Source organism: Vulpes vulpes, chromosome 5 (assembly GCF_048418805.1).
Source record: "Vulpes vulpes isolate BD-2025 chromosome 5, VulVul3, whole genome shotgun sequence".
In the NCBI taxonomy this organism is placed as follows: Eukaryota; Metazoa; Chordata; class Mammalia; order Carnivora; family Canidae; genus Vulpes; species Vulpes vulpes.
Window position 1 is genome coordinate 65601277 of NC_132784.1, and position 121896 is coordinate 65723172.

A 121896-nucleotide genomic window follows, 5' to 3' on the forward strand; every position below is an offset into this window, starting at 1 on the left:
ACACGTGTGCTTGCACGAGTGCGTGTACCTGGTGCGGGACTCACCCGGCTGCCAGACTGCCTGGGCCTGCCCAGGTGGCCACTTCGTGGTGCTGCGGTGACTTTGTAGCCAACTTTATAATAAAGTCCAGTTTGCCTTTTTGGTACCACTGGTGTTGTGCACTGCTGTGAAAAGAGAAGAATGGGGGGGGGGGGATCTGAGAAGGTTGGGAGGCCCAGATGGGAGCCTGCAAGTCAGGAGACAAAGTCTGGAGCCCTGGAGTTTCTTCATTCACTCACATACTCATTCATTCCTGCACTCAACACAAATGTGCATGGTGGGCCCACTCTGTGCTAGAAGCCGGAGAGTCTGGAGCCAAAACAGATGCTGCCTCTTGCCTTCAAGATGCTCTGGCATAAAAATATTTGAGGGTATTGGAATCTCCTTCCTGCTCCAGGCTTGCAGTACTCACAATGCAGGAGAGGGCAGAAGGGCCTGGGGATGGGCAAGGAATTCGACTTGGCATTTTCCTGGATGTGGGTTTGAAGTTTTAGAACATGAATCTGTCTTCAGCCTGGTTCTTCAGGAAAGGAATTTCCCTTTGGGCCCCGGCATCTTCTCATTGGAAATGATAACCATCTGTGTTATCTCTGCATGGGGTTATCAGCGGACAAACGTCCCTTGCTCACTATAACAGAGCCTCTAGACAGGCAATATTAGCACCATTTCACTGATGAAGGAACTAAGAAGGATCTCAGGTAAAAAGTGATTTGCCCCAAGGTTGGTGAGAGGCATGGGTGGGCAACCTACCTACATCATTGGCATCCGAGTTCTGGGCTGTCCCTTCCATCCCCAAAGCTGGTGAATAACTATCTCAAATTGTCCCATTCCAGATTACCTAAGAAGGTCAGGCTTGGGCTGAGGCAGGGCCATCTTCTCTTCCAGGTCTACAAGCGAGAGCAGACCCCCAATTTCTGAGCAGAATATACCTAACTGAGTTAAGAGACAAAGTTTTCAAAAATGCTGTTTTCTTCCAAGCTTGAGGGCCCAATGGCCACAGGGTTTAGTGGGTGGAGGTGGGAGGATGAAAGTTAAGAAGCAGAAAGACGTGGATTCAAATCCTACCTCCAATAATTATTTGCTAATTGAGACCCAAGCCTCAGTTTCTTCACAGGTTAAAATGGGACAAAGATGTTAATCTCTCAAAGATGATGCTAGACTTCAATTAGGTCTTTATAAACTGAAGAGCACAGACCAGACTTAAGTTATTTTTTTAAAAAGATTTTATTATTTATTCATGAGACATACAGAGAAAGGAGAGACAGAGACATAAGCAGAGGGAAAAGTAGGCTCCTCACAGGGAGCCCGATGTGGGACTTGATCCCAGGACCCGGGGATCACACCCTGAGCCAAAGGCAGACACTCAATTACTGAGCCTCCCAGGCATCCCCAGACTTAAGTTATTAAAGTGAGTTAGAAGGCACTGGTGACCACCAAATCTCAAAGAAATTTCTTTCTCAAGGAGAGGAAGGAAACTCCAACCTCCCTCCAGTGAAATATTGGACTGGACTGGACTCCAGGAGCTGAGATCATGACACTGAGAATCTCCTAAACTTCCTCTCATTCCAAATCCTCCAGCTCCAGGGCCATGCCCTTGAGAGGGTCCCACAGGAAGGGAGACATTCTAGGGAACTGTCACCCCTTTTCCATTTTGCATCGATCCTCTGCCTTCCTATACATCTGTCCTTCAACTTGGATAGAAGAGCTGAACCGTAAGGCCCAGGAGGATTCTGTCTTAGCCCCACTCCTCTGCTGGCACCATGCACAGGCTGAGCGTATAGCAGGCACCCCAGAAATATTTGATTGAGAGGACTATCCCTGAAGATCAGCCCAAGGATTTGAGTAGAAAGTCACCAATTTTCTACCACAAAAATTTGTTTCCTGAGTTCTCCAGAAGACAAAGAGTTGTAAGTCTCAGCTTCAAATCTTAAGTGAATATAACCTCGAGACACATGCGGAAGTCCCATCAAAAACCTCCCTGGTGGCCATCAAAAAGGAACAAAAAAAACTTAGAAAGTAAGACCAAATAAATTAAATTTTTAAAAATTAAAATATATGAGAAAAAAAGAAGCATCTCACTGGTGGGTTTTGGTGGTGGTGATGGATGAGAGTAGACTGCATTTTGATAAGGAGGCACCAGGGATCACTCAGGAGGAGAAACTCTGGGGAGATAGTGGCCAGCGCCGAGGGAAAAAAAAATAGGGAAGCCAGCTGCTCCACCTGCTGGACAGAGAAGGTTATGTTTCTGTTCCTCTCACTGGCAAGGTCCCTGAGGCTCAGAGCATCATAGCCAAGAACAAATGGATAAACTAAGGCCAGGAGAGAGGAAAGGACTTGCTGGATGGTACTCCCAGAGTCACTGCAGAAGCCAGCTCTACCCTCAACCAGTTTGCTTCCCACCAATACCAACTCTGCCCTGGGAACAGAATGTAGGAGAAAGGGCTCAAGTTTTGGGGTCAAAGTCTGAGTTCAAGTGCTGACTCAAGCAGCTTCATTTTTCCATGTGGTAAATATTTACAAGACCCTCATGTGCCTGGAGCTGCTCTGGGTGCTAGGAATGTAGCAGTGCACAAGACAGACAGGGTCCCTGGGCTCACAGAGCCTATGTTCTAGTTGTAAAAAGTAAAAAAAGTAAGCAAGTAGTCTGAAGAGAGTGTACATAATATGATTACATGTTTAAGCCATCCCTCTGGCAGCTGTGTGGAGAATGTAGAAACAAATAGATGAACTAAAATTCCAGAGAAGAAAGAGCCTTTAATGTGTGAGCTGATGAGTCCATCATCTTCCCTGGAGAAAATTTTCGATTCTGGATGCAGGCTGATTAGTTTAGCCCAGGCAGAGGGAATCCATTGGTGGTGAGTTTTGGGTGGCCATCAGGGGCTGGTGTAATTGATTGGAAATTGGATGAGCCCCCCAAATGCATGGCCTGTTTTCCCCCATGGAATAGTTGCTAAATTCCGGGTTAGTGTGTGGGAAGACTGAGACACTGAAATGAAAGCTAAAAGACAAAAAGAATCCCCCCTAGTCTTATGGTGCTAAAGAAGAAAGACCCTTATGAAGCGAAGAGTCTGCCCAAACTCGTAATTGGTCGCCCCATCAAGACAATGGCCAGATTTCAATCCATCATGGGGAGGAATGCTAAGCCCAAACCCTCTGAGGGGCAGACTAGAATTCCCCTGATCTTTCAGAGCCAAAGAAAAATAGGCCTTTCAAACTGCAAAAGCAATTCAATGAAGGGAGAATAGTTTTTTCAACAAATGGTACAAATTAAGTATCCTTGAGGCTGGGGCAGGTGAGGGAGGGAAAAACTTTAAGCCAAGCTTCACATCTTATACAAAAATTAATTCAGGGGCACCTGGGTGGCTCAGTTGGTTAAGCTTCTGCCTTCAGCTCAGGTCATGATCCCAGGGTCCTGGGATTGGGCTCCCTGCTGGGCAGGGAGTCTGCTTCTCTCTCGCTCAGCCCCTCCCCATGCTTGTGCTTTCTTTCTCACTCTCTCTCTCAAATAAATAAAGTCTTTAAAAAGTCTTTTAAAAATTTAACTCAAAGTGGGTCACAGATTATAATTATGTTTTACACAGTAAAACATAATTATACTCTGGATATGGTTTAAGAGGCTACATGGCCATAGTAAATATGGGATGCCTGGGTGGCCCAGTGGTTGGGCACCTGCCTTCAGCTCAGGTCGTGTCTCTGCCTCTCTCTCTCAGTCTGTGTCTCTCATGAATAAATAAATAAATCTTTTAAAAAAGGTTTTATTTATTCATGAGACACAGAAAGAGAGAGAGAGAGAAGGCGGGGGGAGGGAGGCAGAGACACAGGGAGAGGGAGAAGCAGGCTCCATGCAGGAAGTCTGACGTGAGACTCGATCCCGAGTCTCCAGGATCAGGCCCTGGGCTGAAGGTGGAGCTAAACTGTTGAGCCACCTGGGCTGCCCTAAATAAATCTTTTAAAAAATAAATAAATAAAAAGAGGCTACATGGCCATAGTAAATAAAGTTTTTATGGTGTGGAAAAAGCCAAACAAAACAACAATATATAAAATATAAAACTTGTAGAGGAAAACACAAAAGAGAATCTGAGGTACCAGGGGCTGGGGTGAAGGGTTCTGAGTTGTGACACTAAAAGCATGATCCATAAAAGAGAAAAAAAAAAAAGGACAAATTGACTTCATTGAAATTGAAAAAGTTTGCTTTGTGAAAGATCTTGTTTAGAGGATAAAACAACAAGCTACCCAGTGGGAGATAATATTTGTCAACTACATATCCAACAAAAGACTGCTATCTAAAACTCTCAAGACACAGAGTAAAAAAACCAAACGATCCATTAGAAAACAGACAAAAGACATGAAGACATATCTCACCAAAGAACATGTATGTATAGTATGTATAGTATGTATGTATGTACATGTATGTATAGTAAATGAGCCCATGAAGATATTCAACAATACTAACCATTAGGAAAACATAAATTAAGACCACGATGAGGTGTCACTAACCATCTATTAGAACAACTATATAAGAACCATGATGGCAACATCAGGTGCTGGTAAGAATGTGCAGGAACGGGATCACTCATACATTGCTGCTTGGAATGTAATATGATACAGTTACTCTGGAAAGAAATTTTGCAGTTTCTTAAAAAAACTAAACATACAGTTACTATACAACTCAGCAATTGTACACTTGAGCATTTTTCCAGAAGAATGAAAATTATGTCTTTCAGGGATGACCATAACAGCTTTGTGATAGCAAAAAAGTGGAAACAACAAAATGCTTTTCAACAGTCATCAACAGACTGTGGTACACCCACACATTGGGATACTACTCAGCAATAAAAAGGACTTAGCTACTGACACACACAACTTGGATGGATCTTAAAGGTGTTAGGCCAAGGGGCACCTGGCTGGCTCAGTTGGTGGAGTTGTGACTCTTGATGTCAGGGTTGTGAGCTCAAGCCCCACACTGGGTGTAGAGATTATTTAAAAATAAAATCTTTTTTTAAAAAACGGCATTATGCTGAGTGACAAGAAAGATCATCTCAAAAGGACACATACTGTATGAATCCACTTACATAACATTCTGGAAATTGAGAACGAAGACCAAAGGTGGAGAACAGATTAGCAGTTGCAAGGACCCGAGATAGCAGGGGAGGAGGGTATAACTACAAAGGAGAGAAAGCAACCAAGGTGGGAGCTGTGGGGTCTTTTATAACCAAATCTTGGAAGTGACATAACATCACTTCTGCCATAGTCTATTGATGACAGAGGCCAATCCTGGAACAATGTGGGTGGTGTTAGTGACTAAGAGGTGGCAGTTTTGGGGGCAGTTTTGGAGGGTATCTACCACACCAACCAAAGGCGTTACAAGAACATCTAAAACATTAAGGATAGAAAAAGGCTGAGGGATCCCTGGGTGGCGCAGCGATTTAGCGCCTGCCTTTGGCCCAGGGCACGATCCTGAAGACCCGGGATTGAATCCCACATCGGGCTCCCGGTGCATGGAGCCTGCTTCTCCCTCTGCCTGTGTCTCTGCCTCTCTCTCTCTCTCTATGACTATCATTAATTAATTAATTAATTAATTAATTAATTAAAAAAGAAAAAGGCTGAGATGATGGAACAAAGAATAGTCATACAAATGCTAACTAAAAGAGAGATTGGTGTTGATAAGACACAAGAGGCTTTAAGATAGAAAGCATTACAAGACTTTTTCTTTTAAGATTTATTATTTTTTTTTTTTAATTTTTATTTATTTATGATAGTCACAGAGAGAGAGAGAGAGAGAGGCAGAGGGAGAAGCAGGCTCCATGCACCGGGAGCCTGATGTGGGATTCGATCCCGGGTCTCCAGGATCGCGCCCTGGGCCAAAGGCAAGCGCCAAACCACTGCGCCACCCAGGGATCCCGAAGATTTATTTATTTAAGAGAAAGAGAGAGATAGTGAGCATGCACAAGCAGGGAGAGGGGCAGAGGGAGAGAGAGAATCCTGAAGCAAACTCCCCACTAAGCGCAGGGCTCAATTCATAGATCACAACCTGACCCAAAATCAAGAGTCAGCCGCTTAACCAACTGAGCCACCCAGGTGCCCAGCGTTACAAGACTTAAAGAGGGGACACCTGGGTGGCTCAGTGGTTAGGCGTCTGTCTTTGGCTCAGGTTATGATCTTGGGGTCCTGAGATTGAGTTCAGCATCAGGCTCCCTCCAGGGAGCCTGCTTCTCCCTCTGCCTATGTCTCTGCCTCTCTCTATGTGCCTTTCATGAATAAGTAAATAAAATTAAAAAAAAAGAAAAAAAGAAAAAAAAGGCTTAGGGGATCCCTGGGTGGCCCATCGGTTCAGCGCCTGCCTTTGGCCCAGGGCGTGGTCCTGGAATCCCAGGATCAAGTCCCGTGTTGGGCTCCTGGTATGGAGCCTGTTTCTCACTCTGCCTGTCTCTCTCTCTCTCTCTCTCTCTCATGTCTCTATATCTATGTCTCTATTTATCATGAATAAATAAATAAAATCTTTTAAAAAGGCTTAAAGAGTAAATGGAAGACAAAGTACAGACAGTACAGCTAGACAATTCTTTTAGATTTTTCAGTGAAAGAAAACAGACAAATGGGCCAGTAGCTAAAGGGAGATGTGAGACCAGAGAAGTTGTTTGTTGTTGTTGTTTTAAGTAACACTGGAGTATGCATGTTTGCTCAGGAAAGCAGTCTGGGAATAATGACAGCTATCATTTATTGAGGACTTGCAATATGCTTGCTAGTCATTGTTCTGAATACTGTATATGCATTAATTCATTTAATCTTTACAACAACCTTTTCAAGTAAGCACAATTTTCCCTGTCTTAGAGATGAGTCTCAGGCAGAGTAGTTAAGTAACTTGCCCAAGACCACAGAGCTGAGCATAGAGCTCCTGTGCAGCCTAAACCATAACACCTTATGCATCTGGGAGACATTGGTGACAGAGAGTGGTGATATAAGAAACAAAAGAGAAGGCTCTCAGCAGAAGTGAAGGATTTGTCTCTGATGGAAAAAGGAAAGTCCATCCTCACAGACAGGAAGAAGTGAAGGATGGTAGGTTTGTAGATTGGGTCAAAGCCCTGGGAGTTTGCCATCTGATGTTTCTTATTTCCTCAAGTGAAGTAAGAGGCCAGGTATGATCCTGGGGAAGCACTTGGCAACAATGCTTCATATTCTTCATCTACAAAATGGAGATAATACTATACCACATGGTTTCTGAGGGAATTAAAAATGAAGAGTCAATTTATTCTTGTGTCCTAGTCCTAACAGCACCAAAAAATCAGTGCCTGATACATAAAAAACTCAAAACTTTTCCAAATGATATTTACTACAGGCTGCATTTATACATATCTTTAGTGTAAATGATAATATACCCAACAGTTAAGGACTTGGTTAAATAAATTATGGCCCACCAATAAGACAGTATTCTGGAAGTCATTAGAAATCATTTAAGATAATTAATAACAGAAAGTGTTCTAAATTATTGCCAAGTTAAAAGCAAAAGTCAGCCAGTAGAGCATGCAATTCTTGATCTTAGGGTTGTGAGTTTGAGCTCATGTTGGAAGGGAGGGAAGGAGGGAGGGAGGGGGGGGGAGGAAGGAAGGAAGGAAGGAAGGAAGGAAGGAAGGAAGGAAGGAAGGAAAAGTAGAACAAAATGGTATTCAGAGAATAACCCCAAATTGTTTTAAGAAGTCTTATATATATAGGGGTGCCTGGGTGGCTCAGTAGGTTAATTGTCCAACTCTTGATTTTGACTCAGCTCATATTCTCAGAGTTGTGAGATTGAGCCCTGCAACAGGCTCTGCATTGGACATGGAGCCTGTTTAAATTTCTCTCTCTCCCCCTTTCCCCCAATCCCCTGCTTGTGTGCACTCTTAAGGGGAAAAAAAGATATTATATATAAATACACATACAAAGAAACACAGTAGAAAAAATGTACACCAAATATTGGCACAAGTTTCATCTGGTTGGTGGGATTACAGGAGGTTTTTAGTTCTTTTTTTAAAAAGATTTTATTTATTTATTCATGAGAGACACAGGCAGAGGGAGAAGCAGGCCCCATACAGGGAGGTTTTTAGTTATGTTTTTCTATGCTTTCCTTTTTTATTTTATTTTTTTTTTAAGATTTTATTTATTTATTCATGAGAGACACACACAGAGAGAGAGAGAGGCAGAGACACAGGCAGCGGGAGAAGCAGGCTCCAAGCAGGGAACCCGATGTGGGACTCGATCCCGGGGCTCGATCCTGGAGCTCCGGGATCACGCCCCGAGCCAAAGACAGACACTCAACCACTGAGCCACCCAGGCATCCTGTTTTTCTATGCTTTCCAAATCTCAGTATAAAGTGAAGTGCCTAGAACCTAATAGATGCTCAGTAAATGTGAATCCCATTCCTGCCCCATCTCCTCCTCTCTGAGAAGACAGGAATCCTTGATGTTCTGGATAATGAGGAAAACAAAGGCCAGGGACTTCCCAAAGACCTCCCCCAACTTGGGCAGGTACCTACTGAAGCTTTGCTTCTTCTGTGGGTCTGTGGCCATGAACTCCATCATAGTTCATGTTCAGCCAACACCTGACCCAGAATAAGGGTCAGCTTAGTAGCAGCGGCTGAAGTACCCCTGGGATCTGAGGTGCTTTGGGCAGTAACTCTGCTTGGGGCTGTGACCTAGTCCCTACAGCAGTCTGTTTCTGTTGAGGTGATAAGTCCCAAAAAGATAAGAGATATTTCTGATAGAGACACAAGCAACCTCTGCTGCTTTTTTTTTTTTTTTTTAAAGATTTTGTTTATTCATTCATGAGAGACACAGAGAGAGAAGCAGAGACACAGGCAGAGGGAGAAGCAGGCTCCCTGCAGGAAGCCTGATGTGGGACTCAATCCTGAGTCTGCAGGATCACACCCTGAGCCAAAGGCAGATACTCAACCACTGAGCCACCCAGGCGTCCCACCTCTGCTGCTTCTGTACATCTAAGCCTGGGCATCCATGGCTTCCACCTGTTCTCTTACCTCTGAGGAGGAGGACAACACAGGGTTTCACATCAGAAGGCTCCAACAAGTTTAAACAGCTCCAACTCCTACCTCTGCCACCAATTCAAAATTTGGGCAAGGTGCTCTGCTTGGCTGAGCATTGGATTACACAGTATGAGAAGCAGCATGAAGACCAACTTCCTTAGGGCAGCTGATGTCTGTTCACATTGGCTGCCATCAGCACTGGTCCTTTTCCCTTCAGGTCCCAAGACAGAAGTCAAGAGTGGATGACAAAGAATGTTTATTTAAGTTTGATCTCTTGATACTGTCATACATGTAAAAATATATAATTTAAAGTTAGGGATATAACAATCAGCTTGGTGTCACCTCCCTCCCACCCTTTTGGTACAGCTTTTCCAACTGGCCTCCATTCCAGCTACTCCCTTCAAAACCCTGGAGTGTGGGGGACAGGGTCACTTCTTGGCAGCTTCTGCCTGGGCTGCCAAATCTGCCGCTTTCTGGGCAGCCAGGAATGCAGCTCGCTCTTTCTGGAAAGCTGCTAGCTCTTCTGAACTGAGGCTGCAGGTGAGAAAAGGAGATAGTGAGTGGCCAGTCACTGCTGGGAAGCTCACAAGTGCCCATACCACTGTCTCAGAGCCCTTTCTCCCTCCTTGGACTCCCCAGCCTCCATACCTTTGCTACCCCACCTCTGTCTCTACCTATGATTCCCTCCTTAAAGCCCCACCAGTCCTTTTGAGGCCCGGCTATACCCCAATCCAGATTAACTGCCCCTTCCTCTGTGCCCCCAAACACTTTGTACACAGAAGTCGTCAGGCTATACACATGTGCCCAAGCAAGGGTCAGATCGACTCACTTCTGTACTTCTAGTCAAAGTGAAGATTTGAGAAAGTCAGGTCTATCCCTGTACCATGTTTAACCCCACTTCTCTTAGGAAACAAATGTTAGCCTCAGCATGAGATGTAACATCAGCAGCAAGAGGCCCATAAAGGGCCAAGCCCTGCCCTTGCTGTTGTCTGAGCCCTCAGATGATTTATGCCCTCCCATCCAATATCTCACTTCAGAGAAATAATTCCTGAGGTCATCCCAAACCCTAGGAGGGGGCTTCCTGTTGGCCTCAGGATCAAATATGAACTTCAGATAGATGGAAACAGCCTTCAGCCTTCCCAACTGGTCCATTTGTCTCACCTCTCTTCCTATTCCCCACTCTGCTTCTAGCACCATACGCCAGAGCACACTGCATTTCTTCGCTTCACTTTTTCACCTCCTGTCCTTCACAGGGATCTTCCCACTTGGAATGCTTGCCCCAGTCCTTGACCTCCTTTTCCAAGTCTCTGTGCAGATGTCACCTCCTCTGTGAAGTCCTCATTGACACACCAGGCAAAATTAGGAGCTCTACTCTTTTCTCAAGAACCTGCAGTTCCTTTTGTCAACAATGACCATCTAGCAGCCTAATGCTCCACTTACACATCTGCCTCCAGCTCTCAACTGTGAACTCCCTAGGAGTGGGGCCAAGCATGGCTATCTCACTGTTCCTCGCTGTATCTTTTTTTTTTTAAAGATTTTATTTATTTATTCATGAAAGACACACACACACACACACACACAGAGAGAGAGAGAGAGAGAGAGAGAGAGAGAGAGAGAGAGAGGCAGAGACACAGGCAGAGAGAGAAGCAGGTTCCATGCAGGGAGGCTGATGTGGGACTTGATACCAGGACTCCAGGATCACGCCCTGGGCCAAAGGCAGATGCTAAACCACTGAGCCACCCAGTGATTTCTTCCTCGCTGTATCTAACGTCCAGAAAAATGTCTGACACATAACAGGTACTTAATATTCATATTCCAAATGGATGAATAAGGCTGCCCACTCCCAAGAATCTAAAGTCCTTGACTCAGAAGCTGGTCCTCCCACTGTAATGGGCCCTCTTGGCTTTGCTCCAGAGTCAAGAACTTTCCAAGCCCTCCCCTCACATTGCACCTTCCCAAGACACTCACTCCTTCACCACACGAATGCCCAGGGAACGGGCAGAGCCAATGATGGAGCGAACCACAGAAGACAGGGGCACATCCTGCAGGGCGAAGGCCTCATCCTGAGATTTAACTTGGGCGATCTCATACACATGCTTCAAGGTCACCAGGCCAGCCACCTCCTTCCCTGGGAAGAAGAAACAAGTAGACCTTGAGGTATCTCGGCTTCCTTCCAGAGCCCCCAAAATCCCGGGTACCCACCCTGACCCTTACCTGTTTGCCGGGCCCCCTTCTCAATCCCAGCAGCTGCTTTCAGGAAGTAGGAAACAGTGGGTTGTCCGATCTTGATTTCAAATGTCCTATCAGGCTTCATGGGGAAGAAAATACAGGAGAATATCTCTTATCTTCTCTAGGCCCTGCTGCCCCAGCCCAGAGAACTTTTAACTTCTGTTCCCCCTTCCCTTGACTCATCTTCCAGTGGTGTCCATTTAACAAATCATGAAAACACGGGGAAAATAAATCTGCAGCTAACAGCTTTGTCACCTCTAGTCCAGGCTCAGCTCTGCTGTAGAAGCCCGAGTGAGATGGACAGGCAAAGGGAGGAAATGCAATATGGCAGGGAAGGCTCAGAAAAGATATGGTCTAGTCTCCACTGTGTAAATGGGGAAAGTGGGACTCGGTGATAGGAAGAGCCTCACCCAAAATTAAAAGCAGAGTAGCAACCCCAGTAACCAAGGGGAAGAAAAACAAATAGGATCATTAGGTGACGGGGATTAAGGAGTGCACTTGTCTCAATGAGCACCGCGTGTTGCATGGAACCGTTGAATCACTATATCCTACGCTCAAAGCTAATATAACACTGTATACCGGCTAACTGGAATGAAAATAAAAACTTAAAAGCCAAACAGGATCAAAGTCCCGACTGTGCACCTTCACAAAAATCTTGGTGGGCAAAGGAATGCCTTCTTTGATGTCCTTTGTCTTCTCGTTGAACTCCTTGCAGAACTGGTTGATGGAAACACCTCTCTGGGTGGGAAGCACAGACATTAGTGTGGGGACAACGGGGCGGCTTCCTACCATACGGGAGATTCTATCCGTTTCCTCCTTCGTCTTCATCTCTTAAAGGTCTCATCCTCCTCTTATTACCCAGATTCAACTAACACTTTACGCGCCAGATGATCTGTATGCATCGTCCCTCTATCTTCCCAAGGGCCCGTTGACCAAGGACGGAGGAAGCTGAGCCTCGAACAGGCCACGGAATGAACGCAAAGACAAAAAGCGTATGGGCAGCAAAGCCGCGCTTTGACCTGAGGCCTACGTGGCTCCCGAGCCCGCACCTCCACCCGCTCCGGGTCCCAGTACTAGATCCCACCCCACCACGCCTCCCGCTCCGGGTTCCAGCCGCGGGACCACCTGACCCAGGATGGGACCTAGCGGAGGCCCGGTCATGGCCTGGCCTGCCCGCACGATGGTCCGGATCACGCCGCCGGCCTCGGGCTTCCTGAGGGCCCGAGTGGCTCGGTTCAGCTTCGACATAACGCAGGGTTGCCGGCCTCAGTTCAGTTCAGGATTACAGCAAAAGCGACGGCCGCGGGCGCCGCCATCCTGAGTCAGAGGTCAAGGATCCTCACATTAGGTTTGGTCAGATGACGCCAGCAAAAAGCAGCGTTGTTTCGGCCCTTCTATTCTCCAACTAGTACGACAAAAAGAGTAATATGAAGAATAAAAAAAACTTTCACCTCACGATCTGAAGATAAGGGCAGGCCTGAATAGTTCAGATACATACATTCCTCCTGCAGAGCATATAGGCAGTACCTCGGACAGCTAAACTGGAGGAGGAGGAGGCCCTTAATGTTCGCACAGCATTGTGGGCATGGTAGTTTTGACCGCTTACGCAAATCTCGCACGTTGCTATGCTCTGGGGGGCCATCTGCTGGATGTGATTATAATCCTGGGGTTTGAAGGGAATTCAGAGCTCCTTCTCGGGCGTGAGCATCTCTAACTTTCCGAGCCTGTTTCGTCCCCTGTTGTTGAAAGGCACTATGATTAAGAGTATAGACCCCGGAAGTAAGTACCCGGTTGTTCCTCTTGCTGGCTGTGAACTTGTTCAAATTACTTATGTTCAGTTTCCTCCCCCTGTACAAAGATTATAATATGTAGACATAGCTCTAGGGATTGTTGTGAAGATTGAGTTAGCAGTGTGTTAGGACAATGCCCGGCATCTAGTAAGCATGTGCTATTTTTTTTTTATTTTTATTTTTTCTTTATTTATGATAGTCACAGAGAGAGAGAGAGGGAGAGAGAGAGAGAGAGAGAGAGAGGCAGAGACACAGGCAGAGGGAGAAGCAGGCTCCATGCACCGGGAGCCCGACGTGGGATTCGATCCCGGATCTCCAGGATCGCGCCCTGGGCCAAAGGCAGGCGCCAGACCACTGCGCCACCCAGGGATCCCCAAGCATGTGCTATTAACTGTACAACGAAGACAAAACCTTCACAGAGCTGTTGTGAGACTTATAAAAATAAGCCAGCATCTTATTATGCCTTTTTTTTTTTTTTTTTTTTTTTTTTGAGAACTTGCTATATCCAGGCATGGTGCCGAGCGCTTTAAGGGCATTATTATCTCATTTAGTCCTCACAATGAACTAAATTTTAGTCCTTTTTTATTTTACCCTTTTGACAAATGAGAATGCTGACGCACAAAAAGGAGGTCAAAAACAACTACCCTGTGTGTGACAAGGCTGGGAAACCAATATTGGTATTACCTGATTCTAGACCTTGTCCCATGTACCATGACTCTACATTGCCTCATCTAGTAAAAGGAGATAATCTGTGTTAAACCACACTGTAAACTGTCATATTTTTATTATGAATTTTTTGGACTTCCACTAATTAAATGTGATTATTCCTGCCTCTGAAGTTTTTCAAGTTCTTTATAATGCTCTATCTCATTAGCCTTAGCCAGGGTCTGGAATCAAGCTGGCTCCTGATTCACTAGTTGTAAAACATTGGGCAAAATAATTAAGTTTCCTGTGCTTTGGTTTACTCACTCACTAGCAAAACAGGGCTAGCAATAGTACTAACCTCCCAGGAAATGAGTTAATTCAGGTAAAGCACCTTGAAGAGAGCCCAGCTAGATATGATTTATCTCTGAGTACCCCCACACTGCCCAGCCTTTATTTACAAATTTATTTACAAATAAAGACATAAATTCTTCCTAAATGAAGGAATCAGGAAACAGATTGGCATGGCAGGTGTTCTGGGAGCCTCAAAAGCAGCCTGGGACAAACTGGGCTCTGTTGTCAATTTTCACTTTATGTCAATGAAAGGATAGTCTTGATTGTCCCAGCTCTTACACATTGTAAGGAAGCAGCTCCCTAGTCTAGTTTTGGAAATGGGTAAGGTCAGAGCATTTTAGTGTTGAAAATGAGATGCAACAAGTGAGTAGGGAGTCAGATCATACAAGTCTTATCAGCCCTGTTAAGACGTGTGGCTATGCAGTAGAAATCATTGAAGAGTGTTAAGTAGTTGCATTTTGAAAGGTGACCTAGGCTTGGGTACGTAGAGGGATGGGAGGAGGGCAAGGATGGATGCAGGAAGACCCATTAGGCCAGGGCAGGAACCCTGTGGAGAGATGTTGGTGGCTTGGGACCAATTCAAGAGATACTTAGAAGATAGAAATATATTTTAGTCAGAAAATGCTTGTGCAATATATACTGTGTCCACCTTTATGAAAAGTCACTCATGTAAACTTCATTATAATCCTATAAAGTATAGGTGCTGTTATTGTTCCTCACATTATAGATTAGAAAACTGAATCCCAGAGAGGTCAAGTCACTTGTCCAAACTTACGCTACTAGGATGTGAATTTGAACCCAAACCTTTGGCTCTAGTGCCTTCACTAACCACTCCCTAGACTGCCTGGCCCATCAACAGAACTTAGTGTTTGATGGGTGATTTGTCAAGGGAGAGGGAGAAAGGCATCCATGGTGATGCTCTGGATTCTGGCATGGAGGCTTTGGGTAAATGAATGATAAAGTCTTTCACTTTCACTGTTGGGACCTGGGAGCTGTAGGTGGGTGAAAGATTGTGAGTTGTGTCAGAGAGTATAGTGTAAGCCTTGACAGTTGGATTCTCCTTTTTGTAATATCAGTGCCTGGCTTAAGCTTTGACTGAGGAGCATCCATTTCAAGGAGACATCCATTTCAGAGATGGCTATCTAAACACATTGCCAGCCACAAGTCTAGATAAAAAGAGCCAGGTCAAGTCCCCTTCTCCCACCTGAGGCTCCTTTGTTTTAGAGATCTTGGTAACTGAGCATTTGAACTGCTTGATTTTACTCTTTTTGTTCTTTAAATACCAACTATTCTGTCTTAAATTCACCAATAAATAGTGAGCCTGTAAAATTTTAGGTCCCCACCCTGGACCCCAATAAAAGCAGAGATCCAAGGTGCTCCCCCTTCTCTCTCTCCCTCTGAGAACTGGCTGTGTGGCCCCAGGTGTGCCATGCAATTTCCAGGATATGTGAATAATAAATCTTTTTTTCTCCCCAAATTCCCCGATGGTTATTGCTGAAGGCATCTTGTATTCATATTACAAACCACAAGGTGGGGGTGCCTGGGTGGCTCAGTCAGTTAAGCGTCTGACTCTTGATTTCAGCTCAGGTCATGATCTCAGGGTCATGAAATCGAGCCTTGCTTTGGGCTCCACACTGGTGTGGGCTCTGCTTAGGATTCTCTCCCTTTCTCTCTGCTCCTCCCCACTCTTGCTCTCTCACAACAACAACAACAACAACAACAACCCCACAAGGCCAGTCTAGCCACAATATTAGTTGTCAGTAGCTGAGACCAACACACAACAGGGGTGCCCATGGGCACCTAGCCATGGCCTGGTCTGGGAGAGAAGCCTGAGCTGCACACAGAAATGCTGGCATCTGTAGCATAGAGACTGATAGTCCTTGGGGCCAGGGCCAAGAGTAAGATCACCCAAGGAGGAAAGAAGAGAAGTCAGGATTTAAAGAAGGGAAAGGGATCCCTGGGTTGCTCAGTGGTTTGGCGCCTGCCTTTGGCCCAGGGCACGATCCTGGAGTCCTGGGATCGAGTCCCACGTCAGGCTCCCGGCATGGAGCCTGCTTCTCCCTCCTCCTGTGTCTCTGCCTCTCTTTCTCTCTCTATATATGTCTATCATAAATAAATCTTAGGGGGATCCCTGGGTGGCGCAGCGGTTTGGCGCCTGCCTTTGGCCCAGGGCGCGATCCTGGAGACCCGGGATCGAGTCCCACATCGGGCTCCCGGTGCATGGAGCCTGCTTCTCCCTCTGCCTATGACTCTGCCTCTCTCTCTCTGTGTGACTATCATAAATAAATAAAAAATTAAAAAAATAAATAAATCTTAAAAAAATAAATAAAGAGGGGAAAGAGGGTAGCCTGGGTGGCTCAGTGGTTTAGCACCACCTTCAGTCCAGGGTTTGATCCTGGAGACCCAGGATCAAGTCCCACGTCAGGCTTCCTGCATGGAGCCTGTTCTCCCTCTGCCTGTGTCTCTGCCTCTCTCTTTCTCTCTCTTCCTCTCTTTGTCATGAATAAATAAATCTTTTTTTAAAATAAAAAAATAAATAGGGGAAAGAAAAAAAGAGAGTGAGCAAAGGCAACCAAGAAGGAGCAGCCACAGAGGAGATGAAGCATCTGAAGCTGCAGGAGAACAGTTTGAGAAAAAGAAGTGAAGAAGTGGAAATCAAGCTAAAATTGAATCTATGCATAGCAGAAAATTAAAAAGCCTGGACAACGTATTATAAGTAGGGGGTTTTATACTGTGACTTCCAATGTACACATTATAGAAAGATTCACTAGGCTGTGAGGAGAAGCAAAGAGTGAATGTGGAGTGACAGGGAGGGAGACTTAGGAGGTCCCAGCTGCAAAACTTGCAGCCATCTCTCCAGGTGGATAGTGGACCCCAGAAAAGCAATGAAGACCAGGAGTCAGTGGGTGCTAATCCCCTTCCCCAAAGAAGTGTAAGACCTTAGAAAGGGAGTAGCTGTGTAGTGATCAAGGCATGCTTGGCAGAAATGCCTGTGCCCTTGTGTAGCAGAAAGGTTCCCATGCTCTGAAGTGTAATGGGGAGAGAGTAGAGAAGCCACCAATCCCGGAGGGAAAAGCTGCCTAGACAGAGGCCTTCTTAGGATGGAGGTCCAGTTGGGCCATCTCATCAGGAACCCATGTGAACAGACAGCACTGAGTGCAGTTGTGTCCTCCTGGGGTAAGGGAAAGGAACTCCAAATTTCTACCAGTGGAAACAGAGATGAAGTTGAATCAGAGAAAGGTAAAATTCTGTATCTTATACATGGGAAGTATGAACTGAGATCTGTACCTGTGACACAAACCATGCTTAGCCCTGTTCCTGGTACCCTGAGAGCCCCCTGGAGCAGCATAGAAAGGCAAAGAAGGGGGAAGCAGAGGGAGAAGGAGTAAGCTGAGATCCTCCCTTCAACTTTTGATTGCAAATATAAGGAGTTAGGGGCTTAGAACCTCCTCCCTTAGCCTGCATGTTATGTCTGTCCCACCTACTTATGTCCCTATAGCTCCCACCAATCCTGTCATCTCCTCTATGACTGCCATATAGCAGGGCTGACATCCTAATACACACATCCCTAGCTGTGTGACTTGAGGCAAGTCCCTACAGTTATCTGGGCCTCAATTTTCTTATCTGTGAAATAAGAATTACAAAGGTACCTACCTCACAGGCCTGTTGAGAGAATTTAACATCATTATGCAGGCAGGGTATTTAGCTCAGGCCTGGCTCAAGGCATATAGTAAGAACTCTACGAAAGCTAAGTACTAGTATTGTCAGTTCAGACTTTGTCTTTTCTTGGCTGGATACTCAGGGCAGCCTCCACTACGGCCTCTCTGCCTCCATTTCTTGCCCTTCCCAGGCTATCCTCTCCAACTCAGCCAGTGCCAGGCCCTTATCTAAAGCTTGTCAGTAACACCTACAGCTTCTTTTCCCAGACTGTGGGTCTTGGTCCATCTGAGATACTCATTAAGTTCAGCTTTCTGGGGTCTCCCTCCAGGGCCCAGGGGACCCTTCTTGGACTCATCACTCTACAAACTAAAGTCTACCCTTCATATGGGATTCAAGGCCCTAGACCTAGCACTTGCCACCTTCTCTAGCCTCATACTCCCTACCCCACCCTCTGACCAACCAGAGAGTGTACACTTCCCTGCTGTCCTGAAGTCTCTTATGCTTCTCCATATGTAGATGAAAAGACCTGGACACTCTCTCCTCCTTTACTTTCTGACTCCCTCTGCTTCCCTATCTCTCAGGAAGATGCCTCTCATGCACTGAATTCTCTCCTTTCCAAAGTAATACCTTGAAGCTCTAACCCCCAGCACCTCAGAATATGATTGTGTTTGGAGATGGGACCCTTTTAAGAGGTAAGTGAGTTAAAATGGGGCTACTAGGTCAGGCTCAGGCTTTCAACAATCTGAATGATGTCCTTATAAGAGGAGATCAGGACACAGACACGCACAGAGGAAAGACCACGTGGGGACACAGCAAGAATGTGGCTATCTGTAAGCCAAGAAGAGAGTCCTCCAAAGAAATCAGGCCTGCCAACACCTTGATCTTAGACAATACTTTTTAAAAACTAGCATTGTGGCCCATCAGTGGGTTATTAAATTGATTTTGTGAGTTCAACTAACATTTTAAATAACATAGAATGGAACAGAATAGAAAATTGCTGAGTACATCCCATGGAGTAAATGCATGTATTGTCTCATAACACTGGTGTTTCCCTTGTGTGCCTGTGTTTGCATTGGACCACAATAATAATGTATTTCTTACTGATGCTCATGGGCAAAAAAAGAAAAAGAAAAAAGAAAGGAAAAGACAGGAAAAAGAAAAGAAAACCTCTGTAGCTTCAGCAAGAACAAGTCCCTGCCTGTTCAAATTGCAGACTGTAAGGGTGTGGTTGAATCAGCTCATCTTATTTTAAACATTTTTATTATAAAATACCATAAGCAAACAAACAGCCTGTACAAAATAAATGTACAGCTTAGCTATTATAAAACAAATACCCAAGTGAGTACCACTCAGTTAAGAGACTGAACAGCACCATGGACAGCATCCCAATGCTCTCCCCTCCCCACCCTGGCAGGTGCTCCTTCTCAATTATGGCCACTTTCCTAATTTTTGTGCTACTGACTTTCTTGACTTTCTTTATTTTTAACATTTCATTTCTCTTTGCTTTACACCTAGGAGTGGAATTGCTGGCTCATGTGGTAACTCTATGTTTAATTGCTTGAGGCGCTGCTGGACTGTTTTCCTAAGCGGCTGCACCCATTTTACATTCCCACGAGCATTGTGTGAGGTGCCAAGTTCCCCGCATCCGGACAACGCCTGCCTGCTTTTGCCACCTTCTATGGGTCATCCTTTCCTGTTTCTTTGTATGAATTATAGGGTTTTTGTGGTGGTTGTTGCTGGAATCCGAAGACTGTAATTAATATATTATAGCAACTCTGTACTTGTCTACTCCCTCCAGGGCTTGCTATTATCATTTGTCTTTTTAGTAACTGGCCGGGTTATTTTAGTGAACTCTATCTCCCCACATCCCCTACTTTCCAGTCTAAATATAAAGCCTCTGTTTTGGTCCTCAAGAAATGTAGCCTTGGGTATACCCATAGTCACCCAAGGGATGGGATGACAGTGGTTTGGGCAGTGCTCTCCTTGACTAACTCTTTCCCTGGCTACACCCAGCTGTTAAGCTCCACTCAATGCTAGCTGAGTCCTCTATTGTTTTCAACAATATCCTGGGACAGAAATTGTTCCATGAACTGATGCAATCAAATCTGATCTTTTTAAAGGAATAGGGTTTAGGGCACCTGGGTGGCTCCGTCAGTTAAATGCATCTTTGGATCAGTTCATGATCCCACCATCCTGGTTCTGCGTTGGGCTCCCTGCTTAGCGGGGAGTGTGCTTCTCCCTCTGCCCCTCCTTGTTCCCTCCACTCCCGGCTCATGCTCGCTCTCTCTCTCTCAAGTAAATAAGTAAAATCTTTAAAAAAAATTAAAGGAATAGGATTTACATCCCCAAATCTACCTGAGGATTCACTCTTTTCCCAGCTCCCATTCCCACTCACAACAGGGCTTCAAAGGCAGAATTCAGCATCTTAGCCCTTCCTTCTTCTCTCCAAATCTCAGCCCAGAGAGTTTCTTGTTTTTTTTCTTCAAATCTTTTTCTAAACTGTTTATGCCAGCCACTTGTCTTGAAACCAAGAATTAAAGAAATAAAGGTTGTATCTTGTCCCTTTCTTCCTTTCTTTGTTGCTCTTTTTTTTTTTTTTCCAATAGGGTCAAGATCTAGATTGAAGAGAGAGGAGGGGCTGAACAAAGGGATTTCAGAACAATACTGCAATTTTTTTTCCACCATAGGTAGATACTATTATTATTCCCATTTTATAAATAAGGAACAAAGTCTAGAGAGATTGAGAAGCTGGAGTTCTTGAGACAGAGCCAGAATTCAAGGCTGGACCTTGGGCACTTGTGTCTGTTGGTGGTGTCTCAACTCTTCCTTCTCCCACACCCAGACAATGCCAGGATCAGTCCCACCTCAGGCTTCGGGAGGCCACTTGTGGTCTGGCTGTGCTCATCATGCAGCTCTGGTCCCAGTGCTGTATACCACTGGAGAAATCTCTGCCTCCTGCCATATCCTGGAATCTCTCTCAGTCCTTTATTCTTGCAGTCTGGTGTCAGATAGTAGCACTGGAGTTCTGCTCAATCCTCAGCTATGTGCTTGCACCTGTGTGACCTGGGACATGTATCTCTTCCCCCACCCCCATCGCCAGCTTCAGTTTCCTAAAATGTAAACTGGAGATTCTAACAGTTATTGAGCACATGTTCATTGAGGGTCTGCTCTGGCAGGCAATGTGCTGGAATTTGGGAATGCAAAGGGAAATGAGACTGTCCCACTGTCCCCATGTCCCAACGTGGCTTTGTGTACCTGGTATGGAGGTGGGCACACTGCAGGCATTCAGGGATGGGAGCTCTCCTGTTGTGCAGGATTTGTATGATCTGCTGCTGACAGCCCAGCAGTCCAGCCTCCTCAAAGGTGGCCTCTCAGGGAGATTCTCTTTGATTAATGAGTGCCTTTGTCCCTAAAGGACGGGCTGCTGGCGGCCTTCTTGTTTCATCTGGCTGCTGGGGCCCCCAAACAGCTGGCAAAGCAGTTGGTATCTTAGACTATTTTTAGGTGGTGGAATTAGTGGGGTGTGTAGATATGGTGGGGCCTGGGGGGGGGGCCAGGAGACAGAGAGCTTCACAAGCAGCACGATGGGGGGAGAGGAGAAAGGATGCTCTCTCTCAGGAATGTGTGGGCAAACCTTCATTTCTCCTTCATGACTGGGGTCAAAGGACACCTCCTCCATACAGCCTTCCTTGATTTCCTCAATAAATACTCTAAAGACTCAGGTTAATTGTCTACCCTCTGGGCTTCCCCCAGCTCTTGGCTATGATTCCAAACATACTGAGAAATAATGTGTTGAAGGGATCTTATCTGATGCATTTCTGGGTCTCTCCTGCTCTGCACCTCTGAATCCCATCCTGCCCTTCCTCATCCTAATAAGGTATAGAAAAGTTAAGAGTCAGATTTTGAAGTCACGCAGCTCAGATCTACTCTTGGTAAGATAACCACAACCAGGTTAGGTTGTGCAACTCTGTTTTTTCACCTGTAAAATGGGTGATTATCATGACTGCCTCCCAGAAATTAAAGGCCTCATTTTGCTCCAAGCACAGAGCATAGCATCTGGCACAGAATGACAGATCTCTTGCAAGCCCAGGGGCCTAAGGAGCTGCAAGCTCCTAAAGGTCTCCACCCACTTTGTGGCTTCTCGGGTGGTGTGAGTGCTAATGGGAAGGAGGGAGGTGTTCCCGGTCACCCCGGGGCCCACAGCCGGCCAGAGGTCGCTCAGCGAGAAAGTGGCCGAGTTTAATTGAAGAAAGGTCTGCAAGTCGTGCCAATTGCAGCAATTTTTCTCGTCCTCCCTGCTAACGGACACCGCCTTCCTCCTATCCCTCTAGTATTTTCCTTCTCTCGTTCCCGCCCCCACTTCTATCCTCCTCTGATTCCGCGGCTTCGCATTTGGGAGGCGGAGTCTCGGGCAGGAGGTAGAGAGTCCCCCGCCCAAGGTGGGGAAAGGCGCCTCCCGCCCAGCGAGAAGGCTCCGCCTTGCGGTGGGGGAGGGGGCGCCCGTGTCTCCCGGAGAACCCGGAAGTCCCCAGAAACGAGGGCGGAGTCTGGGGAGCCTGAACCCGGGGATGGGTCTCACGGATACAGGGGAGTCCCCGAACCAGCGAAGACCTGCTAGGGAGTTCCTGAGACAGAGTGGTGGGCGGGGCCTCCCAGAGTAAGAGGCGGGGTTAGATAGGGGCGTGGCCTCTCAAGAGGGGCGGGGCTCTGTCTATGAAGAGCTAAACTGCGCCGCAAGGGGCGGAGTCTTGTGTGGGGCGGGGCTCCGCGGGGGCGGTCCTAACGGGGCGGGGCATCGGGATAGGGGGCGGAGTGTGGTGGTTAGCGTTCGCCCCCTCCCTCGGCCCCGGGTGTCCCCGTGACGAGGCAGCGCGGAGCCGCCGCGGGCCGGGTCCATCCCGCCGCAGCGGCTCCGGGGCCGAGCAGGGCCGAGGCTCGAAAGGAGCGGCTCCGAGCGGGGCCGGGAGCGCGGCCAGGTGAGACCGCCGGGGCTGAGGGGGCGGGGGCTGTACCGGGCGGGCCCCGGCGGACGCGGGGGGCGTGTTTGCGTGTCTGGGGGTGGCAGGGGGAGTGGGTCCGAGGGCGGTGCCGGGACTGGCGCTCGCGGGTCCCCGGTGGGCCGGCGCCCGTTCGGGCATTGCCCGAGGGGCTCGGGGTGTGCGGGGCTGTGTGCGTGCGCGCGCGTGTTTGTGGCGAGGGGCCGCTGGGTGTGTATCTGCGTATGCGCTGGGCCGTCATTGTGCCTGCCCCCGGCGCAGTCCCTCCTGCGCGGAGATGTTTTCCAAACAGGCTTCCTGCGGAGATGGGCTCTGCTGCAGCCCCAGCCAGAGGGGGGAGCGCCGCCCCCACAGGCCTCCAGAGACCAAGGCGGCCCTGGGACTGCAGACAGACACCTGAGGGAGGGAGGGGGCGCGCACCAGGGAGGGGTCCAGAGGCCTGCCCGCCGGGTGAGCCGAGATGGGGAGACTGAGGCAGATGGATGGGGAGAGGAAGATGGCCAGACAGACGGAGATGAGGAAGAAGGTGGGAAGAGAGACGCTGAAAAGGACAGCCCAGGAGGAGAGAGAGTCATTGAGAAAAAAAGACAGACAGAGGCCTAGACCTGCAAAGGGGCTGAATGATTAAGATGGATAGATAGATTCCAAAAACCCAACAGAAGGGTTACTCAGAGGCCCTGGGGGCCAAGAACCAAGCCCAGGAATTGAGTCTAAGATGAGGAATAAGGGTCCTCTAACTCCTGAGGTGTCCCTCTTTCAAGCACATCCCAGACTGGGGTCCTGACGAAAAAGAAGCCTCTGGCCCCCCATGTTGGTCCAGCCCTCTGGCCTCACCCAATATCCTGACCCTCTGAATGTGAGGGTTCCATCCCACCCGTTTCCCTTCCCTGGTATCCCAGCAACCCTGGGACAGTTTAAAGGAGGCAGAGGTGGAGCAGTTGCCATAGCAACAGAGGTAGTGAAAGGTCACTCTGGCCTTAGCCTAAGTGTCCCTGCAGCAGGCCTGAGCTGGCATGGGCGGGGGGGGGGGGGGGGGGGGGTTGTGATGGGAGGTTGCAAAATGCTTTTTCTCCTCTCCCACTCCGCCCAGAATGGTGCTAGAAGGAAACCCTGAAGTGGGGTCTCCCCGAAACTCAAACCTCCGTCATCCAGGGAGCCAGGGCTCTTGTGTCCTCTCTTCTCCTGGTGAAGATGCACAGCCAGACCAGGAGCCCATCAAGTATGGGGAACTCATCGTCCTGGGGTGAGCGACCTTGGTCCAGGTGGGGCAGGGCACCAGGCACCCCTAGGGCAACCAGACCAAGGGCCCCAGTTCTCCCCACCTATGATCTTCTGCTGTTTGTCCCCCCTCACCGCCCCAATGGAGAGACAGAGTTGACCAAACCCACCTCAATTCCTGTTATTTTGTCTTCCTGTTTTTTATAAATTACTGAGAAAACTCTAACTGCCCACCTAAGTTTCTGATCAGATAAAAAGTAGCACCATCTGCCTTTCATAAAGCACCTAGCATATGTAGTCTGGGGTGAAGAACTCTGGTTCTCCAGCAAAAATGCTTGGTTCAGATCCTGCCTCTGTGAGTTGCTTAACTTCCTTGTGCCTCCATTTTCCCATCTTACAAGTAGGGATGATAATAATACTTTGGAGGGCTGTCAGAGGAATAAATGAGGTGATTCCTGTAACGCACGTAGACAGTGCCTGGCACAGATCAAGTGTTCTGGGAGGCAGGCCTGTGCCAAGCCCTTTCATGGACATTATTTCATTTCAATCTTCACAAAGATGCTGTGAGGAAGGAGGTGAGGAAACCGAGGCTCAGAGAGGGGAAGTGACTGGTCCAAGGGCACACAGCTGGTAAGTGGCAGGGCTGGGATTTGGACCCAGGTCTTTCTTACTCTAGCTCTAGTGTACTTTCACCAAGCCCCAACTGACTCTCATGCTACAGATGAGAAAACCAAGGCCAGGAGAGAGGAAGCGATGTGAGTTGGTGGCTGGGTAGACCTCATCCCTTCCTGGTCTCTGCCTGACCAGGATCCCTGAACCACCCACTTAGCTCTGCCTCCAGGCACAGATCCCTCTTCTTCCTCCCCCATCCACACCTCCTGTTGGCCTCCCTCTCTGCCATCTGCCCAGAAAAAGATATTTGATAAGCTATGCTATCATTATGATTAATTAGAAATAATAATGGCTAATGTTTGCTGACGTGTACATGCCAAGTGCTTTTTCCTGATAATAATAAGTTAACATTTATCAAGGGCTTGCTGTATATGTATGTCAAACTCTGTGCCAAGCATCTTTAAATGCTTTATCTCATTTAGTTCTCAAAATAAACCTGCAAGGTAGGTACTGATCAATTAGTACCCTTTTACAGACGTCATGTGTTAAGTGGAAGAGCCGGGATTTAAGCCAGGCCCATCTGAGTCCCGAGCCCATGTCCAGAATTGCCCCATGCCCCAAAAGTGGGAAAAACTTACAAGGGCAAAAGTGATTCTCTTCTTAGGGCTGCTTGCATGAGAAAAATAGCTGTTTGGTGTCCCAAAGGACAGACTTTCCAGCTGAGGGCGAGGCCACTGATGAGGGAGAGTGCAGACCAAGGGTATAGGCCCTCTTGGCAGCTATTTTTTCTCAGTAGAGCAGTGAAGCCCCACACTGGCTATGGAGCCACCTGAAGAGCACATTGAAAAGACCCACTGACAGTCCCATCCCAAACCTACAGAATCAGAATCTCCATGGGTGGAGCCAGGGAATCTATATTTTAACAAGCTCATGGAGAAGATTCTGATTCAAGTGGTCTTTGTATTTGGCAGCTCTTCATCCTGGCACTCCCTGCTCCAAAATCTTCCATGGCTCCTTCGTCTCATAGAACAAAGCCTAGACTCCTAAGCTTGGTATTCAGGGTCCTTCCACTAGCTTCATTCTCCTCTACATCAGTTCACCACCCACATCACCACTCCATGATCTCACCAAACCCTGCCAGCCTCAGGCCCTTCAACTGGGGCAAGCCTTCCCTCTAGAAGGGCTTCTGTAACAGAGGCCAGAGTCGGACAGACCCAAGTTCAAATCTCTGACTTTTTCACTTACTAGCCTGGGACCTCGGGCAGGTCATTTTACCTCCCTGAGCCTCAATTTTCCTCATCTGTAAAATGGGAAGAAAGATACCTGTCTGGCAGGACATTGCACAGATTCCATTAGGTAATTAATAACGTGAAGCCCCGGGAACATGGGAGCCTCCAGAACGTGGCAGTGATCAAGGCTGTGACTCACCTCATCTTTGCCTTCCACAATCACTCCCTCCGGAGAAGAGCTGGAAGGAAGGTAGACATTTGACATGTATGGATCTAGGGAGGTGGTGGCATTGCGGGTCTGCTTTCTTTTCCATTCTGGTTTCCAGTTGGACTTGTGGTGTCATAAATGATAGTTATCTGTAAAGGTGAATCCTTTCCAGTTCAATGTCCAGGAAAGGTGTTCCCTTTCTTAGAAACCTGATCTGAGGCCAGAATTCCCTTCTCCTATCTCTGGGCCTGTGGTGTGTTTGATGCCCAGCTTCCTTGAAAAGCTCAGGACACCCCTTTCCTGCCACTGTGAGGATAGAACTGACCTGTGCTGTGCCACCGGTGCCACCCCCAGCAGCCAGCCATGCAGGGCTCAGGTGGCCAGGAAACACTGCATAATTGAATGAAAAGCCTTCTGGAGATATTCCAGCCCTCACCCTACTCCCCAAAGGCACTGATTTGATAATAGTAGAGGTCTTCTAGTTTCAGGTGTCTCTAGGGCTTGTTTATTAAGGTAGAGTCCACCCAGAAGTTGGCAGTTCCTCAAAATCTCTCAGGGCCTCACTTTCTCTTTCTCTCTCTCTGCAACCCCCTCTTTTTAAATCCCTACATCCACAGCTACAATGGGTGTCTGGCAAGTGGGGACAAAGGCCGCCGGAGAAGCCGCCTGGCGCTGAGCCGCCGACCCCATGCCAACGGAGTGAAGCCAGATGTCATGCACCACATCTCCACACCACTCGTTTCCAAGGCAAGCAGCCTGTCTCAGCAGACCTGGACCAGGTCTTCGGCCTTCCCAGTCCTACCCACCCATAGCCCCACTGGAGCAGAGGAGCCCACTGTGTCTTCACACATTGCCTTAGGCTGCCAGAGAAATGGTGCCAAGGGGAGATTCCTTATTGTGCACTATACATTACAGTTTGCAAAATGTGCTCATTGATGACCAGACCCCAACTATCGAATAGAAATGATCAGTATTGTGTAGGGGCAGCCAAGGCCCATGAAGGGGATGTGACAGTAACACAGCAATGGCAAAGGAAAAGCCCTTGGCTTCAGAGGATTTGGGTTAAGATACAAGCTCTCCTGTTTCCAGCTGTGACTTTAAGCCACTTTCTTCTCTCTGAGCTGCAGTTCCTTCAACTGTAAAATGGGAATGATAACTCTGCCACCTCCTTGAGGTGGCTGTAGGGATCAAATAAGGTAACCCGTATATGGTGCCAGCCACACAGTACATCCTCTGCAAGGGTAGAACTGCCCCTTCACTGGGGTTGGCCAGTGGGCCTTGAGTTCCAGCTTCTGGCTCAGAGGCTCACACTTCTCCTGGCCACATGCCCTGGGAAGTGACTTCCCCTTTCTCCCCACCAGGCACTGAGTAACCGTGGCCAGCACAGCATCTCGTACACACTGTCCCGGAGCCACTCGGTCATAGTTGAGTACACACATGACAGCGACACGGATATGTTCCAGGTATGTTCAGACCTCTCTGCAAGTCTCTTGGCCGCAGGGCCACCAGGCCTCAATGTAGCAGTCTTCTTGAGAATTCTAGGGTGAACTGGGAAGACTGAAGGCCCGGGGGAGTTGCTTTGGAGGCACTCAGTGCAATCGACTACTCTTCAAATCAGGAGGTCCAATGAGTGCAGTTGACTTCCTGGAGTTACACAGCAAATCAGTGGCTATATCAAAACCTAAAATCCAAGACCAGGGGCACCCGGGTTGCTCAGTTGGTTGAGCATCTGCCTCCGGCTCAGGTCGTAATCCCAGGGTCCTGGGATGGAGCCCTGAGTCGGACTACCTGCTCAGCAGGAGCCTGCGTCTTCCTCTCCCTCTCCCCCTCCCCTTGCTCATCCTCTCTCTATCTCAAATGAATAAATAAAATATTTAAAAAAAAAACAAAAAAACAAGACCAAACACCCAGGCCCCAGGAGGCCATAGAGCTTAAGGGTTCAGAGTGTGGTGTGAGAGTCATACTGCTTGGGTTATATCCCAGCTCCATCACTTACCAGCTGGGTGACTTTGGGCAAGAGTCACTTATGCTCTCTGGGCCTCAGTTTCCTCATCGGTACAGTGGGGCCCATAATGTACCCACTCCATGGAATTATTGATAAGATTCGCTGAGATATAGCACATGAAGCACTTAGCATGGTATCTAGTAAATACAGAAAATTCGCTATTTGCTGCTAATGTTTGATCACTCCCAGACTGGGTGTCACCTTTTCAGTAGTTTATCCAAAAAATCCCAACTCATTTTTATTGAGTGGGGGAGATAGAGAAGCCCCAGACCCAGTGACTAGATTTGGAGACTCCAGCTAAGATTCCAGAGGGCCTGAGAAGTTGGGATGGTACCACCCCCTCCTCATTGTTTGGTGACCCCTACATGCAGAGCAGCTGCTGGGAACCCTGGGAGGGAGAGAGCCTGTGGGATTGACCTGCACACATAAGCATCCCTGTGCTTGCCCTCCCCTTCTCACAGATCGGCCGTTCCACGGAGAACATGATCGATTTTGTGGTAACAGATACATCCCCTGGAGGAGGGGCTGCTGAGGGCCCCTCAGCCCAGAGTACCATCTCTCGCTATGCCTGCCGCATCCTCTGTGACCGCCGGCCACCCTATACTGCCCGCATCTATGCCGCTGGCTTTGATGCTTCCAGCAACATCTTCCTTGGAGTGAGTGAGCCCCCCAGGCAGGGACTGGCACTTCGTCTGAGAGTGAGCAGAGGTAGGGTAGGGAGGGGCAGCGTCCTGGGATGATAGACCAGCCAGCAGTCATCGTAACCATGACCTACGCTGGCATTAGCAAGGCCACTTAAAAATGAGCACAGTGAGGCTCTGAGAGTGCCATCACCTGAGTGATGCATGTGGCCGTGCAGTGTCCATTCTAGTTCTCTCTGGGCCACCTCTGACCATGAGGGTAGAGGGGTAGCAGGCTGGGGGCCACTCGGGGATATGATCTGATTCCACATTTGGTCCCAGGAGCGGGCGGCCAAGTGGCGGACCCCTGATGGCCTGATGGATGGCTTAACCACCAATGGGGTCCTGGTGATGCACCCAGCAGGCGGCTTCTCTGAGGACTCAGCCCCGGGTGTCTGGAGGGAGATATCAGTCTGTGGGAACGTGTACACTCTGAGGGACAGCCGCTCTGCACAACAACGAGGGAAGCTGGTAGGTGTCCTGCTCCATCCCCACCCCCACCCCTCATCCTTCCCAGGTCCTTCCCATCTGATCTCCAGGCCTCCCACACAAGGGATCCCCAACAGGCTCCATCTGGGGGTCATGCACCACTTGCCCCACGGAGAGGGCCAGACCATATTCCCCAAAACATAGCCCACATACTGCCAGAGGTTTGTGCGGTGGTGTGTGGTGAGCAGACATAAACACACTGCGGTACCAAGTGGCTTTAGGGATGCTGGCAGCTTAAAAACATCACAGCCTCGTGTGAGGATGACACTTGGCCCATGTGTGAGCAGTTTATAGCCTAAAGTGTTGGCAGTCTATAATGTGTCTCTCACGTTCACACGGATTTAGTTTTATTATCCTCACTTAGCAGGAAAGGGCCCTTGGAGTAGTTCTGACAGAGGTGACAGTGAATGCTCCACATGGCACAGATCAGAGAACTAGTGTTAGGAACTCGAAGAGAATGCTAGAGAGAGGTAGGGGCCAGCCCGAGGTCATGTGGGCAAACTCCTCAAATGAGCCATGCAGAGCTCTTCTAGTGTACGAGCACATTGGGCAAGCAGATGGGAAATCTCAGGGAAGAGCATGGCTTATCTTTCCAGAGCATCAATACTACCAGGAGGTTTGGGGAAACATTATTTTTAAAACTATGCCCATGAATTTCACTAGCATTCACATGTTGAGTACTCCTCTGTTCCAGGTACCGTTCCAAGTGCTTACAATGATTGACTCATGAGAACCACTTGAGACAATGGGAAGTAACATCCATCTTGAGGATAAGGAAATTAAGACACAGAGAGGTTGAGTTACTCAACTAGGGATGCAGAATTAGTAAATGGTGAAGCTGGAATTCACACCCAGGCAGGCAAGCTCTAGAGTCCTTGCTTTTAACCACAGCCATTAGGACAGCTGCTTTGGGCAGTGTTTGGTCCCCAGTGTTTTAGATAGAAGAGTTTACCACTTCTTTACATGAGAGCTTGGGTAAAACCTCACTTTGGTCCAGATCTCCTGATTTGACAGATGAAGTGACCAAGGCCCACATCCCACTGTGAGGGACAGTGCATGCCTAGGACCATTGGCTTGCCTCCCATGTGGCTTCTCGGTCCTCCTGGCTCCTCTGCCCCCATCCTCCTCCCCCTCTGCCCCTACTCTCCTCTCCCCTCCCCTCCAGCCTGCCCCATTGGTCCAGGGTGTTCTCTCCAGGGAGGTTTGGTGGGATAGACAGATGGCTTGGCTGGGGTGATAGCTGCCTAGGAGCCAGGGGTTTGGTGCCATCTTGAGCAGTTAAGACCTTTCTGTGCCTCTGGCAGGTGGAAAATGAGTCCAATGTGCTACAGGACGGCTCCCTCATTGACCTGTGTGGGGCCACACTGCTGTGGCGCACGCCAGCAGGGCTGCTGAGGGCACCGACGCTGAAGCAGCTGGAGGCCCAGCGGCAGGAGGCGAACGCGGCACGGCCCCAGTGCCCTGTGGGCCTCAGCACTCTGGCCTTCCCCAGTCCGGCCCGTGGCCGCACGGCACCCGACAAGCAGCAGCCTTGGGTCTACGTCCGGTGTGGCCATGTCCACGGCTACCATGGCTGGGGCTGCAGGAGAGAGCGGGGCCCCCAGGAGCGCGAGTGTCCTCTCTGTCGCCTTGTGGGGCCCTACGTCCCCCTGTGGCTTGGCCAGGAGGCCGGCCTCTGTCTGGACCCTGGGCCACCAAGCCATGCCTTTGCACCCTGCGGCCATGTCTGTTCTGAGAAGACTGCCCGCTACTGGGCCCAGACACCACTGCCCCATGGCACCCACGCTTTCCATGCTGCCTGCCCTTTTTGTGGGGCCTGGCTCACTGGTGAGCATGGCTGTGTCCGCCTCATTTTCCAGGGGCCGCTGGACTAGGCTCCCCCAGGCCCTGGCTGCCATGCCCACCTGCCTACCCAGGTTCCCCACCTCCTGCAGCCCAGAGGGAGCTCTGCATGTGGGACTTTACCTGCTGGCACATAGCCACACCAGATGGACGCGTTGGATGGGCTGTGTTCCTTCCCTCTTGACCCTTGTCCCTGAAACCCCTACCCCAGTCAGAATGATGGGGCCCTTAGCACCAGCTCTGTCCTGGGCTGATGGAGGGAAGCCCACCCCTATGCCCTGGCCCTTCCTGGGGTGTCCCACATCATGCCGCCTACACTGTGTCCCTGGGGGAGTGAAGGGGCTGTGGGTCCCTGACCCCCAGCTCAGGCTGGCTGTGCCCTGAGCCTGCCGACCTAGCTCCAGATACTCACCCTGCTGCTGCCCTGGGTTCTCTATAAACCTTGCTGCTCAGCTGCCCTCACAAACCCCACGTGTCCAGCATGCGTGCAGTGCCGCCAGCCCCTGCATGAGTGATGGGTGGGCAGCAGGCGGGGGCAGGCATCTGCTGATACCCACTATGGGCTGAACTCCATGCTAAGTGGGCTCTGGGGACACAGAGACAATCAGACCTGCTTCCCTGCCCAGTGGAATTCAGTGTAGGGGACAACAGACCAAATCACTGAATGACAACAGTTTCCTGTGTACCAGGATCAGAGACTCATCAGGGGCTGTGGAGCAGGTCTTGCAAACAGGCAGGAGAGGGAGAGAGGTTGGCGTGGGAACTCCCCACAAGAAGGGGAAGGTGCTTGGGCAGGAGGTAGGCTGAGCACAGGTTCCAGTGTGAGGAAGCAGGGAAATGAGTGGCTAGAGCAAGATGTTGGGGCTTCCTTGAGGTGGAAAATGCTGAATGGAGGCTCTGTCACAAATACTCATTTGTGGACAGTGACGAGTGGAGAGAAGGGAGAGGACTGATGGTCCCAGAGTGCTGGCTGAGATAGAAGGGCTACTATTACCAAGTGCTCACCATGCCCTGTGCTGTGCTGCTGCTGCTGCTGCTGCTAATAACTATATGAATAGAGCACTAACCAAGAGGTTTTGCTATTTAATCCTCATAATTACCCAGGGATGGAGGTGTTCCCATTTCTGTTCTGGGGAGATTAAGGCACATGTGCCAAGTCACACAGCTAGAAAGTAGCCAAGCCAGGATTCAAATCTGAGATTGCCTGCCTGGCCTCAGCCTGGCCTCCTCCATCACACTGTACTGCTTTTCTTGGATGGGGGTGGGAGGAATGGGGAGGGCAGCTCAGGACACAGGAACAGCATGTGCAGATGTGTAGCAGGAAAATGCTCAAGGCTAAGGAGCCAGGTCTGGATGGGCAGAAAAGAGAAAGGACATTGGGCTGGGGCCTAGTGGCCCTTGGTTGCCAAGGAGACCAAGTCAACTGGACCCTTACTCTTCTTGGCTAAGTGTCACTTCCCCCTGAGAGCCAAGGCAGGCTCAGTGTGCTACTGGGGTTGCTTTCAGACCTTCTTGGGGGGAAGCAAGCTAGGGAGACTGGTAGATGGAGATTCTGGAGATAGAAAAATCTGAAAAAGAGGCTCTAAGTACAGGCCTGACCTGGGCATCATCCCCAGTTGAAAACAGCTGCCAGAGTCTTAGGGAGTACAAGTTTGGGGTGGGGGAAACCTGCCCCAGGTCACACAGCTGGTGGGGGCCACAGAGACCAGACCTGTTGCTCTGGAGAGGACAGAGGGTTCCTGCAGGTGGTAAAAAGGGGAAGTGATGAGATTCTTGCTCCAGGAGCAACACACTCCTGGAGCACTAGGGAAACAGAGATGGGGATGCTTGGGTGGATGTGCAACTCCTATACACACACACACACACACACATACACACACCACTAGGAATCCAGCTCTACCCCATTGTTCTCATTTCTGACCCTGTTGGGAACAAGGCAGGGGTTGTTCCGATTCCATTTCCAGTAGGGAAACTGTAGACCTTGGGAGGAGAGACAAGCAAAGAGCAGAGTATCATCCAGGGAGATCTTGGAGATAGTGGTAGAGGGTAAGACAGCTCTGATCTTGGCCCAGTTCTGCCCCTCTTTGGCTCTTGGAGCCTCAGTCTCCTTACCCATTAAATGGAAGAGCAATTCCTCTGTCACCAGGTGGATGTGAATGTATGAAGAGCGTCTGTAACACAGTAGGTATTTAATGTTTCTTCCTCACCTACCCTTCCTGCATTTCCATGGAGAATAACCAAGGCTAAGGATGCTCATGACTCTAGTGAGTGGACTTTGTATGATTGTGTGTGTGTGTGTGTGTGTGTGTGTCCGCGCGCGTGCACTGGGCCAAGTGGAGAGGACAGTGTGGTGGAAGGTCTCAGTAAGGCTAGACCTCAGTTCAGAGACACCTGAGGATAGCGTGGGTGGCCTTAGGGAAGTCAATGAACCTGTTAGCCTCAGTTTCTCCATCTCTTACAATGGGTAAAATGACATCCTATCTGAGTTTTTGCAAGAATGAAGTATCCTCCATTTGAACAGGACCTCGTGTATTAACTGTAAACATAAGAATGCAGCTGGGTTGAGGGTCCCAGGAATACTGGGATCTTTTGCTGGCCCGAGCTGCTCATTGACAGCTGGAGAGCACTACCTCCTTTTCTGGTGTCCATCTCAAATTCACCGAAGTCAGGGGAGTATACTTATTTTATTTTAAAGACAATAAAAATTGAGGCACAGAGAAGAGAGGTGACTTTCCAAAAGACATAGACAATGTAGGGTGCTCCCCTGTGATGATAATTATCATTGGAGCCAACAGTAGCACTGTTGTGTCAAGCAGGGCTTTGGGCACTTTCATAAATGAGAAACTGGCACCAATGGTGGGCAGATGTTGCTGTGGGCCTAGACACAGGTGTGGTAAAGGCAGGGCAAGAAGACTGTGTGGATTTCAGGTATTCACTTTACCCAACCTCTCTGGGCACAACACTGGGGAGCAGACTGCCCAGTCATACTTCATTCAGGGCTAAAGCATCCCTGGGGTGGAGACAATTGTTAGCCCAGTTTTCTTGCTGAGGAAGCGAAGACTGAGAGGTAAAGTGTCCCACTCAGTAGACAGTGGGGGCCTGATTCAACCTGAGATGGCCTGGCTCTGCCCACACTGACCTGGAGCCCCTCACAATGCCCCCTACTGACCCCAGGCCCAGCGCCAGCACTTGGAAATGCCCTGCCTGGCCCAGGTCATCCTCTTGTGAGTCCATCCAGACATGCAAAAGTGGACCTCAGGGGCCAACTGTGTCCTGGGCAGCCAGAGGTCACGGGCAGCTTTCCCTTCCATCAGGCATCGGGCAAGCACCAACTGCCAGGCCCCTCGCCCCTTTGTGCTGCGGAAACTAAGGCTCAGAGACGTTTAGCGGCTGCCTTCCAGGCCCTGGCGAATCCGTGGTGGTGCAGTGAAGCACCATGGAGGCGTTTTCCGTCCCGGTGCGGGCGTGGTCGCCTCAGCTCAAGCCCTGCAGCTCGCCTTGTAGGTTTTCAGTCTCCCAAGAGTCTCCACCCGCTGACCCTCGAATCCAGTGAGGGAGAGGGAGTCACGTTACTTCCATTGTGCAGGCTCCCACCTGCAAAACTGAGGTCCGGGGACCCACAAGAGAGCGACTTTGGGGCTCTGTGGGGAAGTCCCTGCCGCTCCGTCCGTGACACCCAAGCCGCCCCGCACGGACTCGGAGGGACCTTGTCAGCCCAGTCTGCCGGGACTAAGCCGCGGTCGGGCCGGCCACGCAGGTTCGCGGCCGCCGCGCCGGCACCCTCGTTGACAAAGGCCAAGGCCGCGGGGCCATCCCGCGCGTGACCCGGTGGGGCCCGGGAGCGGCGGCGGCGGCGGGCCGACGGAGGGCGCCTCTGCGCGCCTATTGGCTGGAGCTGACGCCCATCCCGGCCCCGAAGCCCGACAATTGGCCACGGGGGGCGGAGTTCATGGAGCCCCCAATGAATGGGGGAGCCGGAAGCAGGAAGTGAGTTTGCGATGAAAGCCGCTGCTGCAGGTGAGGAGTTGCTCCCGGGTTTCGGGGTCACAATGCGTCATCCTGGGGGACAGGGCGAGTCTGGACCGAACGCAAGATTATTCCCTTTCTGCTTACCATGCGGTACCCTTTCCGCATTCTTCGCGGCCCCGTGGCCAAGGAGTCCCCCGGGCAGCAAAGAGTTAACCCCGAGGGTTGTGCTCTTGGGGCGGAGCATCCGGAGTGGTGGGGGAGGCTGGACACCCTGTCCGCGTTAGGAAGGGCGGTGTGGAGCATGCCCTGGGTCGGCAGAGCCCGGGTCCCAGCGAGACTGTGAGACTTGCGTGGTAAGTTGCGTGGCCTCTCTATGTCTCAGTTTCTCTGTCTGTAAAATGAGTTTTATTCCAGCTCCGAACTAATGTGGCTCTGTAGCTCCCGTGGCCCAGCACAGGGAGAGCCTAGGAGGATGGAGGGCCAAAAAAAAAAAAAAAAAAAAGGCAGTTAAAAGAATGAGAGTGAGACAGATTGCACACCCTCCTGATGAGGTTGGAGAACATTATCCTCCCCTCATTTTAGGGAGGTGGAGATTGGGGCACAGAAAAGTGAAGCAACTGACTTTTAGGAGCTTAGGGCTGAATCAGGTTTGGACCTGGGTCTTTAAGTTGGTAGCCTGGAACTCTGTCCTTGTGAACACAATGGTGGGTGGAATTGAAGAACTTACAGGAGAATTCTGAAGAGGAGGCCAGGAAGTCAGAGGAGGAGAGGAGCCTGAGGGGCCCAGGCTGGGAGTCTAGAGATGCAGGTCTCTGCTTCTGACCCCTCCCTTGTGTTAGTAGGCAAAGTTCTTAGCCTCTCTGGGCCTCAGTTTCCCCATCTGTAATGCTAAATAGTTAAATTCACACTTTAAGGTTGAAGGGCCCAAGGCCAAATATGACCCACTGGTATATTTTATAATATCCTTGCATGAGTCACCTAACCTCTGAGCCTCAATTAGCATATCTGTGAATGGGCTTGGGGGAGGAGTAAATGAGACTAGGAGAGTGCAGAGTTAGGTGGGCAGTTGGTGTGTGGTAAATGATGGCTGTGATGATGGTAATGGTTCTCAGCAGGTCCCATGGCAGACGCCCAGTACATCCTGCCCAATGACATCGGTGTGGTTAGCCTGGACTGTCGTGAGGCCTTCCGTCTGCTGTCGCCCACAGAGCGCCTCTATGCCCACCACCTGTCACGGGCCGCCTGGTACGGAGGCCTGGTTGTGCTGTTGCAGACCTCCCCTGAGGCCCCCTACATCTATGCCCTGCTCAGCCGCCTCTTCCGTGCACAGGACCCTGACCAGCTGCACCAGCATGCCCTGGCTGAGGGCCTTACCGAGGAGGAGTATCAGGTCAGTTCTTTTAGGTCATCCAGCCTTTCCTGAGTGGCTTCTGAGTATGAGGGACCACAAGCAGGGGGACAAAGGTCTTTCTCTTTAGATTAGACCAACAGTACAGGAACCTCTCCTGGAGCTTCAGTCTGCTCATCTGTAAAATGCGCATGAGGGTTGTCTGTACCTCCTAGGGTTCCAGTAGCCTGACTTCAAGATAAATAGTGGCTGCTATGAGTGAAGGAAGCAGCTATGGAGACTCAGAGATGGTAGAGGAATGAGTCCAGGGTAGGAATTAGGAGGTCTGAGTACTGGACTAGATCTTCCTTTACCATGTTGTGTCCCTGCCTGTCCCCTGGCTTTTGTTTGTTTGTGGGTCTTTTGGCCAAGTAATACTTTTGTTTAAGATTTTACTTATTTATTCATGAGAAACAGAGAGAGAGAAAGGCAGAGACATAGGCAGAGGGAGAAGCAGGTTCCTTGAGGGGAGCCTGATGAACTTGATCCTGGGACTCCAGGACTACTCCCTGAGCCAAAGGCAGACACTCAACCGCTGAGCCACCCAGGTGTCCCTGGCCAAGTAATACTTACATGTATTCGTAAGACATTGCCACAATGCAGAAAGACACAATACAAAACACAAAGATCACTCATTGGATGCTGGGGTATATAGCCTAATTCCTCTGTCTGTGTATTGCATTCCTACTCCTATACATGCAAACATGTACTAGTTCCTCACTTTGTCACTTACATAAATGAGATCATGTTCTCCATGTTCTTATGAGTCCTGCCTTTTTTTTTTTTTTAATTAAATACCATGTCTTGGAGAACTTCATGGGGCACATATCAATCTACCTCATCCTTTTTGCTGACTGTGAAGCACTCTACTGCTGTGTACACCTTAATCAATTTAATCTTTTCTTTTTGTTGGACATTTAGATTATTCCTGATTCTTCTTAGAAAAGTGCCACAGTGAGCATACTTGTACACCTGTGTGAGTAGGATCTAGAAGTAGCATTGCTGGGTCAAAGGTTCTATGTACATTTGCAATTGATTAATGTTGTTAAATCATCTTTTACGAAAGTTTCACCAAGAATGTATGAGAATATGGCCTGTTTTTATATATGTAAAATAAAGGGTTTGGATTGTTTATCTCTGAGCTGAGGCCCAGGCTGTTTCTTCTACCTTTTTTTAACTTCAGTAATAACATCCCATCTCTAGACTTTGACTTATTCATTAAAAGAGTTAATCACTGGGAAAGTGCGGCCTAGGTATTACTATTCCCAGTGGGATATTTTTGTTTGCAAATAGCAGAAACCCACTTCAGATTGGCTTAAGTAAAAATGAAAATCATGACTTCCAGTTTCTAGTCCAGGGTGTAAGGAGCCTACAAGTCACTAGTCCGTCCTAACGACAAGTAATAGGTGAACAAACTGGAAAATCAATAACTTTTCTTGTGTCCTTAACAGAAGTGAGGGCACAGGGGCTAACTGCTTGCCCCCAAATTGGAGAGACAGACAAGTAGGTACAGAGAATCAGAACTCACTGGTAAAAAAAATTCATGACAGAATCCTTCCCTAGACCAAGTGCTAGAGTAGGAAAACCTAAACTGTGATTGACAAATTATAGGAGGTCCAGTCAGAGAAGGGGTCTCCACACTTTCGGAAATTTGGGGAATGTTATCTTCAGGATCTTGGTCCTTACAATGAATTTCAGAGAGAAAGCCCCATGCTTCTTGCAGGGGTAGGGGAAATGGAACCATTTTTGGAAAATGCCATAATGATCTGTTCTTTACAGTTTGCTCTCAGGAGAAACTATATCACCAGAACCTAACCTGCTAGGGTTTTATCAGAGCCTAATTGAGCTGGGTGGAGGAAAATATCCCACTCCAGACAGTTCTAGTCATCCTGTCCCACCTAAAACGGGGAGTGGGGAGACACAGGACTTAGAGGCACATGTGAAGTTCACAGTCCAGAGGTAAAGGCTCACTAAAAGACTGCTGAGACCTAATCATGGGACTGGAGAACGCTTCTCCTGCTCCCACACCTTACCATCCCATTACTGAAGGCCTATTTACAGCAGTTCCTTTTACCTAGTACATCATATCTGGCTATGAAGAAAAAAGGACAAAACATACTAAAGGCAAGAAACACAGTTTGAAGAGATAAAGCATCAGAAGCAGTTTCAGACATGGCAGGGAGGTTGGACTTATCAGACCAGGAGTTAAAACAACCATGATTAATATGCTAAGGACTCTAATGGATAAAGTAGATAACATGCAAGAACAGATAGATGGGCAAAGAGATAGAAGTCCTAAGAACCAACACTGCTAGAAGTAAAAAACAAAACAAAACAAAACAAAAAAAAAAAACATAGAAATGAAGAATGCCTTTGCTGGGCTTATTAGTAGACTTGACCCAGCTGAGAAACTACTCACTGAGCTTGAGGATCTCTCTCTCTCTTGTTTTTTTTTTAAAGATTTTATTTATTTATTCATGAGAGACACACAGAGAAAGAGGCAGAGACAGAAGCAGGTCCCACACAGGAAGCCTGATGCAGGACTCGATCCCAGGATTCTGGGATCATGCCCTGAGCCAAAGGCAGACACTCAAATGCTGAGCCACCCAGGCATCCCATCTTGAGGATATCTCAATAGAAATCTTCAAAACTGACAAGCAAAGAGAAAAAAGACTAAAAAACACAGACAGAGTATCCAAGAACCATAGGGCAACTGCAGGAGGTGTAATGTATATATAATGGGAATATCAGAAGAGGAAGAAAGAGAAAACGAAAAAATATCTGAAACAATAATGATTGAGAATTTCCTCAAATTAATGTCGTATACTAAACCGCAGATCCATGAAGCTCAGTGAACACTAAGTAGAATATTAAATGCCAAAAAACTACACTTAGGCATATTTTAAAACTACAAAAAAATAAAAGAAAAAGTACTAGAAGAAGATGGAGTTAAAATAGATCTTACCTCTAGGGGAGCAAAGATAAGAATTGCATCCAACTTCTCAGAAACCACACAAGCAAGAAGAGAGTGCACTGAAGTATTTCAAGTGTTGAGAGAAAAAGCCACCAGCCTAGAATTCTGTATCTTGTGAAACTTTCCTTCAAAAGTGAAGGAAAAACAGACTTTCTCAGATGAACAAAAATTGAGGTCATGTATTACCAGTAGACCTGCTTTGCAAGAAATATTCAAAGTTCTTCCGAGGAGGGCAGGCCAGGTGGTGCAGCGGTTTGGCGCCGTCTGCAGTCTGGGGTGTGATCCTGGGGACCCGGGATCCGAGTCCCACATCCGGCTCCCTGCATGGAGCCTGCTTCTCCCTCTCCCTGTGTCTCTGCCTCTCTCTCTGTGTGTCTATGAATAAATAAATAAAATATTTAAAAAAAAAAGTTCTTCAGAGGAAAGAAAAATGATAGAATGGTGAATGTTGGTTTCAGCTCAAATCTACATAAAAAAGGGAGTACATTGGAGAAAGAATAAATGAAAGTAAAATAAAACTTAATTTTTTTATTTTTAATCTAAGAGATAACCATTTGCTCAAAGTAATAGCAACAATGTATTGGTTATGTATGCTAATGTTTATATTACATATAATTTACATATTTATACATATATAAAGCCTATGTGTGCTTATATATACATGAAATAAGTGACGCAAGTAATGATGCAAGGGAGAGGAGACAGGAATTAGAATTATTTTGTTATGAGGTACACTACCCAGGAGGCAGTATAGTGTTATATGAAAGTACACTTGGACTAATTATAAAGGCATATTGCAAAATCTAGGGCAAACACTGAAAAGTAAAAATGTATAACTGACAAGCTAAGAAAGGAGACAAAATGGACTTATGTAAAAGCTCAGTTAAAACTACAAAAGGAAGAAAAAGAATAGAAGACAAAAAATAGGAACAAAGAACAAGGACACAAATAGAAAACAGTAACAAAGATGGTAGATACTAATCCTACCATATCAGTGATCACTTTTTTTTTTTTTTATCAGTGATCACTTTGAACATCAGTGGTCTACATGTTCCAATTTAAAGACAGATATAATCAGAATGGATCAAAAAACAAGACCGAAATATATATTGTCTACAAGAAGCCTACTTAAATAGAAAGACACATAAATTAAGAGTAAATGCATAGAAGGATGTTTGGGTGGCTCAGTGGTTGGGTGTCTGCCTCTGGCTCAAGGCGTAATCCTGGGTCTGGAGATAGAGTCCTGCATCCGGCTCCCTTCAAGGAGCCTGCTTCTCCCTCTTCTACTTGCTTCTCTCTCTGTGTCTCTCATGAATAAATAAATAAAATCTTTTTTTTAAAAAAAGTAAATGGATAGAGAAAGATATACCATACCAACACTAATCAAAAGAAAGTGGGAGTAGCTATATTAATTTTGCAAATTTCAGAGCCTGGAGAGTTATCAGGGATGAAGAGGGCATTACATACAATAAAAGAGTCAGTTCTTCAAGAAGACAACAGTCTTTAACGTGTATGTGACTAACAGAGCATCAAAATATTTGGGACAAAAACTGATACAACTGCAAGGAGAAATAGATGAATCCACTACTACAGCTGGGAGACTGTAGCATCATTCTAGCAGACAGATCTAACAGACAGAAAATCAGTAAGGACCTAGTTGAACTCAACAACACCATCAATCAACTGGATATCATGCACATCTATAGTCTACTTCATCCAACAACAGCAGGATATGTATTCTTGAGCTCATATGGAAGGTCCACGAAGAGAGACCACATTCAGGTCTATAAAACACACACCTTAATAAATTTAAAAGAACGGAAGTAATACAATATCTGCTCTTAGATGAAAATGGAATTAAATTAGATATCAATAACAGAAAAATATCTGGAAAATCCCCAAATACTTGGAGATTGAACAACATACTTCTAAATAGCACATGGGTCAAAGAAGAAATCTCAGGAGATATTTAAAAATATTTTGAACTAAGGGGTGCCTCGGTAGCTCAGTCAGTTAAGTGACCAACCTTTGTTCTCAGCTCAGGTCTTGATCTCAGGGTCATGAGTTCAAGCCCCACGTTGGTCTCCACACTGGGTGTGGGGCCTACTTAAAAATATATATATTTTGGGGGATCCCTGGGTGGCCCAGCAGTTTAGCGCCTGCCTTTGGCCCGGGGCGCGATCCTGGAGTCCCGGCCGGGATCAAGTCCCACGTCAGGCTCTTGGCATGGAACCTGCTTCTCCCTCCTCCTGTGTCTCTGCCTCTGTCTCTCTCTCTCTCTCTACGTCTATCACGAATAAATAAATAAATCTTAAAAAAAAAATATATATATATATTTTTTTTTTTTGAGGGGGGCACCTGGGTGGTCCAGTTGGTTAAGCATCCAACTCTTGGTTTCAGCTTAGGTCATGATTGCAGGGTTGTGAGACTGAGCCCTACATCAGGCTCTGGGCTTACAACAGAAGCTGCTTAAGACTCTCCTTCTCCCTCTGCTTCCCCCACCCGCATGCGCTCTCTCTCTCTCTCAAATAAATAATAAATAAATTAATATATATATATATATATACACACACACATACACACACATAAACATACATAAATACACATACACACATAAAAATATATACATATATATTTTTTGAACTAAAATGAAAACACAACTTGTCAAAATTTGTGGGATGCAGCAAAAGCAGTGCTTAGAGGGAAATTTATAGCATTGAAGCATATATTAGAAAAGAAGAAAGGTCTAAAATCAATCATCTGTTTTCACCTTAGGAAAAAAAAAGAAGAGCGAATTAAATCCAGAAGAAAAGAAAAAGAATTAGAGCAGAAATCAATAACATTGATAACAGGAAATCAATAGGGAAAATTAATGAAGCCAAATCTGGTTCTTTGAAAAGATCAGCAAAGCTGATATCTTAGTCTGTTTGGGCTGTTATAACAAAATACCACTTGAGGGCAGGCCGGGGTGGCTCAGCGATTTAGCGCCGCCTTCAGCCCAGGGCCTGATCCTGGAGACCTGGGATCGAGTCCCACGTCGGGCTCCCTGCATGGAGCCTGCTTCTCCCTCTGCCTGTGTCTGTCTCTCTCTCTCTGTGTCTCTCATGAATAAATAAATAAAATCTTTAAAAAAAAAATACCACTTGAGTGGCTTATAAAGAGAAATTTATTCTCAGAGTTCTGGAGACTGAAAATCCAAGAGCATGGTCCAGTTTGCAAACTGCTAACTTCTCCCTGTGTCCTATCATGGTGGAATGGGTGAACTAGCTCTCTGGTGTCTCTTATAAGGGCACTAATCCCAATGGTGAGGGCTCTTACCCTCATGACCTAACCACCTCCCAAGGGCCCCACCTTTTAATACCATCACTTTAGGGGTTAAAGTTCAATGTATGAATTGGGGTGGGGAACACAAACATTCAGACCATCATGATTGATTAGCCTCTGACCAATCTAAGGGATAGAGAAGTCATAAACTATTAATGTCAGAAATGAAATTTGAGACATCACTATAAATCCCATGGGCATTAAAGAATTTGAGTCAGTAATTAATAACCTTCCCAAACAGAAAGTACCAGGCTCATATGGGTTCACTAGTAAATTATTCCAAACATTTAAGGATATTATGACAGTTCTCTATGATCCCTTTCAAAAGAGAGAAACGGGTACCTAGTTGGCTCAGTCAGTTAAGTGTCTGCCTTCAGCTCAGGCCATGATCCTGGAGTCCCAGGATTGAGCCCTGCATTGGGCTCCCTGCTCAGCAGAGAGTGTGCTTCTCCCTTGACCCCTCACCCTGCTTGTGCTCTCTCTTTCACTCTCAAATAAATAAGTAAAATCTTTAAAATAGAGGAATAGAGGAAATCCTTCCTAATTTATTCAATGAAGCTAACATTATCCTAATTCCAAAACCAGATAAAGGCATTACAAGAAAACTACAGACCAATATCTCTCTTTTACATAGATGAAAAATCCTCAACAAAATATTAGCAAATCAAATCCAACAATGTATAAAAAAACTATACACCACGACCAAGTAGGATTTACTCTGGGTGTGCAAATCGGGTTCAACATTTGAAAATAAATAATTCATCATGTCAACAAGCTAAAGAAGAAAACCATGTGATCATATCAATAGATGCAGAAAAAACATTCAACAAAATCCAGTATTTTAGGAATAGAGGGAAGCTTCCTCAACTTGATAAAGATAAAGCCTATCTATAAAAACCCTATAGCGGGATCCCTGGGTGGCGCAGTGGTTTGGTGCTTGCCTTTGGCCCGGGGCGCGATCCTGGAGACCCGGGATCGAATCCCACATCAGGCTCCCGGTGCATGGAGCCTACTTCTCCCTCTGCCTATGTCTCTGCCTCTCTCTCTCTCTCTCTGTGACTATCATAAATAAATAAAAATTAAAAAAAAATTTTTTAAAAAACCCTATAGCTAAAAACAAAAACCTATAGCTAACATCATATTTAATGGTAAAAATCTCAAAGATTTCCTACTAAGATTAGGAACAAGGCATGAAAGTCCCCTACCACTGCTTTTCAGCATTGTACCAGAAGTCCTACCTAATGCAATAAGGCAAGAACAGGAAATAAAACATGCAGATTGAGAAGGAAGACACAAAACTGTCTTTGTTCACAGAAAACATGATTGACCATCTTTGCACAAAATCCAAAAGAACTGACCAAAAAATTCCTGGAACTCATAAGCAGTTATAGCAAGGTTGCAGGGTACAAAGTTAATATATAAAAGTCCTTTGCTTTTAATATACCAGAAAGGAACAAGAAGAATTTGAAATTAAAACCATAATACCATTTCTAATAGCACACAAGAAAGTGGAATATATAAGTTAAAAAATACAAAACAAAACAAAACAAATACAAAACATATATAAAACTATGAGGAAAACTACAAACCTGATGAAAGATATCAAAGAACTAAATAAATGGAGAGAGAAACCATGTTCATAAATAGGAAGATTTAGTATTGTCAAGATATTAGTTCTTCCCAACTTTATCTATAGATTCAATGCAACGTGAATAAAAATCCCAGCAAGTTATTTTATTCTCAACACAATACTGGGGAAAGAGTGAAGAAGAATAAAGTTGGAGGATCAGCACCATTCACTATAGACTTACTATAAAGCTGTAGTAAATCAAGACAGTATGGTGTTGGCCAAAGGACAGACAAATCAATCAATGGAATAGACCAGAAATAGACCCCCATAAATTCAGTCAACTGGTCTTTGACAAAGGAGCAAAGCAACAAATGGAGTAAAAATTGTCTTTTCAGCAAATGGTTCTGGAATAACTGGATATCCACATAAAAAAAAAAAAAAAGAAAGAAAGAGAGTCTAGACCAGATGTGAACCAAAAATCAATTCAAAGTGGATCACAGATTTAAATGTTAAATACAAAACTGTAAAATTCCCAAAAGATAACATAGAAAATCTAGATGACCTTGGATATGGAGATGACTTTTTAGGTAGAAGTCCAAATATAATCTGTAAAGAAATAATTGATAAGCTGGGCTGCAATGTCATTATTTAAAAAGATTTTATTTATTTAAGAGAGAGAGAGAACACCAGCAGGGGGAGGGCAGTGGAAGAGGGAGAAGCAGGCCCTCCACTGACCAGGGAGCCTGATGCAGGGCTCCATCATGACCTAAGCCAAAGGCAGACACCCAACTGATTGAGCCAGCCAGGTGCCCCTAGACTTCAATGTAATTTAAAAGTTCTGCTTTGTGAAATACACTGTCAAGAGAATGAAAGTCAAGCCACAGAGAAAATATTTGCAAAAGATGTATTTGATAAAAGACTATTAGCCAGAATATACATAAAGAACTCTTAAAATTCAACAATAAGAAAACAAGCAACCCAATTAAGTAGGCCAAGACTGTAACAGATACTTTACCAAAGAAGATATACAAATGGCAAATAAGTGTTTGAAGACATGTTCCACATCATATGTCATTAGGGAATTACAAATAAAAATAATGAGACAACCACTACACACCCATTACTTTGCCAAAATCCAAGACACTGACAACACCCAGATGGTGTTACGGATGTGGAACAACAGGAATTCTTGTTCATTGCTGGTGAGAATGCAAAATTATACAGCTACTGTGGAACGTAGTTTGACAGTTTCTTGCAAAAGAAACCCACTCTTACTATGTGATCCAGCAATCATGCTCCTTGGTATTTACTGAAGTGAAATCTTGAGGTAAAGACTTATGTCCACACAAAAACCTGCACGTGGATGTTTGTAGCAGCTTTATTCATAATTGCCAACAGTGGGAGCAACGAAGATGTCCTTCAGTAAGTGAATTGACAAATTTGGTCCATCTAGACAATGGAATATTATTTGGTGCTAGAAAGACATGAAGTATCAAGCCATGAAAAGAGATGAGGAAAGTCAAATGCATAGTAGTAAGTAAAGGAGCCACTCTGAAAAGCCTACATACATTTAATTCTAAGTATAGGATATTCTGGAAAAGAAAAAACCATGGAGATAGTAAAAAAAAGATCAGTGGTTGCCAGGCATTGAGAGGGATATATAGGGCAGTGAAACTACTCCATAGTACAGAGTAATGTATCTACATAATAGTGGGTATATGCCATCCATTTGTCTAAACCCATAAAACATACAACACCAAGAGTGAACCCTATTGTAGACTGTGGTCTTTGGGTGATGATGTGTCTGTGTAGGTTTATCACTTGTAACAAATGTGCCACTCCAGTGGGAGATGTTGATAATAGGGAGGGCTGTTCATGTGGGGGCACAGAGGTACATGGGAAATCTGTATACTTTTTGCCCAGTTTTGCTGTAGATCTAAAATTCTCAAAAAAAAAAAAAAAAGTCTATTTTTAAAAAGAGTTCTAGGCTCCCATAATTGAAAAGTCTAGAGCTAGGGCAGGATTCAGTCATGGCTGGATTCAGGGGCTCAGTGATAGCATTTTTTTTAAAGATTTTATTTATTTATTTATTAATGAGAGACACACACACAGAGAGGCAAAGACAGGTAGAGGGGGAGCAGGCTCCCAGGGGAGCCCGATGCAAGACTTGATTCCAGGACACGAGGATTACTCTCAACCACTGAGCCACCCAGGTGCCCCACTGATAGCATTTTGATGCACTCTTCATCTCTCAGCTTTGCTTTCTTTCCTCACTCCAGTAGGGGAGGTCGAGGGACTCCAAGCTTGATGATCTCTAGTATAGAAACAGGCTCTCTGCCACTAGGAAATTGCCTGGATAGGGCTCCTACTGTCTGGCTTGAGCCCGTTCCTACCCCTGGAGTCAGAGAAGGGAGATCCCCCTCCTTCCCAAGAGGAAGATTGAAGTCTTGTTGCCAGAGGAAGGGAGAATAAGTTTTGGGCCTGCAAAAGCTGTAGAGCAGATGATCAAGGTCCCTCCAGGTCTAACATTTGATGCTTCCAATGCCAGCTGCCTGCCCTGTGGGGGCTTTCTGCAGAAGGAGGCAGAGGCAGTGTTTACACTTCAGAGGTCATATGGAATGGCTGCGAGTAGCTGAGAGGGTGCTGGGCATAGCAGGAACAGGGTGGCTGTCTTTGGGAGCTACGGAGAAGACCAGTTTGGCTGGACAATGGGTATATGAAGATTGGTCTATGAAAGTATATTGAGGCCAGACTGGAGCCTCCCAGGATCTGAGTCCTGCCCCCAGATTTCCCAGCCTCACCTATACTGGTTCCTCCAGGTGTTAACATCTTAGGAGGGAATCTCCCTGGGGTTGGGGGAGGCTGTGCTTCCGTGTCTCTGATGTCCACCTCCCCCTAGGCATTTCTGGTATATGCTGCGGGTATCTACTCCAACATGGGCAACTACAAGTCCTTTGGCGACACCAAATTTGTTCCTAACCTGCCCAAGGTGAGTTGAGAGAGTGCCGGGGAAAGTAAGGAATTTGGGGCTGGCGGGATGGTAGTGGGGGCCTAAACGGAGGGAACCTTGACCCTGCCACTGCCATGCTCCTCACATATAATGGAAAAACAGTGTTTCTTCTTGACTGTGCTGACCTGAGGGCATCCAAGGGAGGGATGTGGAAGTGCTCTGGGAACATGAAATGCTTGCAGAAATGGAACCTGGTCATCACGGGGGATGGTGGAGAGGCCCAGGTATGGAGAGTCCGTCATTGGGACTGTGGCGCTCAAGCCTATCTGGGGCAGAGGCAGTTCTTACACCTGGGCTTCCTGCACTAACTGTATACACAAGTTGCCTGGCCATCTTGTTGAAATGCAGTTTCTGACTTAACGGTTCTGTAGTGGGGCCTGAGGTTCACCATTTCTTGAGCAACACCGATGCTGCTAGTCCATCAGTCACACTTTGAGCCAGGTCTCAGACTGTGGGAGAAGAGCTGGGGGCTGGATGTGGAGGATCCAGAAGACAGGTTTGGGTGCTATGGCCTTTTTCCCTGCAGGAGAAGCTGGAACGAGTGATCATGGGGAGTAAGGCAGCTCAGCAGCACCCGGAAGGAATCAGGAGCCTCTGGCAGACCTGCAGGGAGCTCATGTTCTCTCTGGAGCCAAGGCTTCGACACCTCGGGCTGCGGAAGGAGGTAAGGCCCCCCAACCATACGGAGTGTGCAGGGCATCCTTTGCAGTCACCTGGCATGGAGGGGAGGGTACCAGGTACTGGGCAGGGACGCAGTGGGCTTTGGCTCACGCTCTTGAGGCAAAGCTGCCCCCCACCACGGGCTTCAGTTTTGTCATTTGTAAACTATGAAGCAAGTTGGATGGAATACTTCCTGAATGCCTTTCTGATTCTGACATCCTAGGGAGGTGTATGCAGAAGGGAAGGAGAGAAGAGCTGAGCTGAGAGTTAGAAGGAACTGAGGAGGGGAAGATGGGCCAGGAGGGATCCCAGGCTTCCCGCCTCTGGAAGCTATCTAGCAACTGCCTGTTGTGAGGGCCATGGCAAGCCTTCAGGGTGGGCCAGCCCAGGAAAGGCTGGAGCAGAGCTGCAGGGAGGCTGGAGATGGGCCTCTGTTTGTGATTTGTGTTACAATTTTTTCCCCTGGAAACAGATCGAGGAGGCAGGGTGGGGGATGCTGGGAGGGGATACAGGAAGCAGGGGGCTGGGGGTAATGTGTCTTGACCCTGGCAGTTCCTCCTTTCCATCTGTCCCCTTCCCTGACAGGGAATCACTACCTACTACTCTGGGGATTGTACCATGGAAGATGCCAAACTGGCTCAAGATTTTCTGGACTCACAGGTTTGAGGGTTGTAATATTGGTTTGATGAGGCCCCCTTGCCATTGGCACCCACTCCTGGGTCTCAGCTTGGGTCCAGAGACACAGTATTTTGGGTGTTTGAAGTAGAAAAGACTAGTCTTAGAATCATTGTCTAAGAGCTGGCATGGCTCCAGTGAAGATGTGCCCAGGTGTGCCAGCGATAGAGCTGCTCCCAGGCTGAAGGCCTCATGACAGCCTCAGGGCAGGATGGTGCAGAAGATTAGAGCTGCTTCCGGTTGGGCCCTGGGCCTGGGCTCTAGACTCCTAGGGTCTGCTTCCCAGCAGCTGTGTAACCAGTTTCCATGTCTGCTGCCTCGCGTGGCCCTGGGTTAGCCGAGAGCGTGTAGTGCTTGACACAGGGGAGTCAGCACTTAGTAAAAGTTAGGGCTCAGCATATGGAGTAGAGTGGGAAAGTCTGGCCTGGCCTGCCCACCTGCCCTCTCCCCATCGCAGTGGACTTAGCCAGGTTCCCCCAGAGGCCCCAGCCTGCTTTGCCTCTGTACCTTCCTTCCCTGGTGTGGACCCCTTTTCCTCCCACCTTGCAGCCCGTTCTGGACTTACTCTCCTTCCCCAGACCTCTGCCCTGGTCTCTTCTAGAACCTCAGTGCTTACAACACGCGACTCTTCAAGGGTGTCAGCCTGGATGAGAAGCCCTGCTACGAGGTGCGGCTGGCTTCTGTGCTTGGCATGGGTGAGCTGCCTCACACACCCCTTCTAGTCCTGGGCCTAGGAGGGTTGGTGGGTTCTGCAGGGAGTAACAGTCATAATAGTTACAGGACATATTGACTGCAGACTTACTGGTCACTGTGTTCATGATGTGCTCTGCGCATGGTACTGCCTGTGAGGGGACCCTAGCCCTGGGGCTGGCCATGACAGCAAAGATACAGGAAGTACAAGGACAGAGAGAGAGGTTCCATGCCACTTGGAGGGTGTTACTGCTGCGAGCCTCTGATGGTCCCTATCCTTCAGGTAGTGGCACAAAACACAATAATCCATGTGAATAATGGGAATAGAGGCTGGGCCATATGCCCCATAACAGGCTAGAAGTCCAAACTGCGCATCAGTGAGGGCTTCCTGGAAGAGGTACCATATGGATTTTTGGAGGTTCAGGACCTAGAGATGGCGAATGTCCTAAAGTCTGCTTCCTGAATATCTCTCAAAGAGCCCTCCAAGGGCTCTATCATTCAGAACTCTTCATAAGTGAAGAGTCCATTGCATATTTGCCTAAACCAGAAGGGGACTTAACAGACTTGGGTAATTAAGAAGCCTAGAGTAGGATGGCTTCAAGCACAGCTAGACCCAGCTGCTCGGACAGTATTCTGAGGAATTTCTCTCTCTCTGTCTCTTGGCTCCATTCTCTGACTTTATCCATGGCATGTTCCTCCCACACAGGGCCTGATAGTCAGTTACCAGCCTAGCCACCCAAGCAGAAAAAGGGTCCTTTCCTCCCAGAAGTTCCTTCAATAAGGTGTGGGAGTGGCTCTAGTTTCTCTATTTTGGATCCCATATTTATCTGTGAACTAATCCCTGTGGTCAAGGCACAGATAGATCTCTGATTGTCTTGACCCTGATCCCAAAACTGTCTCAGAGCCAGGTGATCAGGCCAGCCCCTCCCACTCACCTGAACTGGAGGAGCTGGCAACAGGGGATTCTCAGAGGAAAATCAGGGTCTGTTACTAGGTGAGAGGGAAATGTATGCAGTGTAGAAAGAAATATCCAGCCCCTATGAGGACCTTTGCAACCTGGCCTTCCTTTTCCACCTCCCACCCCCTAGCCTCATATCCCTGCTCACCTCCCACTTAGACTCTGCCCCAGCCATGCTCAGCAGCTTACAATCCCCCAAAACCCCCGTGTTCTCACATACGCTGTCTAGGACTTTGATGGTCTGTTCCCCTTCCACCTTGAAGTCCTCTTACTGCCTACACATTCACATGATGGACACCTACTCATCCTCTAGACCATCCTAGGGCATCACTTATTCCACGACATTGCCCTGTCTTTCCATGACTTTCCTTCTCTTTTCCCATTAGCACACCCAGTAATGTCCCAGATTTGTTGTTTTGGACTACAGGCTCCTCAAGAGGAGGAAGGGTGTGTTTCATTGACCACTGTCTCCCCAGTGGCTAGCACTTGGTAGAAATTCAGATATTTGGTGTGGGAATAGATAAAGATGGCATCGGCACTTCTGGTGGAGGGAATGGTGTGAGCCCAGAGCATGGTGGAGGGAAAGTTTAGGGATTGGCAAGTCATTTGATTTGACTATGGAAGGGGATATTGGGTTCATGGGAATAGGAATAGATCACACTGGAAAATAAGCCAAGCCTATACTTACATATACTCTACTATATGTATAGGATAGTGCTTGAGAGTGTGGCTCTGGAGCCAAGCTGCCTGAGCGTACCTGTTGTGTCATCTACTGCTGTGTACAATGTCCCCCAAATTTAGGGATATAAACCCACCTCTTCATGCTCACAGACTCTGTGGTACCAGAGTGTACCAGCCAGTGTACTCTGTGTACCAGCCCCCGGGGACTGGAAACACCTTCAGGCTTGCTCACTCACACATCTGGTGGAAGATGGTAGCTGTCAGCTGGGACCTCAGCAGGGGCTAGGGGCCAAAACACCTCATGTGGCTTCTTCACATTGCTCGTGTTGTCTGGCCTCCACGAGTGGGCATTCCAAGAGAGCCAGGCAGAAGCTGTGTCACCATTTATGATCTGGCATCAGCAGTCATGTGGCATCACTTCTGCTAGAGTCACAAGCCTGCCCACCTTCAAGAGGAGGGAAAAGAGCCCTCACATTCTGATGGGGATGTCATATTGGGAGGTGGGGAGAGACTCTGGTTATCTTTTTTCTTTTAAAACATAACCTAGAAGTATGTCCTACTGTTCAGTGACAACAGGCAAAATGCAAGAAATCACCACAAATTGAGTGGCATAAGACAACATAAATTTCTTCTGTTGCTGTTCTGGAGGTCCAAAGTCTGAAACAAGACTCCAGTTCCTTCTGGAGCCTCCAGAAGGGGAATCTATTTCCTTGCCTCATTCGGCTTTAGTGTCTAGAGGCAGCCTGCTTTCCTTAGCTCATGTCCCCTTCTTCACTTCTCTTCAACATATTCTCTCATTTCATCTTCTACTTCCCATTCACCCTCTCATCACCTGATAAGGCTCCTTATATTTCAGGGATGACTGTCTTTCTAAATAGAGTTTGCCACCCTAGGTTTGAATCCTGCTCTGCTACTTACTGCCCATGTGACCTTTGGAAACTTACTTCTCTGTGACTTTGTTTCCCCATCTGTAAAATGGAGATAACTCCCCCTAGAGTTGATGTGAGGCTGAAATGAATTAGCTGACGTAAAGTCCTTAGAATATTTCCTATTATGTTATATGCGTATTTTTCGAAAATGGAAATTTCTACTAACTTCTGTAGGCCGTGGAGAGTCATTGAAGATCTTAGAGTAAGAGTGTCACGGTGAGAAGTTTGCTGGGGTGTCTTACACTAGCCTTTTCCCTGAGCAAACCTTCTTCCCTCAGAGCCCACTCTGCATTCTGAAATGACTTCCAAGCTGAAGAGCTATGAATTCCGGGGGTGCCATTTCCAGGTGACTCGGGGAGACTATGCGCCTATTCTCCAGAAGGTGGTGGAGCACCTGGAGAAAGCCAAGGTAAGGGGTGGCTGGGGGCTGAGGTGTGCAAGCTCCAGATCCCTCTGGGCTGCAAAGACAGGTGTTCGGATGCATGGGTGGCCTCAGGCTGACCCACCCCTGCTCTCTCCCAGGCGTATGCAGCCAACAGCCGTCAGGAACACATGCTGGCTCAGTACATAGAAAGTTTCACCCAGGGCTCCATTGAGGCCCACAAGAGGGGCTCCCGCTTCTGGATACAGGACAAAGGCCCCATCGTGGAGAGGTGAGGCACCAGCCTTCACCCCAGCTGTCCCCTCCTCTTGCCTGCCCCTCTTCCATCTCTGTTCTTTGCTCCCCCAGTTACATCGGGTTCATTGAGAGCTACCGAGACCCATTTGGTTCCCGTGGAGAGTTTGAAGGTAACTCCTGGAAGGAGGGTGGTCAGCTTACAGACCCTTATCCCAATGTCCCCTGTGGGCTCTCCCCTCGCTTGGCAATAATAATATAGGTAACCAGAACCACTGTTGTTGGTTTACTGGATACTGGGCACTTAGCTATAGTAGTCCGTTTGGACACTGTCCTCCTATGACAGTTGCTATCCACACTTTACAGAACTGGTGACTTAGGGATGGCTGGTGGGTGGCCAAGCCTGGCACCTTGGCTCTGAGCCACTTTGCTGTACTGTCTGATGTGCTGTCTGCTGTGTTGTCTGCTGTGGACACAGGCAACAGTCGTCCCAAGCCCAGCTTTGGCTGTGTGACCTCCCAGCTGTGTAAACCCCACATCTGAGCATCAGTCACTCCCTTCTGGGTGTCTTGGGAAGTGAGGTATTTATAGCTCTATATAAAAACAATTATGGGGGATCCCTGGGTGGCACAGCGGTTTGGTGCCTGCCTTTGGCCCAGGGCACGATCCTGGAGACCCGGGATTGAATCCCACATCAGGCTCCTGGTGCATGGAGCCTGCTTCTCCCTCTGCCTGTGTCTCTGCCTCTCTCTCTCTCTGACTATCATAAATAAATTAAAAAAAAAAAATTTAAAAAACAAAAAAAAACAATTATGGGATAACACATATAATTATGCAGGCTGCTTAGCACAAGCCAGGTACATAAAAGGTCCTGGGTGAATGGGAGAATAATTAACATCATGACTGTGAACTTGACTTGGCTGTTGTCATCCCAAGGGCAGGTGGGAGGCCTGCCCATACCCCCACAGGATTCACCTGTGCAAGGCAGGGAATCCAGCCTGAGGATTTAGACTTCTGTGCCAAGCCTTATCCTCCTCAGCCCCTGGAGATAGAGTCTGGAATATCTAACTACTAGAAGCCAGGGAGATTAGCTTGGGAAGAGAGAAGAAAGCCCTGGCAACTGGTGGGGGGCTTAGATCTGAGCCTATAAATGCAGGCCCAGGGTGCAGGTGATGCAGGGGCCAGAGAGGAGGACAGGTTTGCACACCTGCAGCTTCCCTGCCTGGATCCTGATTCTCCAGGCCTCTCTGCGGGCCAAGACCCCAGAACCTCCTAAGCAACCTTGATCTCAGAGGCTCCCCTCTTTACCTAACTCATTGTGGTTATTAGAAAAGTAGTCCAGGGGTACCAGGCTGTCTCATTCAGTAGAGCATATGACTCTTTTTTTTTTTTTTTTTAAGATTTATTTATTTATTTATTCATGAGAGAGACAGAGAGAGAGGCAGAGACATAAGTAGAGGGAGAAGTAGGCTTTACACAGGAGCCCGATGTGGGACTCAATCCTGGATCCCCGGGATCACAACCTGAGCTGAAGGCAGCCCCCTAACTGCTGAACCACCCAGGTGTCCCAAGCATGTGACTCTTAATCCCAGGCTTGTGAATTCAAGCCCCACACTAGATGTAGAGATTACTTAAAAGTAAAAATAAAAAAATTTCTTTTAAAGGAAAAGTAGTCCATGTTCACGGTCACAGATTTTGAAAATAGATTTGAAAAAAAATCATCCATGATTGGACCCACCTCAAGGTTAAAATTGGGAATGTACATTGTGATTTTTGTTTATTTGTTTATTTAAAGATTTATCTATTTATTTATTTTAGAGAGAGGATATGTGTGGGAGCAGGAGGAAGGACAGAGGAATAGAGAGAATCCACAAGCATACTGCCTACCTGAGTGTGAGCCTGACATGGGGCCCCATCCCAGGACCCTGAGATCATGACCTGAGCTAAAACCAAGAATAGGCTGCTCAACCAACTGAGCCACCTAAGCACCCGTTTTTTGTTTTTATATAGAGCTATAAATGCTTAAAAATGTGTGTGGGCATGATTTAAAAATCCATGTCTGTTGTAAGTAATTGGAACAGTGCAGAAGTATGTAGGATAAAATGTGAAATTTGTCCCCTGTGACACTCCCCTCCTGAGATCACCACAGTTTGCAGTTGAATACAGGTCTCTCCAGAGCTTTGTTTAAGCACACACACATGAAACTTTTAATTTGTCCAGGTAAATGAGATTATGCTTTTTTCACTGAATATTTTAGATATCTTTTCATATTAGTAGGTATAGACCTACCATGTTCTTTTATTTTTACTTTTATTTTAAGTAGGCTCCATGCCCAATGTGGAACTTGAACTCATGACCCTGAGATCAAGGGTGTACCGACTGAGCCAGCCGTTCTCTTAAATAGCTGCATAATATTATAATTTCTCATGACATTTGATATTTTACAACCCGACTAATACTTGCATGGTGTGCCATCATATAGCTGCCCCCTGATTTATTTAACCAGCCCCTGTGGTTGCTTTTTCTTCTCTGCTATTTTAATCGTCGTGTCTTCCTGACTCGTATGTCAATTCCACCTGACCTGATATGTCAATTCCACCTGACACAGGGAGGCTTTGCCAAGTCTAACCCTTGGCCAAGTTACTCCATTCTTTGTAAGAGCCTGACCAGGCAGTAGTTTAGGCCAGGCCTTTCCAAGGTATAGTTCATGCGGGGTTCACAGGAATTATACCATGAAGGGTTCAGTGCTAAGTAGCAGGAGGTCTTGCCTAAAGGACTCTTCAGTGCTTCTAATATGCAATGTATATCAGGAATCTCTAAGAAGTTGGAAGTAGAGCATATAGTATTCAAATGTATTTAACCAGGAAGCTTTTTCTTTATGAAGGCTCTCATAGAAACTGCATCTTATGGAGTGCAACTTTGGAAACAAACAGAAGCTAGGTTTAACTGCATTAAACCTGAAAGGATCAGTCCCAGCCCTCCTATGTAGCAGCCATAGTCCCCACTTCACAAGCCAGATGCTCTAGCCATGCAGGATAGTTCAGTTGCTCCCAAAAGAAGAACATATTTTTTGCTCATGTAGTCCCTTCCATGGGGAAACTGATCTTTGCCTACCATCCTCTATGTGCTCCCTCCCACCTCCTTTTAAGGTCCATCTCAGACGTTACCAGTGAAGCCTTTTCTTTGCATCCTGTCCACCCCAGGGACCTCTATGAAGGCAAGGCCAGGCCTGGGTCACTGTCCCACTGGCCAGCAAAGGGTGTTACATGCAGCAGACATTTAGTACCTGCATGATGGCTGGAGGGGTAGCAGAGTTGAGTGGGGGAGGGGACCCCTTGAAATCCTGCCAGCCCACAGCCCACCTCCCTCCCTACAGGCTTTGTGGCCATGGTGAACAAGGCCATGAGTGCCAAGTTTGAGTGTCTGGTGGCAAGTGCGGAACAGCTGCTGAAGGAGCTACCCTGGCCCCCGGCCTTCGAGAAAGACAAGTTCCTCACCCCTGACTTCACCTCCCTGGATGTTCTCACCTTCTCTGGCTCTGGCATCCCTGCTGGAATCAACATCCCCAACTGTGAGCTTCCTCAATCTGTGACAATAGTCCCTAGGCCTCCAGAGCCTCCATTTAGAGTTGCCCCTCCCCCCCCCACAGTGGCCCTGGCCATGTACCCCACTCAGTTCTCCATCCCAGCAGCATCCTCTGGTCTAGACTCCTTTGTCTGTGGCCCTTGATGTTTGCCCCTTCACCCTGACTCCCTCCCCACCTTCTCCAGATGATGACCTGAGGCAGACGGATGGCTTTAAGAATGTGTCGCTGGGGAATGTGCTGGCTGTGGCCTATGCCACACAGCGGGAGAAGCTTACCTTCCTGGAAGAGGATGACAAGGTGGGCACTGACAGCCCAAGGGTTTGGGTCGGCCCTGGCCTGATAGCCGGCACAGGAAGGTGGAAGGCCCAGGGCAGGGAGAGGAAAGAGCAGGGCTGCCATCCCAGCTCAGCTACTTCCTGGCCTCATGGCCCTGTTACATGGCCTGTTTGCTCACCTGTCAAGCAGCAGAGGCAATCCCTTGCTCCAGGCTGTTGCAAGGATGAGATAGGCCAAGAGGTGCCCCTCATGGAGCCTGGCATGAAGGAGGCATTAGCTGGCCGCCGGGCTGCGGTGGGGCAGTGGGTAGCATGGATCTCTGCTTGTCTTGGTAGGACCTGTACATCCGCTGGAAGGGGCCCTCCTTTGATGTGCAGGTGGGACTGCATGAGCTGCTGGGCCATGGCAGCGGCAAGCTCTTTGTACAGGTGAGAAGTGTCCACAACTCCCCTCCCCCATGGTCAACCCAGCCAGGTTGAAGCCACTTCTGTCTTTGCCTTCAGGGGCTTTGGGTTAAGTGGGGGAAATGGCCCCTGAAGGAAGGAAGTCCCTATATCACCCTCCCCCAAGCTTTCCCAGGAGCCCCAAGGGTGCAGAGCCCAAGGGACAGTCCAGCTGGGGTCTCCTGCACAGGAAGGTTGTTTGGCTTAGGCCACAGAAGCCTGCCCTGGAGGTGAGTCAGCACCAGGGACAGGGAGGCTGTGAGGGACAGTCTCTGGAGGCTCCCAGTCCTGAGGCTGCTGCATGGTCTGGCTTTGTACTACTATTCCCTGGAACCTGTACCTTTCCAGGTATTAATAGGGAGTGAGTCACATCTCCCCAGAACAGCCCCTACCTGCCAGCCCATCCAAGTGGCTGGAGCCCCTGTGACATCCATGCACAGAATATAAAGCAGACAGACAGCCTTCCTGCCAGGCTGAGAAGAGCCCTTTCTGGTCCCTTAGCACAGAGCTGCACAGATGAGATGACCAGAGGCAGGTGGGGCCAGGACATCAGAGAGAGTGGGGTTCTGGCTTGGGTCCCGCTTGCTGTGGGGTAGGGTACCTCACTGAGTTGGGAGGGTCAGGGGTCAGGAGGCTTCAGAGCAGCGAAAGGGGACAGCAGCCTAGCATTGGGCCTTGTCCAGGCTTAAAGCCACAGGGCAATGGGGACAAATGTGGCCACTCCGTGTCCTTGGATAAGTTAGTTCTCCTTCCTGAGCCTCAGTTGGCCCATCTATAAAACGGGGACCCTGGCTCCTACCATGTGGGCTATCATGAGGAATAAAAGCAAAGCCCTAGGGCTTGCCTGACATAGTAGGCCCTCTGGAATGGGTGTTATTTGCAAGAGATAGTGTGCATGGAGGTGATGTGCTCTGATTCCACTCTGTGGCTTGTAGTGTCTGAGCCTCATCCCCCCCGCCCACGTGAGGTGGGGTAGCAGAACCATGGCGGGGGGGGGGGGGAGGTTGTGAGGAATAAACGGATGGTGCATAAAAGATGCTTGGCACATGGAGTAGTTAGTGAGGCTGATGCTTATTGGAGGTAGAGAATCACAGGCCATGGCCTCTGCCAGCATGGGGAGCAGCAACCAAGCTGCCAAGCTTTCTGGACCATCCACTGGTACATACCTGGGGTCTGGAGATCCCAGGTCTGGGTTTTCATGTGGCTGGGGGCCAGGGTCACAGGACTCAGGTTTGGAGGCAGCGGCGTGTGGATGGCGCTTGAATCCCTGGGCTGCAGTAATGGGCTGGGGCAGGCACCTTTCCCTCACTCGTCTCATGTCTTGACCATTCTGCAGGATGAGAAAGGAGCACTTAACTTTGACCAGGAGACAGTGATCAACCCAGAGACGGGTGAACAGGTGAGGGCAGCCTCAGCAGACACCCCAGGTGCTGGGGGTCTGGGCATGCCTGGGGTGGCAGCTGCCCCTAAGCCTACCTAATTCCTGGGCCTCGCCTCCCAGATTCAGAGCTGGTACCGGAGTGGGGAGACCTGGGATAGCAAGTTCAGTACCATCGCCTCTAGCTACGAAGAATGCCGGGCTGAAAGCGTGGGCCTCTACCTCTGCCTCAACCCGCAAGTGCTGGAGTATGAGCAGCAGGCCGGGGCGGGGGGTGGGCCTCCCTTGTGGATGAAGGGTGTACTGGTGGGGGTCAGGACCCAGGCAGCCTCTGACTGCCCCTGCTGCCTCCCTGCCCCTTCCCCAGGATCTTTGGCTTTGAGGGGGCTGATGCAGAAGATGTGATCTACGTGAACTGGCTCAACATGGTTCGGGCTGGGCTGCTCGCCCTGGAGTTCTACACCCCTGAGGCCTCCAGCTGGAGACAGGTGGGGACTAGCAGAGAGCCATCAGGGGGAGGGCCGGCAGTGGGGTCCAAGGTCAGGATTCTAGGTGTAGAGATGGGACAACCATATCTACCTACGAGACCTGTGAACTGGGTTTAATCCCAGACTCTAGTGCTTATGGGGGTAGGTCACACTGCTGTGAACTCAATGTCTCTGTCTGTGCAACGGGAGTAATAGTCTCCCTGCCCACCTCTGAGGGCAGATCAGCTGAGGTGATTTTACTACAACTGCTAATAACTGACCTGTGTCAGTGCTACACACAGTTCTAAGCACTTTACCTGAATTAACTCCTTGCTCCCAGTGTCAACCCCAGGAAACTATTATTACCTTCATTTTATAGATGAAGAAATTGAGGCACAGAGAAATTAAGTAACTTGCTGGTAAGCAGCACAGCCAGGATTCAAATCCAAGCAGTTTGCCTTCAGGCTAGGCTGCTCAGTTATGAGATATCCTTTGGAAATAGAGTAAACAATAGGAATGTTTTTAAAATTCATACAAGTATGTCTTGAGGGAATCTTACATCATCAAAATAACATGTTTTAGAGTCAAGAAACTGAGGTCTGAGTCTTTGCTCTCCCTTAACAGTTGTGTGATCCCAAGCAAGTCATTTCACCTCTCTGGGCCTCCGTTTATCATCTGTAAACTGGGGTTCATGATGCCTACTTGGTCCCGCTGTGGAATACAAACAAGATTGTAGAGGAGAAAGTGCTTGGTGACCTGGACTGTGGGGGGGGCCAAGGGGTATCTGCTGTCATCAGGGAGGGGTTTGGAGCAGTGAGGGGCATGGTGGTTGGCAAGGGGGAAGCACAGGGCTCTCGGTCCTGCCTGGAAACGGCCTTCCTGTTTCCCAGGGCAGCCTGCCTTCCCCTTGTGAGCAGAGAGGGGAGGAAGAATTTAAGTGGAGAGGAATAAGTAGAGAAAGATCCACAGGGTGAGGGAGAATGAAATGATAAGAATAATTGACAAGGAGTGAGCACATATTATATTCAGGCTTTGGACCAAGCTTCTGATGTATCTTATCTCAGGGATGTAAATGATTCTTTTCTTGTTTGGCTCTGGCAGGCCCACATGCAGGCCCGATTTGTGATCCTCAGGGTCCTGCTGGAGGCTGGCGAGGGACTTGTTACTGTCACTCCCACCACAGGCGCTGATGGGCGCCCAGATGCCCGGGTCCGCCTCGACCGCAACAAGATCCGGCCTGTGGGCAAGCCCGCCCTGGAGAGGTTCCTGAGGAAACTTCAGGTCAGTGGAGCCCTCTTACCTTCCCACCTCACCCTGTCTCTCCATCCTCTAGCACTGCCTTGTAGCCTTCTGATCATCCATTCGTTCACTCATTCATTCATTGGACAAGTGTGTACACCGAGTGTGACCACGTACCAGGCATGGTCTGGCATAAGCTATGAGCGGTTTCTTATGTTGTGGTGAACGTGTAAACAATAAGTGAATGAGATGATTTCAAGTCATGACAAGAGCTATAAAGACCATAAAACTTGGTGATGCAATAGCAGGTGAAATTGGAGGGAAAAGGAATGTATAGCTTCCTTAGCCTGGGTGGTCAGGGAAGGCTTCTTGGAGGAGATGGTGTTTAAGCTGCAATTTGAGTGCCAGGCAGGAACCAGTATGAGAAGGTCTGTGAGCAGAAGAAACAGAAAGCATAAAGCATAAAACGTGGGGACTGGAATGAACTTCATGAGTTGAGGGATAGAAGGAGGCCCGGAGCTTAGTAGGTGAAGGACAATGGTCAGTGTGGCTCTGGCTTCCCCCCTTGTAGGAATGCTTAGAGTCAGGACTTTTTGGGGTTTTGATGTCACTATTAACTAGCCATGTCATTGGGGCAACATATTCTGCCTTGCTGGGCCCCACTTTTCTTATCTAATTAATGGGATACATCTCCTGCCTCACCTGGCAGCAATCAAATGACACAACATATTGAGCAAATAGAATGTTGTGTTATCCAAGCTGGTGTGACATGAGGTGTGGTCCATGGACGAGCAGCATCAGCCTCACTCAGAAGCAGGTTACAGATGCAGATTCCTGGGGATCTCCCCGGACCTGATTCAGAAATCATGAGAGTAGTGTCCAGGAATCTGCATGTTTACCTGCCTGCTGTGTGAGTCTGACACTCAGCAAAGTTTGAGAACCATTCAAAGGCCCCACTCCACTGTGGGTACCTCCACTGTGCAGTACCTTCCATTGGAACTGGGTCCTGCCAGCTTTTTCAACTGATAGAAGGCCCAGTCTTCAACTCAGCAAATATCTCCATGATCATACCTGTTTCCAGAAAGGATTTAAGGCATTTTTAAATAAAAGATGTGTTTGGCCTTTAAAGTAAAATAAAATTAGAAATTAGGAATTAGGGTGGCCCAGGTGGCTCAGCGGTTTAGCGCCGCCTTCAGCCCAGGGCCTGATCCTGAAGACCAGGGATCGAGTCCCACATCGGGCTCCCTGCATGGAGCCTGCTTCTCCCTCTGCCTGTGTCTCTGCCTCTCTCTGTCTCTCTCATTAATAAATAAGTAAAATCTTTAAAAAAGAAATAAGAATTAGTAGATGCAGAGGTGCCTATGTGGCTCAGTTGGTTAGGTGTCCGACTCTTGATTTCTGCTCAGGTCGTGATCTCAGGGTCCTGGGATCAAGCTCTGTGTTGGGCTATGGGCTCAGTGCACAGTCTGCTGAAGATTCATTCTCCTCCCTCCTCTGCTCCTCCTGCTCTCTCACTCTCTCTCTCAAATAAGTAAATGAAATCTTAAAAAAAAATCAGTATATGCAAAATGCAACGTAGTGTGTCTTAGATTAGATTCTGGAATAGAAAAAGGTCATTAATGGGACAACTAGGTTGAAATCTAAAGAAGCCTAGAATTTAGTTGATAGTAATGCACTAATTTTGTACGGTGTTAACAAGAGGAGACACTGGGCAAGGGGCATATGGAAACTCTCTGTTCTATCTTTGCAATTTTTCTGGATATCTTGAATTATTCTAAAGTTGTTTATTAATAATGTTAAGTCACTAGGTGAAGGAATCAAATCTGCTAAATCCTAGCCCAATATTGAACTGAGTATGGAACAAGCAGAGAGTGTTCCGTTCTAGAGACTGAACCAGTTGGATCTCTGTACAAGAGAAATCATTCAGCAGGATAGACAGTAACCTCAGCAGTAGCTTTACAGAAGATAGGGAGTATGGAGACATTTTTGACATGGCCATTTGTTTGATCAGACCCCTAGCAAAAGCCAAGAGCACAGCAAGGAGACAGCAAGTGGGGAAGATGAAGACATTTCCACAAGGAAAGGCTTCAGCCAGGGTCACAAACGCAGTCCCTTTTGGCCCACCTTGTATTGTGAAAATTGACAGGGTCAGGTATAAATCTGCTTCTTGGAAGGACTGGCATCAATAGGCTCAAGTCCCATGTAAACAACTGGTGGAAACTGAGCAGCAGCCACTGTATTTGGGCATTTGGACATGGCATGGCTCCTCAGTTTGCTAGGTCTCCTCCTTATACCTGTCCTGCCTCGCATTGGCTTCCATGTTACCAACTCCCTGTTTAAGTTCATGGGATCCGACATGGTGGCTTGATAAATGTGTCTCCACTAATTTCTGTGTGCTTAGTACTGCTGGGAAGAGAGAAGGATGAAATGTTCTCTTTAACTGTCCCCCTGAAAAAAAAAAAAAAAACTTTCCCCCTGGAGGTCATTCTCCACCACCTCTACCACCACCACCCCCTCCCACAGAGAATCCTTATAACCCTGAATCTAAGAGGTGGAGGCTTACCTGGAGGGGGCCCTAGTAGGAGTCCTACTTTGACACCTGCTAATCAGCAGCAGTTAGGATTGGACATGCAAGATGTCAGATATTTGGAAAAGAACCAAATGCAACTCCCAGAAATAAACTGCATAACCCTTGAAACTAAAAATAGGCAGGTTAAACAGGTTTGAGATCCAGCTAAAGATAAAAGAAAGTATACAACACGTAGCACAGAGACCAAGATAGAAAATTAAGAGAGGTGAAGAGTCATTAGGGACAATGTGGAAAGGTCGAAGGTTGGGGCACGTAGGTGGCTCAGCTGATTGGGTACCTGCCTTCACCTCAGGTCATGATCCCAGGATCCTGGTACTGAGCACCATGTTGGGCTCCCAGCTCAGCAGAGAGCCTGCTTCTCCCTCTCCCCACTCTCCCCACTGCTCTCTCTTTCTCTCACTGTCTCTCTCTATATATCTCAAATAAATAAAATCTTAAAAAAAAATAAAATAGAAGATTGAAAGCACCCTTAAAAAAGGGAGGAAGAGGAAAATGAATAACACATCAACTTGCGGGAAGATATTCAACCTCTTGGGCAATCAGAAAAGCACAGTTTAAATCACATGAGCTTTATATCCACCAGCTTGGCAAAAATGAAAAGCTGCCAACACCAGCCTGGTATACAGAGCAGGCAGGACTGCCAGCCACTGCTTCTGGGAGCAACGCCTGGTACAGCAACTTTGGAGAACAATGTGGGCTTATCTAAGGTGGAGCGTTCACTTGACCTCTAGACCACTGACTCTCCCAGAGAAACCTGCACCTGTTCATTCTGTTCATCAGGAAGTGCCCAAGGTGTCCACAGGGTGCTGAGGGCCAGACAGCACAAGTTGCCCATTGACATGGGAAGAGATTCACCTGTGGTGTTTATGAGTGGAATAGTGGACAGCAGTGAGAAGGGTGAACTGCATGCATGAACACAGATGAATCTCACACATAACTCGAGCAGAAAAAGCAAATCACAGGACACAGCAAAAGTTAAAATAACCTGGTCGAGAGCAGAATTCAGGGAACATAAGGGAATAATAAGCCCAGAATCAAAGATTATTGACTCAGACAGGAAATCCTTGGGATGCCTGGCTGGCTCCATCAATAGAGCATACAACTCTTGATGTCACAGCCATGAGTTCAAGCCCCACACTGGGCATGGAACCTACCTAATTAAAAAAAAATTTTTAATTTTTATTTTATTTATTTATTTTTTAAAGATTTTATTTATTCATGAGAGACACACAGAGAAAGGCAGAGATATAGGCAGAAGGAGAAGCAGGTTCCATGTAGGAAGCCTGACATGGAACTCCATCCCGGGATTCCAGGATCACACCCAGAGCCAAAAGCAGACACTCAACCGCTGAGCCCCCGGGCATCCCTTTTTTTTTTTTTTTTTAATTGAAAAAAAGTGAGGGAACTAACTCTTAAGCTGGGTGCTGGTTGTATGGGCATCTTGTTTTTTTAAATAATCAATGTATCATTTTTTATAACCTATGTATTATAACCTAATATATATTCTATATATTTTGTATATGTAATATGCTTTTTTTTTTTTTAAGAGGAAGACAATAATGCTTTCTCTGTCTGCAGCTCAAATGAGACAACCAAATGAGAAACATTAGCTTCACTTTACTGGGCACTTACTATGAGCCAAGCCCTTGATCTCCAGTAATACCATGAGACAGCAGATACCATCCAGGGTGGGCACAGTTGGCTGTGGCCGCTGGCAAAGCGCCATGGATGCAGGGAGTTGCCCGTCATAGGCACTAATTCTTTTTGCCTTCCCACAGGTGTTGAAGTCCACAGGAGATGTGGCCGGAGGCCGGGCTCTGTATGAGGGGTATGCAGCGGTCACTGATGCATCCCCTGAGTGCTTCCTCACCCTCAGGGACACAGTGCTGCTCCGCAAGGAGTCTCGGAAGCTCATCGTTCAGCCCAACACTCGCCTTGAAGGTAATGGACTCCCCAGCCCCCTTTGATTTACAAAAGGAGGCCTGGAACCCATCCCTGGGCTCAGGCAAGGCTACCTGAGGTGACTCCTGCCTCTTTCCCTCATTCACCCAGTCCTCCCCATGCCAAACCTTAGGTCTGAACCTTGGCATCTACCACCACCACCCCACACATGCAGGGCTATGCTGCTTATAAGATAGCAACTGGAGGTTTGTGGAAGGTCAGCAGAGCAGGGGCTAGTGGAACAAACAGACCCCAGGCTCTTGGAGAAACCAGGCATGATCCTGAAGAATCAGGCCTGTCGTAAAAAAAAAGAAAAGAAAAGAAAAGAAAAAAAGAATCAGGCCTATTGTTACCTGGGGATGAGGTGAGGGGCAGGCATGAATTGGACCCAATGGGCTGGTGGAACCCAAGGGACAATGTGACTCCACAGAGCCCAGGAGAACGATCAGCAGGCCCATGGGCCCTCTTCCTTCTCAAGTGATGATTCGGTTTCCAAAAGCCTTGACCCTGTCTGCACTACACTTGCACCTCTTGTATTGGGGGCTCTTGGGGGCCCAGCATCCTGCTGCATTTCCTCTTACCTCTTAATCCATCTTTCCTGACTCCTGTCACCTGAGGCACCTAAGCAGAAGCGCACCATAGTGTGAGCTTCAGAGCAGCTCTGTGACCTTGTCTTCATCCATAAAGCCAGTGTTGATTGTGTGCTGATGCTGTAGCAAACCTGAATTGGGTACTTCCTTCAAGCTCTTACTGCTTTCCATGGATTAACCCTTTAAATCCTCATCCCAGGGGTGGCTAACAGGCTCAGTCAGTGGAGCATGTGACTCTTGACCTTGGGGTCATGAGTTCAAGCACCACACTGGGCACAGAGCATATTTCAAAAAAATAAGAATAAATCCTCACCATATGCCAATGAAGTAGTTACAGTTTACATCTCGCAGTTAAGAAAACTGAGGCACAGAGCTTACAGCTCTTTACTGGAGGAGCCTAGAGTCGGATTAAGAGTGCTCCTCACTCCCATAGTCACAAGCAGTTGTGAAAGTTAAATGAAATAATTACTCCTCCTGGTGAGGAAGACACATTTAAGAGGCTTATTTCCAGCTCTTTACACTGCACTTCAGAGGCTTCAAGGGATTTGACCCTGACCCCTGAAAGGCCTCAGAGACCCCTCTTCCTGGCTCACTGGCTCCCAGGGCTCATGGCCTTTCTACGTTCCAACCCTCTGAGCTCTCTCCACTCCCATAGCCTTTGCACTCACTGTTTCCTCTGCTGGGCACAATCTGTGGTTGGTCCTTCCTGTCATTCTGGTCTCTGTTAAATGACACCTCCTGGGAGAGGCTGTCCCTGACCCCTCAACCTAAAGCAATCCCTTCATGCACTATCACTCTACTATTTTCCTATATGCCATACTTCATGTCAGCAGGAATAGCACATCCCCAGCAAGTAGCTAGCATAGAATTTGGGACACAGGAGCTGCTCAATGCATGTCAGATGAGTAATAGACAAATCATGCCAGACACGGAGTAAGTGCTCATTACATTACCATTTTGATTGTCCAGCCCGTTGTGGCTCTTGGGGATGGAGAGATGAATCAGACCCAGGACTGCCTCAACCAGTCCATTAGGAATAAGACCTAGAGAGGAATGATCACACCCAGGGAGTGTTAATAAGCGCCCAAGGGGGCCAAACGGTGTCTGAACACTTAGAGAAGGGAAGATCACATTCACCTTTGAGGGAATCTGGGGAGGAAGTAGTTAAACTAAGCCTGAAGACCAAGTGGGATTTTCAAAGGGATGGTGGTCATGGTGGTGGTGGTGATGATGATGATGGTGAGTAACTTTGGAGGACTTCCATGTGCCAGTCACAGGGTAAAAACTTTCAATGGATTAACTCCCAACAGCCCCATGGGGAAGTTATTGTTTCATTTTTCAACTGGAAACTGAGACACTGAGGGGCTGTGTATTTGCCTGCGGTCAACAGTTAGTGGGTGGCAGAACCAGGATTTAAACATGTGCTGTGTGAACCCAAAGCCTGTGCTCTTAGCTACATACACCCCACAGTGCCACAAAGCATGACAAGGCTCTATGAGTGGGTGGAGCAGTGAAAGTATGTCGGAGGGAAATGCTTCCCATGAGGACTCAGGGGACCCTCAGAACAGCCCATGAGTTAAATGGGTGCCCCTTTAGTTCTGCTGGGTGCTCAAGATAACGATGCTAGTGATAGCTAGCACTTGTTGAGCATTCATTCGATGCATTATTGTATTTAATCACTGTAGCTTCTTGAAAGAAGAAGCCCTGGGTATCCCTGGGTGGCTCGGTGGTTTGGTGCCTGCCTTTGGGCCAGGGTGTGTCCTGGGATCGAATCCCACATAGGGCTCCCTGCATGGGGCCTGCTTCTCCCTCTGCCTGTGTCTCTGCCCCCCCCCCCCCCCCGCCATGTCTCTCATGAATGAATAAATAAAATCTTTTTAAAAAAATAAAAATAAAAAAAGAAAGAAGAAGCCCTGTGCTCACCCCCACTTTATAGGTGAGGAAAATGAGGCTTGGACAGGTTGTGAAACTTGTCCAAGGTCCCACAGTAGTCAGAGATGAAACAATTGCTGGACTGTATGCTCCTGGAGGCCAAGGACTGTCTATTTAACCTAACACGGCACCAGAGTATACACTTATTAAGTGAATGAATGAATGCGACAATTCGTTGAATACTCCCTCTTTAATGCTTCCTTCCTCATCAGGTTATTGTAGAGATTAAATTAGATAAGAAGACACTGAGCACAATTTTTGGCACATGATAAGAGCTCAGGAAGACTACCTGCTCCTGTGATTATGATTGTGATTATCTGCTTCCTATTAAGACCTTTACCTGCTGATGTTTTTTTTCCTTCTCCTCTCCAGACTCAGAAGTACAGCTTCTCGAGTATGAGGCCTCTGCTGCTGGCCTCATCCGATCCTTCTCCGAGCGCTTCCCAGAGGATGGGCCCGAGTTGGAGGAGGTCCTCACTCAGCTGGCCACAGCCGATGCCCAGTTCTGGAAGTGCCCCAATGAGGCCTCATCTGACCAGGCTTGAGAGATTTATGCAGCTCCTCCCCCAACTCCACCAAACCAGGGCTGCAAGTGACCCCCCTTTCATTTGTGTGCTAGGGGAGGAACAGGAGCTCACACCTTGGTGCTGCCTCAGCCAAGGGTGGTGACACTAACCCCTTCCGTTTGTTGGCACACTTGCCAGTTTACCGAGTGCTTCTCCTGTGTTATCTCATTTGATCTGCACTGCCCTTGGAAAGAGTGGGCAAGGCTGGGCTCCTTATGCTGCTTCCCAGATAAGGGAATGGAAGTTCTGAGAACTGACTGTCTAGATGCTACAGGACTCAAAACCTCTCCCAATCCAGTGCTCTTCATTACTTTTATAACCAGAAAAATAAACATTAGAAACAACTACCATCTTTGGAATTTGTGTGAATCTTTGATTTTGCCTTGCTTCTCATTTGCTCCCAGCAGGACAATGGGATCAAGGCCTGGGGAAGGGAAGAATGTCAGTTTAGGTTCCCCTCCACAACAGGGTTTTGAGAACACTTCTAAATGATACACAGCCATGAGGAGGAGCAGAGCTCACTTTCTGCAGTCCTCCTTTGTCGCATTATCCTGTATTTAAAAATATTCCAGGAATCTAAAAACTGGAAACTCAATTTCAGTCAATCCTAGGATTTAATCTCAACACTGTTTTGTTTCTCTGAGCACAGCCCTCTAGAAGAACATAGCCCCTTTTCAACCGGATTAACCATGAGGAGGAGGAGGGTGTAGTGGAGTCAGTTTCACTGCTCAGAAACACTGAAAGGCTGCTCTCCAGGCCAGAGGGTCCTGCCAATAATCCAGAAATTGCAAAGCCAAGTTCCGGCTGGGAAGGAACAAAAAATAAATCCTACAAGTTGGGATGAGGAACTGCGCCTCAGCAGGCAGGAACCCAACTAACAGGCCAGTATATTCTGCTGGGTAACCCCGGGGCCGGAAAGCTGAGCGCCCGGAACCTTTGTACGCGCTCTTCCAGAGCCCGAGCACTTTTCAACGTTGCGCGGCGGCTGGCCGCAGCCGGTTGCCAAGGTGACGCCTGAGAAGATGGCTGCTGCGTCTTCGTCGGATTCCGACAGCGGCAGAGCTGAGAGGTGAAGCCCGGGGATTTTCGAGACCTCCTTTCTTACAAATGTAGAGAAGGGGTCTTGGGCCCCAGGATCTGGGCTCCTAGGTTCTCAGAAAGCGCTGGCGTCCTTGAAGGAATCTTAGGGAAACAGGCGCAAATCAAATAGGGAAACTGAAACGCAGAGTGAATGGACGTGCGCATGTGAATGATTCGAGGTCCCTCGGTGAGCCTGTGATGGAGCCTGGACTTGGCCCCAGACGTCTGTACCCCCATTTCAGAGGTCCCTACACACTTCCCTCCCAGAGACTAGCTCCTGCAGAGCGCTCTTCCCCTCCCTTGGGACTCAGCTCCCATCTTTTCCCCTTCTCTCTCCAGCAGTGAGGCCAGTTCGAAATGGCTGGACGCACACTACGACCCCATGGCCAACATCCACACCTTTTCCTCTTGCCTAGGTGAGTCTCTGGGACCGGGAACCCCTAATGGGGAGATGAAGGCTAATAATAATAATAGCGAAGTCTCAAGGATTGTGAATCCCTGGCTCATGGCCTTTTTGTGTTTTCCAGCGCTGGCAGATTTGCACGGGGATGGGGAGTACAAGGTAAGCCTATCACCCCCGCAGAAAGAACCAAGATGCCAGGTAGTATCAGAAGTGAGATTTCCTGTTGGCTTCAAAGGAGCTCAGCATAATCTAGAACTCATGTGTACCCTGAAAAAGTACATTTAGTGTCAAATTTTATTTTTACGTGGATGGTGAAGAGAACCTGTTGATTTCATAATACAGACTGCAGAAAGTAAAGCAGAATGAAATGCTGCTGGGGGTTCTACTAAGACAAAGCCTCTTAATTTTGTTAATTTGTAATTCCTTGTTGGAAGGGTACATCTCTTAGTTGGGGGTAGGGCATTGAAACCTGGAGAGAAAGTAAAAGGGAGGGAAGTGGAAGTTTATGTTTTTTAAAAGGGCACAGATTTTAATATTGGCCATGAAGCAATAATTGTTGAAGTTGGATGGCAGATATTTGGGGGTTCATTATGTGAGTCTCTCTGCTTTTGTATCTGACTAAAACTTTCCATAATAAAAATGTCGAATTTTAAGTTTAATTTAAAACATAAAGAAAAATAAATAAATAAAACATAAAGAGATGGGACACCTGGGTGGCTCAGTGGCTGCGTGTCTATCTTCAGCTCAAAGCGTGATCCTGGAGTCCTGGGATCCAGTCCCACATCGGGCTACCTGCATGGAGCCTGCTTCTCCCTCTGCCTATGTCTGCCTCTCTCTCTCTTTCTGTGTCTCTCATGAATAAATAAATAAAATCTCTAAAAATAAGTAAATAAAACAAAGAGAAATAAAATATAAATGGATTAATTTAAAAATTAAAGGTACAGGTTTTTAAAAGATTGAGAAATATTTTGGGCTTAAAGAAGGTTAACTTAGGGCAGCCCGGGTGGCTCAGTGGTTTAGCGCTGCCTTTGGCCCAGGGCCTGACCCTGAAGACCCGGGATCGAGTCCCACATCAGGCTCCCTGTGTGGAGCCTGCTTCTCCCTCTGCCTGTGTCTCTGCCTCTCTCTCTCTGTGTTTCTATGAATAAATAAATAAAACCTTTAAAAAAAAAAAGAAGGTTAACTTATATTGAGTATCCTTTTTTTTTTTTTTTTTTTTTGAGTATCCATTTCTGGGCTAGACCCTCTTTGAGGATTTTCATATACATAGATATTATTTATTCCCAATTTATTAATTGGAAAATAGATTCAGAGAGGATGAGTAAGCTTAGTAAATTTGTAAAAAGTGGCATACCTGGGATCCCTGGGTGGCGCAGCGGTTTAGCGCCTGCCTTTGGCCCAGGGCGCGATCCTGGAGACCAGGGCTCGAATCCCACGTCGGGCTCCCAGTGCATGGAGCCTGCTTCTCCCTCTGCCTTTGTCTATGCCTCTCTCTCTCTGTGTCTCTTATGAATAAATAAAATCTTTAAAAAAAAAAAAAAAAAAAAAGTGGCATACCTGGGTCTGTCGCATTCCCGGTTATGTGTTCCACTGTTGCTCGGCCATGGGCAGTGAACCCACAGTGGGCATGCTATTTGGTCCATTAGAGGATAGGTCTGGGGCAGCCCGGGTGGCTCAGCGGTTTAGTGCCGCCTTCAGCCCGGGGCGTGATCCTAGAGACCCAGGATCAAGTCCCACGTCGGGCTCCTTGCATGGAGCCTGCTTCTCCCTCTGCCTATGTCTCTGCCTGTCTCTCTCTCTCTCTCTCTCTCTCTCTCTCTCTCTCTCTCTCTCTGTGTCTCTCATGAATAAATAAATAAAATCTTAAAAAAAAAAAAAAGATAGCTCTGGAATGATATCACTTTTTTTTTTTAAGATTTTATTCATTTATTCATGAGAGGCACACAGAGAGAGGTATAGACATGGGCAGAGGGAAAAGTGGCTCCCTGCTGGGAGCCTGATGCCGGAACTCCATCCCATGATCCTGACCTGAGCCAAAGGCAGACGCCCAACCACTGGGGCACCTGGGTGCCCCAGGAATCATACTCTCTATGGAGAGTTCAGCAGAATTTGGCAGACTTTTGCCTCCAAATTCCTGTCCATAAAGCATTCTGCAATTTGACAAGTGTATAGTGAACCCCTACTGTGTGTCAGGCATTGTGCAGACACTAAGAAATGAATCAGTACATAGTCAGGAGGAGATACAGACACTGGCTTTAATTTGCCCATGATATTAACAGAATACTGTGTGCTTGGCACTGGGTTTATAGCAGTGAAAGATAAAGAAATCACAACCTCAATAATACGTGAAATGTGAGATGCTTTTGTGTAATAACTTTTTTAATGCCTAGCTTTGTTGATTCCCAGCATCTGCTCAGTGCCTGGCACAAATTAGGTACTCAGTAAATAGTTGTGGAGCTAATGAGTGGATGCTAAAATTGAATATATGGAAAGTATTTTGGGAGCAGCAGGAAGAGAATAGTGAAATCTACCTGGAGTTACCAGGAGGCAGTAACGTGCAAACTGGGTATTGAAGGATGAGTGAAATGTATCAAGAAGGAATGGAAGACAGAAGGGGGAGGACATTCCAGGCACAGGGAACAGCACAAGTGGAGGCACAGAGGCTTGGAAGTATATAGCATATTTGGAAAGAGTAAATTTGGAGTTAGAAAGTGAAAGTCAATATAAAATAGTAGTGGGATGCCTGGGTGGCTCAGTGGTTGAGCATCTGCCTTCGGTTCAGGGCGTGATCCTGGGCCCGGGGATCCAGTCCCACATTGGGTTCTCCACATGGAGCCTGCTTCTCCCTGTGCCTATGTCTCTGTCTCTCGTGAATAAATAAATAAATAAAATCTTAAGATATATATATCATATATAATATGTCATATATATATGATAGTAGTTAAGACACTGGCTTGGGTTCAGACAAACCTAGATTCCAGTCCTAGCTCTACCACTTCCTTGAGTGACTTTTACCTAACATTTCTGAGCCACAGCTTCCCCATCTGTGAAATGGGGCTAATACTAGTACTTACCTCATAAACTGTTGAAGGATTAAATGAAAGGATGAATGTAGTTCCTGGTGTAGCTCTGGGCACACTGTACATTCTCAGAATCCAGATGTTTTATGGCAGCCCCCACTCTGGCTGGAGCATAGCAGGGGTGGGAGGTGATGGAAAACAAGCTGGAAACCAGATCAGAGAGGCCTTGAAAACCTCACATGGGAGGGATGCCTGGGGGACTCCGCGGTTGAGCGTCTGCCTTTGCCCCAGGGTATGATCCCAGGATCTGGGATATAGTCCCACATTGGGCTCCCTGCATGGAGCCTGCTTCTCCCTCAGCCTGTGTCTCTCATGAATAAATAAAATCTTAAAAACAAAAAACAAAACAAAAAAAACCTCACATGGAAAATGAGCTTGCATGGTGGCCACAGTGGAGGAGGGATTAGAGAGTGGAAGAGAGACTGAAAGCTTGATTTTCCTGTCTGCAGAGCACATCCTGATCTGCAGACATGCTTGTGCTTCCTTAGCTTTGTTCCCATTTGGAAGCCAGGCCTCAGGCCCAGATAGGAGTTTCTAGCACCCCCAGACTTCACCCACTGTCCGCTATCTAGAATAGTGCCTGGCATTGAGCAGACTCTGAAGAAGTGTTTACTGAATGAATAGTGAAAACATCATCTGCCACCTACTCCTCACTAGCACTCGCCAGGCTCCATAATTCATCACCTCATTTGATTTTCACTACAAGTGTCATGAGGTGGATATTCCCATTTTGCATGTGGGAAAACTGAGCTCAGGAAGTTTAATCAGCCTTCCCAAGGTCACACAGCTTGCAAGCCTTATTTGCAAAGTCTTCTTGCCCTCTACTTGATGCACTGGTGTGGGAATGGATGAATGTGCACTGGCAAAAATGCTAAGCCCAAGAAGAGAGTCAGTGGAGGGGTCTTTGGACCTTGAGCTTGGAATAAGCCAGCCTCTTTCTACAGCTGGTGGTGGGGGACCTTGGCCCCAGTGGGCAGCATCCCCGCCTGAAGGTGCTCAAAGGACCCACGGTTCTAACTGAAAGTCCGTTACCTGCACTGCCAGCTGCTGCAGCCACCTTCCTCATGGAACAGCACGAGCCCCGGACACCAGCTCTAGCGCTCGCCTCAGGCCCTTGTGTGTATGTATATAAGAATCTTAAGCCCTACTTCAAGTTCACCCTGCCCCAGTTGCCTCCAAACCCCCTGGAACAAGATCTTTGGAACCAGGTCAAGGAGGTGAGTGATGCTGGGGATGGGAATCAGAAGACAAAAATGGCGGCCACCTGATCCATCCTCATTCCCTGCCTGACTCGGGAGCTCACAGGCTTAGCTTTTTTCCTTGCTGTCCTAGGACCGGATTGACCCCTTGACACTGAAGGAGATGCTGGAAGGCATCCGGTGAGAGCCCACTTCCCCCATATGCCCTTCATCCCTTGCTTAACTCCCCTTCATCCCAGTGTTCTTTCTCCATTTGACCCCCAGCACCCTATTCCTCCACTAAATCTACCATGGTACCCCTCTCCTTTCAGGGAGAAGGCAGAGGTGCCTTTATCTGTACAGTCACTCAGGTAAGGGCCTGTGGCGGGCCAGGGTTCTGGAAGCTCCAGGGGGAAGGCAGTAGCTCAGGAGTGGCACTGGAGGGAAGTAGACCCAGGGCATGCAGATGCCAGTTCTCTGTGTGTGCAGGTTTTTACAGCTGGAGCTGAGTGAAATGGAGGCATTTGTGAGCCAACACAAGTCCAAGTCCATCAAGCGGCAGGTAATGCCCCTTCTCTCTTTATTTCCCTGTAAAAAATATGGAAAAAATTTTTTAAAGATTTTATTCATTTATTCATGAGAGACACAGAGAGAGAGAGAGGCAGAGACACAGGCAGAGGGAGAAGCAGGCTCCATGCAGGGAGCCTGACGTGGGACTCAGTCCCCAGTCTCCAGGATCAGGCCCTGGGCCGAAGGTGGTGCTAAACCGCTGAGCCCCCGGGCTGTCCTGGACAATTTTTTTTTTTAAAGACAATGTAACATCACTGGTAAAGTCTACAACCAAATCCGACTAGTTTCACTTTGCAGTTTCCTTTCCAGCCTGTGCCACACATTTATGGTCAAAAGCTGTAGAGCCTTCTATGTTTCCAGTTAACAGTGGCAGTGCTAAATTGATATATAGTTATATAACTTAATGTAATTTTTATTGTCTCAAGAGTAAAGATAAAATATTTTCATTAGAGAATAAATAGTAGTGTAAAGGAGAAATATAAATGACTATTCTCACTACACAAAGGTACTCTTTCTTACCATTTTGGTACATTTTCTTCGTAAACATGCTTTATAGTTTTCTTCCCCTGAGTACGTGATACTATATTTTGAGCATTTAAATAGTCTTTAAGAACTCCATTCTTGGGCAGCCCCGGTGGCGCAGCGGTTTGGCACCACCTGCAGCCTGGGGCGTGATCCTGGGGACCCGGGATCGAGTCCCACATCGGGCTCCCTGCATGGAGCCTGCTTCTCCCTCTGCCTGTTTCTCTGCCTCTCTCTCTCTCTGTGTGTGTATGTGACTATCATAAATAAATAAAAATTTAAAAAAAAAAAAAAAAAAAGAACTCCATTCTTAATGGTCCCTTAATTATTTCATTCTTAATTATTTCATTTATAATTTATGTAACTATTCAGATACATTGGATCTGAATGTATTTATCCCTTTCATCCCTTTTATTCACTTCAAATTTTTCTTAGTTATAATTATAATGGTTTTATTAGTGAACCTGTTCATTAAACTCTGTTGGTTACTGGCTAGAGGCTGACCCTCAGTCCAGTCCCAGAGCCTCTGTCTGGGTTTTAGCAAGCTTCATGGGAACCCTCTACTTCCTGGTGAAGCCAGTTTCGCCAAATTCCTGGACCCGAGCATGCCTTGGCTTTTGGCTAACTGGAGACCAATGCTATTCTTTCCTGACGATCAGCAACTCAAATCCACAGTTACCAATATCTTTAAGTACTTACAAAATCATCAAGTAAATTAATTATTGCTTAAAAGATGCAGTTTACAGGAGGGAGGATATCTTTCCAAGATATATATGTCATGGTTATATAATTGGGAGCCATTACTATCCACGTTTCTGTAACCTTTCTCTTTCGACTAGGCATTGAAGAGTGATTCCTCTTTTTTAGTCTTAAAGATTATCACACAATGAGCAGTTTTATCCAAAGAAACATTTTCGTCCTGCTACATTATTTTTATAGGAGAAATTTCTAAAAAGGGGATCATCCTGTTTTGTATTCTCTCCAATCACAATCACAAAAGGAACATGTGCCCACTGTAGAAATTCTAGAAGTGCACAATGAAGATATATTAACATCACCTGTGATTTCATTGTCCAGAGATAACCAGTTTTTGTATTTATGAGTTTAACCTTTCCAGCATGTTTTTTTATCCAGATATTTTTTATTTTTTATTTTTTTGCTTTTTTTTTTAATTTTTTTATTTATTTATGATAGTCACACACACAGAGAGAGAGAGGCAGAGACACAGGCAGAGGGAGAAGCAGGCTCCATGCACTGGGAGCCCGACGTGGGATTCGATCCTGGGTCTCCAGGATCGCGCCCTGGGCCAAAGGCAGGCACCAAACCGCTGCGCCACCCAGGGATCCCTATCCAGATATTTTTTAAACCAGGATTGTTCTAATGTAACATTTTACCTATTTTTTCTCTTTTTAAAAAATTTTTAAAATTTTTTCTTTTAATACATTAGAGGTGTTCTCCTTGTCATTGAATCTTTTAAAATGTGATTTTTGTCTCTGCCTCTCTCTCGTGTCTCTCATGAATAAATAAATAAAATCTTTTAAAAAAAGACATTAAAATGTGATTTTTAAAATGACTACATGGTTTTTGATCAAATGGAGATTTTTAATTGTCTTAAACAAGCCTCTTTTTTAGAAAGTTAGGTTTGTTGCAGTGAACACTTTTGTCACATCTCTGATATTCTTCGTCCTCCCTCACCTTTTTTCTCCCCTCCTTTGGTATCCTTGGGCTGTCTGTGGGGATGGTGTTGGGGATCCCCCTGGGTGACTCCTGAAGTCCTCCTGCAGACAGTCATTACCACCATGACCACCTTAAAGAAGAATCTGGCTGACGAGGATGCTGTGTCCTGCCTGGTGCTGGGCACTGAGAACAAGGAGCTCCTGGTGCTGGACCCAGAGGCCTTCACCATTTTGGCCAAGGTCAGTGTGGGGCCTGGACACAGCTAAGGCCCAGGCTACATTCCCTCCCTCTGTTCCCCCGCACCTCCTGCCCCTAGTTCCTGGTAATACACATTGTAGAAAAAAACTTACAAAATGTAGATAAGCATAAAGAAAAAAATATATGTCCAAAAAATACCACCACCCACACTGTCTACTATTAAAGTTTGGCATGTCTTTCCAGAATTTTCATACCGAGACACAGATATATAACTTATAAATAAATTTTTCACAAAAATGGCTTAATGATATAGGATCATGTAGCCTGCTCCTTTTACATAGTAGTAGCTCATTGATGTCTGTCCATATCTGCATAAAACTGTTCAGCCCTTTTTTTTTCTTAAGAGAGCACGATCAGGGAAGGGACAGAGGGAAAGAGACAATCTTTTTTTTTTTTTTTTAATTTTTTTTTTTATTTATTTATGATAGTCACAGAGAGAGAGAGAGAGAGGCAGAGACACAGGCAGAGGGAGAAGCGGGCTCCATGCACCGGCAGCCCGACGTGGGATTCGATCTGGGATCTCCAGGATCGCGCCCTGGGCCAAAGGCAGGCGCCAAACCGCTGCGCCACCCAGGGATCCCGGAAAGAGACAATCTTAAGCAGACTCCACACTCAGCATGGAGCCCGACGTGGGTCTCAGTCTCACAATCTTGAGATCCTGACCTAAGCCAAAACCAGGAGTCAGATGCTTAACCAGTTGAGCCACCAAAGTGCCCCCAGCCTTTTTTTTTTTTTCTAACTTTATTTAAGTTCATTTTTTTAAGCAATCTCTACACCCAATGTGAGGCTCAAACTTATGACTCCAAGATCAGGAGTCACAAGCTTCACCAACTGAGCCAACCTAGCTCCCCCACATAAGCCTTTTTAAAGGCTACACAATATTCATTATATAAATATACCATGATTTATTTATCTTGTCACCTAGTGTATAGTTAAGTTGTTTTCAGTTTTCATTATTATCAGCATCGCTACAGCAAACTTCCTTGCCCAAACATCTGTGTGTGTTCATCTTAATAATTATTTAGGATGCATTCCTAGAGGGCCACCTGGGTGGCTTATTTGGTTAAGTATCTACCTTCAGCTCAGGTTATGATCCCAGGGAATCAGGCCCTGCATCGGGCTCCCTGCTCATCAGAGAGCCTGCTTCTCCCTCTTCCTCTGCCCCTTCACCCTACTTATACTCTCTTTCTCTCTCAAATAAATAAATAAAATCTTTTTTTAAAAAAAGGATGTATACCTAGAAGCGGCATAGTTTAGTCAAAGGGGATAGACATAAAGGCTTTTGCTACATATTGCTGAGTTTCCCTCCAGAAAACGTTACAAGTTTAAACTAGGACCAGGGTGTGAGTGAGTGAGGAGATTGGAAATTTGGACAAGGAAGCAACTCAGAGGAGTTACTTCAAGGTAAGAAGGATGCGGGTGCCAGAAAAATTGGGATGTTTGAGCCTCTCCTTTGCAGATGAGCCTGCCCAGCGTCCCTGTCTTCCTGGAGGTTTCTGGCCAGTTTGATGTAGAGTTCCGGCTTGCTGCTGCCTGCCGCAATGGAAACATCTACATCCTGAGAAGGTATATGCCACATCCAGGGTCTCTGGGGCCAGGAGGAACAGGGGTTTTGGGGCTGGTATTCGGGAATGGAAAGAGGTGGGAATTTCATAGAGAAGGCTGAGCTCACATGCGTAGGGGGACATCTGGAAGCTGTGTGATGGGGACTGGCAAAGTGCGAGACTGAGCAGGGTGGCTGTAACACATGAGCAGTGCAGCCAGAGATAGGAAGAAGTAAAAATAGCCTTTCATTTGCTCTATGGCTTTATAAGTATGTGACACTTCTTTACGCATTAGGTTGATATTCCTTACAACATTCATCTAATTCAAGAAATCTCTTTGAGCACTTAATACGTGCTATGTATTAAGCATTATATAAGGTATCAGGGATATGTTGATATGTTGATAAATGATATAAACATAGTCCCTGCATGCTTTGGAGGAAAAAAATACAAGCTCAATGGGGAAAAATAATAGGTCCAGGGTAATCAGTGAAAATCCCTGTCTGTAGAGATAATGTCGAAGGTTAAGAAATAGCTAGTTGTTTGAAAAGTGGGGAAGAAGTGTTGTAGGCAGAGAAAGCTTGAGCAAATTCAAGATGGGAATGCCACTGACATGTGCCTCTCAAGCTTGATGGGAAAGGAGGAGGGCAGAAAGAGGCATGTGGGAACCAGGCCTGGCTAATGCATGACCTGTTAGGACATGATAAGGATTTTAGATTTGAAAACTATTACAGGGTTTTAATCAGAAGAATGATATGAAACATTTATATTTTTAAGAGATTACTCTGCTAAGTGGGGAGTAGATTGGAAGGAGGCCCAGAGATCAGAGGGAGGCTCTCAGATGGGTCATCAGATGGGATATAATCAGCAGACTTGGTAATGAAGAAAGGGAGCCATAGCCTGTGATTGGTAGGCAGGAATTATCTCTTCTTTCTAGATAAGAGAAGCTAAGATTCAGAAGCCAGGAAACTGAAAACAGTGCATTTACACAGAGCAGACCTCTCATGCATTTCTGATAAATTCCTGAATTGCCTCAGACTGCTAGCACTTTATCTAGCCTAAGTTACATGCACTGTAAACCGTTCAATGCCAGGTGATCACACAAATCACTGTAGTAAAGGCAGCAGGGAGACGGAAAGAAAACACACTTCATGTTATCCAAGGTCACACAGGGGCTAAGTGGTAAATGTGGAAATAATACTACAGTCGTCGACTTTTGGGCCAAAGCTTCCTTCCAGGATAGTCTGTGGGGCTTAGAAAGAGGACGGTCAGCCAGGGAAGTAAAGAGGGTTTCTCTGGGGCTTGGAGAGTGTGTCTTTATTCCACAGAGACTCCAAGCGCCCCAAGTACTGCATCGAGCTGAGTGCCCAGCCTGTGGGTCTTGTCCGGGTACACAAGGTCCTGGTGGTGGGCAGCAATCAAGACACCCTGCATGGCTTCACTCACAAGGTGTGGCTTCCGGGCAAGCATCATCCCCAACCCCCTCCACATATGTCTCCCTGGTCCCCCTTAGCAAACTGTTCCTTCTGGTGTCCCTTTCCCTGCAACTCCAGCTACCCCATCTTTCCACACTGTGCCCTGAACCCTCCCGGTGTAAGAAGCTCTTCCCTCCCAGGGTAAGAAGCTGTGGACAGTGCAGATGCCTGCAGCTATCCTGACCATGAACCTTCTGGAGCAGCATTCTCGGAGCCTGCAGGCCGTCATGGCTGGGCTGGCCAATGGAGAAGTCCACATTTACCATGACAAGGCCCTGCTCAATGTCATCCGCACCCCGGTGAGCTGCTGACTCCTCTTTGCCCCCTCTGGGGCTTCTTAGCTGCCTCTCCTGATGCCACTCCTGGTGACCTTGACTTTTGATTTTTTTTTTTTCAAGATTTTATTTATTTGAGAGAGCACGCTCAAACACGAGCACAACGGGCAGGGTGGGCAAGTAGGCAGAGGGAGAGGAAGAAGCTGACTCCCCATTGAGCAGGGAGCCTGACACAGGACTCAATCCCAGGACCCTGAGATCATGACCTGAGCTGAAGGCAGATGCTTAACTGACTGAGCCACCCAGGCATGCCACAGATGGATTTTTAAAAATCTAGATGATACTGTCTTCCAGTTAAACGTTTGGTCATTTATATTTATAATGTAAGGTGACAGCCAGCCAGTGACATAGCTAATTCAAATACAAGTGAGACTAAAGCAGAGCAAAATACTGACAAAGCACAGAGTGGTGACTGGGGGTGGTGGTGAAGGATAAATGGGGGTAGAATTCACGAGTCATTTCCCAAAGCAAATGAGAATTCTGCTGGGCCCTGGAACAGTTTGCCAAGCAGCTACATGGGGGAAGAACATTCCAGACCAGAAACACATGAGCAAAGGCTGAGAGGCACAAATATTCTTGATTAAGGAATCCAGGTGGCTTGATAAGTTTGGACCAGAGTTTCTCAAGCACTCAGTTTGAGTTATTAATTTAATGGGTTGCAACCAGCAACAGAAAACAGAAAGTTCAGAGTATATTACACAGACACCTACAGGCTGTTGGAAGACAAGTGGGGTGACCATTGGGGGATGGTAGAGGAGAACAGAAAAGGCAGGTTGAAATCAGATGTGAAAGGCCTTGAATTGTTCTAGCACGATGCGCCCTGGGTAGGCGCTAAACCTCTGCGCCACCCAGGGATCCCCTGGGGGCAGTTTTCTAAAAGGCCCCCAGCCTAGTGTTTCTTCCCAGTCCATCCTTCACACTGATGCCTTTCAAAAATACAAAAATGATCATGTCTATTTTCTGCCAAAAATTTTCCGATGGCTTTTAAATAAAAATTTAAAAAAAAAATTAAAAAAAAAAAAAAAAGAAAACTGCCCCCAGAAGCCTGGGACATTTAGTCTAGAACCGTGGCCATGGCAGTGACGTTAGAAGGGAGATGAGAAATAAGGGGAATATTTTGGAGGCAGCATTGCCCTGGTCTTACCTCATGTCTCTATTATTATATCTGGGGTCTCACAACCTTATCACTCCACCCATCTTACTCTCCTCTCCAAGATATTTTCCTCTTTATTTATTTATTTTTAATTTATTTATGATAGTCACAGAGAGAGAGAGAGAGGCAGAGACATAGGCAGAGGGAGAAACAGGCTCCATGCACCGGGAGCCCGACATGGGATTCGATCCCGGGTCTCCAGGATCGCGCCCTGGGCCAAAGGCAGGCGCTAAACCGCTGCGCCACCCAGGGATCCCTATTTTCCTCTTTAAACTCTGGTGTTTCCATTCTAGGATGTGGTAACCAGCCTTTGCTTTGGCCGCTATGGACGGGAAGATAACACTCTCATCATGACTACACGAGGTGAGCGGACTCGGACCTGGCAAGGGTTTTAGAGTTAGGTGCGAAGGTGACACAGATCCTGGGAAGGAATAGTGGATGTGAAGCACAGGCAGGCCTGGGTTTGGAAAGCAAGGCCTACAGACACACATCCTGTCTGGAGCTAGCTCATCAGCAATTTGATAGCGCCGTATGGCCAGTGTCTCCAGTTCTCCCAGTCTCCTCAGTACCTGCCATAATGCAGGGAACATCACAGTCAATAAGTAACTGCTAATGAATGAGTGAATGAATGGTAGGACATTGTTAAGATAGGGATGCCTAGGTGGCTCAGTCTGTTAAGTATCTACCTTTGGCTCAGGTCATGATCCCAGAGTCCTGGGATCGAGCCCCACGTCAGGCTCCCTGCTCAGCGGGGACCCTGCTTCTCCCTCTGTCTCTGCCTGCTGCTCCTCCTGCTTGTGCACTCTCTCTTTCCCTGTCAAATAAGTAAATAAATAAAATTAAAAAAAAAAAAAAACAGGGATGCCTGGGTGGCTCAGCTGTAGAGCCTCTGTCTTTGGCTCAGGGCATGATCCTGGAGTCCCAGGGTCGAGTCCCACATTGGGCTCCCTGCATGGAGCCAGCTTCTCCCTCTGCCTATGTCTCTGCCCCTCTCTATGTGTCTCTCATGGATAGAAAGATAAAAGCTTAAAAAAAAAAAAAAAAAAAAAAAAACAAAAAAACACTATAATCCTTCCAGAAATCCAGAATCTTGGCAGGAATACAGACATGGACAGAAATGGCTCTATCTAAAGCAGAACGTTTGTGGAGGAAAGACCGGGAATGTTGAGCAGAACTGAGGACAACAGATCTGTTTCTGTCTGTCTACTTCCCTAGGCGGTGGCTTGATTATCAAGATCCTGAAGCGTACAGCAGTATTTGTGGAAGCAAGAGGTGAGGCAGGCCCCCCACCAGCCCAGGCCATGAAACTCAACGTGCCGCGGAAGACCCGGCTTTATGTGGACCAGACACTGCGAGAACGGGACGCTGGCACCGGTGAGACTCAGACCAGGTCCTTCCTCTTCCTTCTCAGTTGCTCCAAAGCAGCAAGAACTGAGTGATCCTGCTTCAGAGCACTGATGAACCCACCTCGGTGCTCTAAGCACTGGATGACCTGGGTAGCCAAGCAGGTGTCCTGTCTCTGGAAGTCCAGAGACTGCCGAGGAGGTCCACTCTGCCTCAAGGTGGAAGATGCTGTAGGTGAGGGCAGGTGTTCTTTGAATGCAGAGGAGAGAACAGTTACTTCTAGATGCTGGAACTCTCACAAGAGAAGTAGAATTGGACCAGCGTTCTTCTTTTTCCTATTCAGTGTTTCTTGCTTTTCACTCATTCTTCCATTCGTTCAGTACCTGCGATTATGCCAGGCCTTGTGCCAGGTGCCTTGAAATAGGTTAGGCCTTACCTGAGGAGCTCAGTCTACCTTGCTAACTTCATGTTGCATGACAGGTGTAGAAGAGGTCTCTATAAAGAGGTCTCTAGTGAGGCTCATAGGAATGAGGAAGTTGGCATAGGAGCCTGGGAGAAGCTTCAGAGGGAGGTGACATTGGACTTCGCCCTGAGATGATTATAAGTCCACCAGCAGAAAGGGGTAGGGAAGGGAGATTCAGGCAGAGGTGTGAGTAGAGGCATAGGACCCTACCCGGATTCAAGCAACATCCACCATGTGGTCATAGGTGCTGTGCAAGAAGGCTGGGTGGCAGAGCAGAGGCTGGCAGGGTAGGTGAGAGCTGGTTCCAAAAGGGCCTGGGGGATCCCTGGGTGGCGCAGCGGTTTGGCGCCTGCCTTTGGCCCAGGGCGCGATCCTGGAGACCCGGGATCGAATCCCACGTTGGGCTCCCGGTGCATGGAGCCTGCTTCTCCCTCCGCCTATGTCTCTGCCTCTCTCTCTCTCTCTCTCTCTCTCTCTCTGTGACTATCATAAATAAAAATAAAAAAAAAAAAAAAATTAAAAAAAATTTTTTAAAAGTTCTCTAAAAAAAAAAAAACAAAAAAAAAAACAAACAAAAGGGCCTGGAATACATAGATGTTTGATTGATTCTAGATAGTGGGGGCTGGGAAAGATGTTAAAAATACAGTAACTCAACCAGCTCTGTCTTCGAAAGTGACCTTGTTTATACTTTTAAACGATAAATTGGAGGATAAAAGAGCTAGCAGCTCTTAGAGCCTAGAGAATCCCAACAGAAGCAATTGAAACATTTGAAAAATAATTAGGAAGTTCTGTAAGGTGACCAAATATAAAATATACAAAAATCAATTACTTGGTATATACATACCAAGAGTAACCAGTCAGAAAATATAATGCAGAATTTCCTTTCACAATAGCAACAAAATCCCTAGAAATAAACCTAACAAGAAAATATCAAAGAAAGTTCCAGAAAGAAAGTTCCAGAACTGCTGTCCAGGACATAAAAGACCACCTGAATGATGAATGATGAGACTTTCCAAGCTGTTGATTAATTAGCTTCTGAAATTAATCTAGGAAGATAACAACATTACAGGGAAAATCCCAATAGGGTTTATTTTGAGGACTTGACCAGTTGATTCTAAGAGTAGATCTAAGTAAAATTTGCAGGTGGGGGTGAGGATTAGGAACAAGGTGACTTAGCTGATCAGGAGAATGAACTATGCAGCTGTAGGAATTGGCAGCTGTGCTCCAACTACAGGAACTGACACCAATCGAGGCACATTTAGAAAGTCCAAAAACAGACCCTCATCTCTGTGGAAGGTCAGTATATGTTAAAGATACCATTTTAGATTAGTGGGAAAAGGAGAGAAAGTCCAAAAAAGCATAATTAGGACAACTCGCTTCTGGAAAAATACTTAGTACTCTACTTCAAACCAAGCACAAACATTAATTCTGGGTAAGTTAAAAATAAGTTGTAAAAGTACCAGGGCAAAAAAGGAAAGATTAATAGATGGGGTAACATAAAGATATCAAACTTCTGGGTGGCAGAAGCCTCCGCACACAAGTAAAAGAGCAAGAGCAGGCTGGCAAACCAGTATGCTGAGTCTGGAACAGAGAGTCCCAGCAGGAATGAAGGTGGAGCAGGCTCTGGCAATGGCTTTGAGGAACAGTCCTCAGACCTTGGCAGATGATTAGCCAATAGGGCAGAACCTGGGTCACCAAGTGGAGGGGATGCAGTGGCGGAGGCAGGGAGGTGAGATGGGCTTCCTCAGCGCTGAGCTGGAGGTGTTGATGGGACGTCCAGGGGGAGGTGACTATAAGGCAACGAGAAGCAGGAGGCAGGCCCAAGTGTCAAGCTGCTGGAGATGCAGCGCACAGTGTTGTGAGTGGACACGGGCTGGGCCCTGAGTGGGGGCACACTCGGAAGCAATGAGTCTTCACCCTCAGGAGCTTCAAGTTGCTCCTCACTGGGGTGCTCACAGTCTGCAGCAGGACATAGACTGTCCAAAGGAGGAGGATGGAGGACAAGACTCCAGGGAACACCGGCCCTTAAGGCAGAATCAAAGGAGCCAACCAGGAGACTGGGACTGTGTGCAGGTAGCACAGTGTTAGGAGACCAGGAAGGAGGTGGCCGCGTGTGTGCCACAGAATTCAGTGTTACTGGCAGGTTGGGCTACTGCATCTCCGTGTTCTGTTTCCCCACATCCCCTGCCCTCTCAGACCTTGCCTTCGTCTTGCATGTCTGACAAGCCACCCATGTAGGACACCCCTCTCCCCCGCCTCTGCCCCCTCCTACATTCCTTTACCTCCAGCACCTGCCCTCTTTGTGCCCCTCTCCTCAGCCATGCACCGGACTTTCCAGACTGACCTCTACCTGTTGCGCCTCCGGGCTGCCCGTGCCTATGTGCAGGCCCTCGAGTCTAGCCTGAACCCTGTGTCTGTGACGGCTCGTGAGCCCCTCAAGCTGCACGCTGTGGTAAGCTTCCAGGTGTGCAGGGCAATCAGGCTACCTCAAGGCCAAGAGGGCAGAGGTCAAGGGTGAATAGGAGCCCCTCAGCCCCAGAGCCAATTCTGAGTCCACTAGGCCTTGTGCCCACTTCTCATCTCCCCTAAGCCCAGAGACCAAGTCTCTGTCTTCCTTCAAGAAGGTGCTCTCCTCTCTGTTGTGCTGCCTCTTCTTGTGCACTTGCTGTGCACACCTCCTTCTTCCCAGGACTGGAGGGACTCTGACAGCTATGGTACAAGGAAGAAAGCTATTCACTCAGTAACTCCAGGCAGCCTGAGGTGTTAGGACTGCCTGGTATAGGGAAGGGAAGTCCTGAGACTTGCACAGGAAGAGGAGCTCCTGCTCCTCAGACACAAGTGACCACAAGGTCATCTGGGCTCTGGCCAGCACTAAATGGGTCCCGGAGGTATGCTGTCTGACCCAATTGGGTTTCCGATTTCTCTTTCCCTAAAGGAAGTGGATAGATAAGAGATAGGAAGAGGCTGCAGACTAAGTATGGCTAGGAGGGAGGAAAATGAAGTCACTGTGACCACCATAGGACGAGAGTAAGCAGGGGGCAGAGCCTGCAAAAAGAATGGCAGGGACAGTGGTGAGGCCATAGGTGGGAGTTGTGGCTTACATCCCCAGCCAGCTTTGCCTCTGACCAACTTGCTGAGTGACCTGCATCTAGCTCCTAACCCCTCTCTGGGCCTTTGCTGATCCCTGTACAAATAGGAGCCAGCTTTCTGTGCTCCCAAGGGGCCTTTTGAAGAGCAGGGTAGTGCATTAGAGCCGTTGGAAGAGGGTGTTGTGAGGACATTGATGAGAGAGCTGGAGGACAGGGCCAGGACACATTGGACTCAGTGGCTAGGTCTGTTGGTCCTAAGGGCTTTCTCTACCCACCCCACTTTCTCCACAGGTTCAGGGCCTGGGCCCCACCTTTAAGCTCACACTTCACCTGCAGAACACCTCAACAGCCCGACCCATCCTGGGGCTACTGGTCTGCTTCCTGTACAATGAGGTGCTCTACGCCCTGCCCCGGGCTTTCTTCAAGGTACTGGGCCCACTTCACTGAGACATGGGGTGAGAAAGACCAGGCCAGGGTCTGGTCTCTGTGATGTGCCCACAGAGCCGGAACAGATCAGCGGTGAGGGACCTGGCAGGTGGCTGGCACATGGCAAGGACCTCTGGGGAGAATGCTCACGACCTGCCTCAGCTGCTTTTCTCCTAGCCTGAGAGAGGTCTCGGGGAGCCACACAGACCTTGCCCCTCTTAGAAGCCTGTTGGTGCCGGGATCCCAGAGTCCATCCTACCTCGCAGCCATGCCTGTGTTGGGAGTGGAGCTTCCTTCTGCCCTGAGGAGAATTTTCCACAGTGAAGGACTTGTTTCCCCCCAGGTCCAGATTTGATCCTAAGTTGGGAAGACCAGAAACTGAGAAAGACCCTGGGACTTGGTTGGGAGTCAGGAGTTCTGGGTTTAATCCTGGACATATATGGGGTCCTAGAATGTCTACTCCCCTCAGTGAATCTGTATGCTCTGTGAATGGGCCTGTCAGCCCTGCCCACCCTGCTAGGGTACACTGATTGCAGCTTCTTCTTCTCTTTTTTTTATTGCAGCCTCTAAAGCAGGCATGAGAGTGCTCTGGAATCTGCCAAACACTGTCCAGGCACGAAGACTGATTTCCTACCTCTTTGTCCCCAAACTTAGGTCCCCTTGCTGGTGCCAGGACTCAACTACCCCCTGGAGACCTTTGTAGAGAGTCTCAGTGACAAGGGCATCTCAGACATTATCAAGGTAGGTCACCCACTGGTACTACATGGGGAGGACAGTGAGAGTGAGGTGGGCAAGGCCCTTAGGTGGCTTCCAGGTCAGGTTGGGGTCTACAACCTCCCCATCCCCTCTGACAGAGCCCTGGTGGCCTGTGACTGGGAACAGTGCAGACCAGGCCAAGCTTGGTGTTTGCAGGGAGCAGGGAGTAAAAGCGGCCTGCTCCTACTGCCACAGGCACTTCCTCTATAGGTGCTGGTGCTTCGTGAAGGCCAGAGCGCACCCCTGCTGAGTGCCCATATCAACATGCCCGTGAGCGAGGGGCTGGAAGCCGCTTGACCCCTGGACTGGTGTTGAAGCCCCTGCAGAATCAAGACCAGGAAGATTCAGCCCCTGAATCTTGAACTGGGCAGTCAATGGCCCGAGGCCTGTTCTCTGAGCAGCAGCGTGTTGGGGCTACACTTTCATTCTCTTGTCCTAAGTGTCTCCTTTCTAACCACCCTATCTGCTGGGTGACCAATAGAAGCAGGTCAGTGAGTACCCAGGAGGTTCAGCTCCCCACTCAGGAAATCCCAGACATTTACCCACTGGATTCTGCTGCCCCTCCATCCTCTCCACTTATCTCCAGAAATCACACCCAAGTCCAAAGGAAGATCTCTGCGGTACTTAAGGTGAGATGAGGGCCATAGGCCCAGGCTTCTCCTTTGCTGCTTTCCTTAGGTACACTATTCCTGTGTTGCTTCAGGCCTAGGTCAGAATTGGCTATGGCCTGACTTGGGATAATCAGAAGTTTTTCTTGGGCAAGACTGGGCTCCCTGTTGCTGCCTGGGGTTCCAGAGGCTTAGCTTATGCTAGCTCAGCTTACAGGTGAAACATGTTCTGATTTTTCCTTTTGAGCTAAACAAGGGACCCCTTCTTTATATTCGGGGGGTCTAGGGAATAGCTGCCTCTTCACAGGGTGCTTTCCTGAAATTTGGGCTCAACGAAAGTCTCAGGCCTGTGATGCGCCATGAAAATTGCCAAGGATAGAACTGGTGCCAGGAAGGCATAGAGTATCCTTGCGGGGAGCTAGTGGCCCCCCACCCCCACCAGGCTTCTGTAGACCACACAGCTGCTGCTCCTGACTTGGATGCTCATGTCCAGAAAGAGCATCCCAGGAGAGGAAGGCTCAGTTAGAGCAGAGGTGGGACTGGAGTGCACAGGAGAGGGGTTTCTGAGGTCTTGAGAAAGTGGCACAGGAGGCAGAAGCCCAGAACTGCTCTTCTATGCCCTGGAGCCCAGATCAGTGGAAAGTGCACTGTGCAGTGGTCATATAGTATGAGAAAATTAGCTGGAAAGGCATTGACCAGAGGTGTTGAGTGAGGCTTACCCTTGAAGAAAGTCATATGTTTAGACCACAGGGACCAGAGACCCACAGTCCTGGCCCTCATTGTCTCCTGGAGCTCTGTCCAGTCTGCCTATTAGGCTGGTGCTAACAGGGCCACCCTGAGCCATTTGTGAACCAGGAATCCTGCTCCTTGAGGACCTATATCTGCCTCTATCTGACCAGGTGCAGGCCAGCACATGACAGGTATCTCAGGCTTGTGGGAAGTTACCAAATCCTTCTGGCTAGTTTCCCCACATGTAAAATGAGACAGTGTGACTGGATTCAGCTCTAGCATCCTGTGATCTTGGCCACCATTTTAGAGGAAATGAAGAGTCACCTCCAGAAAGGGGATATTTGACAGGAGTAACCACCGAGCTTTTCCCTTTGATACCAAGGGCCCCAAATCTAAATGCCCATGGCCAGGCAAAAGCCTGTATGTCCAGGACACCAGTGAGGGATTGGGGTGACACAGCTCAAAGCCCACTCTCCTAACCCTTCCAAGGAATGCATTCTGGGGCCAGGTTAAAAGTAGCATGGGGGGTTGTGCATGGGCAGCTCAATTGATTGAGCATCTACTCTTGATCTCAGCTCAGGTCTTGATCTCAGGGTAGTGAATTCAAGCTCTTTGTTGGGTGTGGAACCTACTTAAAGAAAGAAGCATCAGGTCTGGACCAAGGAAAGAGTCCATCCCCCTCTGTGTATAGTCTGACTACTCGCAGGCATAGATCAATTGGATCAGAATGGTGTAGGGTCTGGTGCAAGCCAAGTGAGGCACAGTTGGAACAACAAGCAGGAGGTTTAACCTAGAAATGGAAAGATAAATACAGAGAATATCAGTCAGTCAGAGATTTCAACTTAACCTAAGAATTTCCTAAGAGAGCTTATCAGAGATGGAAAGGCCTGCCTTAGAAGGTAAAAAGCCCCTTGTCACTGGAGCTGCGTCACTGGGGTTGGGCTATCTTTTTGCAAGGTTGTGTCCTGGGCCACATGACCATAGAATCTCTTCTATCCCAATCAAGTGATGACTGTGTGAACTTGGAACAAAAAGTCTGATCTGGATTCTGTTTGTAGCTATTCATTATGATGAAAGTGGAGAAACTTCCTATGCCCAGCACATAAGGAGAGTTTGTATGATGTAATACTACATACCTATGTGAACTGCATTGATGTACACAAGTATACATAAAGCAATATGAAACCAGGGACAGTGCATGGTACCTAGCGCCCTCACTAGTTAGAGCTCCAGGAGATTGTGGACATTAGGGAAGAGGAGAGTTGGTATCTTCTTAAAACTTATTCTTTCTAAAAACACATACCTACTTAGTACTATAGAATTCATTTATTAGCAAGAGAATAGCCTTTCCACATTCCCTGGTATAGCTCCCTTGCTACATTTTCAGTTCTCTTAGCTATTATTTTTTTCAGTAATCCCTGAGTCTAATGAACCCATGACCCCAAGATCAAGAGTCACATGCTCCACTGACTGAACCAGCTAGGTTCCCCATTAGCTATTTATTTTTAAAACATGCTTCAGGACCCCTGGGTGGCACAGTTGGTTAAGTGTCTAACTCTTGATTTTGGCTCAGGTTATGATCTCAGGGTCAGGAAATCAAGCCCTGTGTCGGGCTCCACTCTGAGTGAGAAGTCTGCTTAGGATTCCTTCTCTTTCTCCCTCTGCTCCTACCCTACCCCTGTTCATGCTGTCTCGCTCTCACTCCCACTCTCTAAGGAAAAAAAAAAATATATATATATATACACATATATATGTTATATATATAGGCATATATATATAGGCATATATGCTTCTACTACTATAAGCATAAGTACTATACTACTACTACTTACACTACTATATGCTATACTACTCTTGCTTGATTTATCATTCTAGACACTATCTGTTGGCTCCCTATTGTAACAGAGGAGGCTTTAGCTCTCTTGTGACAGTACCTTGCTCCCTTTTCTACCATTTTTAGGTAGATCAATACTCAATGTTTAAATCGCTATTTATAGGGATCCCTGGGTGCGCAGTGGTTTAGCGCCTGCCTTTGGCCCAGGGCGCAATCCTGGAGACCCGGGATCCAATCCCACGTCGGGCTCCCGGTGCATGGAGCCTGCTTCTCCCTCTGCCTGTGTCTCTGCCTCTCTCTCTCTTTCTCTCTCTGTGTGTGACTATCATAAATAAATAAATTAAATAAATAAATAAATAAATAAATAAATAAATAAATAAATTGCTATTTATATTACTATGTGAAAGTTATTCACTGCAGAGTTGACAATTGGGATATAATTAAATTACTTTTTAATTTTTTTGTGGAGTTAAAATTGCCTTTTTGTTTTCATTTGCTTGATTTTCTATATATACCAATTGTTAATTCTTCCCCCATTTAGTCTAACAGTTCCTTTTTTTTCAGGCACTTCATTTCATCCCCTGCCTCAGTGAGTACTGTTTGCTCCCTAGAACTGCTGCAGAGCATTTTTCTTGACTAGATCCTCTGATTCCTAGGCTCCATATCTTCATCTTTCTTTTTTTTTTTATTTATTTTTATCGGGATCCCTGGGTGGCGCCGCGGTTTGGCGCCTGCCTTTGGCCCAGGGCACGATCCTGGAGACCCGGGATCGAATCCCACGTCGGGCTCCCGGTGCATGGAGCCTGCTTCTCCCTCTGCCTGTGTCTCTGCCTCTCTCTCTCTCTCTCTCTCTCTCTGTGTGACTATCATAAATAAATAAATAAAATTTAAAAAAAAATAAAGAATCAAGTTCTATATAAAAAAAAATTTTTATTTTTATCTTTTTTAAAGATTTTACTCATTTATTCATGAGAGAGACAGAGAGAGAGCGAGAGGCAGAGACATAGGCAGAGGGAGAAGCAGGCTCCACCCAAGGAGCCCAACATGGGACTCCATCCCCGGTCTCCAGGATCAGGCCCTGGCCTGAAGGCGGCACTAAACCACCGAGCCACCCGGGCTGCCCCCTTTTTTTTTTTTTTTCTTTAAGATTTTATTTATTTAGGGCAGCCACGGTGGCACAGCGGTTTAGCGCCGCCTGCAGCCTGGGGTGCGATCCTGGAAACCCAGGATCGAGTCCCACATCGGGCTCCCTGCATGGAGCCTGCTTCTCTCTCCACCTGTGTCTCTGCCTCTCTCTTCGCTCTCTCTGAATGAATGAATAAATAAATCTTAAAAAAAAAAAAAGAATTTATTTATTTATTCATGAGAGACACAGAGAGAGAAGGCAGAGACATAGGCTGAGGGAGAAGCTGGCTCCATGTAGGGAGCCTGATGTGGGACTTGATCCCAGGACCCTGGGATCACAACCTGAGCCGAAGGCAGATGCTCAACCTCTGAGCCACCCAGGCATTCCTATATGTTCATCTTTCATAGCTCTTTTATCCTTCATTTGGTGAAACATATCCACAAGTACCTTCTTTAAAAAGTCACTAGAGTTAAAATTTTTAAGACATTTTCTAAAAAAAATCTTTATTCCATTCATATATATGTGTGATAGCAGGTCATAAAATTTGAAATTGAAAATAATTTTCATGTAAGATCAATTTTTTAAAAGATTTTATTTATTTATTAATGAGAGATACAGAGAGAGAGGCAGAGACACAGGCAGAGAGAGAGGCATGCTCCATGCAGGGAGCCTGACATGGGACTCGATCCTGGGTCTCCAGGATCATGCCCTGGGCTGAAGGCAGGTGCCAAACTGCTGAGCCACCCAGGCATCCCTTGCAAGATCATTTTTTTTTTTTTATTTTTATTTATTTATGATAGGCACACAGTGAGAGAGAGAGAGAGGCAGAGACAGAGGTAGAGGGAGAAGCAGGCTCCATGCACCAGGAGCCCGACGTGGGATTCGATTCTGGGTCTCCAGGATCGCGCCCTGGGCTAAAGGCAGGCGCCAAACCGCTGCGCCACCCAGGGATCCCTAAAACTGATGAAAGGCATCAATTCATAGAATCAGGAAACCCAAGGAATTTCATGAGGGTAAATACAAAGAAAACCACACTTGTGCACATCACAGTAAACTGCCGAATACTGGAGATAAAAATATCCTAAAAGTGTTGAAGACAAAAGTATCTTCAAAGGAAAAACTATAGATGACAGCTGACAACAGCAACAATGGAAGCCAAAAGACAGAATAATATTTTTAACATATTGAGAGGAAATAGCTATTAACCTAGAATTCTGAACCCAATAAGAAGTAATTTTAAAAAGGGACACCTGGGTGGCTCAGTGGTTGAGCATCTGCCTTCAGCTCCATGCATGATCCCAGGTCCAGGGATTGAGTTCTGCATTGGCCTCCCTCTGAGGAGCCTGCTTCTTGCTCTGTCTATGTTTCTGCTTCTCTCTGTGTCTCCCATGAATAAATAAATAAAAATCTTTTTAAAAAAATTTTAAGCTACAAAAGGTGAGACAAAAAGCACAAAATAAAGTGGTAGAAATATATCCAAGTACATTACTTAACAAACTATATAAATGATCAAATGTTTCAACTGGAAGATAGTGTTGTCTAGATTTTTAAAAATCTATCTATGGGGTACCTAGGTGGCTCAGTCAGTTAAGCTTTGGCCTTCAGCTCAGGTCATGATTTCAGAGTCCTGGGGTCAAGACCTGAGTCAGGCTTCCTGCTCACTAGAGAGTCTGCTTCTCCCTTTCCCTCTACCCCTCCCCCCCTACTCATGCTCACTATCTCTCAAATCTTTCTTAAAAAATAAAATCCACTGGGGATCCCTGGGTGGCTCAGCAGTTTAGTGCCTGCCTTCGGCCTAGGGTGTAATCCTGGAGTCCCAGGACCAAGTCCCACATTGGGCACCCTGCATGGGGTCTGCTTCTCCCTCTGCCTGTGTCTCTCTGCCTCTCTCTCTCTCTCTCTCTGTCTCTCATGAATAAATAAATAAGATCTTTAAAAAATAATAATATCCATTTATCTTAAGAGACGAAATAATTGAAAGTAAATATACAAATCATTAACATATTCAGACTAGAAGGGAATTTAAGGGGCATCTATTTAAAAAGAAACCCATAATGAACATATCTTATGGTGAAATATCAAAATTATTTCCTCTAAGGTTAGAAACAAGTCAAGGTGGGGCACCTGGCTGCCTCAGCTTGGAAGAGCATAGGACTCTTGATCTTGGGGTCATGAGTTTAAGCCACACCACACCGGGTGCAGAGATTACTTAAAAAAATAAAACAAGTCAAGGTGCCCACTACTTTTCCTCCACCCATACAGAAGGGGCAAGATTAAGAGGTACACAAATTTAAAAGGAAAAACAAAACCTCTTTTCATAGATTATGTGATTATAAATGCAGAAAACTCAGAAGAATTTATAAGTAAATTATTATAAGTTTCCCAGACAGGTCCAGTTGCTGGACACAAAATTTCTTTTTTTTTTTTAAATTTCTATTTTCTTTTTTTTTTAATGTGTATTTTTTTTTTAAGATTTTATTTATTTATTCATGAGAGACACACACAGAGAGAGAGAAGCAGAGACACAGGCAGAGGGAGAAGCAGGCTCCATGCAGGGAGTCCGGCGTGGGACTTGATCCCGGGTCTCCAGGATCATGCCCTGGGCTAAAGGCAGCGCTAAACCGCTGAGCCACCCAGGCTGCCCAAAATTTCTATTTTCATAAGCCATATACAAGTAGCATAACAATATCAACTACTTAAGAATAAATCTAACAAGGGTGGCTTAGTGGGTTAGGCATCTGACTTCAGCTCAGCTCGTGATCTCAGAGTCCTGGGATTGAGCCCTGTGTCCAGCTCCCCATTTGGTAAGGAGTCTGCTTATCCCACCCCTCCATCTGCCCCTCCTCCCACTCGTGCTTGTTCACTCTCTCAAATCTTAAAAAAGAAGAAGAAGAAATCTAACTAGGGGCGCTTGAGTGACTTGGTTAAGCGTTCAACTGTTGATTTCAGCTCAGGTCATAACCTCAGGGTCATGAGACTGAACCCTGCTTTGGGCTCCGTGCTTAGGATTCTCTCCTTCTCCTTCTGGCCTTCCCCTCCCCACACTCGTATTCTCTGTCTCTCAAAAGTAATAATTAACCAAAAAAGGAATGATCTTTATGAGAAAAAAATATGTAACTTTATTGAAAACATTTAATGGATACATGATGTTCATGAACTGAAAAACATAATTTGATATGAATGTTGATTTTTCCCAGACTGCTCTATAGATTCATTTGGATTTCATTCACAATGTCAAAGAGAATTTTTATTGGTGGAATTTGACAAGTGGATTCTAAAATTTGTATGGAAGAGCAAGGACCAAGAATAGATCCTAGGGAGTCATATAATAGGGGTGGACAAAATGGGAAAATAAATTGTATATTCAATGGCTCACTATACAGCAAGGAAAAGGAATACCCTACAGCTCTACATGTTAATCTGGATAAATCTCAGGAACATAATGAGTGTAAAGGTAAGTCACAGAGGAATAAACATGGTATGATTCATTTACATAAAATTCAAAAACATGCAAAACCAATACAAACATAGGTAATACAATTACAAGGCAAAGCAAGGGAATGATGAAGACAGGACAGTGTTTTCTCCACTGGGGAGGGGCACAGCAGGGGTTCAAAGGAAGTGGTATCCATTTCTTAAATGGGAAGGGGGAGGAGTTTATTTTATATTTTCTTGTATCTCCTTACTATTTAATTAAAAAAAAAAAAAAAAAGTTCCAGAGGGTTAAAGCTGAGGAGGAAACTAGAAGTTGCCAATGCTTATGTACAGCACAAAGTGCTAGGCACACCAAATTCCTAACAGTTAAGAACTAGTACTTGAACATGACATTTGGGAAAACAAAAAAGTCCTAACAGCTCAAACCTTTGTGGGCATGGGCAGGGCATGTCTGAAGGATGGGCTTCTCTCAGAGTTCCTGGGTGACAAGCCTGCCATGTCACTGGATGACATTCCCCCCGACCCCCAGCAGCATCTGTAGACTTTTTCACTTAATCCAATTTTTGGTCCAGCCCCTCACCCCCACCCTCCCCAGTGCCTCTGAAACCCAAAGCTGCTTTGAACAGTCCCCACGTGTACCCCAGATGGCTAGCTGCTGGCTGCACAGGGTGGGGTGGGCCCTGTGGGGAGGGGCAACCTAGCTGCCCCTCTTCAAGACTGGATCAGTCCATGTCAGTCCCACACCTTGGTTCCATGGTGCCAGGAGAGTTCCTGAGCCTCTCCAGGGCTCTGGGAGATAGTTTGGCTGCTTTTGGCTCCTCCCTCTGGGAGTGGTTTCTAATTCTCTGCTAAAAGAGGAAATGAGCTTCCATCCACTTCCCATCTTTCAAAATGTCATCAGGCTCTTTGGTCTACTACTGTCTCTCTTCTATTTTCTTTATCTTTGTAAATTTATATCTTTTATTTCTTCACTATCATTTAGATTTGAAGAGGAAACAGGTAAACCTATGTGTTTAAACCTACCACATTGGAAATCTGTTTACTATATTTGAATAAAATGTTTAACAGGTAGCTCTTGAAGAGTCCAGAGAGGAAGAGCTTAGCCTTCTGAGCATCCTCCTTCAGATGCTTGAATATCCCTACCCGATTTCTCTGCCTCCATTTTGCATACTCACTTTCCTCAGCTGTGTAAGGGTGAAGGAGAAAGCACAAAAATCTGGGTTCAAATCCTGACTCTTCCATTCACAGCCCTGAGATCTTATCAACTCCCATAATTGCTGCCCTTGGTACCAGATTAGCCGGAGAGAGGCACAGTGAGTGTTATGGAGATGCTTCTAACTATAAAGCACAGAATCTAGGAAAGAATGTTTCTCTTTCCCTGGATCACCTCATGCTGCCTTGGTCTGCTGGTGCCCCAGCCCCACCCCCACCAAAGCCACAGGAGGCAGATCCCTGGCCTCCCCAAGCCCTCAAGTGTTCTGTGGTTCCCATGTGTGGCAATCAGAGGGACCAGAAACCCCGAAAGATGGAGGGAATCCAAGAACCAAGTGGGCACTTTATTAACCCAGCAAAGGGGTGACTAGGCTGGCCAAGCAGCCCCTTACCGAACTGTCCTCTATACTTGGGAGTAGGGGGGCAATAGAGGCAGAGTTGCAGGACCCAAGCCCTGGACACTGGAGACCAGGTTGGGCAGGGCAAAGGCCAAGGATAGGACAAGTTGCTGAAAGGTAGTAAGTACCAACCCACCTCCCCTCCTGAGGCTGGAAATGGGCCTGAAAGGAGTTAGGAGCCCCCTCTCCTGCTGCCCTCTCCCTGAACATCTCCAGCTCTTCCTGAAATCAGGAAGGCATGAGACCCACATCAGCTGCGGTCTGGAAGGTGATCCCATCCCCAGGCAGTGGGGAGGCCAGGAAGGGCCAGAGCCAGACAAGGACCCAGCGGGGCCCCAGGGCCGCCTGCAAGTTGTGGCAAGGGCCCAGGTCATAAGAGTGCTGGCCCCGAGCCCACTCCCACGTGGTCTGGCCCCGCAACAGCAGCATCCCATGGAAGAGCAGCCCAGCCCCACATAACAGTGCACCTGCCACGCATGTATCGGTCACAAAGGCCAAGGCAAACTGCGCCAGAGATACTCTGCCTGCAAGGAGAAAGCAAAAGGATCAGGGGGCAGAAGGGGGCCCAGCCCTCCCAAAGCCCAGCTCCTGCCCTTCTTCCACTTCCTACCCTCCACCACCAAGCAGGGCTCATTCCTCTGCTCAGCAAATGCTGAGTGGCTACTCCCCGGCCAGCCCATGCTGGTGCCCCAGACAGACACAGTCCCCATCCATCTAACTTCTGTTCATCACAAACTATGAGTACCTCCCCATTGCTAGACACGGCAGGCACCAGGATGAAGGGCAGACAGCAGCTCTGACCTCAGGGAGCTAACAGACATTTCAGAGATCACTTCTCAGTTACTTAATTACAGATGTGATTGGTTACAATGGAAAAGTACAGCACCTTCTGGCCCCTGATAGGTACTAAGTATCTGCTGAACCAATGAACTATAGGATGCCATGAAACATTCTGCTCAGTGAAAGCCAGACGTGAAAGTAACAAATTATCAAAGTGACATATTATATGATGCCATTTATGTGAGATATCCCAAACAGGCAAATCCATAGACAGACATAGTGACAGAGAGTAGATGAGTGGTCACCAGGGGCTGAGGGGACTCTAAGAGGGAAGGGAAGTGACCGCTCAATGGGTACAGGGTTTCTTTTGGAGGCTATGGAAATGTTCTGGAATTAGTGGTAATGGTTCACCACATTATGAATGAACTAAATGCCACTGAATGATCTATTGGGAGGTGGTTTTTTTGTTTTTTTTGTTTTTTTTTTTTTTAATTTTATTTATTTGTTCATGAGAGAGAGACACAGGCAGAAGGAGAAGCAGGCTCCATGCAGGAAGCCTGATGTGGGACTTGATCCCGGGACCCCAGGATCACACCCTGGGAGAAGGCAGGCGCTAAACTGCTGAGCCACCCAGGGATCCCCTGGGAGGTGGTTTATTTATTTTTTTTTAATTTCATTTATTTATTCATGAGAGAGAGAGAGAGAGGCAGAGACACAGGCAGAGGGAGAAGCAGGCTCCATGCAGGGAGCCTGATGTGGGACTCGATCCCGGGTCTCCAGGATCACACCCTGGGCCGAAGGCAGATGCTCAACCTCTGAGCCACCCAGGCGTCCCTGGAAGGTGGTTTATTTTATTTTATTTTATTTTATTTTATTTTATTTTATTTTATTGGAAGGTGGTTTTATATTAATTACATGTTATATGAATTCTACTTCATTAAAAAAAGACAGGCTATGTGGGGAAATGCCAAGCTGCCTTATTAGAAGCTCAGGGAAGTGGATTTCATTTGTTTTAATTAAGTAACATCTTGGGTGGTGTCTGAAGGAGATATTTGCTAGGTAAAGAGGGGAAAAAACATTCTATTTGAAGGTCCTGAGGCAGGATGGAGGGGTGCCTGTGAGATGAGTATGTGGGTGGCTCTGGAAGTTCAGGAGAGAAGCCCAGGCTGGACATGCAGATCTGCAGGTGGCTGGCAAAGAGGGAGTTCCAAGACCCACCAGAGGCCAGAGTTAGAGTGAGATGGGAACAGTGCCACTACCTCAGCATCAGGAGACCAGGTCCCTTGGGACCTGATCAAGAAGAGAGAGGGAAACCATAAAAGGAAGGAGGAAACCAGCAGTGCGAGCTGTTGGAGACGCCCAGGGTACAGCCCTTCCAGGAGGAGGGAGGCTAGCAGTCTTATGAGGCAGAAAGGTCTCGTGAAGCAAAGAGAACTCAGAGGGGTCCTCCTGGCTTTGTGGGGACCGAGGCATTCTCAGGAGGGGGAGGGGGGGTTGAAGCCAGTTTGGAGCAGGTAGAGGAAGGAATGGGAAGTGAGGAAAAGCACCTATGAGCCCGGGGAAGTCCTCCAAGGAGCCTAGCTGCTAGCAGAAGAGCCAGGAGGCAAGACCTAGGGAGGAGGAGGACATGGGGTGAAGAGAGGGTTTGTATAGGTAGGAAAACCGAAAGAAAGCCAGCGGAGGGAGACTGGATTGGCAGGAAGAGAAGCAGGCCACAGTGAGGCTTCCAAGCGGGGAGGAAGGCCAGACACCAGGAGAAGCCAGAGACAGTGAGCCTGGCTTCCAGATATGAAGACAGGACAATTCTGGACATAACTGACATGTCATTTTCTCCATGATGGATTTCATGAGAGGTGGGGGCTTAGAAAACAGGAGAGTGGGATGGTTGGAGCCGCAGTCATGAGGGGGGCAAGCTTTTGAGAAACCATGATGGCAAGGCACGACTGAGGGCCTGTTGGGGTCAGTAGCCATGAATGTGACATGGGACCAACTGCCACAAATTACCAGCCCTTAGCAACCAGGGGCAGATACAGAGAAGACAGGTAGACAGAGCCAAGAAGGGTGAGATGTTGGCAGGGGAATGGTGGAAATGAGGATTCTAAGCTGGATGTGGGGGAAATGAAGAGGGAAAGTGTTGGGAGACAGACGAGGGCCAGGAGCTCTCATACTCTCCTAGAGTATGAGAGTGAGAGCTGGCTGGAAGGAGGGGAGGTGGGCAACAGAAAAAGGGGTGACCAGCTCATGGCATGATTCAGAAGGTGACACACTTTGACCTCTGACAAGGTGAAGGGTGGATGTGGGTGTAGGTGATAGAAGTCAAATGGAGGAAGTCTAGAAGCTGAGCAACTGGGGCAGTGAGTGGGCCATTCACCCAGACTTCCAGGCACCCATGATTTCAACATGGCCCAGGACTTGAGAAATGAATGGCCACAGAGGGATGGGTTGCAGGGACGTGCAGTTGGAGGGCTTGCGTTTCAGTGGAAGCAGGGGCTCATCAAGGAGGCAAAGGAGCCAGTGTGGTCAGAGGAAGACATTGACAACCCACTAAGGCCTCCCCCCTCCACACCTCCAGGCTGCAGGGATAGTCAGGCTTAGATAGGATAAGGAGACACTGACTGACTATTCAGAGTGGTCAGAGAATTTAGTAACCGAAGGACAAGTTTACAGAGGGGCCCTTGGAGGGGTCAGGAGGAAGGAGTCAGGGGAAAGAAAGCCCAAAGCATTTCAAGCATTTCAAAGAGTATAAAAACAAAACAAAACAAAACAAAACAAAACAGTAGGGCTTTTGGGGAGGTGAGGGTGTCAGAAGAGGAATAAATGTGTCATCCAGAACACAGCCTCTCAATCAGCCTCCTGATCCATGTCCTCCCCTCCCAACTTCCAAAGACTGGAGATTCCTCTGCCTAGAACTTTCACTGGCTCCCTGCTGTCCAGTCACGTTAGGGATACACCAGCATTTAGGGTCTCCACCATCCAATCTGAACCTACTCCTTGCCCAACCTCCACGCCTTTGCTTAGGCTGCTCCCCTGACTTAGAATGCACCCTCATTTAGAATGGTCCCTCCTCACTCCCAATCACACACCGGCCCCCCAACTCCCACTAGTCTTTCCTTCTCTGCCAGTCCTGATTCTCCTATCCAGAACTCTGCACCTGTGTCAAGGCCTTGTATTTTATTGTCCTGCACACCCAGTTCAATCCTAGGCTGCCCTCACCACCCCCCCCATAAATGACATTGGAACTGGGTCCCCAGGCCATTACCAGGAGAACCAGCTGGAAATTCCATCCCCCACCAGAATGGCCCACGACAAGGGCCTCTGCCTCTGTGGATGCCTCCCAAGCTCCCCACCTGTGAGCAGCATGAGCCAGGGCAGCAGGAGGAGGGCTGCGGTGTGGAGGGGCGCGTGGGCTCGCAGGAGGGCTGACAGGGCAGGGCCCAGCAGCACAGAGATGTGGAGCAGGACGCCCGCAGCATGAAGCAACAGGCACAGGAAGGGCCGGTAGTTGTGGAATCCCACACAGCGGCCCAGCAGGCGGCAGTGGTGATCCCGACGAAGGATGCAGACACGGCAGGCAGAGCAATGCCCACTGCGTGGTGGCACCTGGCTTTGGCACTGGTAGCAGTAACTGCAGGGAAGCAACCACAGTGTCAGTTCCGCCAGCAGCTCTGAGTGTCCCTTCTCATACCCAGTTGGCCTCTGAATCCATCCCAGGGGAGCAGGCACAACCACTGCCCTAATAAGCCTCAAATTCCTCATACATAAATGCAGGACGAATTGTTCTAGCACTGCAGGTCCAAGGGCTTTTGCAGCTCAGACATCCCAATCCTAAGCCTTTCTCCGGCCTCTAACATCCAGGAGCAAACCTCTCACTTGCTCCATGGTCACCACATTGGTCCAAGTCACCATGAACTCTCTCCCCTGGATACTGCATCAGATTTTAACTATTCTCCCTGATTCCAGCTTTGGTTCCTCCTGGTATAGTCTCACCCCAGCAGCCAGACTGATCCTTAAAAATCTAAATTGTGCCCTCCTCTACTCCAAACCCTACAATGGCTGTCCACCTCACTGCCAGTAAAAAGCAAAGCTTTCAATGTCCTACAAGGTCTATCTCTAACCTCTCTTCCCCCTCTCTCACTCCACACCAGCCACACTGGCCTTGCTGTTTCTGGAACACACAAGACACATAACTGCTTCAGAGTCTTTGCACTGTCTGTTCCCCCTACCTGGAATGCTCTCCCCCAGATTCCCACCTGGCTAACTCCTCCACCTCCTTAAATTCTTTGCTCAAATGCCTACCTAGACTACCATATTTAAGACTGCAATCTGCACAGCTTTTACCCTGCTCTACTTTTTGTTTCCATACCACCACCTAACAGTCTATATTATTTCCTTATTTACTATGCCCATAGATTATTCCCTGCCCCTTCCCCCACTAAAATAAGCTCCAGGAGGTCAGGAATCCACTTTATTATACCTCCAGTGGCCGGAACAGTACCTTGTTCGTAGTAGGTGCTCATGAACTATTTGTAAGTGAATGAATATTTCTTCTGGATCTACCATCCCAGGCTATAGAAGAGTGTTCTGGCTCTAACAAGCGGATCCTATTGTGATCTGGTTTTAACATCTTCTGGTCCTAGGGGCACCTACCCCTGTCCAAGGTTCCTACGTCCCCCGCTTCCATCCCCCAGATACCGCGCCCCACTCACGCCCAGCCCTGGCCCAGACCGCGGCCGGCCAGCATCACGCCCCGGATGCTGGGGTCCGAGCGCAGGAAGAGCCCCACGTTGCCCAGCAGGTTGAGCAGCTGGAAGGCGGCCAGCACTAACTGCAAGGCCCGAGCCAGGGGTCCCAGCGGGGGCGGCCCGGGACCCAGAACCAGCACATAGGCCAGCTCCAGGCCCACAGCCGCGGCCCAAAGTGCGGTGAGCACGAGAGGCAGCCGCGCGGGCGCCCCCTCCGCGCTCCCTACCGCCCAGGGCTGCCCCATGGCCTGGACCCACCGGCAGTCGGACCCTGAGTACCCCGCCGCTTCCGTAATGGGGCGGGGATAGTGGCAGACGGACGTCCGCTACGACCAATAGAAGCTCGGAAGGGAGCTTGGCGTCACCGGGAGCTGCCCACAGATGCGGACATGTGATTGGGCGGCCGCAGGAGCCTTGGAGAAGCTTGGAATCCCATTGGCGCTGGAGCCGGCTAAGGCAGCGCATTCTAGTCACGCCCACCCGCGGTGCCCCGCCCCTCCCGCAGAAGCCCCGCCCTCTGGCCTCGCTGGATGGTTCGGAGGATTGAGTTGCAGTCTCGGTGGCGTTGGGGTTTCCCGGCTCAGCACATTCCCCCTCAGCCCCCAGCCGCCCCGATATTAATAGCTCTGCATCATCCCATCCAGCTGGCCTGGAACCCCTTCCCAGGCTCGAGTGTCTCCATCACCCCAGAAAACATTCAAACAGGTTGGCGCCTCGGTGTTTCTGACTGTGAAATGGGGATAGGGCTCTCTGTTTCCCACCAGCGCGACGCAGGCAGAGGGTCAGGAGGAGGCCTAAGAGGCAGCTTGTAGCGGTCAACAGTCACTATTATTATCGTCATCTCCGTTGTACTCATGAGGAAACAGAGAGGGGCCGTGGCTTTCCCATGGTCACACAGCACCCAAGAGGCGGAGCCGGAACGGGAACCCCGAATCTCCGCTATGGGATCCACCCCGGCGCCCCCAAATCCTTCAGTCCCCTGGTCTCAGGGCAACCTCTTGCCTGGTCCCTACCCGAACGCCCTCGCCCCCATCCGGCCCCACCCACCTCCCCCATATTTAGCGCGAATCCGATCCGGGGCTGGGCCGGGCGCTACTTAACGCGGCCCGGGTGTTCTGGAGAGCGCGGAGCGGAGCAGAGCCAGGAGCCCCAGCAAGATGATGATGGTTATGCAGCCCGAGGGCCTGGGGGTCGGGGAGGGGCCCTTCGTGGGCGGCAGCGGGGGCGGCGAGTACATGGAACAGGAGGAAGACTGGGACCGCGACCTACTGCTCGACCCGGCCTGGGAGAAGCAGCAGCGGAAAGTGAGTGCTCACCCGTTTTCAGATGGCAAAACTGAGTCCTGGGAACCCGCCCGAGCTGTTTGTCCTTGGCATCTCAGCACGTTGCGGGCAGAGCCCGTGGAACTAGGTTCCACGACCTAGTCGGGGTTCTGCCCACCAGTCCTCCACTGTCTCCCAGAGCTGGAAGAGAGGGCTGGGAGAACTCGTGAGGGGTTGAGAATAACAGGAGAGTTTCTGGGGTCCCTGCCCCCCTTCATCACCCTGGGCCTCAGGTTCATCACCCTGGGCCCACTGTCCCACTTCTGCTAGCAAAAGGGATTGGGTGAAGCCCAGGAGATACAAGTTTGGGGAGTGTGGGGAAAATAATCTTTCTCCCCAGACCCCTCGACTCTCTTAAATATCCCAGATCCCACCCTAAGGACTTCCAGCTGGCAACTACTGGACTTGGGTATGTGCGGGAGGAGACAACCCTCTCAGACCCTCCCTACTTTCTCCTCTCTGTTCTCCCCACCCTGGGCTTCATTGCCACACCATCCCAATTGTCAAATGAGGAAACTGAGGCCCAGAAAGGGACAGCGATAGGATCCAAATCATATACTGTCAGAAAACAGGATCCCTCCCCCCACCAACCTGAGGGTCTTTGCCCCCTGCTTGCCCCTGCCCCCTGCTTGCCCCACCCCCACTCCTTCCCAAGATACCCCTCCCCACCCCAGGGGCCCTAAATCTGCTAAAAAGGTCACAAGGCCAAGAAAGAGGGGAGCCTGGGTCCCCTTACAGAGTAACCTGACTCTCTGGCCAGATGGACACTTTGTGCTGAGGCAGCGCCTTGGGGGAGCTGGCATGGGGCACATGAGCAGCTGCTGCCCAGACCCAGCCTTGTAGGGCACTCAGGCCCCCTCCCTGATCTATTTTCACTCCCAGACTTTCCCAAGTGGGCGGGGGAGGACACCTGGGTTCCCAAAAGAGAAGATGATCCGGTCTAGAGTGAGGAGACTGAGGAGTGGCAGGCCAGGGAGAGGGAGGACACCATGAAGTTATTGGACCCTGCTGAGCATTTGCCAACAGTATGTGACTCCAGGAAAGGGCAGGGAACAGGAGTGCTCAGTAGAATTTGCAGGATCTGAGAATCCTAGGATTTAGAATCAGAGCACTTCTGCAGGGTTAGATGACAGGAGATGACCCCAGAGTCCAGGAGGCTCAGCTGACTAGGTCTGGGTGACACGCCTCCCCTCTGGATCCTCCTGCACCTGTCTCCAAGCAGGGCTGGGTCCTTGGGTCTGGCAGTCTCCTGGTGATGTCATCCCTGCCCCTGGCTCCAGCTGCCATCTGCTCTGTGACAATTCTTACCCCCACTCCACCCACCAGATTTCTCTCAGATCCAGGTCCACATGCCCTTCATAAGACACATGTTAGTCTGTAACTTGTCTTCCTCATTCAATAAAATATCAGGAATACCCTTCCATCCCAGCCTACAGCCTCCCACTTCATTCATTCATTCAACGGTTGCACAACGTAGATGCTCTGTAAATTAAGCAGCATCCCTGGAAGTTGGCCGTTCCAGAGTTTCTTTCACCTCCAACCCGAGCATCTCTGTACTCAGCTCAGCCCCGTCCTACCCCTGCCTACCCCTTCCCTACCCCTGTGTCTTAGAGCACTCCTTCCTGCTCCTGCCTGATGCCTGAGTCCTCTTCATTCAACTTCATTCAAGAACATTCATTCAGTATTTCTTAGGGAGGTCCTACCCTGGGCCAGGCACTGTGTTAGGTGTCAGGACTTTAGCAGGAAACAAAATAAAGCCTCTGCCTCAGGAAGCTTACACTTCAGCAAGGAAGAGTGTTTCTATCCTCTGGCCTTACCCCATTCCCCTTCCTGACACCCTTCCCCCTCCCCCCCCATTCCAGTTGCCAGCTTCTCACTTCTCTCTTCTGCTCTGCCAGGCTGTTTGCCTCCACTCTGCCAACAGAAAGAGCTTTCTAAAACACAGTTCTGCCCGCCTCCCTCTGCCCAGAAGCTTCCCTGATTCCCTGTTGCCCTCAGGATCAAGTTGAAATTCCCTGGCTTAGCACCCAAGATCGTGCATGACCTGGCCCCTGCGGCCCCTCCGGCCCGCCTCTCACCACTTATACCTCAACACCCCCAGCTTCATTCCAGTGGCACCCAGATAGCTGTAACCCTACAAACCTAGCAACTGTTTCTCACTGCTGAGTACTTGCCTGCGTGGCTGCCTCTGCATGAAATGCCCTTGCCTGCCCTTCTCTGCATAATTCCTGGTCTTTCATTGTAGCTCAGATCAAATATTAGCCTTCCCCAAGAGATCGTCCACATGATTTGAAGAACGCTTTCCTGCTTTTCCCTGACACTAGTCTCCCCTAGCACTTCTCAAACCAACACGACTCTTTGATCAGCTGTGAGCTCCTTTAGTTCAGGGATCACATTTCATTAAGTCATGTTTGTCAGATGAAAGAATGCCCTTTCCTCTACCATGGGAGCCCCACCCAGTCCTGCATTTCCCCCTGCTTTATCTTACACCCAGAGCATCTCAGACTCCATGGTTGGAGAGAACTACAGAGACTAACTGCCTTCTCCTGGGCTTGGGGCCCATCAAGTAGTGCTCAGCACTCACTTATATACCTCCAGTGACAGGAAGCTCACTCCCTTTCCTTATGACAGTCCCTTGAGTATTTAAAGCATCATCTTTCTTTTTTTAAGATTCCATTTATTTATTCTTTTTTTAATATTTTTTTAAATTTTTTTATTTATTTATGATAGTCACAGAGAGAGAGAGAGGCAGAGACACAGGCAGAGGAAGAAGCAGGCTCCATGCACCGGGAGCCCGACGTGGGATTCAATCCCGGGTCTCCAGGATCGCGCCCTGGGCCAAAGGCAGGCGCCAAACCACTGCACCACCCAGGGATCCCCCATTTATTTATTCATGAGACACACACAGAGAGAGAGAGAGAGAGAGAGAGAGAGAGAGAGAGAGAGAGAGAGGCAGAGACACAGACAGAGGGAGAAGCAGGCTCCATGAAGGGAGCCTGATGTGGGACTTGATCCCGGGACTCCAGGATCACACCCTGGGCCGAAGGCAGGCGCTAAACCGCTGAGCCACCCAGGGATCCCCCTAAAGCATCATCTTTCAAGTCCACCTTCTAGGGCAGCTGAAAAGCTGGCTGAGGGAAATAATTCCAAAAGACTTCCAGGGCCATCTCCCAGGATTAATTTATTTGTTGGGGGGGAGTGCTCTGAATTCTAGAATCCTACCAAATCAGAGGAAGAAGGACATGGGACATCATGAAGTCTGGCCAGTTAATTGCACAGATGGGGAGACTGAGCACAAGGAAGGGCAAAGGGTATGCTCCAGGTCACAGAGTGAGTAGTATAGACTCCATCAAGGACTCTACAGCTGATGGGCTTGAAGGCTTGGTGGATTAGTGGAACTTGTGTACCAGGCTGCAGGTCACCTCCATTCCCAGTAAACACAGAGCTGCATAGCAGCCCTCCCATCCCAGATGGAGGCTGAGGCTGGAGCTGACTCTAGGGAGAGGGAAAGGGCAGTCACCTCCAGGACCTAGGTCAGCCTGGTCCTTGTGCCCAGCTGGTCCCTCGCGACTGGCAAAGCTCTTGTACCCTCGTGTTCTACTTGGAGGCCAATTCACAATAGCCCTGGGATGTCAGTGGCACTGAGATGACAGTAACATTGGTGCACAGTCCAGAATTTTTCAGGTTTTAGAAGGGTACAATCACCCTGCATTGGCCCTTGTGTGTCAGAGGGTCCCACACTTTGGAGCATACACTTTGCAATTTTCCAAATCCCCCTCCAGTACTTGAGACTGGCCAAAGCTGACATGCCCCAAGTTCCAACTGGGGCTGGTGTGGGCCCTAGAGACCATTTTTTCTTCTCCAGGAGAACGAAAGCTCAGAGAGAAAAGGGGACTGGTCCTGGATGCAGAGAAGCCAGTGGCTGGGGCCTGGGGTCTGATGTCCCTATTGTCCCCCAGACATAGTACTAGGGTCTGAGTGCTGTTCTCTGTCCTCCAGACCTTCACTGCCTGGTGCAACTCACACCTGCGCAAGGCTGGCACCCAGATTGAAAACATAGAGGAGGATTTCCGCAATGGCCTCAAACTCATGTTGCTCTTGGAGGTCATTTCAGGTGAGGAGGGCAAATCAATGCACAGGGACCCCAGGACCTAGGGGAATCCAGAGAGCTAGGGGGAACATGACAGCCGGGTGCTGGAGGGGACATGGTGGGGGAGTGGGAAGTTTGAGGACAATGTCTTCAGCTTCTTGTGACCTTTGACCCTTGACCTCTCCTTTTACACCCAGGAGAGAGGCTACCCAGGCCAGACAAAGGCAAGATGCGCTTCCACAAAATTGCCAATGTCAACAAGGCCCTGGACTTCATTGCCAGCAAGGGGGTTAAGCTGGTGTCCATTGGTGCTGAAGGTGAGGAAGTGGCAGGAAGAGGCCTGGGAGGGGCTTGGAGGGTGGTCCTGATGTCAGCAAGTCACTTCTGGGACCCTATCTTTTCAATTGTGGGGTTACCCATCCATGCTTCATGGGAGGGACCGTTAAGGGGCAAATGAATCTGAAGTGCTGGCACAGGACCCGGCATTGGTAGGTGTTCCATGATTGAACACTTACTGGGTACCAGCTCTGGCATGGGAGACAAGGGCCAAAGAATGGAGCAGGGAGGAAGGCAACTGAGGCAGTATAGGCCTTGAATGCCAGATGGAATCTGTCTGCATTCCCCACCCTACAGAGATTGTTGACGGGAACCTGAAGATGACCCTGGGCATGATCTGGACCATCATCCTTCGCTTTGCTATCCAGGACATCTCTGTGGAGGGTAAGTGATGAGGAAGCCCATAGGGTGAGAGGGCCCAGATCCCTCCCCAGCTAACACTTTTCCCCATCTCCACCCAGAAACCTCTGCCAAGGAAGGCTTGCTCCTGTGGTGCCAGCGGAAGACAGCTCCGTACCGCAACGTCAACGTGCAAAACTTCCACACCAGGTCTGTCAGCCGGTCAGCACAGCACTCGGGCTTCTACTGGGCTCTGGGGCACAGAGCAGGCCCTGCCACAAGCCCCAGGAGTGGGGCCACCACAGCCAAGTTCCCGGAACAGTGTCTGAGAGGAGGAGGGTTCAGTTGATGTTGAATCGAGTCTAAGAGGGTGAGGGAGGATCCCTGAGGGAGTGCATTGGAGACCTCCCTGGAGTGGCATTCCAGCCAGAGGGACCCTTGTGAGCAAAAACCTAGAGGCCAGAACCATCCAGACACTGGTGTGGCCCAAGGACAGGGTATATGAAGGAATCATGGTGAGCTTGAAGGAGGTGGTCCAAATCTGGTAATGAAGGACCTCCGATGCCAAGCCAAGGAGTTTAGACTATTCCATTTTACTGTCCTGATGGGGATGCTCCTGGAGGGAGGGTAGGACAGAGCCTCAGCTTGAATCCAGGCCTGACTCCCCTTCTCTCTGTCCAGCTGGAAGGATGGTTTGGCCCTCTGTGCTCTCATCCACCGACACCGCCCCGATCTCATCGATTATGCCAAACTACGCAAGGTAGGCCTCTGCCGCCTCCGAGCCCCGACTCCTCAACCTTGGCCCTCAGGTGACATTTCACCTCCCCTGCTCCCACCCACCTAGGATGACCCCATTGGCAATCTAAACACGGCCTTCGAGGTTGCAGAGAAATACTTGGACATCCCTAGGATGTTGGATGCAGAAGGTGAGAGGGAGCCCCACACAGGCGAGGACTCTGCTCATTGACTAGAAACATGGTCCAATCTTCACCCCTTTGCCCCCTGCTCTTCCCTCCCCTGGAATGCTCTCCCCTTCAGCCCACCCTCTAGTAAAACTCCTTCCTGTCCCAGGCCCCCATCTCCAGGAGCCCTCTATCCTGCCCCCCTGCCTCTCCTGTCTCTCTCCTAATGGCACCACCCTCTGCCTCACATCTCAGTTATACTAGGGGCACCTGGGAGCATAGGAGCTCCTTGGGGGCAGGTCATGCCTTTTGTCCCTTTGGCCGAGCAAGGCTTTAGTGAGTTGAGGCAGCAAATATTTTCTGAGTACTTGGATGTGTGGGTACCAATGGATGAGGAGAACTTGGGGAAAAGACAGATAGATGGCCCCAGAGTGATGGGATGTTAGACACACCAGGCACTGTGCTTCTCGGGGGCTGTAGAGTCTGTTCCCACACCTGCTCCCTCACGCTTCTTTCACCCCATACAGGACAGTTACTGGGCCCTAGGGTGATCAGAGAGGGCTTCAGGGAAGAGGCAGACACTGGATTTGGGGTAGCTGGCAGCTGGTGGCTGTGACTAGGTGTCTCTACCCCTCCCGTCTCAAGGGGGCTCTCTACCTGGTTAGGGGCATGAGTCTGTTCCCCAAGCCTGGCTTTGGCCAATAGCCAATAAATACCTCACTGCTGTCCCCTAGACATCGTGAACACCCCAAAGCCTGATGAAAAGGCCATCATGACCTATGTTTCCTGCTTCTACCATGCCTTTGCCGGGGCCGAGCAGGTAGGGGGTCCCTGCTGCTGCTGCTCGAGCTGGGTTTGTGGACCAAGGGACCTAACCCTGGCAGCATCCTCACATTTGGAGGTGCTGGCCCCCCATTGGGTGGGAATGCCACTGTCCCATCTGCATATCCTCAGACTCTGGGGAATTCAGGAGCAGAGGCACCTGGCCTGGAAGCTCCCTCCTCATCCAAAAAGATGTGCTCCCCTACTTGCCTGGACCCAGGTTTTAAGGGCTTTACAGAGGAAGGCTGAGTTGGGGTGTCTGCAGCAGTTCGTTCTAGTGCCCACTTTCTTCAACTCCAATGATAGGCAGAGACAGCTGCCAACAGGATCTGCAAGGTGCTGGCTGTGAACCAGGAGAATGAGAAGCTGATGGAGGAGTACGAGAAGCTTGCCAGTGAGGTGAGACTGAAGCCTCCCATACCTGTGCTCTCCTGACCCCGGCTAGCCCAGGCCTGGGCTTGCAGAGCTCCCCTCACCTTAGAGGGGCCTTGGCCTCCTCCCACCTCTTCCTGCCATCTTCACTCATCTCCTGCCCCTTCTGCCTGTCCAGGCTCCTGGTTGTTCATGGATCCACTCACCATTCATTCATCCACTCATCCTTTATCCATTCACCCATATTTAGAGCAGTTGCATGGCTCTTTGCTTTGTGCCAGCCTTCACAGGCCCTTGGACTAGGACATTTACTACCCTACTCCTTCCCTGATGAGTGGGGACCCGTATTCTGCTTGAGGCCTGGCCTTCTGGCCACAGCCCCAGTATGGGTAGAGAGGGGTAGGTGGGGTGAGCAGACCAGCTCAGAACTCTCTGCACTGTACCTGCCTGGCCTTGGCAGCTGCTGGAATGGATCCGTCGCACCATACCATGGCTGGAGAACCGTGTGGGCGAGCCCAGCATGAGTGCCATGCAGCGCAAGCTGGAGGACTTTCGGGACTACCGGCGCCTGCATAAGCCACCCCGAGTGCAGGAGAAGTGCCAGCTGGAGATCAATTTCAATACACTGCAGACCAAGCTGCGGCTGAGCCACCGGCCCGCCTTCATGCCCTCCGAGGGCAAGCTCGTCTCGGTGAGTCAGGCCAGGGGTAGAGTGACCCCTGCTCGGTCCACATCCTCTAGGTGACATTGGCCCCATCTGTACAATGGGCAAACCCTGATGGAGGGCACCTCTGCCTGCCCCACAGGATATCGCCAATGCATGGCGTGGGCTGGAACAAGTAGAGAAGGGCTATGAGGACTGGCTGCTCTCAGAGATCCGGCGCCTGCAGCGGCTCCAGCACCTGGCTGAGAAATTCCAGCAGAAAGCCTCCTTGCATGAAGCCTGGACCCGGGGTAGGAACACCTCATGGGCTTGAGTCTGTCCTGAGGTAGATACTGGTATGGGTGCGTGGAGGGGGTGTCCTGGCGGAATGTACAGGGTCAGGAGAAGTGTTCTGCCAGGAAGGTAGTGACTCGTTTTCTAGACCCACTCTGACTTTCTGTGCAACCAAGTCACTGCTCCTTTTTGGGCCAGTTTCTTCATCTGTAAACCTGAGCCCCTGTCTCCTGGCTCTGGCCTTCTGTAGCTCAGCTCTGATTAATCTGTCATTTATTTGTACCTATAGCAGGTGGGTCCCCAAGCCTAACAGCAGGAATGTTAGGCTCAGAGCATGCTGATGGCAAAACACTGCACGAGTCAAATATATTGCTCTGTATGAAAACATTCATTCTGTATTCTATCAGGGATTTTGATCCTACAAATAAATGATCCCTGCCTATAAATAACAGACAAACGTTAATAGTGGATTATAGGCATAAAGGATAACAGTGGTTTGCTACAGCAAGAATTCCTTAAATATATAGCTATTTATGGGACTCTGAGGTTTCTGAATCTTTAAACCTGTTAGCTTCTCTGCAAAATGCAGTGGCCCTCAATAAATAGCTGCAGCTACGATTTTTATTGTTATGATTTTGAGAAATAATGGTAATTCGTTCTCAAAGCGCTTTTACATTCATCATTTATTCATCCAACAAATATTCCTAGGTCTACCAAGTGCCAGGCACTGTGCCAGGCATTGTAGAAGCTGGTGAGCAAAGGACACCAGGTCGGAGCTCACTGGGTTTAGAGTCGTTGGGAGGTAGTTCGCTATGCAGTAATACCCCAACTGTACCGAGGACCACCCTGAGACTTGCAGAATCAGGGACGCTGACGTCATTTACAGGTCATACCCAGGAGCAGGAGCTTCACTTAATTTTATCACCCTGGCATCGCAGAACAAACCCCCTGGGCAGGTGTCATCACCTGCAATTTCACAGATAAGGACTCTCAGCCTGGCTGGAACCCCTGGCTCCGGCCGCGGCCGCCGCTGGGTGACCCGAGCCGGGCCTCTCTCCGAGTAGGGAAGGAGGATATGCTGAGCCAGCGCGACTACGAGTCGGCCTCCCTGCAGGAGGTGCGGGCGTTGCTGCGGCGCCACGAGGCCTTTGAGAGCGACCTGGCAGCGCATCAGGACCGCGTGGAGCACATCGCCGCGCTGGCCCAGGAGCTCAAGTAGGCGTGGTCCGCTGCGCTGCTGGGCCCGCCGCTCGGTGACAACTGCCCTACCTGGCTTCGCCCCTCGCCCGCTCTGCTCCCCACTGCCCTCCTCAGTTCAGGAACCCCGCCTTGGTGTCCCATCTTTCCCCATCACCACTTGATCCGACCCTCCTCCCGTAACCCCATCCCTATCGCGGGACCCACACTCTATCGGCGCTCCGCCTGCCCCACCCCCGTGACCTACCCGTTTTCTGACCGTCCCCTTCAACTCCGGGCCCTGGTCAGCTAGCTCAAAATCTCCCCGTCAGCCTTGGCTTCCCCGCCTCCTCCTGTAAACTCGCCCCTTCTCGCACAATCCCACCACCCTCATCCAAACTTCGCTGGGGACTGAAGCTTTGGGCCCGCGAGCGCCCCCTACCCAAGGAATGCACTGGAACCCTTATCTCCACCTCCCCGGAATGCTCTCCTTCAACCACACCTGCCCTGGCTCCCTAGCGCCTTCACCACCTCGGGCATTTGTTCCAGTCCCAGGAAGGCAGTCAGGAGGAAATCTAGGCTGTGGTCTGACCCCTCCATTATCCCCTTTCTGGTCCCCAGTGAGCTGGACTACCATGAGGCAGCCTCAGTGAATAGCCGCTGCCAGGCCATCTGCGACCAGTGGGACAATCTGGGCACACTGACCCAGAAGAGGAGGGACGCACTAGAAGTGGGTTTGGGGGCCAGGGCGCTGAGGGCTGGAGACTGGAGGCTGGTGAGGGTTGGGCAGGCTGCTGACTCACTATCCCCATGGCCCTTAGCGGATGGAGAAGCTTCTGGAGACCATTGACCAGCTGCAACTGGAGTTTGCCCGTCGGGCAGCACCCTTCAACAACTGGCTGGATGGTGCCGTGGAGGACCTGCAGGACGTGTGGCTGGTGCACTCAGTGGAGGAAACCCAGGTGGATGCAGGGGTTCCAGTGTGGGGGGCTGGATGGGGTGATAGGGAAGCTGGCCTAGAATCCTGTCAGCCCTTTCTTTGGGTTCCTGGGGACTGAGGACCGGAGGGAAACTCCAGTTCCCAAATGTTAGGCTGGGAGACAGGAGGCCTGCATTGAGCCAGCCCTGCTGTGGACCCACTGGTTGGCCTGTAGCACATTGCTGCCCTTTCTGTTGCCTGTGGGAAGTGAAGGCTGCTGGCTAATGCTGCCCACCTGTCATTCCCAGAGCCTGCTGACTGCACATGAGCAATTCAAGGCTACGTTGCCAGAGGCTGACCGAGAGCGAGGAGCAATCCTCGGTATCCAGGGTGAGATCCAGAAGATCTGCCAAACGTATGGACTGCGGCCCAGCTCCACCAACCCCTACATTAACCTCACACCACAGGACATCAACACCAAGTGGGACATGGTCAGTGCTGCCTCTGACCTCTCCCTGCCTCCCCCCAGCCCCCGAAACCTCAGCTGTCCCAAGCTACGGATCTGGGATCTGTCACAGCCTTTGTGGGGCACTGGATAAGCCACCCGGCCTGTCACGGCTCCATCTGTAAATTGGCTGTAACAGCATTTTTCTATCAGGCCTGATGTGAAGTAGAATTAAGCCTGGGGTATGGACATCTTTATAAAACAAATGAAATTACAGTTGTATCATCGGCCCCATTTTACAAATGAGGAAACAAGCCTAAAGAGGTCAGGTGACTTGCCCAAGAGCTTGTTCGTCTTGGCTGACAGTAGCAGAGACTACTCTAGGGGTTGGAGCCTGTCTCCCCTCAAAGCTGTCATCTGGCTCAGTGGCCCCCAGGCACAAGCACCCTTCTTCCCAGGTCCGAAAGCTGGTGCCCAGCCGTGACCAGACCCTGCAGGAAGAGCTTGCCCGGCAGCAGCTGAATGAGAGGCTCCGGCGACAGTTCGCAGCTCAAGCCAATGCTGTTGGGCCCTGGATCCAGGGGAAGGTGGAGGTACGGCTTGGATGGTGGGGTCAATCTGGGCGAGGGAGGCCAGGGCCGGGCCACAGGGAGCTGGGAGCTCCCATCCTGCCTGGGTCCCCTACAGGAGGTGGGGCGCCTAGCCACAGGGATGGCTGGCTCTCTGGAGGAACAGATGGCTGGACTGCGGCAACAGGAGCAGAACATCATCAACTATAAGAGCAACATTGACCGGCTGGAGGGTGACCACCAGCTGCTGCAGGAGAGCCTAGTGTTTGACAACAAGCACACCATCTACAGCATGGAGGTGGGACTCACCTGCTTAGAAGGGCGGGAAGATGGTCCTGTCTGGGGAAGCCCAGGGAAGCCATAGCTGGACACATCATGCATGCGCCAGGAGGGCCCCCAGTTCAGCTTGGCCAGGTCCCCCAATGCGCCTATGGGGATACTGAGATCCAGCGAGGGAAGGTAACCCATTCAGAGTCACATACTGGTCTAAAGCCAGGCCAGGATTGGTCATGACTGGTTGACAATGCTTAATACAAAATTAAGTCCTCAGTGGAACCTCCAGATAGGGACAAAGGCCCAATAAGGTGGAAGACTTGCCCAGCATCACACAGCAGATTGGGAGTAAAGCTGGAACTAGTGGCCAGGCACTGGCCACGTTCTGACTTGGCCTGTTACCTGTACCCCCAGCACATCCGCGTAGGCTGGGAGCAGCTGCTCACCTCCATCGCCCGTACCATCAATGAAGTGGAGAACCAGGTACTGACCCGAGATGCCAAGGGCCTGAGCCAGGAGCAGCTCAACGAGTTCCGGGCATCCTTCAACCACTTTGACCGGGTCAGCGAGGGCCCAATTCTGTGGGCGGTGGATGTGGGGGCTGGTGGGGCTGGAGGACCAAGTCTGACATGCACTCATGCACTACAGAAGCGGAACGGGATGATGGAGCCTGATGACTTCCGGGCTTGCCTCATCTCCATGGGCTATGATCTGGTGAGTGCCCCCAACATGCATCACAGGAGTCCCATCAGCATCTCTCTCCTGTATCACGATCACCTTCTGTATCTCTCCCACCTTCACGTGCCTTTCATTTCCCCATCACTCCCACTGGGGCTGGGAGAATTACACTTCGCCTCAGGGCTGTCAAAGGCTCAGAGAGGCAAATTAATTTGCTCAAGAACACAGCTAGGATTTGGACTTGGTTGTATGTGACTTGAAAGTCTGAACTTGCAACATGTTTACCCAGAGAAAAACAGCACTACAGAGAACTCCAGAAAAAAAGGTCAGGACCAAAGGGCAACAGGGGCATTGCCAGGGGCAGGAGGCAGATTTCAGTTTAGTAGAAAGAACTTCCCATAAAGCCAGACCTAAGGCTGCGACACAGCCCACGGAGAGAAGAGAGGACTTTGTAACTGGGGTTGTCAAGCCAAGGCTGGACAGAGCCCATGAGGGGACACGAGGAGCCTTCTGGCTTTAGCACCCATATGTGTGGTGCCTGGCCTCTGTCCCTGCAGGGAGAAGTAGAGTTTGCACGAATTATGACCATGGTGGACCCCAACGCAGCCGGCGTCGTGACCTTCCAGGCCTTCATCGACTTCATGACCCGAGAGACAGCTGAGACTGACACAGCTGAGCAAGTTGTGGCCTCCTTCAAGATCCTGGCAGGAGATAAGGTGAGCCCCAGGCGGTGAGGGGGCTAGAGTGCTGGGACAGGGAACAGAATCTGTGTGTCCTCAATAACCTTCTCTCCCCCAGAACTACATCACTCCTGAAGAGCTGCGGCGGGAGCTCCCTGCTGAGCAGGCCGAGTACTGCATCCGTCGTATGGCACCCTACAAGGGCTCTGGGGCTCCACCTGGAGCCCTGGACTACGTGGCCTTCTCCAGTGCCCTCTATGGGGAGAGTGACCTCTGACCTCAACCCCTAAGACTAAACAATTCGGAGAGAGGGAACTCCCTCTGGCTGATCCCATCCATCCCTTGGGGCAAGGGCCTCAGAGAACAGCCTGCTACATACCTCTGAATAAAGACCCATCCGTGAGCTTCTCCCCATCTCCTTTTCGTTCCTGAAGCAGAAGCTGGGCCCTCAGGCTCCTGGACAGGACCAGCTGCCCACCCTTGACCCTCCTGAAGTCCCTACCACCCTTATTTGCCTGTAGGTACTGAGCATTCACACCAACACTGGAGCCTAGGACACCTCTTTATTGCTGTTAGAAAAAGGTGGTTACAATAGTTTCTCTAGATATGTAAGGAAACACTGTCCCTAGATCCAGGGGTACCAGAAAATTTATAGCATCAGAAAGAGGAAAGCCAGGGAAGGAAGCCAGAGCCTGCTGAAGACAGAGCTGGGTTTAAGACCAGAACATTTTCTTCCCACCTGCTCCTTACTCAAGCCCAAGGTTCTGGCCCCAGCCTCAGTTGCCAGGACATCATCCTTCATCTCAAGAGCCTCCTAGCTACCACAAGTCAACAAAGGTGCAGTTGGGGAGCTTCAGGATAGGAGTGGGGTGGAGGGGGTAGGGGCTTTGCCCTCACCCAGTTCCTTTTGCTCACCCTGAGGTACCCGGTGCCTGGCCCTCAGTCAGCTGTGCCTCCTGGGAAGGGGCCTGGACGTGTAGGCCAGGCTGAGGAAGAGGTGGCTCTGGTCAGCACCAGGTCCTGCGCTGGTGCTCCTTAGTTCACCACTGCCGAGCTGGCCATGGTGTTCACACCACAGGCCCCAGACCCACGATGCAAGTAGTAATAACCCTGGAGGGATGGTAGGTGGGCTGGTGAGGACAGGAGGGCAAGATGTGACTGGAGAGCCAGGGTCAAGGAAACAAGACTCACCTCCTCACCCCAGTCAGTGCCCCAGCTGTTCTTGATGGCCCAGAAGGGTATGCCAGAGCCTGGGAAGCAGTGCGGAGTGCAGGGGGTCAGGGGCCCCCGATTCTCCAATCAGGGCCCCCAGCACTTTGCACTCTCCCAATCTCTGCTGTGGCCTACTGTGACAGGTACTAGAAAAAGAGCAGAAAGCAAGACAGGCCCACCTACGAGCCTCCTGGAGACCTGATGTGGCTCTGGTGTTTAGGGGGGGCACCCAGCCACCCGCCTCTAGCAGATGATTGATCTGTAACAGTTCAACCTTCCACTGCCTCAGCCTTCCAACCCAGAGAGGGGGTGGATAACTCTGGCCTGGCCCACGGCCTGAAGCAGAGGTAAGGACAAGGTTCCCAGGCATTCCTTCAACTTCCCCCTCCAGAGGTCCTGAAATGCTGTGGTCCAACCTCTGTGATCTGAGGTGGATGGGCAGAGAGGGGGTCTGTGGAACTCACGGTTGCCATAGCCCACAAGCAGCACAGCGTGGTCGATGAGCCAAGGGCTGCAGAGGGGACGCAGTGGGTGGGAGATCCCATGGCGGTAGAACTGGGGGTGGGGAGAATAAAGAGTAAGGGGACACCTCCAAGGTCAAGTAGCAAGGGAGTTGGCAAGAGTTGGGCAGGGGCAGCAGAGCTAAGGCCTTACCTGCATGCCAAAGGCATTGATGGCAACGGAGATGGGGCCCTTCTTGGCCAGCCAGGCTGCCAGCTCTGAGACAGGTGAGGGACAGTGTCAGGGACACCCAGGCCCAACCCCACCTGGCCTGTCCCCACCATAACCCTTACTCACTCTGCTCATTCTGGCTCAGCTCCACTGAGTCGTTGATGTAGACCCTGGCCTTCTTTGCAGAGAAACTGCAGGCCTGCAAGTGGCCCTGGTAGCTGTAGTCATCCTCGGTCTCCAGCCCTCCTAGGGAATGGTGGGTGTGGGATAGGGTAGGGAGAGAAAATCTAGACCCCCGAGTACCCTACACTCATCTTCTCCTGGCCAAGGGCTATACCCAGCCCCTTCTGTGAAGTCTCAAGGTCCCCATCCACCCCAGACCAAGGCCATGCACCCTAAACAACAGCCTCCCTCTAGAGATGACAAAACAAAGGGGGCTGAGGGAGTAACCAGTGAGAAATGTGGCTGAGATGCAACTCCACTCTCATTTTCTGATCCTTACTCATCCCAGCACTCCTGGGACTCTTCACTTTGGCTTGCTCGTCCTACTCAGTTCTGCTCCTGATTTGGCCCAGACCCCTGCAGGCTCTCAGTCGCTGTACAGCCACCTCAGTCCCTCAATCTTTCATCCTGGGGCCACTGAAGCCCACTGCTGAACTAAATTGCCAATTTAAGTCAATACCTCTTCTCAAGGGTGAGGTGTGTTGCTACCTGGTTTAGTGGTATTACAAAAATACCAAGACCCTCTGCTATGCACCAAGAGCTTTAGGTATTATCTCCTTACTTAATACTCAAAGCATTCCTAAAGAGCTGATTTGTTCAATGTCTTCATTAAAGATTAGCATTGAGACCTGAACCCAGTTCACGTGATTCCTACCACCCCTTCTGATCCCATGAATGCATACCCAGAGTCATTATGGCTGTGTAGGCATTGGAGGGCAAGCCACCCAGGCAGGCCTTGTCCACCTTGTCACAGTCCAAGAGCTCTAGGAGACAGAAGGCTGGTCCTGAGGAGCCCTCTGGAGGGGCTGGGCTGGGGACAGGGGTGTAGAGTGGGATGCTCACCCTGCTCGGAGAGGGAGAGCAGGGTCCCCTCTTTCAGGAACCACTGGCCCTCCACATTGCCGGTGACTGAGAAAGCCCAGCAGGACCCACACATGCCCTGCAAGAGACAGGCAAAATCAGGGCTGGGTACCCTCCCAACCCCAGGGCAGTCCTCATGTCCTGCCATTGCTTCTTAGGGGTCCAACCTGGTCCTTCACTTTGGTGACAGCCCCCTTACTCCTCCAGTCCCATTCAGGTGGTGGGGCATGATCGCTAACGGACTTTGCTAGGCGCATCTTCTTGCCACGGTTCTCTCTTAAGAGTGGATTCAGGTAAATGGTATGGAACTCCTCCTCTGTGGGCAAAAGTGAGCAGGGGATGGAGACTAAGAGTATAAGGCAGCCCTGATCAGGAGCCTTGGGAGCAGACCCTGACTCTTTCAGGCTCCATGAGGGCTCTGGCCACTACTTCTACCTGTAAGGTCACTGAACTTGGTGATCCCATACTGAGCTGTGCCACGGTCTAGTGCCTGGATCTTCTGTGCTCGTACCATGTTGTTGGAAAAGACAGACATGCGCCACTCGGCTTCTGAGAACCAAGGAGCAGGAGAGGAAAGACTTAGACCCCAGGCAGATCATAAAAGGAGAGGTACTTGGGACTACCAAGCACAGATTTCTCTGGGAAGTAGGTAGGCTCTGGATCAGGCCTAAAGCTCTTTTCAAGGACAGAACTCTGGGGGAGGGCTGGGGGCAGGGGGAGGTCCAGACCTGCAAGTGATGAGTGGAAGGTGAAAATAACTTTTGGGGCCACACTGAAGTGATGGTAACCCAGGAGTGAAGGCAAAACCAAAATGGGCTCCAAAGGGCATCCTCAGACAGGGGGTCATGGGAAATGACTACCAGCAGAGAAAATCTGGCCTTTGCCCCATCCCATTCTATCCAGACTGATGGAGACCCCGTGCTTCCTGACCAAGAAAATCAGATGCGAGAATGGGCCAGGTAACCGTCCAATCCTGCAAGGCTGGGCAAGAACTTGGGGGATTTAAGGGATCCTTGAAAGGATGTACTGCTTCTTGTGTCCTTCCCCTCCCCAGCACCAAGGTACCAAGTGGGGAGAAGGTCCTGATCTGATTGGGACAAGTACAGCCAAGGCTGGATCCTTACCCTCTTTTGTCTCATAAGTCCGATTATAGGTGGTAACAAACTCCTTGAAGACTGAAGCCATTTTCACTGAAAAATCCTGGAAAGGCACAGGGATCTTTACAAGAAATCCTTCTCACACTGACCAGGAAGCCCAGGCCAGGGTGACGGAAAGGGGGGAAATAAAGCAACAACCAGCTAACCAGATGGAGATGGGCTCCTCACCTGGGGCAGGGGGTCCTTGTTCAACAGTGGAAGGACTGAACTCAAAGTCTCATTTCTGTCATCTGAATAGGGTTGGAACAGAGAAGAAATCAAGGCTGAACCCCGAGTGAAGTCTGATCTGAACTATGCCAGTATCCTTGGGCTATCCCAGCACCTGTAACCTTGGTATCCACTGGGCCACAGTCCCGTCTCAGCAGCATGTGTTTTCCTAGCTCATCTAAGACTTCGAAGCTGCAGAGCTGGAAGGAGAGGAGGAAGCCAGTCTGAGGGTTGGGATGGGAGCAAGGCCTTGGCAAGATGGAACTGGAAGATCCTTGTGTGAAGATCACTTCCAGGGCAATCACCCCCACAAGTGCAGAATGAGGCAAAACCAGCACTCTGTCACCCCCGCTCTTAAAGCATTTTAATTTCTGGCCCTAAGGGCCTGGGAAGTGACTCAGGGTGAGGTAGTTGCTGCCTTCTCTTGACCCAGACTTATCATGAGGGCAGGGAATCACAGGAGCCCTATCACTTACCAGGGTTTTCTTGGACACAGGGAGCTGGCACACCGTGGGGTCGTTGCAGGGAGGCTCCTCTAGGGTCGCCTTCAGGGAGAACAGCGACCCGTGGCCCGCCTGGATGAAGGGGCGGGTGAGGCAGGCACATCTACTCCCCCCACCCCCACAGCCCATCCTTTCCACAGCCCCGCCGCCGCCACCCCCTTCCCTCTCCCCATCACCAGAAGTTCGTCTCTCGGGTGTCCAACGCCCTCACCCCTGGTCCCGGCCAAAATTCCCGACCTTTGGACCAGCCACCCCCTCCCCTCCGCCCCGCCTCACGCACGCCCCGTGAAGCCCCACCCCTGGCGCGTTCTCACCCGACGGACGCGGCCGCGCACCGCCCCCAGCGCCGCCCGCCTCCCGGCAGCCCGGCCGCGGTTGTACATCTCCAGGGCGAAGCGGGTGGGCCCCAGCAGCTCCGGGTACGCCGCCTCCCGGGCCTGCGCGTCGGCTGCTTGGCGGGGCGGGGCGGGAGCGGCGCCCAGGAGCAGCCCCAGCAGCGACAGCAGCAGGAGCCAAGGTGCCATGGCGAGGGCGAAGCCGGAGTCCCGACCAACCGACTGGGCGGAGCAGCCCGCGGCCAGAGCGGCCGGCGTCCCTCCCCCTGCTCCCGGGGCAGCAGGGCGCCGGCCAATGGACGCGGGCCCGGTGCGCCTGCGCACCCTCTTATTTACGCGAGGCACGTGGGGCGCGCTAGCTACGCGGGAGGGTCTTCGCCAAAGGGGGAGGGGGAGGGGAGAGGGAGACTGAAAGGGTGGGGAGGAGGCCTGGGGTGGGTACCCTGCAGCCTTGCGGCAGTTCTGTGGACACGTGGGCCGAGCTGCAATCTTGGAATAATCCTCTTAGGCCTTGGAGCTGTTTAGGGAGGGGAAAGGAAGCTGGCTTGAGAATGACAATAGTAACTAACTGGTTTGGTTGGTTGGTTTTAGAGCTTGGGTTCACAGCTTGATGGCCTCTTTTGAGGCTCCTTGGCTCATCAGCAAACTGGCACTTGGGACTTGGTAGTGCCTCGGGCTGTTGTGAGGATCTGACACAAACACGCAAGGGCATACGGTAACAGCTAAAGCGAGGTGTCCGGTGTAGGGACTGTTCTTTGGTTTATTCAAGCTTTCACAGCTGTGTTCCAGGGCCTAGCAAGAAGATGCATGAACAGATACATTGGGCATAGTGCTGCCTGCTTGGAGTTCAGACGCTAGTGGAGAGAAAGAGAAATTGTCCTGCAAGGTGTTCCCAGCCGGGAAGAGAGAGTTTAAGGGAATTGAGGAAATCCCAGAAGGGGATGGAGAGTAAATTTAGGTTTACAGAGTGTGGAGAACTAATAATAAAGCTCACCCAGCGCAAGCCTGACTTGTTACGGCAGCAGAGATCTAAAAAGATGAAGTGACTTTCCAGCTACTCAGAAATAAGTGCTGAAGCCAAACCAGAGCCGGCTTTGAGCTCCATCCTGGTTGAGGTCTGAGAGGAGATGCCCTGAAGGATTCCAGCAGGTGCTTCTCTCTCCCTGCTATGCACTCCCCAAGTTAGGCTCTTAAG

At 48.9% G+C, this 121896-nt stretch overlaps 8 protein-coding genes across 17 annotated transcripts in view; 5 read left to right on the plus strand and 3 right to left on the minus strand.

Annotated features, from left to right (window-relative positions):
* NPAS4 (neuronal PAS domain protein 4) overlaps window positions 1-145 on the plus strand; it is a 5619-nt gene extending 5474 nt beyond the window's left edge. Inside the window, exon 8 of the mRNA XM_026004360.2 lies at window positions 1-145. This exon is cut by the window's left edge and continues 610 nt beyond it. The gene's annotated coding sequence lies outside the window, so the exon portion shown is untranslated.
* Window positions 146-9288: 9143 nt separating this feature from the next.
* Window positions 9289-12857, minus strand: MRPL11 (mitochondrial ribosomal protein L11). Its single transcript, XM_026004358.2, has 6 exons — window positions 12777-12857; window positions 12404-12683; window positions 11921-12016; window positions 11264-11357; window positions 11018-11177; window positions 9289-9583 (listed from the first exon to the last, which is right to left on the minus strand). The coding sequence occupies exons 2-6, from the start codon at window positions 12524-12526 to the stop codon at window positions 9478-9480; spliced, it is 579 nt and encodes a 192-aa protein (XP_025860143.1). The 5' UTR covers window positions 12527-12683; window positions 12777-12857; the 3' UTR covers window positions 9289-9477.
* A 9647-nt stretch (window positions 12858-22504) lies between these two features.
* On the plus strand, window positions 22505-33146 carry PELI3 (pellino E3 ubiquitin protein ligase family member 3). Of its 3 annotated transcripts, XM_026004355.2 has the most exons (8): window positions 22505-22700; window positions 23812-23964; window positions 24498-24569; window positions 26606-26735; window positions 27350-27451; window positions 28455-28649; window positions 28956-29144; window positions 30467-33146. In XM_026004355.2, the coding sequence occupies exons 2-8, from the start codon at window positions 23813-23815 to the stop codon at window positions 31034-31036; spliced, it is 1410 nt and encodes a 469-aa protein (XP_025860140.1). In that variant the 5' UTR covers window positions 22505-22700; window position 23812; the 3' UTR covers window positions 31037-33146. The 3 variants fall into 3 exon arrangements, with proteins under 3 accessions (XP_025860140.1, XP_025860141.1, XP_025860142.1); XM_026004356.2 differs by lacking the exon at window positions 24498-24569 and having other exon boundaries at window positions 22516-22700; XM_026004357.2 differs by lacking the exons at window positions 22505-22700; window positions 23812-23964; window positions 24498-24569 and adding an exon at window positions 25910-26030.
* Window positions 33147-34675: 1529 nt separating this feature from the next.
* DPP3 (dipeptidyl peptidase 3) lies at window positions 34676-67805 on the plus strand. 4 transcript variants are annotated; one of them, XM_026004351.2, is made up of 18 exons: window positions 34676-35021; window positions 36086-36363; window positions 47128-47217; window positions 47765-47902; window positions 48484-48558; window positions 49175-49268; window positions 52110-52240; window positions 52354-52484; window positions 52562-52620; window positions 55824-56018; window positions 56218-56330; window positions 56645-56737; window positions 58089-58151; window positions 58254-58378; window positions 58498-58618; window positions 59699-59878; window positions 64205-64367; window positions 67262-67805. In XM_026004351.2, the coding sequence occupies exons 1-18, from the start codon at window positions 34970-34972 to the stop codon at window positions 67432-67434; spliced, it is 2274 nt and encodes a 757-aa protein (XP_025860136.1). In that variant the 5' UTR covers window positions 34676-34969; the 3' UTR covers window positions 67435-67805. The 4 variants fall into 4 exon arrangements, with proteins under 4 accessions (XP_025860136.1, XP_025860137.1, XP_025860138.1 ...); XM_026004352.2 differs by having other exon boundaries at window positions 34836-35021; window positions 36089-36363; XM_026004353.2 differs by having other exon boundaries at window positions 34988-35326.
* Window positions 67806-68398: 593 nt separating this feature from the next.
* Window positions 68399-89335, plus strand: BBS1 (Bardet-Biedl syndrome 1). 4 transcript variants are annotated; one of them, XM_026004349.2, is made up of 17 exons: window positions 68399-68524; window positions 68875-68951; window positions 69063-69097; window positions 72963-73235; window positions 73351-73397; window positions 73529-73567; window positions 73686-73758; window positions 76073-76204; window positions 77683-77789; window positions 79096-79216; window positions 79383-79541; window positions 81024-81093; window positions 81946-82104; window positions 84856-84989; window positions 85918-86052; window positions 86707-86793; window positions 87019-89335. In XM_026004349.2, the coding sequence occupies exons 1-17, from the start codon at window positions 68478-68480 to the stop codon at window positions 87103-87105; spliced, it is 1782 nt and encodes a 593-aa protein (XP_025860134.1). In that variant the 5' UTR covers window positions 68399-68477; the 3' UTR covers window positions 87106-89335. The 4 variants fall into 4 exon arrangements, with proteins under 4 accessions (XP_025860134.1, XP_072614555.1, XP_072614556.1 ...); XM_026004350.2 differs by having other exon boundaries at window positions 68439-68524; window positions 68878-68951; XM_072758454.1 differs by lacking the exon at window positions 76073-76204.
* Window positions 89336-94200: 4865 nt separating this feature from the next.
* On the minus strand, window positions 94201-101987 carry ZDHHC24 (zDHHC palmitoyltransferase 24). Its single transcript, XM_026004348.2, has 3 exons — window positions 101637-101987; window positions 100278-100555; window positions 94201-96674 (listed from the first exon to the last, which is right to left on the minus strand). Exons 1-3 carry the CDS (start codon window positions 101915-101917, stop codon window positions 96379-96381), a joined length of 855 nt encoding a protein of 284 aa, XP_025860133.1. The 5' UTR covers window positions 101918-101987; the 3' UTR covers window positions 94201-96378.
* A 186-nt stretch (window positions 101988-102173) lies between these two features.
* ACTN3 (actinin alpha 3) lies at window positions 102174-115940 on the plus strand. 2 transcript variants are annotated; one of them, XM_026004347.2, is made up of 21 exons: window positions 102174-102976; window positions 106994-107108; window positions 107282-107401; window positions 107718-107804; window positions 107882-107969; window positions 108441-108519; window positions 108604-108685; window positions 109396-109481; window positions 109790-109882; window positions 110316-110546; window positions 110662-110809; window positions 111857-112007; window positions 112590-112698; window positions 112790-112930; window positions 113196-113378; window positions 113791-113925; window positions 114020-114199; window positions 114589-114735; window positions 114823-114888; window positions 115410-115568; window positions 115651-115940. In XM_026004347.2, exons 1-21 carry the CDS (start codon window positions 102830-102832, stop codon window positions 115807-115809), a joined length of 2706 nt encoding a protein of 901 aa, XP_025860132.1. In that variant the 5' UTR covers window positions 102174-102829; the 3' UTR covers window positions 115810-115940. The 2 variants fall into 2 exon arrangements, with proteins under 2 accessions (XP_025860132.1, XP_025860131.1); XM_026004346.2 differs by having other exon boundaries at window positions 114589-114888.
* A 136-nt stretch (window positions 115941-116076) lies between these two features.
* On the minus strand, window positions 116077-120984 carry CTSF (cathepsin F). Its single transcript, XM_026004345.2, has 14 exons — window positions 120681-120984; window positions 120340-120438; window positions 119979-120063; window positions 119825-119886; window positions 119624-119699; window positions 118935-119048; window positions 118667-118815; window positions 118482-118578; window positions 118322-118402; window positions 117543-117662; window positions 117399-117463; window positions 117209-117299; window positions 116724-116782; window positions 116077-116642 (listed from the first exon to the last, which is right to left on the minus strand). Exons 1-14 carry the CDS (start codon window positions 120888-120890, stop codon window positions 116568-116570), a joined length of 1383 nt encoding a protein of 460 aa, XP_025860130.1. The 5' UTR covers window positions 120891-120984; the 3' UTR covers window positions 116077-116567.
* Window positions 120985-121896: the final 912 nt, after the last annotated feature.

Bases quoted from the DNA above. Each gene is read 5' to 3' on its own strand.
- ZDHHC24 (XM_026004348.2), bottom strand. From the start codon at position 101,917: ATGGGGCAGCCCTGGGCGGTAGGGAGCGCGGAGGGGGCGCCCGCGCGG. The intron at 100,556-101,636 runs GTGAGTGGGGCG...GCTTCCCTGCAG, and splicing joins GGTCTGGGCCAGGGCTGGGC to TTACTGCTACCAGTGCCAAA. The intron at 96,675-100,277 runs GTGGGGAGCTTG...TTCTCCTTGCAG, and splicing joins CTGGCTCATGCTGCTCACAG to GCAGAGTATCTCTGGCGCAG.
- PELI3 (XM_026004355.2), top strand. From the start codon at position 23,813: ATGGTGCTAGAAGGAAACCCTGAAGTGGGGTCTCCCCGAAACTCAAAC. The intron at 23,965-24,497 runs GTGAGCGACCTT...ATCTTCACAAAG, and splicing joins GGGGAACTCATCGTCCTGGG to ATGCTGTGAGGAAGGAGGTG. The intron at 26,736-27,349 runs GCAAGCAGCCTG...TCTCCCCACCAG, and splicing joins CCACACCACTCGTTTCCAAG to GCACTGAGTAACCGTGGCCA.
- CTSF (XM_026004345.2), bottom strand. From the start codon at position 120,890: ATGGCACCTTGGCTCCTGCTGCTGTCGCTGCTGGGGCTGCTCCTGGGC. The intron at 118,816-118,934 runs GTAGAAGTAGTG...TTTTGCCCACAG, and splicing joins CAAGTTCAGTGACCTTACAG to AGGAGGAGTTCCATACCATT. The intron at 118,403-118,481 runs GTGAGCATCCCA...TCTGTCTCCTAG, and splicing joins GCTCTCCCTCTCCGAGCAGG to AGCTCTTGGACTGTGACAAG.
- MRPL11 (XM_026004358.2), bottom strand. From the start codon at position 12,526: ATGTCGAAGCTGAACCGAGCCACTCGGGCCCTCAGGAAGCCCGAGGCC. The intron at 11,358-11,920 runs GTGCACAGTCGG...TTCCCCATGAAG, and splicing joins CCACCAAGATTTTTGTGAAG to CCTGATAGGACATTTGAAAT. The intron at 9,584-11,017 runs GTGAGTGTCTTG...TCTCACCTGCAG, and splicing joins GGCATTCGTGTGGTGAAGGA to CCTCAGTTCAGAAGAGCTAG.
- BBS1 (XM_026004349.2), top strand. From the start codon at position 68,478: ATGGCTGCTGCGTCTTCGTCGGATTCCGACAGCGGCAGAGCTGAGAG. The intron at 69,098-72,962 runs GTAAGCCTATCA...CTCTTTCTACAG, and splicing joins ACGGGGATGGGGAGTACAAG to CTGGTGGTGGGGGACCTTGG. The intron at 76,205-77,682 runs GTCAGTGTGGGG...TCTCCTTTGCAG, and splicing joins CCTTCACCATTTTGGCCAAG to ATGAGCCTGCCCAGCGTCCC.
- DPP3 (XM_026004351.2), top strand. From the start codon at position 34,970: ATGGGGGAGCCGGAAGCAGGAAGTGAGTTTGCGATGAAAGCCGCTGCT. The intron at 35,022-36,085 runs GTGAGGAGTTGC...AATGGTTCTCAG, and splicing joins GATGAAAGCCGCTGCTGCAG to CAGGTCCCATGGCAGACGCC. The intron at 64,368-67,261 runs GTAATGGACTCC...TCTCCTCTCCAG, and splicing joins GCCCAACACTCGCCTTGAAG to ACTCAGAAGTACAGCTTCTC.
- ACTN3 (XM_026004346.2), top strand. From the start codon at position 102,830: ATGATGATGGTTATGCAGCCCGAGGGCCTGGGGGTCGGGGAGGGGCCC. The intron at 107,402-107,717 runs GTGAGGAAGTGG...CCCACCCTACAG, and splicing joins GGTGTCCATTGGTGCTGAAG to AGATTGTTGACGGGAACCTG. The intron at 110,810-111,856 runs GTAGGAACACCT...CTCTCCGAGTAG, and splicing joins GCATGAAGCCTGGACCCGGG to GGAAGGAGGATATGCTGAGC.